The 144,179-nt window shown below is 43.5% G+C and overlaps 1 protein-coding gene across 1 annotated transcript; it reads left to right on the top strand.

The window, feature by feature from the left end:
- The first annotated feature begins 23,916 nt into the window (after positions 1–23,916).
- Positions 23,917–85,840, top strand: FOXO1 (forkhead box O1). The gene is made up of 3 exons (XM_059838938.1): positions 23,917–24,768; positions 79,804–81,154; positions 81,545–85,840. Exons 1-2 carry the CDS (start codon positions 24,163–24,165, stop codon positions 81,139–81,141), a joined length of 1,944 nt encoding a protein of 647 aa, XP_059694921.1. The 5' UTR covers positions 23,917–24,162; the 3' UTR covers positions 81,142–81,154; positions 81,545–85,840.
- The last annotated feature ends 58,339 nt before the right edge of the window (positions 85,841–144,179 follow it).

Raw genomic sequence — 144,179 nt, 5'->3', positions numbered from 1 at the left:
TGTTGAGTGGAGATGGCTGCATTACTGGGAAGTTGCAGGCAAAGGCTTGAGAGGTTCATTGCTGGAGACAGTGGTGGCTGTTGTCAGCACTGTGAATGACAGTCTTGGCTTCCCCAGCCTGCATGCTGCACTGTGAGAAGTCTTTTTCTTCACTTTCTGTTGTGTCCATGTAGTCTCCATTTTCCACCTGTCTGGTGCTACCCCAGCAGTTCCAGGGGGTCTCTGGCCATCTTGGAGGAGATGGAGCGTTTGCTACTAGATGGTAGTAAGAAAGAGCTGGAGGAACAGTTGTATGGTTGGATTGTGAGATTATCTGTGCTGGGATTCCAGCTCTTGGTGTTAACTCCGCTAAGGAATTTCAGTGCAGCATTACTGAGGCCTGTGCCTAACAGGAGCCTTGTACTCCTTGAACACTTACCCGAGCACTGGAAGAAAGTAGGCAGTGGCTTAATTAAACCCTTTGGACTTGGCAAGAGGGGCTAAAATGAATGGGGTGAATATGGAGGAAAATCTTGCACAGGTTTCCAAACTGCAGGCAGCTTTTTCTTTACCCATGCATGTATTTTTAGATGAAGAGGAGCATCAAATTAGTCCTTGAGTACTACTTAGGTCCATTTTTTTCAGCACTTACAGAGATGATAATATTTCAGCATGAAAATAAGTCTTCATGAGAAGCTTGTGCTTTGAGAATCCTGAAGCAGCAGTTATGTAAGAATGGCCACAGCACTGCTTTCAGTGGGGATTTAAGAGTAAATAGTCTTGGTTTAGTTGGGCTTGTGAGGATCACTTAAAATTATGTTGTGGACTGAGAACAACGACTTCTGAGGCTGCAGGATCTGGTTTTCACTGCAGGCACAGCTGCAGCTGCTTTGGAAAGTCCAGCTGCCTCTGTGCTAGTGTCCAGCAGGACATGGCGAGGGTGTAAATCCCACCCTGCCTGGTGGCTGTGGCATTTTGGTCTCAGGATCTCCACAAGATGTCAGTGTAGATTTATTGGATTAGATATAAAAATCCTTGTGCTGTTCCCTCTAATAGATTAAAGCAAAAACTGTTCTAAAGCTGCACAATAGGTTTGATTGTGCTCTGGAACGAGTTGCCTGTGGAAGATGGAAGCGGCCAGCACTGGCGTTGAGGGAGGAGGGTGAGTGTCACCCTGAAACGGGAGCAGGGCTCTTGGCTGAAACTGGGGACGCTTTGCTCACATCAGCGTGCCCTTATTCCCTTGGGGACAAGCTGCAGATGCACTCGTGCAATAAAGTGCTATATATTGTACTCAAAGAAGAGCTGCAAGCCTGAAGAGAAACTAGAAGGGCCATCCAGGGTGGCAGGAGGGATGTGAGGATGGTTGGATCGAGTCACGGACTGGAGAAGTGTAACTGCTGCCTGGGTGCTATCCAAAGCTTACTTAGTTTCTTTCCATATGAAAAGCGGACTTGCAATGTCCAACGAGCTATGATCCTGCAAAGAGACTGGGACACAGAATCCAGCCGCAGGGAGTTCCCCTTGACCTTCTACCTCTTCTGCACAGCGGTCCCAGGCGTAGCATAGGAGTGTTTGAGAGCCAGCCAGCTCTCCTCTCTTCTCCCTTGCAGTGCCTGGTATTTCATTCCCATTTTCCCAATAAAAACGGAATGCAATGCAGCCCCCCCGCCTCTCCTTGCAGCGGGGGCTGCGGTCCCCCGCCCCACAGCGCGGGGCTGGCGTGGGTGGCCCCGCTGTGCCCGGAGGGCTCGGCAGCCGCCGGGCGATGATTCATTGCGGTCCCGGGCGCTGCACCCCGTCACCCGCGAGGGAGGGACCGAAAGGTGACGGTGTTTGTCAGCGGGGGCAGAAATAGCCACGTTTCAGATTTCATTGGGGAAGTGGGGAGGCAGGGAGGGAGACCACTGCGGCGCTCAGCCCCGGTCCCAGAGAGCCTCGTAACCAGGTGGTGGCGAAAGCAGTGCTTCATCTTCCGTGCGGGCAAGCATTCGCCCACCTAAATTTGAGGGGATGCCAGCCACTCCTAGCATTGGCATTGTGCAGATCAGGTAGGGATGGGGATGCAAACTCCCTCTTTCCTTGGTGTGTCCTCTCAGCTCACCCTGGGGATGGCTGAGATGACTTTCTGGGGTCAGGGGACTCCAGAGGAGGCTCTTGTGATTTCTTGCCTTCTATGTTGCAGCACCTGTGGGGCTCCACTTGACCCTTGGCCTCACTGCAGAATTATTCTTATTTGGTTGGTGGCTAAGGAATTTTGCCTGTTCCAGGGCTGGACTCTGCCTGCTGCTTGTTCCTGGCAGGCATGGGCTCTTGGGCTGCCCAGGATGCTCTGCAAAGCTGGGCAGTTTTCAAAGATGGGATAAGCTTATCTTTTGAAATAATTTTTAAAACAGAATGGCTCCTGTTGCTTAGAACCACAGCAGCCACAGTGGATAAGAGCAGAACAGAACAGCCACTGAGATTTAAGGGCAAAGCTGTGGTCTTCTTCCTCAGGTTGGTGATTACCCCCTGAAATCAATGAGATTGCTCAAGCAAGTTGCCATTTTAAACCTGACAAGGCTTTACACTGAACTCACCCTAAGCCTATCTGGTGAGGAGATATTTTCGTAGTGCCTTCCAGTGGGAAGAATGGAACTGGAGACACACACCAACAGCTGCCCCTAAAAAACTCCCAGACTCTTAGACCAGGGCTTAGTCTACTATATACATATTACATATGGTAGCAGCAGGTGCAAAATTATTTTATAAAGCTGGTTTTAAAACCTCACAAGTTAGAAGAAGAAAAGTGAGAAAATAAAAGGAAAGGTGGAAAATAAGATATAAGGCATTTTTCAAACTTAGCCTAATTTTAAGTTGAAAATGAACATTTCTCCAATGCTGCTATCAGTGTGATCTGCTCAAAAGGCCCTGTTATCATAGAGCTTAATGCCCTGGGAAAGAGTGTTCTAATGAAATTACTTGAAGTGACTTTTTCCCCCCTTTCTCTCCTGAAAGCAACTTAATATTGCTTTTTTTTTGAGAAAGGTTGTTTTAGGACAGTCACAAGATATCCAGGCCTGAGTGTGGCAGTGCTCTAACAGATTGGCAGCGACACTGAGCAGCGATATCCAGACATGGATTGTGCCGGTGTCATGGGGGTGTAAATCCGAGTTTCCGATTGCTTCAAAACCAGGAGCAGCTGCCAGGCACAGGAAAGGTCGCCTGCCTGAATCCAGGGCTGCAGCCGAACTGGTTCCTCTGTCACTGCAAGCCGTGGCACTCAGGAGTGGCAGAGAGGGATGGAGGCTGCCTAAGGCCACTCAAGGCACCCCCATGGCTGGTGGGGCTGCCTTGGGTCCTGCTGGGATACAGCGGGGAGAAGAGGGACTTCCCAGCGCTCTGCAGTTGCCAGCTGTCTGCTTCCCTCTCTTCCAGACCTGGAACATCTCCTGCTCCTTGCTAAATGCCTTCTACAGGTGCTTTAAAAGCTGCCCTTAAGTTTCCCAGCTTCTATTCTCCCCCTCCACAAAGAAAGGATCATCATCTCATGGGTGTTTGCAAATGTGCAAAATGAAGCTAAGGCTGCTTCCCCTGCCTAATAATTTTTTAAAATTTGGTGAAACAAGCTTGGCTGTTCCTCCAGGTTCCTGCTGGGCCTCTTCTGCTTGCCCAGAGCACAGTGCTGCTGGATATCCCTCCCTGATGGAAGCCACGGAGGCCTGACCCAGCGTGCTGGCTGCCACGGGAGCTTTGCTGTTGATGTTACTGATTCCAACCCCAACTCCCATGGAAGACAAGGCCACTGCCCTTGTTTGGAGACTCAGGCTGGGCCCCCCCCGCAGGCAGATCCCTACTGGAGGAGACTCTGTGGCCGTGCATCTGCCAAGTAGAGCTGTTGGAGGGGCTATGCCTTCTCCCAGGCTGCGCTGAGTCCCTGGGTACGTGTGTACCGTGAAATCTGTGGCTTTGCTGCAAACCTAACTGACACCCCAGGCAGTTTTTCTGCAACGTGGTGATAATAGGACTGACCAAAACTGTAGCTCAAACACCCAAGAGGAACGTTTTGCCTCTGTGAACCAAGGGGCTGGGAATGGCTGGCTTTCCAAAGGCTTGGCCTGGGCTGTGTTGCATGGTGGATCATTTTCATCACGGAAAAGTGATGGATAAGAGGGGAGGGAGCAGGCCCTGTGCTTTTGTGGGGGCTCATTTCAGTCTGGCATCAGATAGCCAGGGAGGTGGGCTTGGTTGTCTGATGCTCAGCCCACAGCCCCCTCCTCCGTGAGCCATGGCGTGCCTAAGAGCAGTCCCACAGGTTCAGGGCTCAAGTTCCTGCAGCATCTTGTGGCCCAAATGTCCCAAAATTTTAAAAGAAGCTTGGATTTCTGTCTTGGAAGTGGTATTATTTGGAGTTTGAATGAGGCCATGCAAGGCTCATTCCCAATTCTCTATGGACATTAGCAATAACTTGTTCTTTGTGTCTTTTTCAGCAGCACATCCTCCAAATGGGTGTTTAATCAGAATCCAAGGTAGGAAGCAGACAGGTTTCACCTCCTTAATCACCACCACTGAAGTATTTCCACCATACTGCAATGCAAGGGGGATTCTTTATCCCTCCTGGAGCCATCCCCACATCTCCTTCAGTTGCCAAAGCACTGTGTTGTTAACAGGAGCAGACTTGGGCGTGGCTGAGGAGGCCAAAGCTGGAGCTATTGCCTGGTCAGGAGGCTAAGGGGCACATCCCTGCTCTTCTCCAGGATCCCCAGTGCCTTGAGACCCAGCAGCATCATCTCTGACCATCATCCAGAGCTGGGGGGTGAATGCTGCAGTTTTCCCTCTCACCCAGCCCTGGGAAAAGCACTGAGACCTGTAAGTCACATCTTTTCCCTCCTCTCACCAGGTGGAAATGGGGAAGGAAAAACCTTAATCCCTCCTCTCCTGGACACAACGGGAAGGAGAAGCTGTCTCTACTTTCCACTGCCTCGCAGCTGAAAGGAGGAGGAGAAAAGTGAATGTGGGAAGGGAGAAAGGAGAGGCTTGGGGCATGGAGATTCCCCTCAGTGACCCCTCTGGAGTCTGCTGAAAGCTGAAATGGGCAGGCTGGGGGGGCAGTCTGCAGCGTGGCACCCCCGCCTGCAGGGACAGCTGTTCCTGACTCATACACCAACAGTACTGGGCAAACTGGGAAGGCGACCCAGAGAAAAATCTCTCCCACCTGTGGTTGTGTCGGGGTGTTGCTGCGTGTTATTTATAACTTTTAATTATTATTTTTTTTGACTTGTCCCAGTTCTTCCCAGGCGGAGAAGGTCGTTCCAGCCATTGCTCAGGAAAGAAGATGGTGTTCAACTGGTAAAAAAGAGCTAAATTCTTGTGGGTTTATTTTTTGTTTGTTTTGTTTTTTTCATGGTTTTGCCATTCTCACTTTTGTGAGCACTCCTACATTCCTCACACAAACGAGAGTCGAGTTGGCATTTAAAAAAACAAAGGGTGGAGCAGCACAGAAAAGTGGAGGTGAGCCTGTGTTAATGCTTGGCAAATAAAAATCCGAACATTAAACGAATTTCTTGGCAAAAAGCACCAGGAGCATGTGCCAGGGTGGTGGGCAGAGGGGGCAGGCAGCTGGGCAAGGGAGAACCTGGCAGAGGGAACACAGCCCCTGCCTGTTTTTGTGTGATGCCTGGTGTGGGATGAGAGCCTTTTGGAGAAGGAAAGTCAGCCCTTCCTCAGAGATGGGATGAGTCTGGGCACCAAACAGGATGTGCTGGTCCTGGAGAGGGTCACTTGTGGCAGCAGCTCCAGGGTTATGGCCGTGACTTTTGCCTCTGCAGTGTGTGGGAGTGGTCAGGGGCACTGAAAGAGCACTACACCTCTGTCCTGTCTGTGGCCTGAGGTTGTCACCATCGTGTACCCAAGCTGGGAGGAGTGGTTACTGCTGTGAAAGGGTGCAGAATCAGGCATAAAATGGGAAGAAATTACAATCCTGTGGCAAATTTCCCCTACTTCTTTTGTTCTCTCTATGGTTAAAAAGAAGAAGTTGAGGGGCTTGGGGCCTTCCACAAGTGTTCACGTCAGGCTGTGGGCTCACAACCTGCCCTGTTTAGAGTGTAATCTCCTTACTTTGCTGTGGTCTGGTATAACTGTGATGTGGGATGAACACACTCCTCTGCCCTGGCAGCATGACCCTGCCCAGGAGTAAATGACTGTGGTGGCTGTCAAGTAAATGCAATAAAAAAAATTACATGTAGCTGTTAACGCACCTCTGCTCTCTTTGACTCTTATAATTAGGTCAGACAGAGCAGCTACTAATTTGAGTAGTTTCTGTGGCTCCCCTCAGACAGCCTTTTTAGCAGCAGTCCCTGATTTTTAATTGGGCTATGGAAAGACATTACCCTTTTGTGAACCATTTGCTAGACCTGCTCACCTCCACAGACAGTGACACATGATTTTAGTGCGCAGAAGCCAAAACCAACAAACCAACAACCAACCCCTGGTCTCTGACAGTCCAGGTGACGTAGGTGATTAATTGCTGAGACACTTACAGGAAGACACTCGCCTGCTGGGTTTTGGTTGTGACAAATGAGCTGTGACTGTCAGGGTGCATGCTCTGCCTTCTGACAAGAGTGGAGATAAAGATTTGAATCTAGGACATCCAGGGCTAGGTCAGTTCAAAGGTCCTGACAAGGGTTTGTCTCTGGGATGAGTGTGTGTCCCTTCCCATCAAAATGGTCCAACACAGAGGCAGCTGTGTTGCACCAAGATGCTTGCAGGGGAGGAAGGCTGTCTGTGCCATCCCATGCCACCCTAGAGCTCCTGAATCTCCCAGGTGAACAAGACCTGTGATTCATGCATCACGAAATCAAAGGGAGGCAACATAACTCTCTGATCTGATATGTGTGCAGTGCAAGCTGGGTGGCTTATTAATTTCAACTAGAGAAATTTCTTTTTCCTTTTCCTTTCTTTTGGAAAAAAAACAAGTGAACAAGCCAAAAATTTGTGACTTGATGGTTTCCAGTGATGGAGAGTCCACAGCATGACTAAGTAAATTGTTGCAGGGCTTAATTGTGCTGATGAAGCCAATGGAGTTACTGCAAACTGAAGTTATGCTGGTGGGACTGAATAAAAAATTTGGCCAGGTTACCCAAAAGGAGCAGCACTTTACAGTCTCTGTATGTCTTTAAGTAAAGTTATTCTCCATCAGAAGACGTGGAAATGCAAGACTTTTCTTCCAAAGCGTACTACAGCAGTCAATTGGTCTCCAGCATACTGCTGGAATATTAATGCCAGATCCAAGTTGCATCCTTGTTTAAGACAGTTAATTGGACTTATTTCATACATCAGTCTGTCTGTTGTCGTTAGGGCTACATTGCTGCTGGCTGTGATAACATTTTTATCTGTTAACTTCCAAGCTGCTACGAGTAACACCAGCTACTCACGAAATGAGTCAGCTAACTTTCCTTTTAACTGTTTCTTCTGCTCCCTGAAGGTGTTATGAATGTTGTGGTATGACAAGCTGGTCAGCGCTCATTCCTTTAAAGCTTATGTATCAATTTTATTGTCACAGTAGGCTTTCTAAAAAATGGAATCAGTCTTCAGCAGCTGGGCAAGATATATTTGCCAGTTCAGTGCAAAGACCTGAGTGAAAACAATTGTTTTGATTTATTTAAAAAGCATCTTATGATGGAAATTCGTGTTACGACATCCAGGCTTTTACTCCCACAGGAACAATTCTTAGAGGCTATCTGAATTATCCAGAAAGTTGCAAGGCAGATTTATACTTAAACTGGATTATAAGGAAATACTCTGCAAAGCGCCACAACAAATCATTGCTAATCACAATCAATGGGAGTGATTAAAGTTCTGGAATCTCTCCCGACGTTGCGCTGATGGATGTGAAATTGCACGCAAGTGGCACTGCGGTTCCCAGTGCCAGCCCAACGCTGTGCCTCTCATCCCCCCTCTCACCCAGCATACTGCAAGGTTTTCCCTTGAACCAGTGTCCTGACAAATGGCTTTTCCATCCTGGATGATATTTTCACAGGGGGACTGAAGACCTTTATCCCAGAGAAAGAAGGAACATTGTAGATTGTTACACCCTACAAAGATTTTAGCCCCTACAGATTAGTCACATCCTTACTCAGGTAAAACATAGACTAGTTAACTTTTCACAAGAAAAAAATGTCTGTGGTATTGTTCTTCACTTCCTGTGCTTAACTGCTGGGGCTATGGTTGCTACACATGTCAAGAAGCTACTCTTTCCCACCCCAAATGTGAACAGGGAGTTCCAGCTTAATGTTTTTTTACATACATTACAGAAATATTTTGAAGTTTGAGAAGTTTCTTGGACTGTGTGTGTTCAGTGTTTCAATAACCTCCTCTGAAAATACAAAGGATAATTATTTTTTCTAATCCACAATATTTTACTTATTCCTCAACTCAATGTTTGCTTCATGTTGATTATAAGGGCCATAACTCCGTGGCACTCAAATGCATAATTTCCAGAGGTCATCTGCTCTCTTTATTGGGAAAAAACCAATTGGGAAAAAAACAGTTACACCCCTGAGGATGTTTCCTGGCTACAGGAAGGAGATGGCTCTCCTGGGACTGCAGAGGGGGGTGACAAGATGTGCTGTGCCAGAAGCCACTGTCACCATCACTGTCTGGGAGCAGAGGGTGATGGATGTCCCCGAGCATGTTGCTGAAAAATGATGCTGACAGCATCTGAGGAAGGCCCCTAAAATGTAATCCTTAATCTGTCTCCTCAGTAGCCCGGAAAGGCTGGTGTAGTTGGTGGGATATAAGAGAAATTGAGCGCTTCAAAGCCAGAACAGGACGTCTTCCATGCCCACTGCACTGGTGTGACCTTGGCCTGCGCAAGAGAAGGCTTTTATAATGTCCCTGTGTTTTACCCTCATCAGGACCCACCAAAAGAGAGAAAATGAAGTCCCAGATGACCCATCCCCCAGCTGCCATGCCCCCTGGGAGACAGATGGGAATGTCTCCCACCTGCTCTGGGTGGGAGGCAGATGTGCCCACAGACACCGGCACCTGGGAGAGCAGTGCTGTAATTGCTGAGAGGTGAATACCTGTTTGTCGTGTTCTGGAATCCTCCCCCACCTACACCCACTTTGTGCCTCTTTCCTGTTTGGAGGGGAGATTATCCCGGCCCGTGAACACCCTGGCAGCATGACAGCTTTGTGCAGCTCTCCCCATGTGGCAGAGGTGATGCTGAGGATGATGCCCATTGTAAGGAAAGCTGTGCACCACAGGAGCTGCCCCCCAGAAGATGATTTTTGGAGTCATCACCTTCTCCAGCTCCTGTGCTGCAATAAACAGCAACCACCCTGTGTGTGCAGCACCGAGAGCACCACCAGCTTGGGTGGGGTTTGCAGCCACTGAAAGAGACCCTGAAGAGGTGCCAACAGTTGCTTTAGGATGTTCCTGTATCCCAGCACAGGCTAGGGGAGGTGACCCAGATCCAGTGCACCCTATCTCCCCAAAGGGTGTTGCTGCAAAGCAAAGCAGCACTTCTTGATGCAATTGCTCCTTCGTGACAGGAATTAGGGAGGTGTGCTTTAATGAAGAGTGGCTTTGGCTTCATCCTGAGTCCCTGTGTGGGAGGATTGCTCTGCTGTGGGCCAGCGCTCTGGGTGGGTTCAGCCTGCTCCTGCACACTGCCAGTGGCTCCAGGCATTACAAGCCAGCCCTCTGGCTCTGGCCAAAAGTCACTGAAGTCACTCCTTGCCAGTGGTGCTGGTGAGGGAGGCAGTGATGACCAGGAGTGATCTTTGTGCCTTCTGCAGAACAATGGCTAAGCAAACATTTGAGAAGGAAGGAAGCAGTGAGGGGAGAAAAGAGCCCCTGTATTTCTCTCCTGTTTTTTGTGGTGGTATCTCATGGTATCAGGATACTTGGGCTGACAGGCCAACATGGGCTGCAGCTGATTCAAGCCAGAAGATTTTAACAAGACAAAAGTGTCAGCTGGCCATGGAGGCTGTTCATCTTCCTCATATTGTAAGTCCTTGGGATGTCTCCCTAGTAGGTCTGCTTGGATTTAATACTCCCTGAAAGCACTCAGGACTGCCTCCACAAGCACTTAATGTGCTTAATGTTTCTGGAGCCTACAGTCCATTCCTACAAATGTGTACAAGGTTCTGCATGTGCCAGAGTTACAGCTCCTGGGGTATACGAGAGCCTCCTCTGTTTCATTTTTCATAGTTTTTGTAAGTATCCCCCCATTTTTACCCTCAGCTGTCACTTATTCAGTTGCAGAGGATACTCATTCCTGTTTTTCATCCCAGGTTACCTGGATGGCTGCCTGAGAGCTTTCAGGTTTGTTCTTACCTTCACAAGCTTTGTCCCAGCATATCCCTTCTCTGGGAGCAACCCAGCATGTGACCCTAGTGCTGCTCCTCTGCTCCTGTGACCATTTCAACAGTTTGCATGTTCAAGGCTGTGTTCTGCTTTTCTACCAAGTAGCTCACTGCTGGAATGATCCTGTAACTCTCAGCTGAGCACAAGATGCTGTGTTCAGCAAGTGCAGGTCTGTTCTCCAAGTCCTTTCATGCTGCCTCTCAGTCAAGAGGCTTCCCAGGCATTGCTTTCCAAGTAAGTGTCTCACTTCTAATGGTGGAAAGTCCCATTCCTAATCAAGGTGATGTTTGTGGCACTGGACATAGCTGTCTCCTGAAAAGTCTCTCCTGCTCCTGTGTAATATTTCTCTTTCTTGCTGTATGGGTTGTACATGCTCTGCTTCTCAGTAAGTGCTAGAAGCCATGGTCTGAAGACTCTTGTGAAAAGGTTTTCTCTCTTTTAAGTGGAACAGATCTTTAGAGAGTCAGAAACTGATAGTGTGTGTGTCTTTCCATGCCTTTGACAGACTTCCATGCTGTTTTCTGTAAGGTCATCCTTGGTGCCTCTTGCTGGTGTCTCCCTGGACTCTCAGTATCCCATTTCTGCACACATTGCCTTAAATTAGTTCTTCCTACCTTCACAAAAAGACAAAAAAGCCTCTCACATTCCCAAGGTTCTTCAACACCCTGGAATCCCTGGGTCCTGCCACAGGGCTCCTTCTCTGCCCCTTGCCATGCCTCACCATTGCTCTTTGCCCTGCCTCCACTTCTGATGTGAAATCAGCATTCTCTGCTGGTAGGTAAGGTGAGTCCTGCAGAGGAGTGGCTGATGAAAACAAGTCTTTGTTAAAATAAAAGGTTAGCAGGCAAAGGGAGCAGTCTGAGGGGGAAATCTACCCCTTGTAGTGCCAGTACCGGCTGACTCCATCTGCAGCTCTTCCAAACAAGAATATTCTGGTGTTCTAAAGGCCATTGGTAATTCCAACTTCAATGTCATTGTCAGTCTTCTCTCCCTTTTCCAGCCCATTTTCAGGTCAACATACTCATTTTTTAAAGTTGCAATTCAACACTGGCATGGCATTTTAAAGTAAATTCAATAGCAGAGGTTGAACAACACTAACAGATTGCTAATTTATGTAGCTTTTATCAAAGTGGAACACAAAGATGGCTTTAAATCATAGAATCATAGAATGGTTTGCATTGGAAGGGACATTAAAGATCCTGTAAACTCACACTAAATGTAAATTTGTGTGTTTGATAGTACTGTGTAATAATAGTAACAATGGTATTATTTAAAATGCTATTTTTAGTCTTTTATTGTAGGTCAAGGGAGGTGATTCTGCCCCTCTGCTTTACTCTCACAAGACCCTACCTGGAGCGCTGCATCCAACTCGGGAGTTCTCAGCACAAGTAGGATGTGCTGTTGGATCTGTTGGAGTGAGTCCAGAGGAGGGCCATGAAGGTGATTAGAGCAGGAGCACCACTCCTAAGCAGATAGGCTGAGAGTGGGGGCTGCTCAGCCTGGAGAAGAGAAGGCTTCAGGGAGACTCTAGAACACCTTCTAGTACCTGAAGGGGGCTACAGGAGAGCTGGAAAGGGACACGGAACAGGGGCATGAAGTGGTAAGAGAAGAGGTAATGGCTTTAAAATGAAAGGGGGTAGATTTGGATTGGATATTAGGAAGAAATTTTTTACTGTGAAGGTGGTGAGGCACTGAAACAGGTGGTCCAGAGAAGCTGTGAGTACCTCGCCCCTGGAAGTGTTCAAGACCGGCTTGGATGGGGTTTAGAGCAACCTGGTCTAGTGGAGGGTGTCCTTGCCCACAGCAGGGGGGTTGGAACTAGGTGACATCTAATGTCCTGACCTATCCATACCATTCCATGATTCTGTGAAGACAAAACAGAGGACTACTCAGCTCTCATGTCTCCCAGGCCAGGCTTTGGATAAGTGAATTTTCTCTGCCTGTTTTTCTTCCTCAGCTACAAATGGAGCTAAAGGTGATTGGCAAGGACTAAAACTGTAAGTTTTCCATGCTTGAGTCGTGGCAGGTGAGCCTTACCCACTGCTAAATAAAGCCACACACAGCTCCTTAAATGCCCATCTCCCCAGAAGCCTTGGACAGCAGAAAAAGAACTTAAAAGCTGCTCTTCCACCTTATGACTGGGAAGATTGCAGGTACTTTCCCCTTTGCCTGGAGATATTGTTAGAAGGCAGCAGAGGCCCATTTTAATGCCATAAAAAGTTAATTAACTCCATTTTCCCCCCAACTTAGCTGAGCAAAGGTTTTGTGTAAGCCACATGTGCTATACTGAGAAACAGGGCTTTTCTCCCACGTTCTTGCTGTGCCCGCAGTGATACGGCTAGCAAAAGCTGCTGTCTTCTCAAAAGGAAAATCTTACATCTGAATTGTTTCCAATGGCCTGGGCTGCTCTTTTGGTTTCTAGCTAAACACACTGCATTAGGAGAAATTCCTGTCACGAATTGCCTGCTTCCCCCACCGGGCCCTTGTGAATCATCCACGAGGGAGCAACACGGCTCCGCTGCCGTGCTGAGCGTGGCAGCTGCCAGGCTGCTCTCCTCGTCTGCTGCAAGGCGACGCCCGACGTGAGCATTCAACAGCTCTCTAACGTGGGTCCATAATATGAAACCATATTCAAAATTTTTGACCTGATTTTCACCCCAGTTGATTCCAAGGAGATACGCCACCATGGTGTTGCAGAAGAGGTTTCCAGAAACTTTCTCACAGCAGGGCTGCCTATGACAAGAAGTGTAAAGAAGTCTCTGCAAATCAGGGAACTTATTCTGCGGTGCAATCTGTGTAGGAAAAAGTTCACTCGCCACTTTTTGCTTGGCTCTGCCAGTGCAGATTCAACATCTCGCAGCTTCGATTCCCGCGAAGCACTCTCAAAATATTTGTCACAGTCTGCTTTTGCTTGAAACCTACGGAGCAGAGCAAGCTGTGCAGCACAGCGTGCCAGCACGCCTGTGAAAAATCCCTTCTGGATGCCTGTCACTGCTCTGCTTAGCACTTTGCACTCTGTCTCTAGCCATTTTCTTGACCTTGTGTTTGCCTCCGTGGCGCTTACCCACTTCCTCGCTCAGCTGCAGATCTCCTTGGCTGGCTCAGGCGCTGCTGCACACGCAGCAATCTGTCAGCTGGGCCGTAACCCCGCTGAGGAAGAGATGCGCTGATTTCATCTGACATTGGCACACGAGTTGGATTAAAATATCAAAGGAAGGATCTAGTGGTGTAGGTGTTTTTGTAGACCCGTTTGCTTGACTTCACAGACGTTGCTCATATAGATGTTTTTTTCTGACCACTGTAAGAAAACCTTGGTGCTGGAGGAGGAGAACTACCCATGGTGTAACAGTGGTGTGTGGGATGAGGAGTTGGGTAAGCGATGTGCCGGTGATCCCCAGCTCCTGTTTTGCAAACCACCCATCTGGCCACTGAGCTACTCTGGCTGCTGATTTCACACCCCCAGCAACCACTGAGTCTCCTTTCTCACCTGCAGCTGGATCAAGCTGAGGACAAAGAGGGGATGAAAATGATCTGAGTGACTCCCTCTGCAGAGGCTTTCCTCTGGGCTGTGTTGGGCCACAGAATTTTCTCTTGTTTCTCTTGTCCCTGGAGAAAAAAGAATTTAAATGAAAGGCTATAATGCAAATCCGTAATGCTGCAAAACTGCAGGAGAACAAAGGCACATTCCTGAAGACCTGTCAGAAAAGCAAATAAAACTAAGAGCTGTTCTGGTGAGTCAGAAATATTTGGTCATCGCTGTCTTCAAACTATGACCCTTGAAAACCAGTCAGCTGCAGAGAAATTCAGTGTACTCAGTTGTGAGTTTTACAATCTCTCCACTCAGCTACCACATTTTGGTACACGATGACATTGTTTTGGGCTTCTTTGCCATTGTCCTCTCTCTTTCTTGTCTTATCCTTTTCTTGTCCTTGCCACCCTTCACAGAGACTTCTACAAGATGACAGAACACCACCTTCTTCATTCTTTCTCCAGCTCTTCAAGCTGCCAGCTCACTGGTTGAAATTGATGCCCTGGAGGGTTCTGGATGATGTACCATCACAGAAGAGGTGTAAGCCACAGTTATTGTCCATCGGTCAGTCTCCAGGATGAAAAACCTGCAGACTGTTGGTGACAATCCAAGTCATCTCCCAGCCCTGGGCTTCTGCCTCTGCAGCTTCCTTCTCCACAGCTTTGGGGCTCTGGAGAGGGTAAGTCTTTTCCTTTCCTCTGTGCTTTTCAGCAGGCTGAGGCTTGGAGTCCAGCTGATTTGGGGAACTGACTTTGAATGGGTTGCACACTGCTGGGTGGGATTTTGGGTGTTTCTCTGGAGGAGGTTGGACATCTGCTGCGTGCTCTGGGTGCCCCTCTGCTAACAGAGGTTTGGGGAGGAAGGGTCTAGACACAGTCAGACTGGTGCCTGTTTGCACTCCTGATTCAGTTCCAATGTCAAAAAAACCCCACTCATTAGATTCACATGATGGAGCAGCAAAGAAAGTGTCTATTTATGGAGGCTGAGGAAAATCCACAGAGATGTGGGTTGCCGTTATTTGTCTGAATGGCGCCTCTGACATCACGAGTGGCTGGAAAGGCTTGCTCAGGAACAACGGAGAAGGCAGCTCTGCCTGGTTCTGTTAAAGCCTAAACACCTTCAGCATCTAGAATTGCATTTCTTGTTTTTCATGATAGAAGTCTGATTTTGCAGGAAATATGATGTGTGGAGAGGACAATGCTTTTTGAGGCTTGTGAGAAAAGTGTCCTTCTCGCTTGTTTGCGAAGTGACTGCGTCACAGACGTTTTACAGAGAGTAAGATGAGGAGTGCAAGTAGAAAAAATGGAAAAGGTTTCACTTAAAAAAATTGTAGGAATCTATCAGTTGAAAGGAAAACACATCTGACAGGTCTGGGAAGTGAAAAAGGAGTCCTGCTTTTCTGCACTCAATTTCCCGTAATGTAAAAATTCATTGTACAACAGAACTATGAAAGGCTCAAGTTTTTAACAAACCCATATATGTTACGGAATTCTTAAAAATTCAGTTTCATCTCCTGTCTGTTTTTATTTTGACACTTGAGTTCTTCTTCAAGTGTGTATTCCACATTCAGTGGCCATCTCTGCCGGGTCCTGGGTGGACGGATTGCAAAAATTGTTGAGGGTGCCTTGGCATTTATTCAGGTGGGCCACGGAGGGAGCAGCTGGCTGCCTGATACAACACTTCATCAAGAGCTGTCAGTCCCTGAGACCCCCTGGTTGATGAGCTGTGTCCTGTGCCCAGGATGGAGCCTCTCTGGGCAAGGACTCCTTTGTCGACTCCAGATCCTGCCTCTTCTTGCAGCACTGTCTGACTTTGCAGGAACACCACAGGGAATTGTAGCCTGGGGGAGCTTACTCCAGACTTGTGAGTGCTGCAGGGCAATGGCAGCCATGCCTCAGGATTAAAAGGACAGGAAATGCTGTCTGGCTCTTGCATGGGAGAAAGAGAGTCAGGGCCAGCTTCCCAGCACACACTCAACCATGTGAACTTCACTGCAGTGCAGATTTTGGAAAAGCAAAATTACTCCTGACTGCACCAAGGGCTGAAGCTCTGGTTCCATTTGCCCACTAAATCACAATGCACACTGTGGTGGGGATATGAACATGGCCTGGGTGAGCCCTCTGTGGTACATCCATGCAGACCTGCCCTGGACACCTGGGGAGGTTGCCTGCTGTCCCTTGGAGCTCTGGAATGACAGCCCTTCAGTGTCTTTTAAGTATTTTTGTGGGTTTTTTGTTTTGCAAAAGTTTCAATCTGTGGTGCTCTGATACACATCCTCTTTATACAATGGACATTTCTCTCCTTGTTCCATGCTCATTTTCCTCCTTTCTATTTTTTTCCTGTTCTTTTTTGATAGTTTTTCCCTCATTGTGACTTACTTTTGTGATTTTCTTATCTTCCCCCACCATTTCCTTCTTCCCTTTTTTCTCTGTTCTCATCTCACTTTTTCCCTTCATTATATTTCCTGTTCTCCAGTGACTCTGGTACCCATTGGAGAGGAAAGTGTACTCCCTATGAATGCCCCAATGAAGAGACCCCCAGCCCAGCAGAGTCAGACTAGAGAGTCCGTCCAGTTTCTGTCTTAGACTCATTTTTTTGTTTGCTTGTGCATTTTTGGAGAGTTTTTTTTTTTTTTTTTGGTGTGGTTTTTTTTTTTTTTTTTTTAGGTTTTGGATGGATTTTTTGTTGCAAGATGCTTCATCAGCCAGCAAGGTTCACAGCCACAATGGGAGTGAAGAGTGAAAGTGGGTGGCTCTCAGGGAGCCACTGCAGAGTTCTGTGCAGCTGGAGCAGCATTTCTGTAATGTGTGGGTGGATGGATCTGAATAGCCCCCCCATTTTCTCCTGTGCACCCCATGCCTTTACTCTGTCTCAATCCCCCTCCTAAATCTCACTGGAGATCCCTGTCTGCTTTAGGGATAGAAAGAGAAGCCACCAAACTGCTGCCCAGCATGTGCCTTCCCGTTATTGATCTTGTGGCAGGAACTCCTCTGGTCGTGGTTGAGGTTCACTCTTGGGGGCCTGGCAGATGTACCTGTAAAATTGAAACTACTGCTTGCTGCTCTTATCTGTTTGCAGGCCGGTGCAGTGCGTGCTGTGCCTCTGCCTCTAGGCAGAGCCTGCCGCTGCTGGGACCATGCTGGTTTCAGTTTCATCAGTGTGTTCTCCTCCCTCTCAGGCCAGGCACAAGCAAGGGTTGTGTTTGCAGCAGCAGGTCTCAGAGCACTCAGTTAACCATCTCAGCTAACTCAGTTAACCAGGGCTGCAGTGGGTAGACATTTTTTACACCCTGTTTCATGGAGAAGTGGAAGAGTGAAGCTGCCTGGGTTGCCATCCATGGGCTGTGGGCATTTACCCTATGGACAGGATTTGCTCACCACAGACCTCACCCCCTGAGTGTTCTGCCCAAGATTTGCCTTCTGTGGTGTGCTAATCAGCAGCAGGGTAGGAACATATGCACACGTGTCAAAATACCATCTTCCTATTATTGTCTAGGCAAGTTTGCATCTATATAAATCTAGCATAAAATGCATATAATGTTATCATGCATATGTATTTGTGTAGCATATACATAATCACCTCTTTGTATGCAAATACAGTTTTATCCAAAAGCAAATACACTTTTCGAGCCTGAATTCAACAATGGAAAAAAATATTTGCTTTTAAAAGTAAGCCTTTATTATGTCTTCATGCTGATTCTGCCTGTGAATTATTTTTCTTCTCGATAACAGGTAGCTATCAGTTTTCCAGGGAAACAAAAGAAAAGAAGATGAAATAGTTGTCAAGCTTTGCATTGTACCATGCCATGAATTTTCCTTCCTACAGGCTGAAAAGAAACCACTGAATTATATCACAACTGTCAAGTGTCCTGGTTTTAGTTTGTTGCTCAAACACAATAAAATTATTTAATATACAAAAGCTATCATGCCGAGCCAGTCGGTCTTTCCTTCAGCAATATATAGAGGAAAACAAGGAATGAGAAACACACCTGAAAATGGTGAAACATTGACAGTAGATCGTTGGGGAATATTGTAATAGATCATATTTACGACAAAACAGAAACTCAACACCCTGGAAAACACACAGAGCACTTGAACTGTGTTTACTTCCAGGCACATTGGCCTTTGCATAGGGGTGGGCCGGGTGATTCAGCTGAATCTGAAACCTGATAAACTCTTGCCTTCTGTTTTTACATCACAGCCAGTGATTGCACATGACACATTGGGAACAGGCACCGCTATGCAGGCACTACCTTTGGTATTTTTTGTATCGATCCTGGTAAGGATCATTCCTTGGTCATGCTGCACTTCAGTCTTTCGCTTATGGGTGTGCATGTGTGGGTGACAGAGGATATATGTTTAAATGGGAGGTCTTGTGCCTGGATTGGGAGTTCAGAGAAGAGCTTGTGTGAAATATTTTCTTCTGTTTAGCTTCTGTTTACAAACTGTGACAGCAGACTCTGGTTCCCAGTAACTTATGCCTCATTTGAGCTCATTCAGTGAATATGCTTTTGTCCAAATATTACGAATTATGCCTAGAAGGAATTTGAGCTGCATTAATTGCACCAACCAGTAAAGTTGTCTTATTATTTCTTTTCTTTGATTGGAAAAACATGCAAGTGCTTCTGGCATAAGCACTGGCATGAGAGAATTTAAAATTAAATTCTGATTCCTTATAAAGTTGCCACTTAGAAATGGTTCCATGAAACCTTGCCCTCAAATCTTTATTGTTTACATTTTTGCAGATATTGAGAACAAATGAGGTACGAAAAACAACAAAGGAAACTGTTCAAAAACACACAGTAAATATTTATTGCGGCACTTCTTTTAAGCCAGGGTGGTCCGACGTCAGCAGCCTTTAGATTTTGGTAGCCCAACACCCAGCAGCTCCATTTCCTAGCCTGGGAAGCACAACCCCACCTTTGTCCCGCTTGACAAGTCCCTTTTACCCTTCCTCCTGGCAGCAGTGCCTGGCAAGCCCTCTGGCCACTCTCTGCCACCAAAGCTGCTACAGAGAAATTGGGGGAGGAGGAAGGAGTTGTCTATGTCTTGCGGCTGTCTGGTTTGAAGAGCCATGTCAGTTGCTGTTGGTGAAGAAGAGGAAGAGGAGGAGGAGAAGGAGGGTGAGGAGAAGAAGGAGCAGGAGGATGTGGCCATGGCTGTGTGAACCAGCCCAGCTCCCTGCAGCAGTCCGTGGGGAGATGAAGGGCGAGGTGTTTGGCTGTTTGGGCAGCTCTGCCATCACCAATCACAGCTCCCCATCTCCTCTGAAAAGAAGGGGTGGGCTGCTTGAAGGCTTTCTGGAGGCTGGACTTGCGCCACATTGTGTGAAGATCTGTCAGTTCTCAACTCTGAAATATGTCCAGTGAGGCGGGCAAGCAGTGCCATCAGAACGTGGCCCCAGTTCCAGCCATATGGAGGTAAATTCAGAAGAGCCTTGCTGCCTCTGTGGGAGCATTCAGGATTTTTCCCCATGTGTAGGAGATGGACCTAAACCAAGATAATTTCAAACCCCTCACCAGTAAGAACCCTGACACCTCTGTGGTGATGTGATTTTTTTTTATTTTAAGGACCAAAGATGGCCCCTGCCTATGCATCACCCATGAGGTCCTTTGCACATCATGTGAATTCACAGCGGGCAGCTTTCTCCCCTGCAAAGCAGGACAAGCCATTTTGACTTTGTTTTGCTGTATCTCTGCAGAACCTTGTTAGCCTGCAAGCCTTTGTGTGTGCAGCCTTTTTCTCAGCGTTGTTGCAATGGCAAAGGCATCAAAGACTGCGTATTTTCCATGCACTATAAAGTGGGAGGAGTGGGATTTGCTGGCCTAAAGTCAGCTGTCTGAATGTGTGAACCACCTGGAGTAAGAGCCTGGCACCTCAATGTCCGATCAGCTCCAGCATCTGGGGTGGTGAATCACCCAATGGGAAGAGCATATTTCTGTCCATTGACCATGGAGTGACCCTAAATGTGACACCCACCTCTCCCTGGGCCAGACAGACCCTGACCTGCCTGTGGGTGCTGCTGTCTGAGGCGGGAGGCAAGGGGCAGGTGTAAAGGGAGTGGGCTCACCAAGCTGTGGTGAGGGATCAGCAGATCTTTAAATTCCATCTGTGGTTTGTGTGGCCGGTGGGGAAAGATGCGCAGCCCCAGGAAGTAACTCACAGCAGTAAAGCTCCTGCTCTGAAATGCCATGCGAGAGGCATTTGCCTTTCTCCAGTGGCTCTGGAAGAATGGGTTGGGAGAGCACCAGAGCCTTTGAACTCCCTTGGCAGGGCAGTGTGAATGCCTTGTGCAGCCAGGACGTGTCCAAACCCTTCTGTGTGGGGCAGCCCTGAGCTGCCCTGGGCTGGGAGGGGAGGTGACTGAGGTGCCGTGCCAGCCTTCCGGTAAGTCAGGCTGCTCAGAAACATGCACTGCAAATCATGTCCCCTCTGAGGCTCAGGGGAGGAAACTGGGGGTGCTGAACTTCCTCATTCTTCCTCAGAAAATAGGATTTCTCCCAGCTCTGATGATTCCAGACACAACTGGGTATTTCATTGTTGCTTTTTATGCTGTAGAAACATTTGTACTCTCTCACTATGCACATACGTGTAGAAAAAAAAGAGCTGTACGTAGAGTACGAGTGCTTTCAACTTCATGTAATCTCCTGCTGAATTTGATCAAAACCTCAGAACGTGAATTATACAGACAGTAGTAAAAAGACAGCACAGATCCTTTATTTTGGCTGCTTCAAACCCAGAATATGAATAGAAGGCTCTGCTTTATTTCAGTGATGATAAAAGGCAAACTTCAGGTCTTAAATTTGAAAAAAAAATACAAGCTGATGCTAAGGCTGATAGGAGATATTGTATTGTAGAGGAGTAGAAAATGGGAGCAGGAGTAGGAGTAGAGAAATGAAAAGGTGGAGTGTAGGAGGAGGGTGGGAGTAGAAAATGAATTGTGGTGCATCCATCAGCATTTCAGCATTGTGGGAGATGAGATAAACCTAATGCTGTCATTTGTAGATGCAGTAAAATTTCTTGTACTGAGCCATCACTGTGCTGAGCTGTTTGAGGAGCAGGAAGCTCCCCTCAACAGCTGAATGGGTGGGTTTGTTCACATGACATTGCCTAAGGGTGGTCAGCAGTGTTGGACTGCAGCAGGAGAGCAGTGCAGACAGGGTTAGACACTTTCATTGTGCATGGCATGCGCTGCTTTGACTCTAAAATCTGTTGGTTCAATCCCCAAATTCTTGACGGAGAGAAGAAATTCTAAAAAGAAAAGTGGCAGATCACACGTGTGTGTGGACTGGGGCCCTACAGAAGAACTCACTCACCTGGGTGGTTCTGCCAAAGTCAGAGCAAACTACCAGGATTACTCATCCCAGGAAAGTGAACAGCATTGTCCCATCGGCCTTTATCCTTCCTTCAACCCTCAGCAGACCTGGTCCCAGCTGTTGGCATGCAATAGCCAAAATCTCTTCAGCTCAGCTCTGCCTGTTGTGTTGTGAGTCACAGGGCCCCACTTGCTGAGCAAATGTAGCATTTGGAAGGTTCTGGTATTATCTTCTCCACCTGCATGTCCCTCACATCTCATTGCGAACTGCTGCAGAGAGTGCTGTCTGCACTCTCTGCATTCACTGCTAACTTTTGAGCTGCAAGAACATCAGTGACATGGGGCACAAAGGTGACAGAGCCCTGCCGAGAAGATGAGGGGAACAACAGGAATGTCATATAGGGCCAAGAAAGGGGAATACTACCTCTATCCTGCAAAATGACCTGGGCTGAACTACAAATGCACCAAGGCTTCCTAAAATCCCCCAACAGTAGCTTTCTTCCCAGTTTTCACAGTTGGCATCTGACAAAGGGAAGCTTTTTTTTTTTCAACATCTGCATATACCAATAGAGTTCAGGGAATAGCATCCCTACTTTGGACAAAATAGAAGAGCAAGGACTGCAAGATTTCAAAAAACTCCTTAGAAGAAAGCCTGGGTAATAAATCCACTTCCTTTAGCAGGATGGGTGCCAATCTGGCTCTCAGACCCCCCTTTTATTTTTTTTCAGACACCAAGGAAAGAAAAAGAAAATGTTTCTGTGTTCTCAAGCACTTCTTTTGTTTTGGCTCCCATTTAAACACATCCATTCGCTGCGCGTCCCTGGCTGCTTCTCACCATTATATAACCTCTGCTTCTCCAAGGCAGGGTGCTCTCCCTTATTGCAGGGCAACTACTGCAGCCGAGTTGTGTAACACTGCCACATAAAGCTGTTCCAAGCTGAAACGTGGCATGCAAGTTATTAGGTTGAACTGGGACTACTTTGCTTTCTTTTATTTTCTTTTTTTTTTTTTTCTTAAACTGAAAAAAAAAGCCTGAAAAAAGGTGTTTTCTAAAATCCGTGGGCTAAACAATATAAATTCGTGGGCTGAATCCTTTAAAGGATTGACAAAACATAGAAATGACTTAAAGGCAAAGCAACTCCAAAATCTGATGAGCAGCCAACCTATAATAAGGTATAATCACCTTTGGCATTTGGTAAAATAAACATGACAAAACCAGTGCTTTAAAATGTGATCAGTTACTGTGCACTTATGTATATTTTGCACAAACTGTATAGTTAGGTGTCACCCCGTGTCTTAAAAAGCGTTTTCATAATAGACAGTGTGAGTATCTAGATGTATGAGCTGACACTAAATTACATACCGTGGCCTAAATCCAGCGTTGTATTCTCTCCCCTTCATTATTGTTACTCTTTTTCAGAAAATATTTTTATAGGAACAATGAACTGCATTTAAATAACATTAACACTTTCTGCCTTGATGCAGAAAGGAGGGAAGGGTAACAGGTTTTCTGGCTCAGCTTTGACAGTTACCCAGCTCTGGTGGTTCATTGACATGCAACGTCAAATGCCATGGCTGGTTGTGAATTTTGTGACTTATGAAGCCATGTCTGAAGTACGTTTTTTAAAAGCACTCCTCCTACTGAAAACAAAACAGATTTTCTAAAATGTAGGGTTTGCCAGTTTGAACAAGGTCTCGAGTCGTGTCTCATCCTTGGGATTATTTCCCTAGTATAGGCAAATGCCTTCTTTTTAGGTTGAAACAGAATAACACTTCTGTGTTAAGTTGAACATATATATATATATATATATATGTGTGTGTGTGTGTGTGTGTGTATGTATGTATGTATGTATGTACGTATGTATGGAGATGGGCAGGGGAGGCAGAGGCGATGTATCCTGTAACTGCTGCCTCATTGAAAGGGAAGAATACAAACCTCAATTAATTGAGTAGCCCTGGGGTTTGTCGGGGAAAATATAAAGTATGTTCAATAGTAGATTTAGGATGAAATTATCCCGCGCTCCGTGCCTGCTCACGGAACAAAACACCAGCTTACGGTATGAAAACATGCTCAGCCGAAGGGGAGATTTATCACTTCGGGAGGTGCAGACACTTTTTGGCGAGGAGCCGGCCAGGGAAGGAGGGAGGGCGGGGGGGAGCGAGGCAGGGCAGCTGTCGCACCCTCGGTCCGGCATGCGGGGCTGCCAGGGCCCCCGCGGGGCGGGCAGCCGGGCGGCAGCAGCGCCCGCACGGAGCCAGCGCTGCCGGGATGCCGGTGGGAGCGGGGAGACGTCCCCCCGCTCCCGCAGCCTCCCCGCTGCAGCCGAGGGATGCTCCCAGGTCTCCGCTCATCCCCGGCGGCGACACGCACCGGGCCCGTCGATGCGGGAGGCAGGACTCCGCCGGCAGCGACTGAGGTAGAAACACTCGCGGGGGAATTTCCGTGGCCACCCCCTCGCGGCTCACCGTGCGAGCACTTACTGCCTTCGGGCAGCCCCGGCCGCGGGGGGCACCGCCGCCTGCCCGCTCGGCCCTTCTCTCCCCGCTGCGCCGCCGGGAAACAAAAACCACCCAGAAGCGGCACGGGGGGCACCGGCACCCTCCTGCCGAAGCAGCCCCGCGGCGGGAGGCGGGCGGCGGCGCGGCGCTGCCATTGGCGCGGCGCGGGCCGTCCCTCCCCGCCGGGAGGAGGAGGAGGAGGAGGAGGAGGAGGGAGCTGGAGGCGGGTCCGCGCGGGGCGGTCGCTCCAGTCGGTGCGCGCCGGGCGGCCGGGTCGCTGGTGTTGCAGTTGGCGCGGAGGGCAGGGATCCGGGAGCCGGGCAGGGGCAGGGTTTAGGGCGGCGGGGCCGGGAGGTCAGGCCGGAGGTCCAGGGCGGCGGGGCCAGGAGAGTTGGTGGTCGCGCCGTCGGTGCCGCGCCGATCCGCGCCCGGAGCCTGCATGGGGCGGCGGCGCTGAGCCCAAGCCACCGCGCTCCCGCCCCGGCCCCGCCATGGCCGAAGCACCGCAGCTGGTGGACATCGACCCCGACTTCGAGCCGCTGCCGCGGCCCCGCTCCTGCACCTGGCCTCTGCCGCGGCCGGAGTTCAACCCCCCCAGCTCGGCCACTTCCAGCCCGGCGCCGTCGTGCGGCGGGCAGCCCGATGGGGCGGCCGGAGCCGCGGCCGGGGCCGGGGCTGCCGCCTCGGGAGCGCTGAGCGCCGACTTCATCAGCAACCTCAGTCTGCTAGAGGAGAGCGAGGACTTCGCGCCGCTGCCCCCCGCCGCCGCCCCCCCGGAGGCTGCCGCCTGCCGCTGCGGGGACTTCCCGGCGCCCGAGGCCGGCTGCCGCCTCCACCCGCCCGGACCGCCGCCGGTGCCGCCGGTGCCCCCGCCCGTGGCCGGTCTGTCACCGGGTCCCGTGCCCGGGCAGCCCCGCAAGAGCAGCTCGTCGCGGCGCAACGCGTGGGGCAACCTGTCCTACGCAGACCTCATCACCAAGGCCATCGAGAGCTCCCCCGAGAAGCGGCTCACCCTCTCCCAGATCTACGAGTGGATGGTCAAGAGCGTCCCCTACTTCAAGGATAAGGGCGACAGCAACAGCTCGGCCGGCTGGAAGGTAAGCGGCGGGTGGTGGGGGACTCCCCGTCGGAGGGGGCTCCCGGGAGGCTCCGCCGCCCCCGGGCACAGCCGCGGCGCTGCAGGCGGCTGAGCACGCCGCCCTCCCCGGCTGCATGATGCCCGCTGCGCAGCCTGCAGTGATCCAGCTCCGCGCTGTCAGTTTGACCTCACATTTCTACTTTTTTTCACCTTTCCAAAGGGAGAACTCCTAAGGGAGAAAAGCGTTCCAGCCCTCCCGCTAGAACGCGGGCGCCGGGGCGCTGGAGGGACCGGGGCCACCCCCCAGCTCTCCGCCTCCCCCAGCCCTGCCCCGCCGAAAGCAAAAGTTCACGCGGTGTCACGGCGCCGTCCCCGGGCAAAGCCAGCAGGAGCGGCGCCGCCTCCTGCTGCCCGGGGGCGGCCGGCGAGACCCCGGGTGAGCACCCGTGTACCGGGGGTGCAGCGGAAACTTCGCCGCGGCCCCGGCGCTGCCCAGCCCCGGAACGCGGCCGGTCCGTGCCGCCGTCCGCCCTGGCGCTGCAGGGCTTTGCCGTCGGGCGGTGGAGCGGGGACAGAGGCAAACAGGGATGGGGAAAGAGCGGAGGCAGAACAAGGCTTGCAGAAATACCCTGTGTTTAATGAGTAAACCGCAGTATTTGACCTGATGGCTTTGTTAAACTTGAGTTGCGGGAGCGTCTTTCTTGTGTTACGTGGTAGGACGGAACTCCCTCCTTCCCTCTCTCCCGCAGCGCAGTCCCTGCTGTCTTCTTAGCGGAGCGGTGGGAGCAACCTGTTGTCGGCCGGGATTTGTGCTCAGCCCCGCTCCGGCCGGAGCCGCAGCCGGTGCTGCCCGGAGCCCCGCGGTGGGATCTCCGAGGGACCAGCTCACCACTACCCGGGGGACCCTCGGGCACGGGCTGCCCCCCAGACAGATGCGGGGCGAGCCAGGCGAAGCTGCGCGGTGCGCGGTGGGGCTGTGCGCTGGGAGCGCCAGGCGCACAGTACCCTCCAGCTTTGCATCCCCGTGGGTGATAAAGGCTTAGCTGCCAGTGAATCCTCCCTCTCCGAGGCCTCCGTCGAGAAAGTGTCACCCATCCGTGTCCCCGTGCGCGGCGGAGGCAGCGCCGAGTTTTGTGACCTTGTTGCGTTGAGAGCGTAGTCAGAAGGAGCTTGTGCCGTCTGCGTACAGGCAGAGCCTCCTCCGCCCTGCGAGGGATTGTAATGATGGCAGAAAATGCGTGAGGTGCGAGCACCTAGCACGGCACCAGCGCACTCTGCTGAGTTCGGGACTTAGTCCCAGTTAGGGCCAATCAAACTCTCTGCTTCTCATTCTAGTATTTGTATTATCTATCTCTTTTTTTTTTAAAAAAAAGTGTCAGCTCAAATCCTGCATTTATGTATTTTTAATTGCGCTGCTAGGAATGTTTGTTACATTGGCTTTTTGTAAATTTCTATTTTTTTAGCAGTAAGCAACATCCTACTAAGGAAATGCAGATTAATCTGTAACTCAGTTTTAGCTGAAAGTTTTTAGGGCTTTTAAAAGTAGTTTGTTAGTTTCTATTGAAGTGTTTGACTAAAAAATTTAAAGGATAATTGTCTGAAGACATCTGTCATGAAAAACTTTAATAGGAGTGAAGTGATTGATAGTTGACAGCTTTTAAATAAGGTAACTTGTCACTTGAAAGTGCTGCTTTTTTTTTTCATTGGTATTTTAGTCTCCTTAAGTGCCTTTACAGAATGAGTAGAAGAGAACTAAAAGCCAAACAAACCAAAATAAAATCAAATAGCTCCCAAGTTCAGGTGAGCAAGTAAGAAACACTGATAGCTGTGTAACTTACTCGGCGCTTCCTATTTTATTGCTGCTCGCCCCGTGGTGCTTCAGCGAGGAAGAAGTCTCACACACCTCCCTCTAACAGACTGAGCACATCCTATGCCCACATACCTCTGCTGTGACAGGGAAAGCTGCTCCTGATAGGATTTTTGGCTGCAGTACCCTCTGGTAGAGTGCAGTACATAGTCTGCCGCTGCTGGTGGGTAAATACACAGGGACTCTCCTTCCATAATTAAATAGTGATTTGCATTGGACATGTATGTGTTGCCCCCATCCCTTTTGGCTGCATAACTGCCGGGCTGCTCTGAAAGTTGCATGCTTGCAGGTTTTACCACTTAAGCCAAGGAAGTGCAGAGTTTCTTAAACACACTTTCAAGTTGAGTTACCAGCAGCCACTGGGTGTCAACTCTGTAACTGGCCTGGCTGAGGCGTGCAGCTCGTTTGCCTTGTTTATCACCAATTCTCCACGGCTCAGCGTGACTGAGGATTACTTTTATTTTTTTCCACTTCGGGAGCCGTTGGTTTGCCCGTGGTCTGGGGACCTGCTGTAGGCGTGGGGCTGGGAGCGAAGCCTGAGTCAGCCGAGGGCCCTGCAGAGGAGGAGCATCGCTCCAGAGATGAGCACAGATTAGCGACTGACTTTTCTGCTGACAGAGGGAGCGCGGGTTCGCCTCAGAGCCTGGCACTGACTTAGGGCTGGGAGTACACTGTGCACTGCTGACGCAGGCTGGGAAATGGGGGGGTGTTTTTCTTTTTCCCCCCTTAAGTAAAACTTCGAGACGCTTTGTCTTGTTGGGGTTTGCATGTGTGCGAGTGCACTAAGGCACCTTTCAGATTCTTCACAAAATGTATGAACACACAATAACTGAAAAAGAATGTGCACTTTCTGCATAGTGGCAAGGCGGTGTTTCTCAGGCAGAAGTTGAGGGCTGACTTCTCTAGTGCTTGTGACTATGTACTGCCCTGATTTAATACATGATGTTGAGCTTTTTTTTTTCAATTTTCACTGAAGAAAGTTCAGAGGTGTCAACATTTATCTGGTAGCAGCTCAAAGCAGTGTCCAGGCTCTTGTGAATAAAAACATTAAAATAAAAATGCCTTTTTAAATAAGGGGGTATAAGCCACAATATGTTATATTAACATAAAATTATCAGTAACATAAAATTATTTAAGTAGGTAAATTGTTCTCCTTTATTACATACACAGTAGTTTATTCCTGATTTTTCTTGTCATAAACTCTGCTTTATAAACAAGTCCCCTCTTGAGCTCTAAGGGAGCAAAGTCTCCATGACCCCTGTGGAGTGGCTGCCTTGAATGAAGCACTTGGGGTGTGCTCTGCCAGACTTGCTGCATTGTTGGTTGTGAATGAGTGCTGATAGTGACCTGTGTTGCTCAGAGAAAGCGAAGCAAGAACAAGATCTGCTGCAGAGATAACAAAGAAATTGTTGTGAAAGTTACATGGAAGAAGGAGACTTTTCTCCTAGTGTAGTAGTTAAGTAAAAGCAACATTTTGCCTTAGCTGTGATAGTGGGAGACACAAGACTTAAAACAGAAGAGGCAAGTACTCCACTGCAGCTGTAGATAACTATTTTTGACACAAATATGATAGCTTTTTGGCTGATCATCATATATAAAATATAAAACATCTCTGTGATGTGCATATTTCATGATTGCTTTATGGCAAGTGTTGAGATTTATTGCAAAGGAGCTGTTGCAGTTAAGCTTCCTTGAATGGTCTCATCCTTTCAGTCTGCTTTTGAAAATGGGTTCACATAAAACCCTGTAATGTTTTTGCACAGGAAACATGGAATTTTGGTGTCACTCATCTGGAAGTGGATATGTTGTTGATTTTTCTTGGTGGCAGGTGTTAAGGTCCCACAGGCACAAACGCCTCCTTGACTTTTAGTCCCAAGGGAGCTTGTTCACCTAAATTAATTTGCTGTCACTGTTGAAGGAATGAGGATAGATATCTAGCTGCAGAGGGATGGATGGTTGTAAGCCTGAAAGCCTGAGGACCAAACAGGCATGGGACAGGTGCTTTGGGTGCCTTATCATAGGAGCTCTCTATGGTCAGCACTATTCTGTAGTGATTTGGTCTCCATGCAGAATGAATTCTGGGTTGTTCTGGTTCTGTTGTATTTGGTTTGAAAATCACAGGGAGTGAAAAATATTAAAAAGACTGAAAAATCAAAAATAATTTTCACTGAATTTTTTCAAACCTTTTGAACCTAGATGAGCAAACAGTTTAAATTGTGGACATTTAGATGATTTATTTAAATTGAGTACATAGAATCACAGAGTCATGGTATAGTTTGGATTGGAAGGGACCTTAAAGATAATTTTTGTGAGGTTTTTCTTATTTTTTTTTTTGGTGGAAAAAATCACAATTGAATATTGCCTTTAACTCAGCCTCGTATTCCCTCAGTACTGGTTACATACCTGTGGGCATTTACCTCTGTTCCTTAAGATGCTTCCCCAGGTGATCTGTGGCCCCCCCCAGCACCAGGTGATCTGTGGCCCCCCCCAGCATCACGTGTTGTATTTTACATTCATGCAGCACACACAGGCATGTGCAGGTAGAGGTGTGTACATTTGGCTTCCTGTTTGTGGATTCTGTCAAGGTCAATGCTATACAGTCATACTTTTTACTATGGCAAATACTAATACTTAAATTAATACTAATTTTTACTATGGCAAATACTACTACAAATTTTACTTTTTTACTGTGGCAAATAGCCTCAAGAGCTGGCAGCTGCAGTTGGGTCTGCTCTGTCGTGACACCTGGTCTCAGCCCACCCTGTTGTGAGAAAACTCTTTGGTGTCTTGCATACCTGCTCACTGCCATCACAGTGCCTCATGTAGCAGCCTGCGTTGTCTGTCTGTCACCAGCTTCCATTTTGCTTAGTTTCAGGTGTAGAAGTTCAGCTTAATTTTTGCAGGTGCAAGGTGCTCTCCTCACCTGTGTCTGAGTAACTCATGGCTGAGCTGTGTCAGTGCTTTTGAGCTTCCCATCAGGGCCTTGAATAATGCTTTAATTGTCTCTTAATTTTCTTTGCCCGTTTTCTGTTTGCTGTGGTATCTGTTCAGTTACTTGTATGATTTTAGGTAAGACTAAACACCAAAATGAAATCTGTGAGTGGCTTTGTATAGTGACATAATGAACTAAATTTTCCTTAAGTGCCTTTAAAGAACTTCAGTACAAAGTAACAGCTCTCTGCCACTGTATTTTTTATGACACGCTCAGCTGCTTCCTTATTATCATTATTTTTGTATCACATGGTTTTACAAGTAGTTGGTGAAGCTGTTTGTTTGGGGAACTGGAGCCTTTGCTGCTTGTGATGGAAAGGGGAAGCAGTGTGGTGCAAGGAGATAAAGATTTTTAGGTGAGGTATGTGAGGTTGTTTTCTTTTTCTCTTTTTTCCTTATTTCTTTTTAATAAAGTAGGCAATACTTTTGGTGGTTGGGTTTTTCAGTAAGGCACCAGGAATTGTGCAGTCCTGAGATGTCTGCTCGTATCTCTTTGGTTTCCAAAGCATGATGCTGCCTAAATACGCACGTCTCTGTTTACTCAACTGGTGAATCATTTTGTAAAATAAGTGCTTGGCTTCTGGAATAAAAATGCAGATATATTTTGCAGCCACAGATTTGTGAAATATGTAGGGCTGTGGCTACAGAAATTCAGCTCTCAGCCCATTCTGTTTTGGGAAGAAGTTCGTATATGAAACAAGGATTTCTGATGGAAATGATTTTAAAACTTTGAGTAATGAGTAATAAACTAAGACGTAGTGAAGATAACCTGAAATACAGTTTATTGTTTTCCTCTTTCAGAAATATGTAAAAGATGGATATATCTGCTTCACTGTCAACTCTTGTGAGAAAGGAACTTCAAATTCGCTGGTGCTCCTGCAGATAGTTATAGTTAAGCATATGGGAGTGCATACTAATATTTTAATGAATTTTGTAGCATTTTGTTTGTCAGTTTGCTTGCTAAAATGAGTTTTAAATATTGGGGAAACACTCCTTTTGGTGATGATAGGTTGTGCTTCAGAAATTAAGTGCATTGGAAAGAGTCACATTTTGAAGAACAGCATTTCTTCTGCTCCATAGTGAACTTCAGCGTGAGTTCAGTTGATCTGTGAAGATAACTGCTATTCACATTTAAGTATTATTTCTAAATATACTTAGTAAACATTAATCATGTGTGTTTATCAAATAAAGGTGCATCATTCCTGCACTGTCATTTGTGATATGCAGATGTCTTAAGTGAGCTGTGCAGCATCATGAGGCTTCTTGGTACGTCTCCATTCCTAATGGAGGAGGGATAAAAAGAATTAAGGTGCTTTTACAGGATTGGTTATTTTATTCTATGATCTTCATTCAGCCTCATGCTTGCTCTAGATTTCGATAGGGGACACTGGTCTTTACTAGATTGCTTAAAATGATGCCTAAAAGAGGCACGTGTTAAGTTTTGAAGCACTTTTGTAATGAACGGTGAAGGCTTAGCAATGCTTTGGTTTGTGGTAGATGGGACCAGAAGTGGGTCTGTCTTTAAAAATGTAGTCACTCAAAACCTCCTGGGACTCTGACAGCTTCTGCATCAGACAGAGATTAGGAATTGCTGGAGGAGTGGAGGGCAGCACTCAGTTTGCTCAGACGACTTACAAGGCATCTTGCATCACTGCACAGTATCAAGAACTAGGATGTTCTAGTTCTGTTTGAACACGTCTTATTCTAGAGTTAATTAAACTTAAAGGTACACATCTTCTCTTGTTCTAGTCTTAGAAACCTAGTTTTTGGGAATTCTGAGAATCCATGCGGTTGGAAGTGTGTTCAGTTCTGTTGCTACTTCAAGAGAGCATGCCAGGGATGGCTGTGATTGCATTTCTAAGTAGCCTGTGTTTCTCCAAGTGCTTTACTGGTGTGTGCAATGTAGGCTCATGGTAGTGTGAGCATGTGGGACACCTTTTTAGCTTTGTCAGGGCTATTGCTACGTAGGTCCATGGGGTGTAGCTTCTGGGGCCTGGCACATGTGTACTTGAGAGAATGTGCTGGGAACATGGTCCCTGAAATAGTATATATTAAAATTTAAATTTGGACTGATTACCAGAAAAGTGCTTGCAAGCAGGGGTGCCCTTAACCATAATATTTGCTGACTAAATTTTATCTTCTGGCTGTGCTCTGTAATATGTGAGAATTCTTATTTTATTAGCATCTTAATTTTTTTTTGGTGTCTCTTTCTCAGAGGCCACTTACTGCCCGGCCTCTGTGGTGCTTCTGCACGATGATGCAAAATGATGAAGTGGGCTAGGCTCTGCTTCTTACGTGTTGGTGTCTCTCTTAGAAAATGTTAGAAATGCCCGTCCTTTGATTTAGTTGTTACCAGAATGAAATTTTCATCACATGCAGAAATCAGGAAATTAAAACCTTTTTTTAATTTAATGAGTGGTGTGCATACGTGTAGGAGTGATGCATGTGAGCAGCCTTTGTGCTGTCCATGGAAACTGTGGTTCTGGAGAAAGTTGAAAGTGCATAAGGCTGCTTTAGTGCTGCAGTGCTTTGTGCCTCCCAGGGTTTGTTTATATGTGACCTGTTCAAATTTACACAGCAGAGAAGGTCTTTGCACTTTTTTGGAAGGGGAACTCTGGGGCACAGGAGTATGGCCATTAATTTTTCCCTTCCTGAATAAGGGGCGTACACATAATTCAGAATGTGGACTCTGTCAATTTACTGTTGGCAGCCTCACTTGCAGTGGCAAGGTGACAACTTCTTCAGTTTTCTTGTACTTAGCTCCAGAAACTGTGACGTGGGTGGGGTTTCACTTACCCATCACTGACTTTTCAAACTGTGCAGTTAGATAAGACTGAAGCAACTTGCTATAAATGTGGTGACTTGTTAAACCGCATTTATTGTGCAAATGAGCTTGCATCCTGCAGCATCAGCAGAAATGCTTGGTGTTTGCCTGGATGGAAATTAATTGAAATTTGGCGACTGAAATTAAAGGAATGGATTTGTTGCCCGTTGTGTTGTATGAATCTGCCTTTCAGTTCCCACAGTGGGAATTAGCACAGTTGCAAATGTTTTTTTGGCATATGTGAGTTCTAAGTCTGTGCTAAGTTCTGGCATCCGTAGCCTTCTTAGATTTTTACTGCCCTTTAATATGTGTTAAATATATGTGAAGTCACTAATGGGAGTAAGGATACTAACAATCCAGAAATACACTGTTGTGGTGGTGGTGGTGTAGGCTCATTTGCTTGTAGCTTGAATTTGCCTAAAACTGATATGAGTTAATCTGCTAATTTGATTGTAATTGTTAGAATTAAAAAAAAAAAAAGGGTACCGGTGCCATACATATCTTGAATATATATCCAGATTTGAATTTTGATTGCCAAAAGCATACTTACAGACTGAGATCTTTAGTGTTTGCCAACTAAATTATATCTTATAGCAATGCTTTGCAATATATAGAAACTCCTAATTAGATATTCAAAAAATGGAGATGCTGTTATTCAGACATGCTTCATAGCAGGCCTCCGCAGTTCTACCCTGTCAGGATGTGAAAGGATTATGTGCTCTGTGCTCCTGCTCACTGTTAAACGTGTTGATTTCTCTTTCCAAAAATACGCTCCTCAAATCTGAACCTTCAGATTAAATGTAATGATTTGCCAGCCCCCAACCCCTTCTCCCAGAAAACCTGGCTCCTGAAGGCATGCTGGTGGTGCTCTGGGGCAAGAGAGATTGTATGTGCTGTTGTTGTGTACACGTGGGAAAGTGCAGTAAGCAGGTGTCATTCATACCTGTTTGGTTGGACCCTCTCCTTGCTCGCCCCTTGGCAGGGTTCCCCCGCAGGGCTGCCCTGCCCTGCCAGGCTCCTGCATCCCAGCGCTGTGGGGCTGGGAGCTGCTCCCAGTGCCCCTGGCCGCGGGTACCGGCGTGGGGAGGGGTGAGCACAGGGCTGCGTGGGGGAGCCTGGAGCCTGGCTTCGGCCCTAGGGCTGGCAGGGTGCTGCTGTGCACATTTCAGGGAGTGCTCCAGCCGTGACCTGGCAGCTGCCTGGCGCAGGAGCAGAGCCCACCGAGGCAGTCCTGCCAAAATGGTTCTGTCTGCCAGGCCCTTTGTGGGTACTCTGCTGCTTGCTGCTCAGGTGTGCCGAGAGGTCAGGGAAAGTCATCCTCTCTCCTCTTTGCAGTTACCAGAGAAGTTCATAGTGATTCACTGAGTAGATTTCTCACTACTTAGATCATTTAAGGTACATCCCTTGGCCTCTCCAGAGGATACCACGCTGCTGCCTTTGCTCCTCTGTAAGATCTTTCAGTGTCTCTGGAGGTTCAGGTGAGGGAGCAATGCTTGGGTGAACTTGGAAGATTTAAACTGAAAGAGAGCACATTTAGATCAGATAACTAGGAAGAAATTTTGTACTCTGAGGATGGTGAGGCACTGGCAGAATTTGCCAAGAGAAGTTATGGGTGCCCTGTCCCTGGAAGTGTTCAAGGCCAGGGACTTTCAGCAACCTACTGGGAAGTGTCCCTGCTTGTGTTGGTGGGGTTGGAACCGGATTATTTTTAAGGCCCCTTCCAACCCAAACCATATTATGAATCTATGAGATGTTGTTTCAAGGTAAATGTTTATTGATTAGATTCATTATTATTACTACTAATTTTTTTTTAGATTGATTATTACTGCTACTGATATTTTTAGATGATGTGGTGTTAAGGTTAAGTTACCAGAATCAGGTCAGACTTAGATATTTGCAGTTGCTGTTACTCTTGTCCTGCTTCACCCCTGCTTCTTTGAGATGAGCTGATGGATCTGCAGCTCAAACCAGAAGCTGTTTGAAATTCAGGATGAGGATGCAGCCTCATGTGTGATCTGATCAAATTGCAGTACATAAATTAAATATAAATAAAAATGCTCTACACACTTCTATCTAGCTAGATATATTTAGATTTTGATTAATATCTAGAAATCTGTAGTGGAGAAGAAGAACAAAAACAAGCCACAACTTTTTTTTTTTCTTTAATGTGAAAACCCAGAGTGTGGCTGCATGTTTAACTTGTGGCAGCTTTAATTTTTCATAGTTTTTATGGTATCTTGGCCCTGGCGTCATTGGGATGGTATTAAGGCAGACCTGGAAAGGCATTTCAGTGTTCTAAATGCTTGGAAACCTCAGAGATGTATGGAGAGGGCTGAGCCAGGAGCTTTCTCTTTTGGCTTAAATTGGGGATTAATATTATTGCCTTTTTCTCCTTTTTCCTTGATGTGCAGCCTCCGAGTAAAACTATGGTGTCAGGTTTTTATGGCTGAGGGTTTAGCTTTACAGCAAGAGCTGAGCATCTCTTCTGACATTGTGTGAGTGTGTATTCTAGCTGGTGGGGTTTTAGTGCTGATCTAACGTCTGGTCCCTGGTACTGTTTGTGTTTTGTGTCCTCCCTATGCACAAATGTAGTAAATCCACTAAACACTGCCTTGAAATACGAACGAGGATGGGAGTTTAAAGCAGTATTTTAAAGTGCAGCCTGTTGCAATTGATTTTGGGAAAAATCAAGAGATGCTATCTTAATGCCTTCTCCATGCTTGTTAGGATCTTGAGTCACTCTTGAATAATCCAGTTTGTACAGTCTATGAAAACCTGATACTGCACTCTTGCCTATTTCTTCTTTACAGTTCTGTGGCAATGACATAGTCGTAAGCATTTGAAGGAGAAACCATAATCTTCTCCGCTTGCAGCCCAAGCCAACGCTAGTCATCCCCCGATGCTATGAAGTCATTCTTTGCTTTGAGGTTTCTAACTAAAACTCTGTTCCAAATGGCTGCTCTGGGTGAGCAGTGGAGGCATTAGGGATGGAGTCCTGCTGCCCTCCCCACTGCCTTTGACCTCTCTTCAGACCATCCTCCTGTGGCCAAGGAGACCACTCCTGCAAAATCAACGTTTTCCCTTGACAGCAATCCCTCCTTCCCACTTCTGGAGCGCTGGAACAAAGATGTAAATGAATTTGCAATGATTGCACAACCTGGTTATGCAACGAGGCTGACGTGGTAGCGTATACACATGTAGAAAATGCCTTTTTGAAGATATTACATTAAGCACAGTTTCACCACCTTCTCCCCAAAGATGAGGGCAACTGCATTACTGGCTTCACCTGGTTAACGTGCATATATAACAGACACCAAATACTCAGCTTCTGTTGACTGAGGATTATTGTTGATAGAGCAGAAAAATAAATCTGGTCTTGTGGACTGTTTATTTGGGAAGGAGTTTTTAGCTTGGGGCCCGGAGCCCAGGCAGTTAGACTACTTGGTCCTGGGGAAGTGGGCTGCACTGTAGTGAGTTTTTTACTGTCAGCATAATCTGAACCACCTAAGAGTGAGTTTTGTTTCTTATTTTCAAATGAGTGATGGTGTTTCACTTGGCAGCATCCTGTGCTCGTCCAAGAGGTCACTGAGCGAGTGCCCAGTGTTGCTTACATCTGGCAACCCAATTCCTTGCTTCCTATACTTTTTAATTTCTCTGGAAGAAGAGATGTAGCACTGCTGACTCCTTCTTTTGCGTGAAGCAGGGGGACTCATGGCATGGTGCTGTTACTGCATTTTTGAGTCAGGCTGCTTGGTAAGGCTGCCCTAGCACTGAATGTGATGCAGGCATTCATTTTGTCACTTCCCTGGCAAGCTACTGTGTGCCATGTGGGCTGATGGGCGTAATTACTGATACCTTGGGGCAAGGACAGACTTCCTGAGATCCCTTCTTCCGTGTTTTCCACTGAGCTGATTTGCATTCAGCTACTGGGCATGTGGAAGGTTGTTCTCCTAGCTAAGATGTGCAGTCTCTTAAGAAACTGAATTTCTCCCATCTCGCCCGAAATGGCTGAGGCCATTGTTAACATGATGTCCTGTTGCTCTTGGCCTGACTGTGGCTGGAACATTTTTACTTAGGTGTGGGAAAATAAACCTTTTTGTGTCCCAGTTGCTTCTCTTCTGCAATAATTCCTTGCAGGTAAAACAAGTAAGTGATGTTATCTTCATGTGTAGTGCTTCTTGCTGATTGAAAGGAAAATTCTGCAAACTAAGCAAGTAGACTGACCTGACGACTCCTCATGACAACTGCTTACTTTTAGTTAACATTCAGAATATTTTTATCCTAGTTTACTCCTTAGAGGCTAATAGAGTGCTGCTAGAGTAATTTTCAGATGAATCATGCCATCTGCCATGCATGCTTTGCTGTTTCAGCAGCAGGGGAGGAGAGGGAATATATACATACAGTGGTTTGAAACAGTATGTTTGTATTCTCTGTAAAACTTATTTAAGTTTCAGAGGTTTTTCTTGGTTTTTTTTTTTTTTTTTTTTAATTATTTGTTTGGATTTTTATTGGCTTTTTTTTTGTTTGGGTTTTTTTTTGCCTTTTTTTTTTTTTTTTTTTTTTTTCCCCTACCAGGCATTTTTTCTTTCTTGCTTTGGCTATGAGTTTAACGTGGGGCTCCAGCTCTGATACTGATCTGTTGGGTGGTCACTGCTAAACTTTACAGAAGCGCTCTGGACATGATCTGAATTGCTAGTGACTTAATGTGGACCATTGCAATGTCATTTTCTGAAGACACAGTTCAAATGCTGAGCATTTGGGTTGCCAAACTGGACCAGCTAGAATTTGCACTCCTCTAAAATAAAAGATAATATAAAATCTGTAGAGCAGTAGAACTGGGGGGTTTAGCCTGAGAGTTTGGATGGAAAGGTTGCTTGTGGAATGAGTTCTGTGTGTCTCGTGTTCAAGATTTCTTCCTCTAGGAGCTGTCCTGAGCCAGGGGAAGAGTGTCCCCAGCATGCAGCTGTCCTACCTGTGAGAATGCGCAAACTGGTGCTTGAAACTTAAAGTTCATAACCACATTGCATGTGTCACTGTGTTCTGTGTTGTGTTTTGTCCAGAAGCAATTATTTGGGAGACCAGCCAATCTGTTAGTAAGGTTCATGGGTTTGGGTTTGGGTTTGGAGAGGGCTGGGATCATAATCTTGAGGAGTTTGTATGTCAAACCTATTCCATCCTTGAGAACCAGGCTGTGATATTAGATAATGCTTTAACTTTTACCAGGCAGAGTAAATTCTTCTGTTCTAATATGTTAAAAATCTTCCCTTGCTGGCTGTCCCAAAGTTCTTATTTTCTCATAAAATGATTTGGCTGATGAACCATTTGCAAAGTACGAATAGATTGCGTGCTTTGTTCATGTCTTTAAGCTTTTTCCAACACTTTCAACTCATGTGCTTGGTATTAGTGCCCTGACAACTGTATTTAAAGAAACTGAGAGCAGAATATTGAAATGTGGAGCAATTAAACTGTTTTCTTCCCTTTTCAAACATTTCACCCCCGCTCCTCAAGGGAGTGATACGTCTGGTAAACTCCACTTAATTATGTGAGGTCAGTTGAAGGCTTGAGCAATAGCATGCTCTCTTTTTCAGGCAAGAAAGAAAATTTTTAAATGCCAGGAATCAAAAGCAAGGACTGCTTGCCAATGGAGAGGAGTTGTTGCACCAGATATCGAGCTGACATGCAAGCAGATCTCTGCTACCCTTAGATGAGGATTAGTTTATGCCCTGAAGCAAACAGATTATTAACTCTTGTAATTTTATTTTAGCATGTTTAACAACAGATACTGGTGCTTATAAAACCCATTTAATCCTTTTTTAATCACTGCAAGTCATTTTTCCAGCAGTTATCCTGCAGGCATGGGTTCTAATGGTTAGTTATTTATTGAGCAAAACATAGTGAATATCTGTTTGCCCATGTATACTTAAGTCATACTTTAATGCCTTGGATTCAAGTTTAAAATAAAAAAGGAAAAGAAAAATAAAAAAGTTGGGCCTCTACTTCTGTTGCCTTTCTTCCATCATTATTCCCCAACTCTTCAAATACCTGCAGCATCCCCTTTCTTTTGCTCTTTGCATGCTTGCTGCCACATCCTAAATTCCCCTTCAGTTTTCCCTGGCCACTGTGTTTCTGATGTGAAACACCAGCAGATAATCCCAGCAGATTTTTATTAGCTTGGGCTTTGCTCTGCACCTCAAGGCATTTATTGATAAATAGCAGCCTTGTATTATGGGATGTATAAACAGGAGCATGTGACTGCCCTCTGCATTGGATTTGAGAACATAGGGAATAGCAGTGGTGGTGGTAGCATGGTGATGCTCTTAAAGGAGGCAGTGCCTTTTCTTAGAGCCATGGGAAAAAGGCTGGCAAACTTTCAGGTGTGCAGGAAGTTCTTCCTGTTGTGAAATAAAAGCTGTCAATGTAAAAAATTACATGGTTGAGTAGAAATATTTCCATTTTCAAATATGATGAGAGCAAGAACATCATTGGCAGGTGTAGAACAGGGGCACCAGTTGAGGTGGAAGCCTGAATGGCTCTCCTGAGTGAGCAGGATGAAAGCTGTTGGAATTTAGAGAGGTTGGTAGAAGCAGAGGAAAAGGAAAAAAAAACCTGCATAGCTACTTGTGTAATTGCTTATCTTTTACCCATGTTTCCTGTCTGCTCCTGGGACAAGAGCTGGTATTTCCTGTACTTTCCATTGCCAGCTAGCTGCCATGCTGTGCCGTGCAGGTGCTGCAGCCTGTCCTTCAGTAACCAGGCTGGAATGAAAGTGCACCAAACCTCTTTATTACCAAGTTATCATCCAGGGTGAGACAGAGGTAAGAAACAACTGACACCAAAAATCTTACCAGGTTAGGTGTTTTTAGCTAGGCATGATGTTTAAAAGTACCAGCACCTGATGGATGCATGGCAAACAACTCCCCCAGAAAGAAGGGTGGAGAACCTCAGGCCTTTTCAAGTTTGTTGCTCAGTACTGGGATCTTTCAGCATCTTGCAAAGATCTGTCCTCTCTGTGCCAGCTGCTGGGATGCAGTGTAGCAGTGCTGCCTTGTGCGCGAGGGTAATCTCGCCTTCTGTCTAGTGCGTGTCTGAAATGAGCGTGCGTGTCACAGAAACACAGAACTGTTCAGCTGGAAAAGACCTTCATGTGTCTGTGTAGAAGCCACTTCCCGGCACGGCGTGAAAGGTTACCAGTGAGAAGGAGACAGTGGTAACATTTATGTGTTTCTGACTGTAGGAGCTTTGTCTTTTGGCTCTGATTAAGCCAGTGTTTAGCCTGTGAAAGTATTTTTTTCCTCTAACGTTGGGAGATCTGCTATTGCAAGCAATTTTGCCATCGGGGCCGGATGGCATAAAGTGAATACCTGACTGACTTGAAATAATTTGATTAGTCTGTCTTTCACTGGGGGAATCCCTTGCTCAGGCTTATCCCAGGGATAAATGAATCATGCAGAGCAGAAGCTGAAATTGCCAATAAAGGCTTTAAGTTTGTTGCTGGTAAGTGACTGTTAAATGAGCTTTGCTGTAGGATATGTACCTTTTCCTAGAAATGTCTTTAACATGGACTGAATTATACTGAAATATCAAGCCTTCCAAATTTTAGGAAAAAACCCAGAGGCTGGAATGCTTTTATGGTCAGAAACTTCTGACCAGGTTTATTGCTAATGCTGATGATTCGCTTGAGTACCACTTACACTAAATTTTATTACATGAGGAATAGAAATAGAGTAGCAAAGAATATCTCTACTTAATATTCCCTCTCCTCATTAATACCTGTTTTCCTCTGCCATGTAAATCATGTATTAATGTTCACACAGGCAACACCAGTAAGAAAAAAAGATCTTGCTTACTGTTTCAGGTTTTACTTCATCTCGTACTGGTAACCTGAAGGTGAGGTGTGTAACTGCTGATGCAAACCAATTGTGAGAGAGTCCAGTAAGGTTCTGAAGTTCCTCTGCAGCAGCAAAGCCTCCCTGGCTGATTAGCTGGTGTGAGCAGCACAGTCCTCTTCTGAGCAATATGTGAGGTTTCCTGCAGGTTCCTTCCTACCTTAGGGGAACCTTTATTCAAGCCTGATGGTTCCTATCCGTTTGTTGACTTTTGTGATTCAAAGAACCTGTTGGTGTTGCAGGGAAGGCCCTTGGACAGCTGTAGAAGGGAAAGAAGATAGATGTGAAGAGGGTTACGTAGTGTGCTTCTAGCTTAGAAGGCTGGTCTGTTTTGGATTGGGAGTTGGTGGAGGGGAATAGGTTCCTGTTCTAAATGTTCACAAGGAAGAACTTCATCAGGCATAGTAATTCCTGAGAAGGGAGGCAGCCCTTGTGACCTTCCATAGAGGTCTTTTAACACTCAAATAATGAGACACCATTAGTTTAGGGAAGAGGCCAAGGGACAGCTTCAAGTGCTGACAAAATAACCTCAGCAAATTCAGGCCTGTAGTTCCAAGTGCATGGACCTTAGATGGTAATCTTGGACCATGTTGTTTCCACCTCATATGAAGACTGCATTTTGACTCCACAGGGGACTGGCCCAATTTGCCATGTTTTCCAGACACCGAGAGTTCAGGAACATCTGGGGTTTTTTTCTGTACAGGCTATAGTTTGGCAAACTGATTTGGAAACCAAGATCTGAGTATCTTCTTGCCCCTACCACGGTGGCTGCTAAAGGACTGAAAGAAAGGTTCTGTAAGAAGGAGTAAAAAAAGCAAGTATCTTCCAGTCTGTAGAGAAATCACAGATTTCACTTGTGGTAGTAACAGTCTGCTCCTCCAAGGAGGTAGAAAGGTGACAGCCATACATGGGGTTTAACCCACACCCAACTCACTGCCCTCCAGCACTGGGAAGTCTTAACTCTGGTCTCCTAAATGCTGAGCACAACCACACAATTTACACACAGCAGAGGTATCTTTTTTCAGATAAACAGCATGACTTCCATGCATATGCAATCCAAGAGGACTGTCATGCTTTTCCCTTTTGAAAGCCAGACCAGGGGTACACAGCAGTGTGATGTGTCGGGGTTGCATATGATAAGAAATGTTGTTTGAGCCGGAGATGGCCACAGCATCCATCAGTCCTGGGCTTGCCCCCAGCCAGGACAGATGTAGGGCATGTCTGAACTGCGAGTTGTTCTGTGCTTTCTAGAAAGTCTGCAAAGGCTGCATGGTCTTCGTGTAGGAACAAAAGCTGTAACATGCTGGTAACCTCAGCGGGTTGCAGAGAAATTTTCTTGTCTTTGGAAACAGTAGAGTTTATAAAATCAAAGCAAACAAATTGTTTTGGTTGTGGTGTTTGTAAGAAAAGGCAAGAGAGGAAATGAGAGACTTTGAAATGTGAGTTAAATCGCAAGTGCCGTGAGTTGTTGTGTTTTTCTGTTTTTTTTCTTTGTAAAATCCTGCTTTCTGTCATTGAGGCTTAGTTAGGAAAGTTTTACTTTCTAAAGAGAAGACAATATGTGTCACAAAGAAAAGGAATATCTTTAAGGTATGAAATCTTCAACGTAATGGAAGGGTTTGTTATGGAGAAAAACTGCAACCGTAAGACCTTATAGGGTTTCCTATCAGTTCAAAAAAACAATCTTTACCTGGAAGGACGAACTCTTCATTAATATTGTAAATGCAGATGAGAATAAAAGAAAAAGATACAGAATTAAATGAGTGTCAAAAAGAAGCTGCAATTAATAAGGAAGATAACATGCTATGAGTTGTATGTTAGGAAATAAATATACCCATTCAAAAAATTAATGAAAAGAGTTAAAGGAAGAGCTTGTGCAATACAAACCTTGTGTGCTTTGTCCAACTTTGTCGTTCAGTACAAGGTATGACAACTGTCTGCAAATCCTGTCTTTAAACAAATATATTATTTTCTGTCATCTTTGGGTCAGAAGGAGAAAATTTTTCTCTCTTACTGATATAGGATAGAAAAGAGCAGACTTTTGCTTTCCGAAGCACTGCTGTATAATGTTACTGAACGGATCTGTTCACATCACAAGCCAAAACGGAACTGAAATTAAAGGAAAAAAGTCCAGAAGCTTAAAATGAACCATTCTTCCTGCATTTTAAAGGGTTGAAGTCCAAAGGGTGAAAGGGATAAAAAATTCTAAATGTATCTGGGGGATGTATATAAATCCCAGTTTCTTGTCATTCCAAATGCTGAGTGTTTTGTTCTTCTTTGTAGTGTTGTCATTGAGTTTGTTTTGATTTGTAACACTTCCTTGTAGTGTAGCTCTGATGTGAGATGTGGCCCAAAAAATATGGAAACTGTGCTCAGTTTAGAAAAAACCCTTAATGAGTCATAAGGCAGTAATGAGTCCAGTTTCTGTGCTCATCACTGGAATATTCATTATTATAGATATCATAAAACATCATTCAATGAAAAGGTTCAGTTCAGGAGTTAAGTAATCCTGTTTGGGATTGCCATTTTCTTCCTGGTGGATAGCAGCTTGCTGGCCAGTCCAAGCTCTTTTATGGACCCTGGTGGGTTGTTTAGGAGGATCTGAAGGATGCTGTGGGGTTTGGAGGCTTTCACTTGGGGCTTGTGGTATTTGGGGGCTGCTAAAGATAAAGGAGTGAAAGTAGTGAAGTTGGAGAGGGGATGCAGATTGTGGGATTAAGGTTATGCCCATGGGAAGCTGTGGGATATGTGGTATTGTGTGGGTTAATCTGCAGGAGGGCATGACACGGTTTGTTGTGCTTGCATAGCTTCAGTGTCTCCACCTTTCACACGCCAGTATTTTCACTCACTTTGGCATGCGTTTGTTGAGGGCAGTGGAGAGGAGAGGGTGCAAGGGACTCAACCTCAAATGTACCAGAAGCTGTCACAAAATCCTGTGGAGCCTAGAGACAGACCCAGGAAGAAAGAGGGGTGCCTGTGTCCTCGCTGGCCATGGTGGGGCAGCTGAGAAGGAACACGGCCCTGGAGCCCTGTGGGGGCTGGTGGTGGAACCTGGAGCTGGAGCTGCGACCATGACTCAAAGTCCCATGACTCCGTTGCAAGATCATTAGCCCTTTTAAGTAGCTGCCAAGAATTAGGGCTGATGGATAGCACCAGAACAGAACTCAAATTATTCGGGGTTTCCAGCTAGAAAACAGCGTGGGGTGGAACCCAGCACTGCAGTGTCTCACAGGCAAGCTCTGGTGTGGCAAAACGTGCGCAGGGTGAAAATGCCTGCCCTGCTGCAGCCGGAGCCCTGAGCCCTGGCCACTGCTGCTACCCATAGGATGTTGATGTTTTAGAGGTCATAATGCAATTGAGTTGCCAAAGTGTGCACAAGAAGCTCCAGAATGGATATGCAAGAAGTGGAAATAGTTCATCTGTACATTTAAACTATACATTTAAAAAACTTCCAGTCAAGGGACACCACTCTAACATTAATTTTGTACTTGTATCTGCATTTTGGTATATTATGGATATCATAAAACATATCAATAAATGGATATAATAAAACATATCAATAAATAACATAGTTATTTATTGGTCATAAATAACTTAGTTATTGATTACCAGCTTATTAGCAGTAGTACTCTGGGAATTCACATTTGTTTTTTCCTACTCGATTCTAAAGAATTAACTTATAATTTTTTATTCTGCATATAATACAGAAAAATGTGAGGATATTTTTTTTCCTACAATGAAATATTGGAGAAATTTTATTTTCTTAGTGCATGTTATTTTAATTCAAAGAATTTTGTATTCTTTGTAAGTACAATATAAATTATTCTGTCTTTCAAATATGCAGAGTCATAGAACTTGCAATCCTTTTGGACAGATATTTCTCTGAAAACAATTGGGGCTGTCTTTGTGCTATTCACTCACTTTTTTTTTCCTTAATAGTTTCTGAAAATACTCTCTATTTGTATTTTCTGCTGTTTTAGGTACTTTCATTTCTTTTTTTGAGAATGGGTGTTACTAAAAATTTTAAAATTTGCTTATACATTTTTCTGTATGTTCCAGGTTTTTTATATTATTCTGTTGTTTTAAGTATTCTACGTATTTAGGCCACTCTGTGTGTGTGTGTATAAAAATACATGTGCTCCAAATTTGAGCTTTAAATAATCATCTTAAAATATCTTTACTTTTTGTCTAAGTCCATAAAATAATGATGCTTATTTTCTTCCACTTGGTACTGTTCTTTCAGTTTGCAGAAAGTGAGGAGGATTGACTGCACCTTGCTCACAATGCTCCTTCTGTTATATATATCCTTGCTGAGTAAAGGATGAGTTTTTTTGAGTTGCTGGGCTTTCGTGGGTCTCTTAGGAGCTTTCAAGGGGGACATTTTGTGTGGTTTATGTGTAGTGTTGGGGCAGACGTGACAGAAGTAGGGCACTGTTTGCTTGCCAGCAATGTGCAAAGCAAGAGATGGCACCTTTCTTCTGGAGCTCACAGCTAGAGGTCCTGAGTGTGCAAACACACCACTTGAGTTGTCACTGTGTTGTGAACACAGGGACCTGACTAAAGACAGCTTTTTGGGAGCAGAGGTGCCTCAAGGTTACAGCCTAGACCTTCACCTCAGCTCAGGCAACCTGTTGTTTACAGGAGCCAAGAGTTGGAATCACTTTGGCAGAGAGACTATTTGTCACGAATTCTGTGTTCTTCAGCTGTTTGTGCAGTATTTTTCATCGGTATTTTTTCCTAAGGTATTGTTTTTGCAGGCCATATTGAAAACACGCTGTTTTTTCTTTTCTAATTTGATTGTAATAAGTGCCTTGTTAATCAAAAATAAGTGCAATAAGGCAGAATGAGTTGGTTATTTTTACATTTTCCTGTTTGAAAAAAAAAAAAGCCTCAGTTAGTGAGCCACAATGAGCCATGATGTATTTCCTCCATCAGGATGGAGAATAAGCCATTTATTATTTCAGCTCTGACTCACAGTGAACCTGCTGACACCGAGACGTTTTATAATCATAAGGAACAGGTTAGGGCAGTAACTTGGACGCCAGGCTGGGGATTACCTACTTATTACACTGTTTTACAACCTGGATACTTCAAGTTTTCTGGCAGAATGTCCTAAACCTCACACTAAACATCACGTTGTTATTGTACAATTACTGCTTGCAGGTCTTGCTGTAGGTGGTGCCAGCTAGACAGATGCCTTCATTATAATTATCCTTTTTGCTATATATAAAGATTTCATCCCTTTAATCCATGTAAAATTTACTGCTCTTGAAAGTCACACGTTATACTTCTCATCCTTCCTCCTTGTCCTACGTTGTTCCCAAACTGACTAAAGCTGGGCTTGTTCAATCCAGAAATGGGAGCTTTCCAAGGAGAACCTGGGTTCTGTGGGAAGCAGCATTGATGACAATAGACAGTGCTGGTGGTCACTGCACAGTCCCCTGACACAGTCTTTGAGAGCAGCAGTGCTAACTCCAGCATCCTGGCCAAACTCCAGCTGAATAATTACTTTCTGGCTGCCTTGAATTCCTCTACAGCTTCACCTGGAGAAGTTGAGCTTCATTTCCCTTCTTGTAAACAATCTTGTGGTGTTGAAGCGAAGTCGCTGCTTCATCACGCCTTAGAGGTAACCGTATTGTGCCATGGGGTGAGGGCTTTAACCTTGCACTTGTGCATAGCCTGAGAAGTGCTTGGGTTCCTTTTTGGGTGGTAAGTCCTGGCTTTCATTCTTTGCATTTGTAAAAGCATCTATCCATCATCTTTGATGGTTGTGTGTGGCCTGGGAATAAAAACAACCAGAATTTGGGTGTTTGATTGGCCAAACCAACTCCTACAATGCTCCTTTTACTGTGATGTGGGACATCATCTTGTACTCTGCTTTTTCAGTAAGAGCCTATTAATTGCATTTACTGATAAATGAGGGCATCTGTGAAAGTCAGAGCCATGTAAGATAGCAAGGTGTTGAGGGATGACTGGGAAGGGAATATTGAGATCCTCTTTAGTGGATGAGCTAAGACTCCTCCCATGTAGCTATTTAAGGACAATGGTCTCTTGCTCTTTGATAAGCAACACAGGAGGCAACCCATGGCTGGATGTCTCTAGTCTGCTCAAACCCACAGACGTACCAAGTAAATCAGAGAAGCAGGAAGCTGGTCAGAAGATACGTCTGCTTTGACAGTCTTCAAAAAGAAGAGCGTGGGCAGTGCCCTGCTCTCTGGGCACTGGTGTTCAGAGACCCTCCTCTCCCCACTCTGGGAGAAAGGCTGGCTTGCTCAGTGAGAGGGACCAGTCCTGCTTGCAGGTGAGGACTGCGGCTCCTTCCACACACAAGAACTCTGACAGTATTTCATTGCTCTTTCCTCCAACAGCAGAGGTCTTGTGCTCCTGAGAGCGGAGGTCGCTGGTGGTTCTGTGCGTTGGTTTATGCTAGTGATTTGGCTTAATCTGAAATCTGGCTAAATGTTCCCTGAGCTGCATAGCTCTTATCTATCAGCTGCATAGCTGATAGACCCTCGTGTTGACTTGATTTTTGTCAGAGGGTGACAAATGGAGTGTGATTCAGCTGTGCCCTTCCACATTTAACACATGCAGAAGTTACTTGCAAGAATCAAACTGCGGGCAGAATGGCTGAAGATCTTGGCCTCCTGATTTTCTGTGGGGTGCAAAAGAGTTGAATTGCTCTTTTATGAGGAAGATGGAGAAGTTAACCTCAGAGTTAAGCTTATGCTGAGGTTTGCTGTTGAGTTAATCTTTTGTATAATATATGTAATCTTTTTGTTGCCCGATACTGAGTACATATTTAAGTACAAATACTAAGTCAAGATTCCATTACTCTTCCTATTCATGTAAGAGCTAGCTTTTTGCCATTTATACTCCAAAGAAGTTGGCATGATCCGCTCTTAAACTGCCCTTTAGATTCATATACCCACCTCTTCTTGCTAAGGGGACTACTCATCATTGTCTTCTTGAAGCCTGCTCCTCTATTCAACCCATATTTTATTGTTTTGTCTCTTCCCTCCCCGGTTGCTTAGAAAGTACACCGGTGTTGTAGCATTTCTGTCTTGCAATATTGCATTTTTTTCGAAATCTGATACTTGATAAGAGTCAGAATAATTGGTTTCTTTACCCCAGTGCAAGTTGCTGACTTTGCAGCTGTGCAGAGTGATTTGAGCAAGGGATCACAAAAACTGTTTCTAAAAACTGTTTGCATAGCAAATTTTGCTTGGTGTTTTGTTTTCAGATCACCTTTAGGGAGTGTGTGTTACTAAATGTGCTGTCATAATCAGGATATAAGAAAGCACATGGTTTAAAACTTGGTAGAGTGAGCCTCATGGCTTCAGGCTCCTTGGAAATGGCAAAATTGGGCTTACAAGCAGTTCCTTGTAGGAGCCCAGGAATTTCACCAGCTGTGCTGAAGCTCCAGGGTGTGCAAAGAATGTATGATGGCTGAAGGCATAGACCTTCTGGGAAGAAAACCTGATGGTGAACATGCAGTTTTGTTAATAAATGTTAAGTAAATGTTAATGCCAGACTTCATAACCTGCTGTCTCTATGTTAAGCTGCATCTTCTTAAGTCTTTGCATATTTACATTTAGAAAAAAACCTAAATATTCAACCAGTGTAGTTCTCCTTAAATCATTCAAAGATTCAGAATTTTACCTGGTTTTCTGTAGGCTTGTCAGCTCTTGTGGTGGGTCTGCACAGCTCTTCCAAGATGAAGAGGGAATAAAAGATTCTGGGCTAAAATACAGACATATCTAATCTGAAAAGTAACCGTAGGTAAAGATGTTGTGCAAAATACAGAAGTTAAAGTACAGTAGACAATGTAAGTCCAAGAGTATATTTATATTATGAACCCCTTATTTATCATATAGACCATGTTCCTTTAATGACTGGGTTTTGTTTTCATTTTGTTTTTGTTTTTGTTTTCAATCTGGCCTGAACTTGTGTTCAAAGGAAAACTGGAAGGCACAGGTTTTGAACAGACTTTGAATATGTTGTTTGCAGAACCAGAGGGCTTGTCCCAGAACAGGCTTAACACGTGAATGGCCCTGAAGCTCCTGGGGAGAGATGGGTAGCAGGTTTGGAGATAGGATTGTAGTCAATCGCTGCTTTCACTGGGGCCATGTGACTGTGTAAGTAGGAAGGGCTGCCTGGAAATTTAAAGTAGAAATTACCTTTGTATGTCTATGAACAGAGAAGTTATAAGTAGCTGTTCCTTGGGAGTTACAAGGTGGCTTTTTTAAATGAGACTTTTGTGTTGTCAAAGTACTATGTATTTTCTCTGCTGTCGTTACTTGGTCTGGTGGTGGCACTGCATTAGGTGTTAGTTAACACAAGCCTTTTTCTAGGCAAGCCAGGTCTCCAGCTGAGAGAGTTTCCTGCTTCATGCTTTCCTCTAAACTTAAAAAGACTCAGGCAAATAATTATTTATGAAATAGAAAAGATGTAACTGCACATGGGAGAAAGAGTTACGAAATAAAAGTGAGAGGAGTTGCAGGACTAAATTCTCTTACATCCAGGTTAATAAAGAAACAGAGTGGTTGCACGTCCCCTTAGATGCACAGTGCTGGATAATGAGCATCTTTGTAATCATAAACCAGGAATGTACAGGTGATTAACTCTACACATGCCAAGCATCTTATTACTACAGTTATTTAGTATTATTAGCTTCACACTTATTATCAAAGACTGGTTTAAGGCTAAGAATGAATTAAATCCTACTAACCCTGTATTTCCATCAATTTATCAAGCTGCATTTGTATTAAGCTCAAGTATGTGAGCCTCCCTCATCATTTGCTCTACGATGAGAATTTTTGTTGAAAAACTGCAGCTGGATATATGTGTATGTTTTATTCTAAATTTCTGACAAAAAAATGAGAAATGCACTAGTAACTTGTTCTTCAAGGAAAAACTAGGAGTTTTTCCTTGAAGAACAAGTACTTATAATTGGACGACTTCTAAATTTGCTCTACATACATAGACACTAAAAAACTTCTGTGAGAAGTATTCTGGTAGATCCTATTTGTGATAGTTATCCTAAATATTTAATAGCTGAGATCCTTCTAGGAAGCGTGTTATTTCATTTAAAAGATTATAGTAAGCTCACAGTGCAGAGAAAACCCATTCCATAGCATGTCAGAAGCCATGGTGTGATCCTGATTGCCTTTGGGTCTCTGATCATCTCATTTCTTTGGCCACTGCTGCCTTAGTGAGCCTACCACTAAGTACCTGGCCAAGGAGCCCCTGTCCCAAGGTAGTAACCATGGAAAATAAGAGAAGGCAGCAAAGAAGTTTTAAGCTGTTGCATTGTCGGAAGTGTTTAGGTGTGGTTTTGAGTCCTTTTGGTTTCTGAGAGATGGAAACAATGCCTTTTTTTCAAGTGCATTACCTGCACCCACAGTTTTTCTTTCTCTCAGTTGGTTTGTACAACTGGGTCCCATCCCTTTTGTTTTTTAGATTTTAAAATGGTTTATTCTTCCTTTTTACAGTTCCCTCTATTACAAAGTAGCTGCTCCCAGAAAGGCATTCTGCATGGCAACTAGTGGCTTTTTCTTTGCACCTATGGGGAACCTTAGGTGTTAAGAAAAAGCCACTAGATGCCAGTTGGACCTTCTGAGGATGATTTCTGCAGAGCTGGGGTGAACACACCTCCCTGCATCCTTGAGCTCCAGCCTTTGTGCGTGTCACGTGAGGGTGCTGGGGAAGGTTAAGGTGTGTGAGAAGCTGGTAGTTATGGTGATGGCAGCCAGTGCTGCTTGGACCAGAGGCTGCGAGGGTGGTGCCCAGATGGCTTCCCCTTCCCACAGCTCTCTGCTGCACAGGGAGGAGCAGTCCACATTTTTGTGGGAGGGAAGCCCCTTCGGCAGCATCAGTCATCACTCTAGCTTTGTAGGGCTGTGGTGAAAGGAGAAAGCCCGACTCTCAGTCTGTGTCCTTTTGCCCCATTCCACTGCCTCCTTTCCCCAAGGCAAAGAAACCCCCTGCCTGGTTTCTTCCCTTTTGCAGCAGCCTGAAATTTGCCTGACCGTGATTAAGGATTGCAGCACAGCAAGGTGGAGGATTAATAGCTTTTGTAGAAGGAATGAGGCTCGGATGAATCTGGTTAGTTGAGTCTGAGTTTGAGAAGATAGAGGATGGGTGTGCTGCAGTGGGAGTGTGTATGAGGTAGATGGATGGAGGAGGTCATGCTGCAGGGAGTGGGAAACAACTTTTTGGGGCTTTTCTCAGCTTCCCACTTACAAACCTGGTAATGCCACCAGATTCAGTTTTGCCTACGCTGTTGAGAAACCTTGAGCTGGTCCTAGGCAAGTATCAGTCACACGTATTTTGTCTGGGTGAGGATTTGGTGCCAGAATTGCTAATCGGATCAGGACGTCTGGTTATGCTTTTTTCTCCAGCAGTGTGTGGGCAGAATGCTGTGCCTCATGCTCCCGTGGGTGATTGAGCTTGCCGGGTTTTATAGCTTTGAGACTTTGGCCTCTATCACATGCATCAGCATGAAACTGGTGCCGGGCTAGAGCTTCTAAAAGAGGCATTTATGTGGGGAGGCTGAGTTCAAAAAACAGCCTTGGAGTCACTGGCTGCAGTAACACACTAGTGGGGCTGTGAAATATAAGGGAAGCTGTATGAGAATATGCACAGCCAAAGCCCAGTGTTTCTGCTGTGAATGGCCAAATGGGAATTTTGACTGAAATGGGGTAAACACCAGTGGAAGTTGTATTTTTATTCAGTATATATATCTAGGTAAATAAATTAGAAAATCTGCTATTGTCAGAACAGGCAGCTTTTAGGGGATCTTAAACTTGTGTTTATATTGGAATTTCCAAACATAAATAAATGGCATGAAGTTACAAACATGGAAAACAGGATAGACACATGACCAAGTGTTTATGAACATCTATCCTGTCCCAGACCTGCAGTGCATCATGTGATGTTATTCCACTCCAGCAGAAGGTGAGGGGGGGAGCCACTAGAAAGAAGGGAGTATAACTTGGTTTACTCTAATCTGAAATCCTTTCACAGGGAGTTTTTTTTTAAACTTTGAGCACACATACTCTGAATCATCTAAAATAAACATATTTCTTTTTCAAAGACATGTTTTAGCTCCTTAATGCGTGACTTCTGTTGTAGTCAGTGTTCAATGGAAGCTGCAGCAGCTCTCAAATACACCCGAGTCCCTCGGAAGCCTCAAGTCTGTTTTGGTTTGGCAGATGCTTTTCTTTAATGGACTAACTTGTTGCTGCTGTTGGAAGGCATCTCGGGATCCAGAGAAGTCCTTCTTCTCTGGGAGGAGACGCTGAAATTTTTCCCAACTCAGAGAGAGAGATGCTTGAATTCCTTGCGTGGTGCTCAAATGCTGCGGAGTGTGCTGCAGTGCCGAGCCGCGCACAGGGCTTCCCTACGTGCAAATCCTTGAGATCTTCCGTAAATGCAAACATCCTGCAGCCTGCTCTGTACAGTGGCACTTTAAAATGGTAAAGAGCAAAATGCATTTCCTTCTCCCAGACCTAGCCCTGAGAGGCCTGCTGCCAGCCGGGGCAGGGTCCTGGTCTCGGCATCGTTTCCTGCATGAACCTTTGCCCTCCCGTCTCGGGGCACCATAACTCTGCGGCCAGGCTGTCACAAACTCTCTTCCTGTGATTGTTATCCCGACATCTCCCTTCCAGTTTGTTTTACAGCACAATGATAGTGAAGGCAGGGAGGAAGGAGTGGGGAGGAGCTCCGGTTGTAAAAGAATTTCTCCCCCCTTAGTGTTGCTATCTGTCCAGGGAAAGCTGTGCGTTCCTACCCTCTGGGGAAGGGAGATGGACTGGGAGGAAGCAGGCAGCACCCCATGGCAGGGGATCCATGAGATGTGGGTGGCAAGAACAGGGGGTATTGGACCTGTCAGGCCTAATGTCAGGATTAAAACCAGTTAATATGAATGCACTTAGAACTGCCTGCAGGCTCTTTTCATTACCCGGCTGCAGTCAAATGATGTTTTAAAAGTGAATTTCAGAATATCAAAGTGGCCTTTTGGGAATAAGGCCTAAGATCCTTCTGCTCCAGTCTTTTTTCTGCTGGTTCTATTCTAATTGAAGTGCAAGAAGGCATGTATCCATCCAGTCAAGCAAGGAGTTTGAATTTATTTTGTTGAAAGCATGTAGCTGTGACTTAAAGTAGATTGATAACTGGAACACTGAATTTTCAAGTTGTGCATATCTTCATAAATATTACATCTTTATTTTTAAATTTGTCATGTTAAGTTATAAAGAAATAATGCTATTGCTGTCACATCAGGCTCCTAAAATATGATGTAGTATTACTGTTATTTGTGTGCATAAAGTACTTGTTAAATTTTGCATGCTGAGAATCGTCATCAAGAAGGTACTTGCTGCTGATGTTTTTGGTCATATCTCTTGCTAGGAGACAGAAACAAAAAAGTTATTAATAAAAATGTGAATCCCATTGACTGCCCTGGAAAAATGTAATGAGGCTCTCTGGTCTTTTAGAACTACTTTCACTAAAATCATCGTGAGCCTTCTTGGAAATGATGTCTTTTGCATACTACCCCAAGTCCTGGAAGTAAGAAGGCAGAGTGAGGCTGCCTGGCCTGTACAGACATGTCTGAAAATAGCAGTAAGGACAGAGTTCACTGTCAGCTGTGAATGGGGCTTGTAAAGGCACCTTAAAATACTGGGGGTTATTTAAGTTAAACCTCTGGTTAAATCTGAAGTCAGGGCAAATGTGATACACAAAAAAAGCAATTGAAAACATATGCCAGGTAAAAATATTCAAGAATTTGTGTGTTGGTATGAGCCTTGGTTGAAAGTAAGTTATGTGAGCCTGCCTCTGCTTATTCCTTTGGGAGTGGAGCTGTGGAAAGGGAGGTGTTACCAGCTGTTGTGCAATGTAAGACTGCCTCATCTTACATTGCATTTACATGAGGGTTGCCTCATCTTAACATGTAAGGATTATAAATATACGAACATATATATTTTACCTACCTATACAATTAAATATTTAAAAAGTAGTGTTTCTGTTGCTAATTTATGCATGGCATGTCTATATTTAAAAAACCAGAACCATGTAAAATGGCCAAAACACAAATAATGGTGCTGGTGCAAAGGGAGATGCACCTATGTGCTCAAATCCTATTTCTGCAGCAGTTATTTTCATGAGGTGGTTTTGAAGCTGAAGCAAATGTGTTGTGCCATTGTCCAAAAATTAAGGTGACTCAGACATGAGACATTTCTGCTTGTAATGAGGTCTTCCACTGTTGTAGTCTTACTTGCTTGGTTTCTATATATACAGTTTATTTTTAAAAATAAATTTCTGTTTCTCTCATTTTCTCTGTACCACGGGTCTTAGTTATTTTGATTCTCTCAGCACATACATGGTTTAATAAAGCCCATTTATTGTAGGAAGTAACTGAGTAGGAGATATTGGTTGAAGGATAAGATTTAGACAGCTGTGGCATACAGGAGATTTTTCTCTGGTTTTATGGGGTTGCCACTAGTTTTAATGTGCACCCTGGAGAAACTTCTTCTGGTAATGTCTACGTAACTATCTCAACTTTAGCAGTGTGAATGGAGTGAAGGTACCCCAAGACCCGATTTTTTGCATAATCCATTTCCCCTATTCACTTTTCACTTGGTTGTTAAGGATAGAAGATATTCTGAAAACAACAAAAAAAAGCATTCATGGAACTGTAGGTAGGAAAAGGGATTTTAGCTGGGTCACGGGTAAGCTATAAATTTTGCGGATGGAATGATCTGCAATGGAAGAGCAATGTTTACATGTACTTCTTCAAAGGAAGCTATGTGGGGAGCAGAACTTCAGTGTGCGGTGCTGTTAATGAAGCCTTTAGCTGTTTAGAAAACTAATGCACACTTGGATTTTGCCTCAAAATCTTGGTTTTCAGAAACAAACAAGTCCTCTCCCCCATGAATGTCACTCTGGTTTCCCAGCATGGCGGGTAGTTGCTGCAGAGTAGATCTTCCTGATTTGAGGAGGATCAATTATGACTTGTGGGAGAAGCCTTAGCAGGTAGGTGTAGGTGAATTTGGGGAAAGACTTGTTTCCAGCGTAGTGCGTGCGGCACATGCTCTGCTCAGTCTCTTTTTGTAGCCTGCTTGTCCTGGGTTGTCAGCTCTGTGGGTCACTGACTCGGTTACCCTCTGCTCCTGGCACAATGAGGCCCTTTCTGCTCAAGGTCTCCGGGTGCTACTGCAGTACAAATATTTAATGATAAAACATGCTTATCTCCCGCCAAAAATCTGGCAGCGTCCTTATCAAGATATTATTAAATTGTCAGCTCAACCATATGCCGAGCGTTTTAGGCGAACAAATGTTCGCACTGGCTCTCGCGCGGTGCGTGAAGGCTCTGCGGAGAGACAGGTGGCCGTGTTTGCACCATCGAGTACTGCCCGGTTCCTTACAAACAGAAACTTGCATTAAGTGCCTCTTGCTTTATAGCAGATTCAGAATTTATGGACTTGGTATGCTTGAGACCGTGTTAATTTGATTACGCTTAAAAACGTTCAGGTTGTGGAACCTGCATAGTTTGCATATTAAAGGTGTCTCTGCATTGACCACGGGGCAAAAGCAATACGGGAGAAGTGAATTTATCAGACCCTCCCCTCGAGAAAAAAAAAAAGCTTGGCAACACAACAATGGTTTAAAGTTTATCAGTACTTTTTCTCTCCGAGTAATTAACAGAAAAATGCCTTTACCAATAAATTTGACTACTTGTAGTGTTTGCCACTGATAAACACTCAGGAAAATCCTGGAGCTTTTTTAGGCACTTTTTTTCATCTTTTCATCCCCTTTCTCCAGATGACATCACTTACTATCACACCTTGGTTCCTGGAATACTTGAGCTTTAAGATCCACCATGTAGTTGTCAACCTTTTCATTTTGTCTTCAGATTGTCTCTTTTTCGGGAGTGAGAAGTAAGGAGGTTGTTCTGTCACTGTACTAGCATTTTTTCCCAGACTTTTATTCTTGGAAGGTAGCCTGTTTGGCAAAAAATCAAAATAGTCTGATTTTTGTGTACATGCTTGGAATTTTATTTCAGAATATCTGCAGCAATACTGCACAGTCTTAGCTGTGGTTCATCAAAATGATATATAGATTCATTTCATGGCTGAATTTTTTTCCTCTCCTATGCTCTTGGTTTAAGAATAAATTAATAAATTTGTCCCTTGTGAAAGCTGTCCACCAAGGGCAGCTATTTGTATTCTTTTCATTAAGAACTGTATTATATTCTGGGGGACTGCTACAGCTTCTGGAGTTTGATTCCACTTCCTTTTTTCTTTCCCCCTCCTTTATTTTTTTTAATTTCTGTAAGGACAGACTTGGTACCAAACTTCCATAATGATAAATGAGAGAAGAGAGAGATGATACTTCTTCTCTTGTGTCTTTATTTGTTGATGACATTTGGATGCATCAGGAGGTAATGAGCTGAAAATGAATTAGAATTTATACTGAACATTTTCTGCAGTAAAAGAAATGCTTTTGGAATGCTTAATGCAAATTAATTTCAAGGAAACTGCTTAGCTGTCTTTATTGATGGATATTACTTTGTAATAATTGTGTTTGTTCTGCCTGTGTAATTACTTCAGGAGAGAGAATTTCACAGGCCAATAGAAGTTTAAAAGTATAGATATCAAGAAAATTAATACTTGTAATCTTTGATGCAGTTTAAGGTGACTTTCCCTTACTCAAAGCACTAGTTGCTTTGTCAATGACTTAATAATCTCTTTGACCTGTGTATTCCTTTCTCTGCAGCCTTTTTTATGCCAGAATGAGAGCCTCTGACCATAAAGCTGCCCCGCAGCTCCAGAGTACCATGAACATTGTCAGCCAGCCCCCAGATACCTCCCAGCACCATCCTTGCAGGTTAAAGCTGGAAGAGTTGGACGCCACAGATCCTTTCAGAGTAGCCTTAGAGCTGATGGCTGTCCCTGGGGCACCAAGGGAGCGAGGAGAGGCTTGCTGCTGTTGGGAGCAGAGCTCCTCAGATGCGTGCTCTGGGCATGCTAAGGGTGATTTAAACATACAGTGGCTGAAATACAGCTTGCAGTGACTGCGTCTGAAGTTTGTTTTCCAAAGCAGGGAAGCACTAATATCTCCTTAACCCATCCGTTCTTCAGTCCCCCCTGTTCTCCAGAGAGACATCCATTATTTCTATAATAAAGATAAATCATTATTTCTATACTATATTCTACAGGGAATTTCCACTGTCTCACCAATATCTCCACTGCTCCAGAGCAGTGTAAACCAAAGTTTTGCTGTTCCAGCTCTGTTTCAAGGGGTGGATAGAGTACATTGGAGCAGCAGTGACATGGTTTTGGAAAGCTCCAGCAGTGATGAGTCAGTGTCCAAGGTGGTTTGGGAACATGAGGCGGCTTGTAATCTTCCATTTAATAGTTGAAAATATTTTATGCTTTTCATAAAATACAGAGAGTGCAATTCCTTTGGAATTGCTGTGGACCAAGTTGTCAAAAGAGCAGAAAGGCAGTGTGGATCAAAGTGATGTCTAAGAGAGGGGAAACGGCCATCCCTCCTGTGGCAGTGTAGAGCCTCCAGGCTACAGCCTGGAGTGACCAGCAGTGCAGACAGGCTGAGACACCACAGAATTAAAGGATAATGGAGGCAGGAAGGTACCTCTGGGAGATTGTCTGGTTCAGGCCCTTGCCCACAGCTGGATTTGCTAAGGCTGTGCTCAGGACCAGATCCAGCTCAGTTCTGAATATCTCCAAGGGTGCAGGCTCCACAGCCTCTCTGAGGAACTTTTGCCACTGCCTGACCACCATCACAGTAAAGATGTTTCTTTTCTTACAACATAGAAATTATGATCCCTTCGGGAAAATTGGAGATATTGCTGGAGACCTGGTGAGGTGCTGTTATGAAAGCAGATGACTGCTTTCTATTTTGCTTCAAATGAAGCACATTTGAAACAAATTGGAGATCACTCTTGGATATTAAGAAGCTGCTTTGTGTTTGAACTCTGCCTCTGACCATAAGAAAAGCACCGTGCTTGTATCCATTCACAGTGTGGTTGCAGAGTTAACACCCCATATCCCTAACTGGGACATGCCACATCCTTCGTAACCACCTCCTCCACCCTGCCCTGTCACATCTCATCTGAATGGCTCATATTCACTTCCAGGGCCTAATTAAACCAACTGTTGTTTTCCCTTTCACTTCTACTCACTCCTGTGATGTTCACACCAGCCTCTAGTGTGCCTGCAGTATCTGTTTCCATTGCCTACTTGATGCACCTGTACAAAACCTATTTCAGTGGTCTCCTTTTAGAGAGAAACCCTCTACAAAACTGCTCCATTATCCTCATTCAAAAGCCTATTTCAGCTCTTTGTAGTGTTTCAAAGACCTTGGTGATGGGCAGGGCTGCTTATGTGCTCAAGCTGCTCCCTTTGCAGATGGGTGTTCCCTTGTTGGTTCAGTGTTATACTTCTCCCATATCACTGGTTGTCTGTTCCTGTATTTCTGCTATGTCAGATTGAAACATCTTGACTGAGAGGCTGCTGGAGAAACGGGATGCAATCCCTGGGTTGACAGGATAATCCACAACACAAGAAAATGATGGTGGATCTATGAGGTTGAGATCTGATTTGTTACGTAGGTGAACTTGGATGAACGGCTCCCTTGTACAGGGGGCCCCGTGGTCCAAAGGGTTCAGTCAGGTTTGAGTACTGAAGTGAAAACTTACAGAAGGAGACAACAGAAAAATCTTAAGTAGTCTTGTAAGATGAGCTTTGTTAGATGAAGTGGTCTGAACTCTTAAGTAGCCTGGGCTTGGTTTGTGTGTGGGGGTAACAGTTGTATGGCAATTTCTTTTTTGCAAAGCTGCTCTGCATCAGTTTAGGCCGGGTTATTGGGAAAGATCAGCCAGATGAAGCCCACAGAAAATAAACTGGAACAAGTTTGGTTACTGAGAATTTTGGCGTAACTCCCTGTGTCTCTACTCCAGTGTACTCCATCCCTGGCTTTTGGGCAGTACACTTCCCAAATCATCCTTGTGCTTGTGGTAGCAAGAAGCTGCTGGTGGTTGGGCTAGAGGCAGGGAGAAGTGATGTAGTTGCTGGTGGGTTGGTCCTGTGGTCCTGTTGGCTTTGGTGACATGACCAGCCTAATCTGGGTTACCATGTCCTGTCTGTGGTTGTGTTTTTAATACAAAGCAGCCACCAGTGGGCAAGATTCGGTGAGTGCAGTGACTGCTGTTATAAAGTTTCTAGAACATGCTTTTTCCCCCTTTTGAGATGTTATATAGGTTACATCACTACATAGAAAAAAGTGAGAGGTCTTGATGCAATAACACATAAAATTACTTTTCATTTTTATAATGTGACATCTGTCAGTGGCCTAAAGCAGAAGCATGTTTTTGCCACGATTGAGATACTACAGAAGTAAATGACACTGAAGTTAAATGAATCCATTTAAAAATAAGATTATAATTGGATGTAGAAAGTTGTCTCATCACAGCTGTGCTTGATTTTTACTAGCAGTAAATCAGACTTTGGGATACATTAGCAGTCATAGGGACACAGCGACAGTTAAATGCTGGCTTTGAATATCTGAGCCCTTTTAAAGGGGGTGTTCTCCAAAATGGAATAACTGAACTGACAATTAGTAGTTCAGAGATTACTGCTAAACTGATGGCTCTGAAATTCTAGTTTTAATATACTTTGTATTTATAAAAAGTTAGAATTTCTGAAAACTGTGTTTGTTCTTATTCTTTTTTTATTCTTATTGCATGACTAGATGCCCTGGGATTTGGCCTACTCAAAACAAATATATATTGTATGAGTATTAATTCAAGCCTTCTTGTGTGTGTCTTTTTTTAAAATACATTTTCACCATGGCTTAGAAAAGTCTTAAATGTGTTGAAGCAACAAAAATGGCACATGACTGTCCAACACAACTAAATTTATTTGGTTGAAGTAAGACAAGTATGATGGAGAGCCAGTTAAATGCTGCAAAGTGGTTGAATTTCTAAAGTCATCAGCTTGATGACTTACTTTCTGAACCCCCAAAACCAAACAAGTTTTGGTGTAATTGCCATTTGAACTAATTATATGTTGAGAACTGTATATACATAGCTGCGCTGGTAACACCAGCAGCTTTGATTTTTCTGGAAAACTCAAGATTGTAAATTGGAAGTTTATGCTATGTCAAAGAATGAACAAACTTCAGTGTGTGACTTTGTAATTATTATAACGAAAACTATATATGTGTACTGTATCTGCTGATGTTACGAGGTTCTGAGTTTGTTTTCTGTTCCCCTTATCATATTCCTTTGGACTATTGTGTACGACTGAGCTTTAAGTTTAAGCTCTGACTTTTATGCTTAAAGAAAGTTTTGTTAATTTCATATATAGAGAGAAATGTGGAAGGGAAGAAAGGAAAGGAAGGACACTGTTTTCTTATATGCACCAGACTAATGCTCTCTGTTATCATGAAATGTCATTATCCCATTCTTGTTTCACTTCTCCTTCCCCCATATCCATATTGCATTTTTTTAAGCCTTTTATGCAAATCACTTTAAACCAGTTCTTTAGTCATCTTAACGGAAAAGTTTGGTCTCAGATGGGTGCCGAATTTCAAAAAAATTATATTAGCTTTTTCTTCTCAGGCTAGAACTGTTAATGTGTGCCTGTCTCCTGCCAAACACCACTAGTTTTGCATAGCCTTTATGAGCAGCAGTTAATCTGTGTGAAGTTGGCCATTGCTAGGGAAGATGAGCTATGGTGAAAGATTTGTTGAAGGCCCTAGATTTCAGGGGTCAGAAATATTTTGACTAAACGTGTCTTTCAAATAAGGACCTGTTTTCTTTCTCTTAGTGCAGAATATCCTGGGATTCCCTATCAGATCAGTATGTATTGGCCATAAAAACAGTAAAAAAAAAAAATACAGTAAACATGGATGTCTGGCTGAGTCAGATTATCAAAACCAAAAAAAGCAGTGTGGAAGCAATGTGTCCCAAAGCCCAGGAATCACTTAGAAAAGGTCACTGCTGTCCAATGAACTTTGCTTTTGATTCCCCTTATAAAAGGCGAGGTGGAGCAATAGGGTGCAGGTTTCAAGTTTCTCCATCGCTGTTTATGGGAGCAGTCTCAGCCATCTGTTTCTGCTGTGGTGTGGTCATGCCCCGGTGCCCCCCGCTGAAGCTTGATGCGTCTCTGTGCCTGCGCACACACGGGCTCCCCCGGTGCTGCGGGGAGGGTCACGTCTGAGCTGTGCCTTGGCACCCGAGAGACCCAGCCGGCGTGCCCACATTCCAGCTGCAGGCAGAGATGTTCCCGGCCCTGCATGATAGCATGATCCCTCTCCTGCTGCAGCTCAGACACCCAGGGATGGTGTCTGGGATTTCAGGGCTGCCCCGATACTCTGGTCAGAGTCCATTGGCAGTGGGGTGGCTGACCGTGTAATTTCTGGGTTATGCGTCCAGGACATTTGCCTTGGTTGCATTTCCCCAGCCTCGTGTGTTTAGCTGAATTTCAGACTTCAGAGGTTTGTGGTTAACAAGTGTCTTGTGTGTGGCAAGGGTGGGACCCTGGAGAGGGCCTGCAGTACCCTGCAAAGTGAACATCCAGTTTTTGTTTGAATTTAGCTCTTATTTTTGGAACCATGGGTGACTTATTCTTGGAACCCCATTTTTCAGAAACCCATCTGCATACAACGTTGCCAGGATTTCTGGTACAAATATTTTGTCATTTGCTCTTGAGACAATCTGTTGTTTCAGTCCTGGATGAAGTTTTGTAATATGTTGCTTGAGATACCACGGAAAAATATCTAAGTGGTGGTGTAATCTTCTAGGTGAAAACACAAGGTTAAGAATTTTTTCCTTTTTTTAGGGAAAAAAAATTGATTATTCAGGTTTATCAATTCATAAAGTCTATAAATAAACAAAATATTACACAACCTAAGAGATTAGTGCATCTATTTTTTCTGTCTGTGGAGCGATTGAGTTAGAAGTGAGCCACCTTTACTTTTCTGAGAAATATTTGGAGTTCTCACATTTGATGCTCATTTTGCTCCATCCCTTCTCACCTATTTCACATGCTCAGAGCATTCATTGTGCTTGGATGCCTGTGTGTTTTCATTTGATTTTTTTCCTCTAGCAACAGAGCTCCTTCCCTTCACAATTACCTCCCTTAGCATGCGTACAAAATCCTGCTTTTGCTAGACAGTGAGGTAGCAGAAGAGTTGCTGAGAACTTGTGGAAGTTGGAGATTTAAAAACAAAGTTTGATCTTTACTTTTGAATGGCAGTTCTCATTCTTTATCAGATTTGTGTGATGCTGCACAAATCTCTTAATGTATACAGAGATAGATGGTATTTGGGTGTGCTCAATAGAAATTGTTTGTCAATAACAAATGGCAGTATGCTACAAATGTGTTTCTTAGGGTACTCATTCAGAATCATAGAACGGTTTGGTTTGGAAGGGACCACAAAGACCATCTAGTTCCAAAACACCTGCCATGGTCAGGAACACTTTCTACAAGACCGGGTTGCTCAGAGCCCCATCCAAACTGGCCTTGAACACTGCCAGGGATGAGGCTTCTCCAACTTTTCTGAGCAACCTGTTCCAGTACCACACCACCCTCACAGGAAAGAATTTCTTCCTAATACCTAATCTAAACCTACTCTTAGTCAATTTGAAGCTGTTCCCCTTTGTCCTGTCACTACATAGCCTCGTAAATCATCTCTTCCCATCTTTCTTGTAGGCTCCCATGAATACTGAGTCTTACAGTCAAGTGTTTGGTGGGAGTGTTTGTCCCTTCTGGTGTTGCCAGCACTGTGATATCCCTGGGGGTGATGATACAGGGGGCACAGGAGGATGTTGTAGACTGGTTTCTCTTACTACCACGATGCGTAACTACATCAAAGGGATAACTGCTGTAATTCTGTTTACTGGAATTACTTTTTTCCTTACTTTTCAGTCTTTGGTGAATCTCATGAACCCTGCTTACAGACAGATCCAAAAACTGGAAGCAGCTCCAAGATGCTATGGAAGAAAACTCTAATTGAGTTAGGTCAGCTTTGTGCATCTGGGAAAGCTGTTGCAAATGAGGCTTCTAACTGTAAAGAGTGAATTATCTCCTCCCACTCCAAAACTGGAGCATGAGTCGTGTGGTTGCCAGGTTTATTTTGGCAAAATAAGCATTGTAGGTGGTGGCTGATGCTAAAGGTGTGCTAAGAAAAGCGCTTTTCTGTGATGAGCAACTTTGAGTTTGAGAAGGCTTTGCATAACCAAAAAATTCACGTAGACACCTTATGAATACTGCTCCTTTTGGCACTTGCCCCTCTTCCCATTCCTCTAGCTGTGGCTAGGAGCAAGCAAGTGGTGCTCCTTGCTCAGCCACTGGCAAGAATTCATTCTCCTAGTGCTTTGCTTCCTCTTGTTTTGCTCTCTGGATACCTTGCTCCTGGCGAGCTTTCAAGCGCTTGCAGCTCCTTTGTGCAGGAGAGGTGGGCAGGTCTGACCGCACGTAGCTGTGCTGGTGTGCTTAACTTTCACTTGTCTTCTCCTTGCAAAAGAAATAAATAATTGACAAGTGAACGGGAAAAGCGTGGGAGGAAAAATGTCAGGAAATTCAAAGGTGAAGCTATTTCCTCCCTCAGTAATATTTTTCTTCTACGTGTTGTTTCTTCTCTTCAAACAATGGGGTGAGTTAAGAATGGATTCAAACTATCAGCCTTGCCATTGTTTATTTAAAGCCTTTCATGTGTGTGACGGACCTCAGGAAAAGCCCACACTTCCACTGTGAGCCCTCTGGGCAGCTTCTGTGAAGTGCAGTGCCAGTACAACAGGGCTCCAGTGTTCTTTGGGTCCCCAAGTGCCAGTGAGTTAAAATAAAGGGTGAAACATATAAAGTGTGTGATTTAAAGGTGTTGACTATGAAATCTGATAGCTCTGACAAAGCCTAATTTTTTTAAAAAAAGCAATTATATAGCCCACACACTCAGAGCAAGGATTTTGGATGTTAACTGTTAAGGTGTTAAGGTGTTTGTGAACTTTTTGTGTGTGTTCATGTGTGTGTGTGCACACTTCCATTTGGGGCAAGGGGTGTTTTGCTGAAACAGGTGAAAGTCAGTTCTGTAGTATAAAACAGGAAGCAGATGGGTACTAATTAAAGCCCTGTTGATAGAAGCGTGACTGAGCTTTTGCAGCAGCTGCTTTCCTTACTTTATATATAGCCGGTGTGTGCTTCATATGAGAGCCAGGCTTGCCACACTTCATTGTTTTCGGCGAAGCCGCAGGAAATGCGTGTGCATGTGCGTGTGTGCTGCCATGGCTGAGGGATGGCGCTTGCTGCTTGCTTCCTTCTCTGCCCGAGAGAAAACGGGGTTTTCCCAACCTTCAACAAAGCTGCCACGCACCTGTGTCTCCCTCCTCTTCTCCCTCCAGCTTTCCAGCCTCCTCTTCTCCCTCCAGCTTTCCAGCCTCAAGCAGGCACCAGGCTGGTGGGAATGCCTGTTTTGAGTGGTGCTGTAGGTAAGGGAGGGCAGCTTACTTTGTCTGAGGTTTTTGTGTCTCGACTCATCGTGGTGAGCTGCAGCTGGCAGGGAAACCAAAGCACCAGTGAGGGTGTCAGCCTGCTCTGTGTGTGTGACTTCCCATTGTCATTATGGTCTTTAATCTTATATTGCTTTTACTGCCTTTTTTCTTACCTTGGGCTTTGTAAAATGGATAACACAGTAATCTTCAGGAGGAAAAAAAAAAAAAAAAAGAAGAAGATTTAAACATAATGCAGACAGAGGAAGAATTGCACCAAAGCAGAGAATATCTTTGTATGGAAGAGCTATCATAGAATCATAGAATGGTTGGCTGGGACCTTAATGATCCTGTAGTTCCAGCCACCCCTGCCATCAGCAGGAATGTTTCTCACTGGATCAGATTGCTCAGGACACCATTCAGTCTGTCCTTGAATACTTCAGGGATGGGCATCCACAATTTTCCTGAGCTACCTGTTCTAGAGCCTTACCACCCTCTGGGTAAAGAATTTCTTCCTAACATCTAATCTAAATCTCTCCTCTTAGTTTAAAACTGTTCCCCCTTCTTTTACCACTATCTGCTTGTGTAAAATGTCACTCTCTACCTTTTTTTAAAAGCTCCCCTTAAGTAAAAAGGCTGTAATGAGGCCTCCCTGGAGCCTTTTCTAACTAGCAGTATTAATTTTAGTATTTTAATGCCATCAATAGTAAAATGTGTGTCAAACATAGAGAAATGTTAAGTTTCTCTTGACTTGAGTTGGGTAAGTTTTGTCTGTATAGTCATTGAAACCTGTTTACTGGTAGCTTTTTGGTGTGGGGAAATTTGTTCTTTCACTGAGGAAAGTGACAGTGTTCAGTCTTCATGTTTGGGGGATGTCATCATTCCAGTAGAAATAAAATTTGGTGGGGGCAAGAGGAAAATTTTGGTCAGTGATGAGATTGAGTCCAGTGGCGTGCAGATTCAGGGGATGGTCTCTGAGGTGTGGAGCATACCTTCTGTATGGGGAAAATGTCCTTGCATTGGCTGAGTTTCTTAGTGGGTGGTGCTTGGGAATCAGGATTGTGTTGGGCTGAAGCTCTCATGGGCTGCTCTCTGGTCATCTGCTGGAATCTGCAGCTTTCCTGTTTTCAAGCGACTGCTGAGGTTGCAAGTTCCTCATTTCATCTGAAGTAGAAACAGCTTAGCTTGAGCATCAGACCTTCTACCAGAGGCAGGTGCTCCTATCACCCTGTAAGCCTGGGACTGCCTCAGAGGAGCTGGATGACCCAGAGTGCTCAGGGAAGCATTTCCAGGTCTGGCAGCCAGTACTCCTTCCCACCAAGAGTGGCTGGTATCTGCTGTGGCTTGTCAAGCAGCTGTGATGAAACTGCTGTACAACACAAGCCACGGTCTTTAAAGCCCTGGTCTTCTCTGTTGACAGCATTAGTGGGGACTATTTTCACCATGTCTTTTCACTCTTTTGGGAAGACAGCCACAAACTGGTAGAGCTTCTTGACCTTTGACCTGTTCTTGTTTTGTCCATCAGTGTGAGGAGCTGATAGGTTTTTTATAGAAGTAATTCCAAAAGCCTTTTGCCCCTGATAGCAGGAGTTAGAGGGGGCAGCCAAAGCATCTGTCTCTCTCCCTGTACCTTGCTAACATTGTTGATGGATGAACTCTGCGCTTCTTTGCTGCTGCATCTGTCACTGACTGCTGATCTGAAGTCATCTGTGTTGTTTGTATTTCTGGTTATGGACTCAGTGAGTTGTGCTGCATCATTACAACCAGAACCATTTGCTGGAGTTTACCTGGTGCCAGAACTTGGACTGGGAGAGCTTTCCTTCAGGCAGAGACTACAGGGCTATGAATCTTCCTCTTAAATGTTCTGGTTTTTACAACCCCTCAGTGTTTGTCAAGAAGCTGTTGCTGTTTGAGTGTACTTTGACATCGTACTTGAGTTAATCTTCTTTGGCCTTATCCTTTAAGCCAGCCTTTTGACGAAGTCTGGGGGCCAGGTTAATCTTAGATGGTTCTTGCTCTTTTTTCTAGAGTCAGCAACTTAAAATTGTCTGTTTTCTTCCTGTGGCGCACGTGTGTTTAAGCCAAGATTACAGGAAAGCCCAGTGCAAACAGAGAGAGGACATTTGACTGCCACTACCTCCCCTGGCTGCCTTCTGAGGGATTTTAGAAGTATTTTGGAGCCCCTAAGAGTATCTGGGCTACAAGCTGAGAACAGCTTCAATAGAAGGGATGTGAGTTTGTCAATAGACTTTGATAAAAAAAAATTAGAAATCCGCATGGTTAGGGCTATTTGAGTTGTGGGCAGCCTCTGTGGCAGTGTAGAGGAATCAAACAAGTTGATGCAAAAGTTGTGGTATGCCTTTAGCTGTGCCAGGAAGCAAGTGCCTTGTCACTCGCTGCTGCTCTCTGACAAGTTCTTTCTTAAGGTAAAAAGGCCTTTAAATCTGCTTTTAACGGGTTTCTGTGCTGTTTGTTAGCCAACTACACTGCACAGAAATCACTGCAGCCAGGGGATTTTTACAAATCACAGGCATCTCTTCAGTTCTCCTTAGAGGTGAATATGTATCTTAATATTTTGCTTGATAATGTTTTTTCTTGAATGTTTTCATGTTTAAAAGCTTCACACAAAAATACAAATAGGTGAGAATTAGAAAAAAACCCAATCTTTCAAGTTAAAAATATTACTTTTTTTTTTTTAAAGAGCTGTGGAACACTGAGATTTGTACTTTTTCTAGTCAAAATTAGCTACTACTCTCCTTGGAAAATGAGTCAAATATGTTGAATTGATACGTGTGTGTGTGTGGGATAGCTGCTGTTGTTACGAAAACTTTGAGCAAGATAATGCTGCACTTCCTTATCAGATGCCCCAGAAATGCTTGGCATTGAAGGAAGTAGACAGCAGAGGATGAGTGAATGTGGCATCCTTGAAAAATTGACAGAGGAGGAAAAAGGAGGATTAAGCCCATGGCTGCTTTGCCAGTTTCCATTATTTGAGGAATGTGTTTTGAAGAGGTAGGTCCTAAACTTCTCTGATGCCTCAAGAATTTTATTAAAAAGAATGTCTAAGAGCTACTAAACTTTCTTAAAATTGCAATTGGTATGGAGATATCTTCAAGGTACTAGGTCCAGATCCTTCACTCATTGCTCCAAAACTGAGTTTCAAAGTATTTTTTACAAAGCCAGCCTTGGAAGAAATGTTCTTCTTTTCATCTCCATTTTCTTCTTGGGTAAACGACAAATTCTTAATACTTTGCTAACAGAGGAGAGATGGAAATCCTTCTCCATGATAACTGACTGCTTGAAATACAATGTTCACTTAAACTTACAGAAAAAAAATCCTTGAGAAATTTTTAAAATGTAGTTCTGTAATTTCTACTTTGCCACATAGACTTGTTTTGTGTGAACAGCGTGGTGTTTGGAATGTTGCCTCTCTTTTTTCTAATCCATAGGGCATTTTCTGGGGGTCACGATGGGTTTAGTAATCACATCCAGAGCAGGCTGTGATCCTGCTGAGCAGCAGTGATGGCACGTAGTTCAAAGTCTCTTTCCCAACTCTCTGCCGCGGTGTCAGGGTGAATGTAGGCAAACAGTGCCTTGCTGGGGCTCTGCCTCGTCCAGCTGTGTCACCTGCAATGCCTGGGTGCATGTGAGCTGACTTCAGAAGAGCTTTGTTGGCTTTCCTATGATTTCAAAACCAGCCTTCAGCAAATATGTTTACTTTATATTCTGCCCCTCTTTTTTTTTTTTTTTTTTTTTCTTTTTTTTTTGACGTCCTATTTCTTGCTCCTTTTTGTGTTTTGTTCTGGGCATGCTTGTGAGCCTGTGTTTTACGGGTTGCAAAACTGTAAAATTATGAATTATCTTGCTGTTGTAAGCCAGCAGCGGACAGGAAGAAAGTGGAAAATACTGAATAGGCAGCATATTGCTGCGTAGGCATTTAATGTTGTTACAGTGTGATATAAGTTAAAATATTGCTTATTTCCTCTTTGCTGTTCAAAACAACCTGGAGCATGTTATGACCGGGATCTAAACAATAACTGAAAAAGTAAAAACAAATGTTTTAACAGAGAAAGGCATGGCCTGCCAAATACTCCGGGTAATTTATGATTACATGAATAATCAACAAACAAAATACTTGATAACACCTGACTTTCGGGGGGAAGACCATAATTTATTTATAAAACCAAATGAGAATGTGCAAAAATTCCCTGCAATATCTTCAAAACTGAAAAGAATCCAAAAATTAAGCATGAGCAGCAAGGGCTTCAGTGTTTCCTGCAGTGGCCAGCAGTTTAACAGATCTGTGGACATAAACCCAAATATATATCAATGACAAATCATTATAAAATTTCATAAACAAGGTTGGCTGGCTAATATCGGAAAACAGGCTTCAGTAAACATGCTTTCTTTTTTTCTTGTTTCATCCTTGTTTTTAAAGAGAGCTTTTTGTGACCCGCAGAATAAATAACTTCCTGTGTCTTGATAGCTATTACAAATGACAGCTCCTACTGCTGACTTTCCTGCTATTTTTAATCAGATGTAAGTTAATGTCCTGTAAATTTTTAAAATTTATTTATTTATTTGAAATGAGTGTCCCATTCTGACCAGCTCAGTTAAAGAGCTTGCACATCTTTGGAGCTGCACAGGGGGCTGCGTTGCTTCACTCTGTCTGCAAGAATTACACTGCAGTACTTGAAAGAAGCAAAAGCTGTCAGGAGAAAAATACTGAACAAGTCCCCCTAGAGTAACTTAAAACTTCTTTCTTGTGCCCCTTTGAATTGATTTATGGCCTTTTAGCTCGCAGGGTCAGCTGTGCTTTTGCCTTAATATGGTTTAGTGCATATCAGGAAAAAGCTGGAGGGAAGCTCCACTGCTTTCTTCATCTTTGGGCAAAAGGATGGGAGGCCCCTGGCAGGCTTTGTGATTGGGAATCTGACTGTTGCAGTCCTTAAATGTGAATATTGAGGCTGGCAGGCTCGGGCTGCCCAGTTACATGTGGGCTTTTCTTTGAGGGGGATTAGGGTGGTGATGGTGAAGCTTGCACCACATGAAGACTGTGACCTCTAGAAGGAGGAAGCCTAATCTGGAAGTTGATAAAAGCTTTTTGGGGTTGAGGGATTACCGCGGAGGAGAGGAGGCTTAATGTTTTCTTTTCTGAGCTGATAAGAGTGATACAATGTCCTCCCTGGAACACCTCCTGTTCCACCTGGTAAAAGGCACCTTGTGCCCAGAGCTTCCCTGTGTCAGGCTCTGTCCAGGGGAGTGGGAGACTGAATGAGGTCTGATCTCTGAGCAGCCGTGCTAAGGCCAGTTTCTTTGTGTATAGCAAATGGAAAGATATAGTAATGGGGGGTAGTTTATTAGACCTAGTTGATAGGACAAATCTAGCACCCAAAATGTCTAACAAAGCTGGTTTTTGCAAGTGTCCCACTCTGGAAGCTGTCTTTTTTTTGTGTCCAGTGGGGTCCTGCACCTCTAGCAGCAGATGTGTACGTAAAAGATCTCAGGCCTCAATGGTGCTGCTAATCTTCCTTTTCATTGTCCTCATTGTAATATTTTACTGCTTAAAAAAGGGATGTTTGGGTATAGCAGTGAGTACTGGTGCTTCAGAGCTCTCAGGCTTTACTCTGTTAATTCCATTCTTGTTATTAAAAACATGGCTTTTTCTTGTCCTTTTTACTTTTCTTGTTTGTGAAGGAGGAAGGCAAATAAATACGGAGCTGATGATTTAAGTCACTGTTGCCAGATGACATTCTATGGGAATGTGGACTTGCCAGTATGTAGATTGTAAATAGTTCTTTGATTTAATAAGGGTCTCTTAAGTACAGAGCACAGCCTACAGTAGTGAGGGATTAGGAATGCTTCCAAAATGGGTGTGAGGGAAGAAATTGGCCTTTAGATTTCCCTCCTCTGAGTGCCCATCTTGTTCTGAGAAATACTGCTCTGCTTCCCATAGCCCACTGAAAATTTTGAGCTTGTCTGGGGGTAAGTGTTCAGAGTTGGTGCTACATGTTTTGCAAGACTGGATGACTCTGGCTTTATAATACTGGGCAGATGTCATAAAACCCAGTGACGAGTGTCAGCGATTCTTGAACTGCAGCCTGAAGAACATCACAGACAGCAGCATCTGAGAGGAAGGCGCTGGCAGGAACAGTGCAGCCACCCAACAGAGTCCTCAGAGTCCCAAGGAAATCAGCTAAAATCCCTTTGAAGTATTAACCTCACCTTTTGAAAGAGGGTGGCTGCAAGTGGCCGGACAGTGGAGAAGGGCAGTGCACGCTGGATTATAGCCAAAGGCTGTCCTGAAATTTGGATGAGGGTTTTTTGCTGGCTTTGGAGTAATAAATTGTGTTACATAAAATCTGCTAGGCTGTGGTAGCAAACTTGAATTGGAAAGAGCTCTCCTGAAGAGAGTGTGCTGGTGGTCTGACCTGCTTCTGTGGTGGGGGGAATAAGTACCAAGGCAAACTGTGTTCTAAGAAGCTGGGGAGAAACATAATACCTAGTTTGTGTGGTGCCTCTTTGGGATGTACAAAGAGGAGTAGTTGAAGATATATAATTGCTTCTTGTGAATTTTGGGTATAAAAATGCAAAGAGAAATGAACAAATATTGACTGTATAAAGCAATATCCTTTACATATTTGCAGATATGCAGGAGTTTAGAGAGAACTTAAATATGATCCTATTTAAGCTATTTTAATAAAAATGTAAGAAATCACTTATTTTCTGCTACTGCTTTGTTAACAGGAAAATTATATTTTCTTTTCATGCATAAGACAGATAAAGGGTAAATTGGCTAGAGGAAACATAAAAAGTAAAACAGTGACTATGTACTGGACTGCATTCAGATGCAAAAGAAACTAAAGAAAAGAGAAATGTCACTTTCCTATTTACTCAGTTTCTCCTGTTTACTACATCAACATCAGACATTTACAACGCTAGGTGGAATTCATGATATGGTTGTTATTTTTAAGCTGACACTGTCCCCTTACAAATATGAAACATTCAGCATCTTAACCACTGAATGCACTAAATAGTTTCTAAAGATGACCTATGCCAAACAAAAAATTCTTCTTAACTTTGTTTTAGTTTTCTTTTAGTACTTTGGGGTACTATATAAAATTTTGCTAGTATATCCTTGCACTTGTTATACTCAAAATAAAGATGAAATGCATAGTGAGATGTAGCCTAAGATATCGTTCAGCCTGTAAATAAAAGGTTCTGTCCTTCTTTTCACAAGCCTTGCAGCTTCCTCAGGCCAGGGATTTCCTGTGGGGCACAGCTAACCCTGCTGCAGAGGAAGCTTGCTGCTTTCATTGACTCTTTGTTTCTGAAAAACTGACATTCAGTGACATCCATGACCACAGAATGTGAGTCCTGTAGTCCTTTGCTTGCTAAATGAAAAGACTGCCTCTGCTATGCTAATACAAGTGTAATAGGGAGGTATATTTAATTTTTTGTATTCTACACAAAGGCTCAGTCAACAGAACTTTTAATAATGCTGGATCTGTACATCCCCTTTGGTATGTTGCTTCTCAGGGTAGGAAATGCAGACAGCCCTCAAGCTTCTCCATGCTTGGCCAGCCTGTGGGCAGCACAGTGGATGGGGCAAGTGTCATGAACTCCAGTACATCCTGCTTTGCTTTACCTGCCTCAGTTTTAACTCATTTTCAACTGTTTGCTTGTAAATTCATCAGGTCTTGACAGTCATTCCAGCCTTTTAGGCTCTCAGTGGTTTTTTGGGAGCAAATAGCCTTAATTCATGAAACTGGAGATCTGTGGCTCCCTAGCAAAGTATCCAGCTGAAACCAAACATACAGGTCTAGGTTTGCTTGTGCCTTTACCTAGACAAGTGGCAGAGATCTGCTTTAATAATGCAGGGATTTTAGTCTGCAAAACTTACGTGGCTCCTCAGGCAGGGATCTTCACAGTTGTTTCACTTCACACTTTCTGAGTAATCCTATCTGGATTTGTGCTTTTTGATTGTGCTTTTTTTTTCTTGGAAGTTCTCTGTGTGCTCTCAAAGCCAATGCAAAAATCAACCCTATTTTCTACTACAACATGTTTTCACCTCTGTAGTTTGCATTTAAGACCTTGGCCTACTTCTGACCTTATTGCTTCTAATTGGTAAGAGCATATTTCCAGTGTTGCTTTTAAGATGATCTGCTAGTCTAATTAGCATTGATATATTTAGCATGTATACACTTTTTTACCTCTTCATTAGAGCTAACAAATGTCAATAAAAGGCAGTTTCATTTGGGAAAGTAAAAGAGCGAGGGGGAAAGATTTCTATAAACGGTGCTGTAGTCTTTGTGATGAATTGGGTGTAACAGTGGAGAGTGGCAGAGGTGAAGCAGGCTGTCTGTTAAACAGGAAACGAGTTATTAACATTTTTTGTCCTACTGATCATAATTATTCCCACTGGCTGAAAAAAAAATAAACACCGCTTAGTCTTTCTTTACTATAACTGCAGAATAAAATTTTGAGCTATTAGTCATTCTGACATTGTATGGATGAACTGCTACTTTATTACTTAAATTTTTTTTTTTTTCCAGTGTAGTGAACTTTGCCTACGGTTGTGATTCATGTTTTCCTTTCAATAACCTGCTTTTGCTCTGTATTTGAGGACAGCTTTTCCTCAGACCATTATGGCTGTGTGGTGCCTGTGTCCCTGCAGAGTCGCATTCCTGGCCACTGCATTAGAGCCCACAGTGAATAATTGTGAAAGGGCTGTCTGCCCACCACGAATCACAGCAGATTTTCTCAGGGCTTGATAGACTACAGGTGATTCCAATGCTTTTAACCCCTTTGATGGGCACACCTTAGCAGTGGTGCACGGTGCTCACCTTGACTGCGCTGTCACTCATTCGGTCTGGAGTTGGCGTCATGCAGGTGTTCCCTCACCTTTCCTGAACAAAAGATGCAGGCTTTTGTACATGCAATGGCAATATTTTGTGGGACTGGTTTGAAAGACTGATTATTTCCCTGACCTCTGATGTTTTATTAGTTGAGTCCTTTACCAGCTTTTGTGTGATAGCGCCCGGTCTCTCAGGTTGTTCACAAGTCCTCCTGCTTTGCTGGTTTTGTGTTACTGAAGTAATTGCACAGGCTGCTTGTGAAGGCCAGAGGTCTGAGAGTGCTTAAGGAGAGCAGAGAAGAAGCCCTAGTTTGAAGGGCTTTCTGACTTTGAAACATTCCTCTTCAGTGAGGTCTCCTTTTTGGCCGCCTGTCTCACTGGTGAACTTGCTTCATCATGAGCGTTATATATCCATATATGTGTTTTATATTTGTGGAAAATAGGAATGTTTATTTACAAATATGGAACCCTTATATTTGTCAAACGCTTGTTTTCCATCTGTCGGAATAGAAAGCTTGCAGCATCAGTTTTTTAAAGGCAGTATTAGAATTTGTCTGGATCACCAAAAATAGTTATCCCTGCTATCTTTGAATTTTTCTGATATTTCTTTTTCTACACTTCACAACTTTTAACGTTGTGATAAATGAAGCCATCATTTATCCTGATGGCTATTTGCCTTTTTTTTTTTTTTTTTATAATGACACTGTGGTGCCTTCTTATTGTTGCCTTTCTTTCACCTTTGAAAATGGATAGATTTTAGACAAACCTGTCGGCTGTCTTGGTTCCCCAGATGATTTTACCAGAGGGATGAAGGTGCATTCAACAAATTTCATTTAAAAATCTCATTTTTTCATGTGCATTTTTTGTCCCTCTTTTTTTCTAGCCAGTGTCACAAAGTTTCCTTGGCTTTGAAATCCTAAAGAATGTCTATATATTTGGTCTCTATGTGTTGATGATACATCATGCCTGTATTGTGCTCACAGAAATAAATGTAGTTACAAAACACAGTGTTGACGTTGATGTAGGTGATGCTTAACCTGGCTGTGGCCCTGTCTCTCTCGGAGGTACAGAAAACATAAGAGTGCTTAAAAGTTTTGGTTGGGGTCATCATGTGTGCAACAGTATCCAGGTGTGTGTTTGCCCTGTGTGCACACTTGGCATACTGTGAACCTTGTTTGTGGTTTTTACTTTCATTCTTCCTAAATGCCCGAGAAGGGAGAGTAGGCAGTGTTATCATCTCGTTAGAATGTCCAGACTGCCATTATGGTAAAGTGCTTTCAAGGAGTCTAGCTAGGATGAGGAAGAGGATATAGGGTGTATTGGGAAATATTCAAATACGTGTCAACAGAGTTGCCTGCTCTGACATGTAGGCATGGACAGCCAAGTCTTAAACATCAATGTCTGAAGCCGGGTATGCATTTTCTGTTCCTGCGTGTTACCATGATCCAGAGAAGAACACTCCAGTGGTTGAGAAATCCCCTCCAGTCCCCAGTGGCAGCAGGATGCAATCCAGAGCATGGCCAAGCACCTTCAGTGTTCAAAGTTTTTTAGTGTTTGACAGCTATGAGAAGGAATCACAGGATAGTATAAATCTGTGAACTTGAATGCAGAATGTACAGGACTTAGATTAATGCCACTGACATGTGGCCACAGGAAGCCCCTTTGTGTTCAGGAGACATGTATAGCAACCATATGGCAGTAACACACACTCCCTCCTGTTCTTGTACTTTCATACATGGAAAAAGGGATGCATTGCTGAAATCTTACCACATGGAACAGTTTATGGAAGTGTCTCCATGTTTGGAGGTGGTGTTTCATAGGTAGTGGTCTGGGAAAGACTCTCACTATGCCACCACATGTAATGGAAAGCACTGAGAAACAGTGCAAGGTCCCCCTCGGAAGAGAGAAGTATTTCCTCATTTTTTCCAGCTGATACTTCTTAACTGTTTAACAGTGCAGGAGGAAAAATGAAGTCAAACAAAAGCACCTCCCAAGAACAAAGGACCCAAAAAAGCATGACCTGTTTGGGAGGAAATCCTGCCCTTCCACCTTCATGCAGCTGCAGGTGGCAAGTTTCCAGCATCTTCTAAATATGACTCTTTGACCTGAAGCTGAGTGACATGCTTTCTGTCCATACTCTTACTGGACACCAGAGAAGGTTTCTGAGCTATAATAAAAAAATACGACAACTAGGTGGCAAAATTAGCTGTTTCATTAGCATTTGAGGCCTCTGACACTGCAGTGTGGTTGTGTTGGTGAACATTGTAGTGTCAGAAAATGTGTGCTGTCTATAGACTAAGTGCTTATAACTGTCCAGCACTAGCTCTGAGGCAAATCCAAGCTCCATGTGCAGCATCAGCGTCTGAACTTTTTGTATCTCATAGTTGCTAGGTAAGACAAACAGGATTGCCTTACACTGGACTCTTGTACCGAAAGAAATTCTGGTAGGTCTGGAGTTACCACTGTTTTCTTTCCTCCTTGGGCTCTTCATCCAAGTGCCATAAACCTGGCAGCGTGGTTGGAAACCACAGCAAAATGGGTGCAGGCGGTGTAGCTGTGGCAGTCAAACCTGCCTGTTTTGCCAGGCATGATCTAACTTAGCCTTGGATAGATGCCACTTGGTGCCACTTGCCATGGTTAGCCTCTGCTGCTGCTGTCCGGCTGTCAATGCTGGATGAGCTGTGAGCAAGTGTGCTGGAGAACTTCCTGGCCTCTGCACACTTTCCTAGGAGTGTTAATGACTTCTTCTTTGAGTGGTGCTTGCCACTGAGGCTCCAGGAGGAGGGTGATGTGAACATCGGGACCTGCTGTAGAGTTCCTGTTCAAAGACCCAGAGAGACATGTTGAATGTCTTCTGTAAAAACATATGGAAATCCTGGGGGATGGGATCTTCACTTCTCTGCTGTAAAACTTTTGTTTTGATGTTGTCACCACAAGGAGATTGTGCTGGCTCAGAAACATGCTGTATGCTGTCATTAACAGGATGTGCTACCACAAGTGATGGTAGAACAAGCTGGCAACTTGTGCAGGCCATCCCCTTGGAAGAGGTATAGAAAGCAGTGGACTCCTGGGATGTCATCAGAATGAAAACTTAGTGTGCAGTCCTTAGACTGTTAATTTTAATGGAAATCCTAGACCTATGTGTGATAGAAGCAGTGCTGCTCCTGTGGCCTCCCAGTTCCTTATGACTGTGTCTTCTTCCAGAGGCCAACTCCTTCCTGCCTTTGTTACAAGTTGTTACAGCTCCCTGAGATGCCATGGCATGCCTTATTGCACTGCTGTCAGCATATGCCCCTTGATAGCAAATACACTTGTTTTTGTAAAGTGTATTGACTCTCACATCCATTCCTCACTCTCCCATCTGGTGGCTCTCATGGCAGTCTGGTGGGATGAGAGCTGCCTGTGCCCATGGATGAAAGTATGAGGGCAGGAGAGACCGTGAGCACTTGTAGATGCTTTTACAAATTTGGAGTCTTGCAGCGCCCTGGATAACGGCAAATCCACAGCTAGGTCCTGCTTGGAGAGGTTTGCAGTTGGGTTAAAGAGCAGCTCTGCTTCCCTCTGCTTTTGGTGCTCCAAGGTCTGGGGTGGAAAAAAGACGGCCAAGTGTCACTGTATGGTCTCACTTCAAAGTAAAATGTTATCAGGTTTAACAAAGCAACTGAGTTTTCAGGTGTTTAGTGAAACACCAAACCAATTTACTCAAAAAAAAAAAAAAAAATTAAATGCCTCAACTTCAGTTGGGATAGGGATATAATTTTTCTCAGCAATTAGTCAAGTTTAACTTAAGTTGCATGTTTTGCTATTTATATCTCAGGTTTAAATGCAGTATTGGATATTGGTAGCACTGTTGGAAATGTCAGAAGTACACCTGAATTGTATAAATATATAGATTCAAGGGAATAATTATCTTGGCTTCATGAGTTTTATTAGCCGGGATGTGCACTTCACATTGCACGTAGCTGATACTGCTTTTTCATGTTTTGAGTCTTAAATCAGAAAGTAGCAATAAGCATATCCACAGTTCCTGGTCTGAATGCTGAAGTAAGTTAACTTTATCTCAGAGGCAAAAACTCAATCCCAGGAAGCTCTCCACAGGTGGCAGCAACCCTGCTGCCATCCTGACCCAGATTTTGATAAAATTCCAGTGCGGTTACGCTCAGCGCAATGTGGTGTGAACTGCTGCTGTGCGAAGACCCGCTTCCAAATGCAGACGCTTGCTTTTGGAGTCATTCAGGCCAGGTTTTGGGAGGCTTTGCTTCAAAGTCCAGGTGAAGCCCATGGCTGAAGGCATCTCCCCAGCATGCTGGGGCTGGTGGTGCCGCCACACACCCCAGCCACTAACAGCTGCGCCATTCCTCCAGCTGCCAAGATCCACTGCTGAAACTATACTTTTTTATCAGGTCATGTTTGCATCTGGCAAGGATTTGTAGACACAACATCATTAACAGCAGTGCATATTTTCACAAGATTTACCTCTTCAACACTTTTTCCAAGTTAGTAAATCATAGCTTCTTTAATGTCCTGCTGGCTGCGTGAAAAACAGGAATTTATGTAACAAGCTCTGAGCCGCAAACCTTTTCCTGTTAGGAAAATTTTTTTTTTCATTGCTGGCAGAGTTAGGAGACAGCTCTGTTACTCAAAGAGCGACCTCAAATGTCCTCAGTACAATAATACCAGATTATAACATTTTTGATGACTAAGGAATAGCAGCGATTTCTTAAATATTTAACACTTGTGTAGCAGAGGAGAGGGAGCTGAGCCTCATCACGGTGTTTTCCCTGCCCAATGTTTTGTGTGTTTGGTATGACTATTTTGATAGTAAACAGTAATCCTGAGCCAACCGGGTATGTTTACAAAATACAGTAAAAAAATGAACTGGCGCAGGAGGTTTTTTAATCAACAGAGCAACTTTCTTGCGACATTTGTAGAGCTGGACTTGTGTCAGCCACAGATTGGTCTGTGGCCCTTGAGTGAAAACAAGGGGCTGCGCCAGGCCAGTCTCACAAGGCTTCCCGGCCAGCCCCTGGGGTGCGGGCAAGCCCAAAGATGGACTTCCAGGCTTTCCCTCCCTATGTGCTAGCTGCACCTGGTGCAAATAAAATTCCAAGGCCTTCCCTAGCACCCTGTTGCTAGATCAGAGATAGTATTTTGGTTGTGAGGTTACTTGAAGTGAAGAAATACGGTCTTACTTTACAGTTTCTAGGAGGGCTTCCTTTTGAAATTGAGCAAGGAAACACTCAAATCAGAGTCGTCCTAGAATGCTTTGGGTTGAGAGAGACCTTAAAGACCATCTAGTTCCAATCCCTCCTGCCATGGGCTGGGTTACCTTCCACTAGACCAGGTGGCTCCAAGCCCTATCCAGCCTGGCCTTGAATACTGCCAGGGGTGGGGAATTTTTGATGGTGTCTCTTTAACTGGGATAACTTGTAAAGATGGTTCTTTGGAGGAGAGGTTGGAGAGGCTTCTGAGTTTAAGCACATGGTTTGACTCAGCGCTGTGCTGGTTGAACAGCCAGTGCCTTGAGGCCATGCTCTGCCATCTTCTGGTGTTAGGGAGCGTCTTGTGCCCCTGTTTGGGGTGAAGCTCTGCTTCTGGGGGCATAGTCTCAGGTCGGTAGCACCTGTAAGGTGTTGCAGGACTGTAACACCTCCTTGCTGACCTCATCTGCTGAAAGTCTCCTCTGTGATCCCAGAGTAACCACTTCTGTTGAGCTCAGCAGAAGGCCAGTCCTGCTTTGTCTGTTTGGCTTTCCATGGTCCAAAATATATCATGGCTTTTGCAGGGAGTTTGAGCCTGTTGTCTCTGGTTTAAGCTGTGAGATGACTGTTAGTGCCTGGAATGCCTACTTAAGATCTTTAGACAAGTTGCTGAAAATTACTCTGAATGGAAGGCAGATAGTGAATTACTGATTTCTCTGCCATTGAGGTCTATTCTGGTTTTAAACATTTATTTCATGTGTTGTTTTGTGGTTCCCTTCTTGTTCTGCATGGATTGCAGTCCTAGCATAGACCATGGTACTGTCTCACCCTTCTATTAACATCTACGGCTGCCAGTTTCAGCCCTCTTTGAACTAGTGGCCTTTTGTTAGCAATTGTGTCAAGATGCAGGAAAACTTTTCTGTTGATACAATGTTTTTTACATGTGCTCAGCAGAAAATTATAGGAGCAAAATAGGGTTTTTTTACAGCTTGGTAGTGCAAAAATTAGTCTCTTGTTAATGGGTCAGCCTGTGGCCTTCCATTTTGGATTTTTTTTTTTTTTAATTGTCTGTATTTAAGAACAAAACATGAAGCATTACTCATAGCTAAGGAGGTCAAAAAAAGCTCCAGTACCTCTTGCCATTCTTGGCAGAAGATATCTGGTGCCCTCAGGTATTTGAAGAGTCAATTTTGCATGTTAAAATGTTGATTTTGAAAGAGAATGATGGTTTTAAGACTGAGGGTTTCATTACGAGCTTGTCTATGTTCTTTACATGCCTTTATCTTCTGTGATTTCTTAGGCAATTTATGATGTTTACTTATAAAAATTAGAACTTAATCCTCCTCAACTAGTTTTCTGTATGTATTTTCTCATATAACACAAGCGATACAAACCTCAGTAATGCTCAGTGGCAATAGTGACAGTTTGTGTGGTGCGTGTCTGTAGGGTTTTGGGATGTGCAGGATGAGAATCCTCTGTTATAAGGACCATAGAACAGGATCTAACATTCCTGAACTTGGCATAAAATAATAATTAAAAAAATCCATAAATACAGTCAGGTTCAATCATTAGATGACTCACTTCAGTCATCTTCTTGATCTTCTGGCTTATTTTTTTCTCTCCTTTATGTGGAATTTTTATTTCAGAACAGTTCCTGCAGTTTTATTGAACTTTTTATAATGTCAGATGCGGTGGAGGCAGATGACAGACAAATTGACATGGCGACTCTTTGCAAGCTTGTTTCAGCCAGTTCAGAGCGATGAGCAGATAAAAGAGGTTTTCAGACTGGCATGTTTTCTTATTTAATGATTACCCCTGTGTTTTCTAACAAAATGAGAGTATGCTTACAAAAGCAGGTGTTAGTATGCCATAAAAGATGCATGTCTTCTCCATTTCTTACATGCTATTCTGTTTTTCAGAATTCAATCCGTCACAACCTGTCTCTGCACAGCAAGTTCATCAGAGTGCAGAATGAAGGAACAGGGAAGAGTTCCTGGTGGATGCTCAATCCTGAAGGAGGGAAGAGTGGCAAATCTCCTAGGAGGCGAGCAGCGTCCATGGATAACAACAGCAAGTTTGCCAAAAGCAGAGGCAGAGCTGCCAAGAAAAAAGCAGCCCTTCAGTCTGGTCAAGAGGGGAATGGTGACAGCCCCGGATCACAGTTCTCAAAGTGGCCTGCAAGTCCCAGCTCTCACAGTAACGATGACTTTGATAACTGGAGTACATTTCGACCTAGAACGAGCTCGAATGCTAGCACAATTAGTGGAAGACTTTCTCCTATATTGCCAGAGCAAGATGACCTTGGAGATGGGGATGTGCACTCCATGGTATACCCATCATCAACCACCAAAATGACTTCTACTCTACCAAGCCTTTCAGAGATGAGTAATTCTGAGAACATGGAAAATCTTTTGGATAATCTCAATCTCTTATCACCTAATACATCAATGACTGTGTCAACCCAGTCTTCATCTGCCACCCTGATGCAGCAAACACCAGGTTACTCATTCGCATCCTCGACCACAAGTATAGGTTCACCAAATCCTGACTACAGGAAATTCACTTACGCTCAAGCTAGCATGAGCTCCTTGTCCCAGATTCCTATGCAGACTCTCCAAGACAGTAAGTCAAGCTACGGACCGATGAGCCAATACAACTGTCCCGCGGGACTTCTGAAGGAGTTACTGACTTCCGACTCTCCGCCGCACAATGATATCCTGGCATCGGTGGACACTGGTGTTTCCCAGGCTGGCGGCAGGGCGCTGGGCCAAAGCGTGCTGATGGTCGCCAACTCGGTGGTGCCCAACTACGGCAGCCAGCCCCCCCACAACAAAATGATGAACCCCAACGCCCGCCCTCACCAGGGACATAACCAGCCAGCAGTCAATGGCCGTGCCTTGTCACACACAGTGAACACCATGTCGCACACGTCAGGGCTAAGCCGCCTGTCGACAGTGAAGACTTCGCTACAAGTGCCTATGAGTCACCCGATGCAGATGAATGCCATGAATCCGTATGCCCCTGTTAACAGTTGCAATGGCTACGGGAGGGTGGGAATTGTTTCCCTCCACCAGGAGAAGCTTCCCAGTGACTTAGATGACATGTTAATTGAACGGTTGGACTGTGACATGGAGTCGATTATCCGTAATGACCTTATGGATGGAGAAACGTTAGATTTTAACTTTGACAGTGTATTGCCTAACCAAAGTTTTCAGCACAGCGTAAAGACAACCACACACAGTTGGGTGTCAGGCTAGGATGTAGTAGGAGGTAAGCTGTGCTTTTTATAATAAATCTGCAAAACAGCTAAAGGGAAAAGAAAGAAATGTCAAGATGCTTAAAATCTGGGAGTTCTTCTGTGTTGTCATGTGAACTCCCTCGGTAACAGTCAGTCACTTTCCAGTCCTTTGTTAGTTTGAGAGTCAGGCTTGCACTGGTGCATTAGGACTGTCGAGTACCGACTTCTCTTGCTTCATGTGGAGCGCTAACGTTTTGTCATCGATGTTCTAAACAAAAAACTTGCTGGTTACTAGCCAGTAATGAATAATTATTTTCCCCCCATTTAAATATCTTAAAGCTAGTTTGAGCATATTTTAATAGGTTTATTCATCTGTTGTGAATGTTAATTTGTTCTTTTTGTTGTTTTTTCTTTCTTCCTAGGCTATGGTTAAATTCTCCAGACTTGTCTGACAGCAGGAACTGAGAAAAGCAGTACAAAGATGTCCTTCACCTTTCTTTTTAATTTTCTTGACAGAGCTGTGCGCATGCACTAACTTTTTTTTGGTTGTTTTTGGTTTTTATTTTTCTTTTGCCTTCCTTTCGTCAGAGTTGGCAGCAGAGAGAGTATTTTCCTGTACAGGATGTTTGCCCAAGGTTTGCAGGTTATGTGCTGCTGTAGATAAGAACTGTGCCATTGGAAATTTCATTACTCTGAAGTGCCAAATTCACTACACCATATAATCACAGCAAAGACTCTTACTTACATCATGTCGTGCTTTCGGTTTTGTACAGTATGATCTGTAGAAGAAGAATTGTTTTTTAAGACTATCTGTTTCGGTCTAAGAAAAGTTTATAAACTTTTGTAAGAATACTGTGATGATCTCATGCCCTAAGTAAGTTTAACCTTCGTTGATGTTACCTGTGCTTTGATGAATTGAGATAACTGTGGACTTGCCTTGCAGCAGTATGAACTGCTTTATTTTACTCAAAATTGCCACACATTTCATATGGGAATAGAAAAGCCTGTTAAATATGATCCTACTAAACTCACTGACTATTCAAAGCAACCAGTAGGTTAAATGCCATTTGATAATTTACCTGTATTTGTGTAAATTTATGCAAGAATATATCTGGATTTCATTGTCAGATTAGTCACTTTATTGTTGGGCTTAAGATAATTTTTGGAATACTTTCCAAGTTATTTTTCTTATAATTAAAATCTACTTTTGTTACATAGGCAACTTTAAAAAAAAATAAATCTGAGATCTGGCAGCATTCATAACCTCTTCATTTTGTACAGTATTTTAACTGGATTAAGTACATGTTTTTATAAATTTCCCTAGCACTTGGGAGTGCTAATAACAGAAAAGCTTAATAAGGATCTTGAATACAAAACATTTCTGTCCCTTTTTTTGTTGTGTGATGTATGAATATAGACAACTTTATGTTTAGAAATATTTAATCAGTTTTATATATGCATTTTTAGAAATGTCATCTGCTTCTATTACCATTTTAACTACCACGAAGTGTTAAGTATTCATTGTTAAGATGCTTGTACAATGCTTCACATTTATATTTATTTCATGGAGGTCTCATAATGTTTGTGCACTCAAGAGCACGACCTTTTGCGGAAAATTTGTAATTGTAGTAAAATTATTGACAAAATTGTCATTTGTCTTAATTAGCACTAGTTGTGGGGTTCATCAGTGTTTCTGTTGTAAAGCAGTAGATTTGAAGAGGAAAAAAATGCTACTTTTGAGTGGGAGGCTAAAACTTTGACCTTATTGCAGGACAAAACATTACTTTTTTTTCAAAAAGAAAGATAAAGTAAGTGGCAAAGTTAATACAAATGCATGAGGTTTAGGATAGGGGAGAGCATTAATAACAGAGATCTTTTATCTGTGGAAAAACCTGGTCTTGCTGGAGTAAGCATACTCACTGACAGCTACCTGAGCATTTTCAGGACTAGGTCTTAGAATAAATGATTTCTGATTTTTTGTAATTGCATGATGCAGTTTTCATGGATGTGTGAATAAGAGGCCTCACCTGTCTTTTCACTCACTGGTTGCTACACAACATTTGTGTTACAGAAATCCTTGGAGCTTTTTGTTATGCACTGACAGAATTAACAGTTGTTTTTTTTTTTTTTTTTTTTTTTTTTTTGCCAGGGCTGGCTCTTATAAAGAAGGGGAGAAACAAATATTTTTACACTGATTTTTCTTTTGTGTAAACAGCTCACAACCAGAGAATGTCCTATTTGAAACTCATCTTCCCTGTAGTGATGGTGTATGGTGGAGAAGGAAACAGGACGTGCCAAGTAAATGAAGTTTAGAAACAAGCCATATGTTTAATGATCCTGTTATGACTTTCCTAAGGCTCTGCAATGTGCTTATTGATGTGCTAGCATTTAGCTCCCTGTTGGGCTTAAATCACTACTAATTATGGCTGGTCCTACTTTTTTAGATATGCTGTACAGTTGTCAGGCAGTTCCAGAGGCTGGTGTGATACAGGGTCTTCCCCAGGGTGGATTCGGTCTTTGAACTTGTTTTGAGCAAAATCGAATGTTCTTAGTGCCAAAGCCTCAGTGAAGGCCCCTGCTTTTACAGGCAAATATCTCCAGTAGCATCTTTGCCATCAAATGCCTGGTCTCTGAAACATGGTAGTAAATCCTGGCAGTGGAGCCAAGTGGAGGGCGCATACAGGGGTTTCTGAAGACCATTCTGTCTGCTGCATGTGCAAAAAGTTTTGCTCCCAAATAGGCACTGATACACCTAGGCCAAAGTTGTCATAAAATCCACCTCTGCATGTAAAGAATGCAGTAATCAATGCTATGCTCCATGGGGATGCAGCTGAACATGCTACATTTAACAATATACCTCCTTTTTATTATTCACTGCTACTGTATAACTTCCTGTAAACAGCTATTTTATTTCTTTCCTTTTATACCTATGAATAACATAAATGTAGCCTTACCTTAATTACAACAGTCTGTAGAAAGCCCTTTTAATTATTGTGAAGAAACGGTTGTAGGTAATCAGAGATTTGGACTGCATGGTCTATTTGGCATTTTTTGGTTTTTTTTTTTTTTTTTAATTTTGAGGGGGTTTTTTGTTCATTTGTTTGGGGTTTTTTGGTTCTGTTTTTGGGTGGGTTTTTTTTTGTGGTGCCATTCTAATGTTTTGCAATTGTAATTCTGGAATACTGTGAAGTTGAGCATGTTGTCTGCCTTGAAAACAAACATTATGCGACCTCTAGTTATAAATCCTTTTTCAGTAAAAGTACCAAGTTTCTGGAGTAACTTAGTTTGTCAGAATTGTTGTAAATGATTGGTTTGTGAATTGTGCAGATGATCTTACCTATGCAGCCTTGTTTTTGACTTTTCTCTGGTTTGTACTGTTATTAAAAGTTTATTGTATTATAGAGCTGTTGAGATATTTTAAATATAAAGATGTATTGTTTCCATAATATAGCTATATGATATATGTTTAGGTAGTAGATGCATTAATTGGAAAGCTCTGCTTTGATAAACTGACAGTTTGCCTACACTTATAAGCAAAAATCATATTGCTTATTATTGGCTTAGGTCAACAGAGCATCCCTGAGAATTGAAATTGGACCAATTATAAAACAGTATAAAATTTGCACTTGTTAAACCACTGGATGTATGTTAGTACTTTTTTATTTTTTTACTGATTTGAAATTCCTATTTTCATTATGAAATTGCTAGGATTCTTAATTTATGACTGATTTTAAATAAGGTATTCTCATTATTATTATTATTATTATTATTTTGGTAATCGTAATATAAGATGCAGCATGGTTTATGCAAGCAAAAAGCAAATTATTCAACATGAAAACTGGCCTCTTTTTTGAAGGTGTTCCACAAACCAGCAATATCTGAGAGATTGGCATGTACATACTGCTAGTTCTATTTGCGAGTGGTGTGACAGCTCTTCAACGCTTCACTGCTCTGACTTAGTCACATTGCAAAATTAAAATTCATACGTGGATATTTTCAGAAAAAGTGCCTGATGTACTTCTACAGACACATGAGAACAATCCCTGACAGTTTGTTGTATAAAGCCATAAATGTATATAAATTATGTTAAAAAGATTTTGCGTCCTTTCTTGTATACAGAGAATGAGATTTGTACCAGGATTCTACTTGTGATTAGTAATCCTTCCACTGAGATGTTGTCGTAATCACTTTCCTCACCGTGTAATCTTTTTAATGATGATCCCATTTGGACAATCCTGATGGCATTAGCAATTTTATACAGAAAAATACCTCATGGTACCAAGTCTTGCCTGGTGAGATGATAACATATTAATGAGCAAACACTAACTGCAGAATAGTTAACAAATTTTCCATTACTTGGTATAAAGGAATTTTTCTCTCTTAGCCTTGCTTCTGGATTTGGAACTGTAGCAGGTACAGGAACCTAATAGGGCTGTGTTACCAGTGTTTAATCACAACCTAGTGTGCTAAAAGTAACTTGTTTACAAGTCTTTGAGACTAAACGCAAGAAGAATCCATGCCTGACTCCCGGGGCTCAGGAGGCAGCTTTGTGTAGAGGTGTGTTGTTACTGGAAGGTGCACAGAGAGGTGTCAGACCATGCTGCAAGTGCTTCAACAAGCGTAGTTCAGAGAAAATGGCAAAAAGTCCTGAAATCGTTTCAGAGTGGGTATTTGTAAGTATAAGCTCTTAATAAAATTGCTATGACATGAGATGGTAATTAGTGTATCAGAATGTTATGTAATACATTATTAAAAAATAATAAAAAAGGGGATGTTACCATCCATCAAACCACAGGAAAGAATTAGTCTTTTAGTCCAAATGACATGTTAGAACCTAATGTTATTAAATGTGGAAGAGAGCGGGCCCGAATCCTCTTGGTCCTCTTGCCCTTGGTTTTTGCCTCTGCCCCTCTAGAAGTCTGTACCTTTTCTCAGAGTAAGTTTTTTCCTTGCTGAACATTTGCCAGCCTTCCTGGTGCTGCTCCTTTTGCAGCCATGCTTTAGGCTGTGGTGATGGGAGTGCTGCTGATGCGAGTGAGTAGGGAGAGCAGGAATGTCTAATTTTTTTTTTTTTTCAATTTAATTTTTTTTAAATTTAGATTGTGTTTCAAAACAGAGCTGGAAGAAAGGATGAGAGGCTGCCAAAACAGACAGCCAATAACACCCACGCCACAGTTGTCTTGTGAGGCCCAGATCCCTGCTTGCCTGCAGGTGGGGAGGGAAGGGGTGGCAGAAAGCAGGCTCTAAGTGAAGTGCTGGCAAAAAAAAATTGCTGTCAGTTTGATCTTAAAATGAGCATAGGTAGACCTAAAGAACATGAAAGAACTAATTGCATGTAAAAATAGAAGTATTTAAAGATAGCTAAAAAATAATTTCTGCTTGTACCTTGCAGTTCCATCTTTATTTTAGCTTTGCCCTTTTTTCTTCAGTGTACATTTTGGAAGGGTTTTTGCATGTTAGGGGAAGCCGAGGATATCTTCCCTGACATTTTGAAAAGCCTGACTTCTGGAATGAGAGGGTTGTAAGATCCAAAGATACTCTATTTGGATGTTCATGACGCTGTTTTTGGAAAGGATGCACATCTAATTGGTACATGACTAGTTACTGTTGTCAGGAGAGATAGTCAAAGCTTGTCTCTTGGGAAGGGACTGGCTAGCAATTTATGCCAATCTGGCAACAAGGGATTTGAATCTGCTGATCAAGCAGGAAAACCTCAAAGCATCTTTGTGCTCTGAGTCAGTTCTACATCATTGTAATAAACATGTTTTTGTGTAGAAACGTCAACTACTATGTCACCTCGGTTGATAATCCAGTTAAAACTACAAATGACATTAGGTCTTGCAGCCATTTATTGTGCAGCTGGTGTGCAAAGATGGGATTTGTGAAGATCCTTGGAAGGAATAACTTGCAGTGATCAGTGCCTGTGGTCATGCCCACTGCTGGAATTGCATGCAAATCCCTGTTCATTACCTGATTATGTTTTGCCTGGGGTAATGTTCTGGCATGTGCCAAAATGATAGCTAAAATGAGGAGGCAGGGACAGCGCCCCATCTTACTTTATGTTCTACTTGCTGTTGGACCCTGGGGCATGCAGAAATTTTGCATGTATTTTTTGCAATTAAACTTCTTGTGGGGGTGTTTATCACTGAGATGATGGGAAAAGGGATGCGGGCTTCATGCAGTACAACTGGAAGAGCATTGCAGGAAACTTCTGATGGGTATAATTGGGCTTTGGAGGGGAAGAATCGGACAAAGAGCTCATTCATAACTTGGAACCTCAACATTTTACATCCTTCCTGTCTGCTCATCTTTGGTTGCTCATGCCGTCCTTAAACGAAGGGGCTTTTCCAAGAAAGATGAGTTGAGTGTTGGTCTCTTCTCCTAAGAAAAGAGAGGAAATAGCCTCAAGTTGCCCCAGGGAAGATTTAGTTTGGATATTAGGAAAAATTTCTTCACCATAAGGTTGTCAAGCATTGGAACAGGCTGTCCAGGGAAGTGGTTGAGTCACCATCCCTGGAGGTATTTAAAAAGCCCTGTAGATGAGTCACTTAGGGACATGGTTTAGTGGTGGACTTGGCAGTGCTGAGTTCATGGTTGGGCTAGATGATCTTAAAGCTCTTTTCCAACCTAAACGATTCTATGATTCTATGGTTGTTTCCTTCTCAGTATCCTAGAGTGATGCTACCTGAGCAGGCAACAGCCCATACCTTCTACAAAAACCTTGCTGGGTTTCCAGGGAACTGTGTTTCTGAAATATTCAATCAACTTCAGTAAAGTCAGCAGAGCTCATGGAAAAACCCATTATAAAAGTGTATGTGCATTGGAAAGAGGTGGGAGAGATGAGAGATTCTGGGATGAGAAAGCTTGTTAAGTGGTTGCTTTAAAGGCCAAAGAAGACTGGATTTTCTCTAGGGAAAGGGCTAATTTTGCAAAAAATAGAGCTTTCTTTTTGTTGGATTTTGAAGTTGTGTCCAAGAGCAACCACAGACAGCACAAAATCCTAGCCTGAATTGTTGCTTCAGTTTTTTTGACCAGGTGAAAACAAGTGGTGAGCTGTGAAACCCTGTGAGTACTGGAGTTTCATTTCAGGAGTCCAAATAAGTTACCACTTCCTGCTCCTCCCTTTCTTCCTCCTTCCCCCCTGCCCCCCCCCCCCAATTTCTAGCAGTTGAGAGAAGTGTTTCTGTTTGTTTGGGGTTTTTTAATTCACCCCACTCAGAGAAGTTGGACTAGACAAGACTCTGTGTCCTTCTTTCCATTCTCCACAGTGGTAGCTGAGCTCTGCAAAGGAAGTTCTTTTCCTCCTCCTTTCTCAGCCCTTAAAACAGATCTCTATTCAACACCAAATGACCCCCAAAGCCAAATTTCATTCCTAGAAGCCTTCATCCATTCTTGGAAGACCCCAGGAGCCCTCTGAAGTGGAAAGTTTTGTCTGCTTGTGGCTCTCCTGCTGGGGGGCTTCTAAATTGAAAATAACCTGGAGATGACAGGGGAGTCCCTAGGAAGGGGCTTGTCTTGGAGCCATGCGTCTGTACCACTGCTGGCCCTGTCTCACCCAGCCTCAGTGTCCTGTAAGCCTCTCACTGACCCTTGTTGGTCTGCAAGGCAAGGCTTTCACCAGAGGGCTTTCTGAGTTCAGGTTTCCACGTCTTGTTCTGCCATGGGCAAACCTGTCTGGTGTAAGCACACCTGTCTGGAAGTTTATTTTCAACATAAAATAAGAAGCATAGTACTCTTTCCTATTGCTCCTTGAGCTGCTGACTGTCTCCATCTCCATGGTCCTGGTGTGGTAGGTGCAGAAAGGTAAGAGCCTGCTGGTTACTGAGAAGAATGCCAGGCAGATAGGGATAGTAGTGACTAATTATATTGAATATGCTGGACTCCAACTGCTGGGGTCCTGTTGCTTAAATTGGTCCAGGTGTATTAAGTTGAAAAAATGATGATGCTGGTCACTGCAAGAGTTTTCAGCATATTTTGTGACTAGCTGATAAACCAGCAGATATGATTGTTGGTAAATGTGGAATAATGCAGAGGGAGAAGGGGGAAGTGAGTCTAGCACATATGGATACATCATGAACTGTGGATGAGGTGTTACCACTATGAGAAGAGTCATTGAAAGGATTTCTTGAAAGCCTCAGCTTAAAATTAACTGTGGATGAAAAACCCCACAGGAGAAGTAATAGTAGAGAAATAGAAATAAAATCATAAAATAATAGAAATAATTATTTCTAAAAATAGAAATAAGGGAAGTGGCAGAGTCCATGGCAGAGTTAAATAGCAGAAAGGATGAGTGAGGGTGCGTGTGGTTGAGTGAGGTGATAGGGGTTTGTAAAACTGAGTCCTGTGGAGAAGGTGAATAGGAAGTGAATAATCAGTATTTCTTATGACACAATTGGAGGCACCCAATGAAATGATCAGGCAGCAGGTTTAAAACAAGAGGAAGTACTTCTTCACACACTATATTATTAAAATTTGGAACTCATTGCCATGGGATGTGGTGGAGGCCAAAATTATAAATGGATTCAAAAAAAGATTATACAAATTAATAGAAGATACATCCATCAGTGGCTACTAAATACAATGGTCCGGATGTGGCCTTTAGCTCAGGAAGTCTCTAAATGGCCAGTGCTGGAAGCTTGGAGCATAAACCAGGGAAGGGATTACTCAGTCTGTGGCCTGTCCTTTATGCTGTTTTCTTCTCTGCATCTGCTGCTGGCCAGTGTTACTGACTGGACACTGTTGTAAGTGATCCTTTTGATCTGACCTTACAAGGGTTGTCTTCAGAGTCTTAATTGTGCTGGGAATAAGTACAGCCAGAAACAAATGCCTGACACCTTTCTGTGAGGAGGTTTCAAACCTCCACAAGTCACTTTCCAAACCTCTGTCAATGGTCATGGGCATTGCTTTGGATGTCTTGCTTGGTACCTCTCACTGGGAGGCGTCAGCTGAGGTCATGCTCTCAACACAATGCGCTATGATGTAACAAATGCGAGATACCTGGTTAGATTTTTAAACTTTTAGGGCAGAAAAAAATGCACAGGTATTTGTCAAGAGGAAGAGAAGGGAGAAACAAAATCTCTTCATCCCAAGCAGGTCTATGGAGGCTGTGCTAGGGGCAGGGATAAGACAGTGTTACAAATCCATCCTCCCGCCCACACCCATGACCAAAGCGCTACTTTTTTTTTTTTTTTTTTACTTTGTTGGCCAGCAAGGAGTTAAAGTCCTTTCAAATGTGGGCATTTGAAAGCCTTTCAGGGATACTCAGCAGTGATGCTGGACAGTGAGGCTAGCAGTACTGGTCTAGAAGTAGTGGTATGTCAGTAGCAGGGGCTTCTCCAGTGCTGACAGCCAAGGTCAGCCAGAAGAGAAATGTGTGTGAAATGCACAGTTTTACTGCTTTTCAAAGGTCTTAATGATGCAGAATGGCCTTCCACTGGAGGATAGAACAGCATTTTCTTGCCAGATCTATAGTTTGAGCTCTTTCCTTTGGATCTTAACAGAATGACAGCAGGCTTGTTAACTCTAGGCAAGTGATTAAGAAGTGCTGACCTAAAGATGAAGGAAAAGGTAAGTCTTACCCTGCCCGAAGCTAAAGCAGCCCATTATAGGACTTCATGTGAAGAGACACTGAGTAGACATTGCAACTGAGTCTTGAATGCCAGCAGCTATAAATACTGTATGAGAGTGAGTTTATACTGTAGCTCACCAGTCAACATGCAGGAAATCGCAGACTTCACTCAATTCCTGAAAATATAATGCTAATGGACTACCATATGCATTGCAAACGCAGCTTTCTTTCCTTAGATCTGTGTCCAAAGCTGCTTCCTCTGTGAAGCTTTGAAATGTGAAGTCTGATCAATGCTGACTGTTCTCAAAACATTCAAAAAGAATTTTTAAGAAAGCTGTCACCTCTGTATGTTCCTCTTCAAGACTGAGTGGTTATTTTCTCTAAATTCCCACTTTTAAAAGAAAAGGGAGATACCTAAACCTCCGTTAATGGAAACTGGTAGGTGTTTAAATTAACTTAATATTTGGTACCTCAACTGACTGAAATCTGGACTTTTTAATGTATTTCAAATTGAAAAACAGAGAACCATGCATTTTATAAAGCACTTTTAGACTTTATTGTCAAGCAGATCCATTCTCTCTTCCCTGTCTTTTGTCTCCCACCTTCTCCTTGGTGATAGGTTTGGCAGTGGTTTAGGGACACCCAAATCATGGGTGCAATGTCAGCATCTGGGCATCCAGAGTTCCTCCCTCTTTGTATTGGCATCAGCTGTTACTTAGCAGCTCTTCTTTTGTGTGCTTTGATTAGCAGTGTTCGCAAGGTGTTGAGCACTTTCCAAACAGGATGAAAATATTCCTATTCCTGAAGAAGCTTGCAACTGACAGTTTGTAGCAAGCAATAGATTTGTGTGACTGGTTCTGAAAGTTTTGTATGACTGGTTCTGAAAATTTCCCTAGTTTGTCTTGAACCCTGTTTTGACTGCCTTAGCCATTAGCAATGTTAAGAGGTGTTTGAGGTCATTATGAGAACTTCAAGAAGCTCTCTACTACCCAGTCCAAAGCTGCACAGATACTCTCAGGCTATTGCAAATGCAAAGTAAAACATGTGAGCCTAATCCCTCTGAATAAAGTTAATTTGGAGGTGATGTGTATTAACTATTTTTTAAAAATTTATTCTTATTTTCTTTTTTTCCTCTAGTGCAATTATCTGCTGGTGTTTACTCAGTCAGTTACTGCAGCTTTGTAGAGAAGTTATGACTTCTTTTACCTTTGGCAGGGTAAAGGGAACCCAGAACCCAGCTGACCATGACAGCTCCTTTATTCACTCTTACTGTGCATCCTCATAATTTGACTGAGGAAGGCCTCATAATTCCATAATTTAAGAGGCAATTGCATACCAACATCACAGTTGCCTTCTGCAACTGTTAGTTAACTGATTGATGATACAAAGCTGTTCCTGGCAGCCAAGGGGATGAAATCCAGCTGGCAGATCTGCTGGCGCAGGGTCTCAGCCAGCCAGCCCTGCACGCTCTGCGTTCCTGGGGCTGCCGTGCTAATTGCTGGAATGTGACTCCTACCCACGGTGCAAGGGGGGAGCATGAGCCCTGGCCAGCCAAGGCTTGCCTATCCCTTTGCCAAAGCCTGGCTGTCCCCAGCTCCAAAGGCTGCTGTGCTTTAGGTAAGTCACTGTTGCTTCACAAGCACCTGTGAGCTGCCCACGGAGAGCCCCGAGCCCTCCCTGCTGATGGCTGCGTGTGGGGCTCACAGTGGCACTGGTTTTATGGGTTTTTTTAAGGGTTTGGTTTACCCAGCTGGAAAATACTCATAAAAGCGAGAATGTGGGGAGGATGATCTCTGATTCTATGTGTTCAGGTTCTTAGAGGCTTCAGTGGTGCAGACATAATAAATTGTACTCAGCAGCTGCAAGAGCAACCTCTAACTTCAGTGACACTGAAAACCATAGTTAAACAGCATCTGTGTTTACTAGGGGTGTTCACTATCTGTTGAAAAGATGATCCAGTTCTCTAGGGGACTGTTATGTTTTTTACAGCAGTAGCATTTAAAAAATTCATAAGTGTGATTTCTTTTAAGGTCAAGATATATCTAACCATATTTGAAAATTATTTGCTTATTTCTCACTCGAGAAAGGATTCCGATATACCAATGTGAACTATTTAATGACTTATTTTACTTTTTTTTCCAAGGCAAGAAAAAGATACGGCTCTGATAAGTGAATTTAAATAAAAAATAAAAATCTACTCCTTCATGCTCTTTTAGCTTATAGAAAACTCTGAAACACATCTATCTATACATTTGAACAAGGCACATCTTAGTTCCTAGGTTTGTGTGGAGAAATAATCAACTTGCTGTTAATATGACACAGTCCTAAAGAAAGCCAATGTTGTGGAGCATAGATATAAACATACTCTTTGAAAGACGATGGAAATCAAGGAGGGATGGGCTTCTGGGTACCTGTTTTTATTACATTCCTATGGTTCTCCAGTCCTGAAAGAGTTTTATACTCCTGCTTATCAGCACTGTATGTGGCAGAATGGGGTCCCATCTGCCTGAGTGTTGGAGAAATTACTTCTCCACAAAGTGATTTCTGCTTTGCAGTCTCTGGTCTTTGTTGTGAAAAGGGAAACAGGCTGGGAAAAGGGGAAACAAATAAATGGATGAAATAGCATGCTGGCAATCATTGTTATGATCCAAGTCTTTCATAGGTTTAGGAAGAAAGAAGCTAAGGCGAAGGAAAACCAAAAGGACATGAGTTGCAGAAAGGAAGGAAGGTAAATGGAAGGAGACTGGGAGAGGAGAGGTGAAGGCCAGGTGGAGAAAGAAATGACTAAGGACAGACCCATTTGCTGGTCAGTGCAGAACAGAGAGACAGGAGAGTTATCAGTCCTTTGAATCAGTGGCTGGGCAAGATGTACCTGGTCTGAGAGTCACTATAGTGCAGAGAGCCAGCCAAAATTGCTGGGAGAGCCTCTTCTCAGTCCCACATCCAGGCAAAGCAGCTTCTCAGCCCGTTTGTGCAATGTGACAGAGTGTGGTCTTTCTGCCAAAGCTGATAAAGTAAGCCAAAGCAATGAACCTGGAGGAGGTATTCATAGCTAAATGAATAACTGTGTCATAGCATGGAGTGTATTTACAGGCTTGTGTAAAATGAATTGTCTGGACTACATATGGAGATAATTTGGCCACCAGGCTGCTGGAAAACAGCTCCTTGAGAAGTCATTAATGGAATTTGTGTAGCTGATCAGGTGTGAACCATAAATTTGAGCTTATTTTCAGTCACTGGGAGATTCTGACGTCAGGTAGAGATGTTGTCAGTGCAATCTTGGAACCAGTGGAATTGAAACGAGGCAGATGGCAATGGGAATGGAGGTTTTTCAGAACCGAAAGCAATCTTCAAAAAACACAATGTTTCCTCCATCCCTAGGGCTACAAGCAGGGACATACCCTGGGTTTAGTTTCCAAGACATCAAATCTGTTCTCAGATTTTCTAAATATATCTTTGCTTACTATATCAGCTTCTATATCTATCACCTATTTACCACAGGGCTGAGGTGAAGCAGATGAATTTGTGATGTGTAGGTAGACCACCTCAGAAAATGATAGGTGCATGTGCACCTCAAAGACCTGTTTTCAAGACTTGTTTCCTTTGGTGAAACTGGAAATGGGATTCATCCAGCCAAGTGCTGAGTTTTGGAATGAGGCTGTTAGTTGTCTGCTCACCAGCAGTCCCCTGTGAAAGCAAACAGCTGGGACACACCTTTCAGCTCCAGCCAAACCCAACATCATCCGTGGCTCCACATGCTGGTGACTACAGAGACTCAGACACTCTGGGTACTTGTCCTGACCTTTTTGCTGACCATGCAGGAGAGCTGCTCAGGAACCAGCTCAGGGAGCTGATTCAGCCAAAACATAACATGCCAGAAAAGAGGTCGTGGAGAGTACGGAGTTAGCAGCTGTGGCTAAGAGATGGAGCTGTGCTAGGCCAGCACAGCCTCCAGAGAAGGGCATGGGAAACCAGGCATTACTATCCAGTCCAAAAGGCAGGTGTAGAGACCTACACCACTGCCTGTGCCTGTGAACCCGTGACAGTGAGCACCGGCCAAGCAAGAAAGCTTTCACTTTTGTGAAAGCCCTGAAGGATCATGCTTTAAATATTATTTCTTCCATGACAGTTCATTTTATTTTTCTCTGCAAAGACAAGTCCATTGTTTGATAAAACTACAAACAGTGCTTCTGGTCTAAAAAAATTGGAATAATTTCATCTTTTTATCCTGTTGCCAACCCATTTCAGTTGAGAGTGACCTGACTGCAACTAAGCAAATGCTGAAGACAAAATCTTAAAACTGGAAAATGGCTGTGGATTTAGTACCTTAAATTTTCCAACAAATGCAGTAAGGCATGTCTGACTTGGGATCTAAACTTATTCCTGGAATGGAAAGTCCCCAGTGCTTCTTTTTTCAATTCTGGTCTGAGAGGTCTGGTCCCATTTATGATGCTAGCCACCACATTCCCATTTATTTGAGAGAGTTCATGACAATTGACATATCCTCTCTAGCCACTTTACCACCCTCTGGTAGCTCTGCTCTGCAGTTTAGGCCCCTACAGAAGCTAACAGAAACCAACATATGCCTCATTTGTATTACAGAAAGATTTCTAGGAGGCCCTTTATTTTTAGACATGGATGGATCTGTGCAAAGTAAGACTGTCTGTACCATAGTCTGATGCTCAAATTTACTCTTAGCACCTCACAATAATTTTGAAGAAAAAAGTCTGTTTGGAGGAGAAGGTTGAGACTTTTTCCTTGTGCCATTACTTTCCTTTGGTTTTGGTCTGTGCAGTGGTGTTAGAATTTTCTGAGCCTGTGCTTGGTGTAACTGCGGATTCCACTGTCAGAGAGTTGAGCTTCTCCTTGTAATGGACAAGTGCTCCACAACCAGGTGTAGCAAGCTGCTGTTTCAGCCCAACTTCCTGTCCAAACTTTGGCTTTCATGGCTTTGTGATAAGGCATGAGCATGCCCATAACACATGATACTTGAAATAGGTCACAGTTGAGATGTTTTGCTGTGCTTTTATTAAACTGGCTGATGTCCCCAGTTTGAACTGTCTGCTTCTAGCAATAAAACTCAGCAGCTGCAAAGACTATCAGGTGCTGAGGGACCTTTAAGCATAAGTTAAGCTTGATGTCTTTAAGTCTGAGATGTTCAACTTTGGAGACTTCATGCTATAAAACTGCATTTGTTGGAAAATTTAAGCTGCTAAATCCAGAAATGTGTTCCAGTTTTAAGGTCCCAGCTTCAGCATTTGTTTAGCTTCCAGCCATCTCACTTTTAATTGAAATGGGCTGGTAAAATTTAGAAAAAAGCAAACAAAAAGCAATCACTCCAGGGCTTCTATACCATGTCCCCAAATGTATTTTACAGGAAATGTTGGGAGGTTAGTTAATGACAGTTTATAAATATTTTGAGTTCTTCAGATGAAATTACATAGGAATGCCCAAGCATTGTTCCTACAGGGGCTGTTTACATAGGCTAGAGCTTCCCTCTCACCTTTGTGCACACCATAAAATGGAGATCTGTATGTACAAATGCCATACATGGGAAAACTGAAGAAGTTTTTTGGCCGTCCCCTGATACTTTTGAGGAACTGGGCTGGTAAACACAACAGGAGCTTAAGCTAATTTTGAGTTTTGGAGGCAAAGCAAACACATGGTTTAAAAAGTGCCTAAGAACTCCTCTTTCAATCCTTTTTTTTTTCTGGTTTTGTTTTGTCACCTGGTACTACAGAAAGTGACCAGACGTCCTCTACTCTAAGCAACTTTTCTTAGTAACACTATCCTCTCTCCATGTGTCAGCTCGATCACTTGTCAGTGGATTGGGTTCTAGCTAGGCAGCTGTTCTTATTTGATTTAACAGTGACCCAACAAATCTGAGTTTTCTGCTGGACTGGAGAACAGATTTCACTTGATAGTCTGAAAATAGCCATGTCACTTTCCATTTCTTACCCATTACTCTATTATCTTTGTTCCTAGGGCTGCCAGGACAGTGAGGGTACCAGAGCCAAACTAGCATGGACAAGTTAAGCTGATTGTCTGGTTCTTGGTCACACATAGGACTGTAATAGCCCTTGGCTGGATTTCAGAAACCAAAGGTGTGCAATTCAGGGACAGCTCCACCCCAGACAGAGATGAGGGAATTATTCTCCCTAATTTACAATAGTAAGAGCAAGCATTCCCTCCCACAAAGTTGCAACACAAGATGGGAACTGGCCCAGGTAACTCCTGCCTTTCCTTCGGCCTCTGCTTCTCACCAAGGTGGAACCTGAAGAGCACAAAAAACAAGCAGCAGGTGTGAATGTTTTTATTAGAGATGCTAGGCCAGCTTTGTAGGTATCTTCTTAAAAAATCTCCATTTTTGCTCAGTGCATGGACAACCCAAGAAGAACTGCTGGCAACACCTTATATCTACTTACTGAGCAAAAGAATTTAAATGGTCTTTTTGGATATATTTCTGCAGTTGCTCCCGTCCCTCTAGGCTGAGGAAGATTGTCACTGCTTCACAGGGGATCAATAAGCAGTATCAACTAACTTGGCTAATTTTTTAACACTATGTCAACAAACTGGTGACTCTTCACCACTCTAAGTGTCTAGATGTAAACTGCTGCTGTGCTCAAGTAAGGGTCTGCTTGGTGAATCATAGAATCACCAAATGAGGGAATGATTTGGGTTGGAAAGGACCTTGAAGATCATCAGGTTCCAACCCCTCTGACATGGGCAGGGATACCTCCCACTAGACCAGGTTTCTCAGATAGATAAACTGCATCCTGCAAGAACCATTTTTTTGTCTGTGGGCTATCAAGTGAATCCAAAGTAACCAACCCTCCTGAAGGTGTTGCATCAGTTGCCTCTGCCTTCAGCCTGTGAATCTTGTCCTTGTATTTTTGATAGTGTGGATGAATCTCTGCTCCTTGGTAAAGTTTTCTTTCTTATCTTTTTGAGGACAAAAATGGAGTGATGGGTTGTAATCTTCATAAGAAACATCTTTAAAACTCCTTGGCCATTCTGTGGGGTCCTGTCTGATTTCCAGGGTTCCCCTTGACATCAGAAGTAGATGCACTGAGGCAGCATTAGTCCTATGATTCCCATAATGGATTTAGTACAGATCTGTTCAAAGATCCATAGTTCGCATTTGTGTTTTGGCCAAAGTGCAGCACTGCAAGTTTTCTATCAAATCATGACCCATGACTGGTCAGAGCACATGGATACCTGAGGGGATTCTCTGCCTATGGAGCATCCCTTAAGACTGTTGCTTGATGGCCATTGCCTATAGCAATTGACATTTTGGCAAAACAGTTTTGATTAAACTTACCACACACTTTACTGACTTCTTCATCTCGTGTCTTTCCAGTGCAAATGTTGATGCTCATCAAAATCCTTTATATGTAATAAAACTGTTCTACCACCCCTATTACTGCTATAAAAATCATAATAGGACATAAATTTATTTAATGGGAGTTATTTTCCACAAAAATGTTGATTATCATTATCTATATATAGTTCTCAATCCTTTTGTCAATTGTGTTGATATTTTACTAGGGTCAATGTCAGACTGATAGAAAGGGGTTAACCTATTTATTTATCCATTAGCCTTGGGTACTAATTTGACATTACAATTTCTCCCTGCTCTTCCACTTTTGGAATTTTCTTTCACCCTTGAGTGCTGAAGGTTTTTGAAGTCCTGATGCATGGCTGTCTTTAGCTTGCCTAGTACCTTGCCTAGCACAGCACTAATGTTCTGAATGTAGTCACACAGAAGTTATGCTACAAATGAATCAGGAATATAAACATTTGGACTGTCTTGATTATCCTACTCACAAAACATTTGTAGTGTTAGAGGTTTTCTTCCTTTGGTAACCTGAAAATACTGGATGGAAAGCTTGGAAACCTGGCTTTAAGATGGGAGTAGTAATTGTGAGAAAAGTTGTTGTTTGCCTGCAGAGCCATAAAAATGAAAAGTTTAGACAAAAAAAAAAAAAAAAAAAAGGCCATATATGGATTGTCTGTGTTATTAAAGCCTAAGCTGGTGATGCTTAAATTGCAGTTTGTGGATCCTAACGATCTCTGAGTCCATGGTAAGTACCCTTGGTGTTTCACTGGCACATCAGGTTTGCCACTTGCAATGTGAGCTCTTCACTTCTGTGAACCGGGAGTAGTTCACTTTCTTCAACCTCTGACTACAATCTCCCCTTGGGAACAAGATCACAGCACACTAATTTCTTCTCTGAAATACTTCTCAGACCACCAGATATTATGTAGTCAGCTCCTCATTACTCTGAAATAGTTCATGGAAAAAAGACATCCAAGGACCCAGGTCTGCTTGGTGGTTGCCTTAGGACCTAGGGATGACCTGGAATGAGTTGAGTGTCCTTAGCTGTTTGCAGCCCAGAGACTCCTGCAAAACAGGCTTAATTGCAGAGCACTCACTCAGAGGCATTGAAAGGCATTGCTGTTTGCTGTAAAAAAAGGGTGTGGACCAAGATGTGCTGCTAGATTTTTGTAGGGGTAATTAAGGGGCCATCTACAATGTAAACAGTCCAAATAAATTTGGCAGAGTCTCTGCGAGAAGCTAGATAGCGAAAACCAACCTAGCTTATGTTAGCCCACTGACTACATTAGTTTATTGTCTTGAATTTAAATACTTTGCAAAGGATTTAATGATGTTGAGGATATTGGCTTTTTAGTTGTGCCTTTGGGTTATAAGGATGCATCCAGCTAAAAAAAAAAAAAAATAGAGAAAGGAATAAACCTATAGACCTGTCTGACTGGTTGATCTTGGAGACAGCACAACTATCTAAATGAAAAATATCCTTCTAAGGATATTTTTTGATGGAAATGGAGTTGTTTAGTGGGAGGAAATGGATATTATCCGGTGGAAGCTATTGCCAAGGTCCTTCTATTATTCACACAATCAACATATTCCTAGCTCTAGGGAAAGGTGCTCCACCAAGCAGGGCTATAATCCAGGAGTTACTTCTCTGGGAACAATAGGAAATTCAAAAATGTCGAGAAACCTGTAGAGGGAATGGAACATTTGCTCTCCAGGATAGTTGTTTGTGAACAGCTTGGGTGCTCTCTGTGGGAGGATCCAGGCGTGTCTCTGCTGGCAGGAGCTAAAGCTCATGTCACCCTGAACACCTACGCAGCAGGATGTTCTTGCCAGCCAGGGGCTCCAAGTCTGGAGTGAACCACTGAAGTTGGACTTGTGCTGTGTATGTGAATCAGGTAGACTCTTCCCGTGGTTTGGCAGAAAGATAGAGGGATCAGGGGGAGCCTTTGTGTTTAGAGTGAGAACTTGCACCACCTGGGTCCCTTCCAGCTCACAATGTAGAATGTTGATTGCCACATCAACACCCTAAATTTTAGCTCTGGTGAAGAGGTGATGGAAAAAGGAAACCAGGCAATGGAAAGGTTATACAGGGCCTCCAAAAATCTTCTTTGAAGTGTGAGTTGATGTCTGGCAGATAATACTTTGAAAGTTTACCTTTGCCCGAAGAGGAGCTTAAGACCACCTTGACGCTGATTTTCAAATAGAGTGTCAGCCAATAGTGCAATGCTGGGAGAGGCAGAGTGAAAAAATACAACCCTAAAGCACAGGAACACTTCTGAAACAGAGAGCTTGCTGGTGCACATATTGCTCTGCTGTGAATTTTATGTGTGCCTGTAGATCAGAACAGGAAGCAAGGCTTTGAGAGCTTCTGTCAGAAACCCTCAAAGCTTTTGATGGTATTATAAATGTCAAGCATGTTATAAAAAGGAAGAAAGTACCAGTCTCTGTTCTGTTCAAGACAATAGGGACTTTATAACATTACAGGAAGCTGCATGTAAGAATCACAGAGAAGTTAAAGTCTGTGGTATTAATGCACTATAATAATGGAGGTCTCCTAGCATTCAGTTTATTCCTCTTTCAGTATATTCCCAGGCACAAGAAGTATCACACTGGTTGAACTGTGGAGCGTAGACTTGTCATTTTCAAAAGCACTTAAAGAGAATTTTTCCCCAAGTTCCAGTCCTCCTAAGTGAAGAGGCTGAAGCAAGGCAGTGAAAATCAAGCCCTTATGCTTATTTGTACAGAAGATAAGTTGGTCAGTAGAAAGCATTGTCTGTAGCATCTGATCTTGGACAGAACCAGTGATATTAGAAGCACAGAGAGTGGGAAGGCGGGCTATATCTGGACCCTGCACAAGTGGTGAGCTGGTAATTATTCACATCTCAATGATGTTTGAATTAAGCAGGAAAGTAAAAACTTCTATCTCAGACCTGGATATGTGCTGATCATAGAAAGGGAAGATTACTTTATGTTTGGACACACTGTAGGAAGGTTAGAAAAAGAAGTGACCCCGAAAATAGTTCAGCAATCTTCTACTCCTTTGCTGCTGGCTTTGTACCAACCATCTATGATTCTGTCTTGGCTCAACTGAAGCAGAACCTATTATAATCCACCCAAGACTAAATTGTCTGTAGATAATTAGACAGTGGAGAAACTGAATTATAAAGTACAAATATATCCATGGGAGAATACATTAAGGGGTCCTGAACAACTGTTCTATCTTATTCCAGCAGCCTTTTGTGTGTTTTTGTTCTTCATTTCTTACCATAGATTGTTGCTGGGGATTTCTGAGTTGATCATATACATGGACCAAAAGCACTATATTTAACATTTCAAGGTTTTTGTTCCCTATTTCATACCAGTAGACCAATGCTGACTGTGTATAAAGATGGATATGTGAACTTTAAAAACAAACAAGTTGTCTTTTTAAGTTGAGAGAGAAATTCTAACAAGTGATATGGACTACCAGAGCCCACTGGGGCAATTTCTAGACTTTATTTTGTTGCTGTGAAATGTTTATCCAGTCTAATGAGTAGTAGGGGGAGAAGTTATCCTGTAAACTTAAGTAAAATCTTGCCTTTCTAAAAACATTTATTTATGAGCCCCAGGAGAAAACTCCACTTTTCACCTTTTTCAAGCATTTTCCCTTTCCACTAGCTTTGATAGAACATGCCAGCTCTCCCACACCAGTAAATATGAGAACAGTAGATGTGGTGAGTATAAAATTTCCTGAATTACTGGTGGGCACTCAGCTAAGCTGTTGCTTACAGCTGTCTTGTGTTCTTACCACGGGAACAAGTACCAATCTGCACCGCAGGCTGCAGCAGGGCTCTGGATCCCTAGTGCTCCTCTTCACTGTATAAAGATTCTTCCTGACTATTGACTTTTTCTGACCACATCCTTCTTTGTCATGGGAGACGTCTCCTTGGTGGACTGAGTGGCTTTGCATGGCTTCTTGGTCACTTTTCTGTCCTCCTTGCTACTCCCTAGTGACCAAAACGATGCTCAGAAGGAGAGTTGCTGACAACTCTCCCAAAGCTTGCTTGTTTCTGCCTGCACTCATGGTAACTAGTTGTATCACAGAATATTCTGAGTTGGAAGGGACTCACAAGGATCATCAAATCCAACTCCTGGCCCTGCACAGCACCATCCCCCAGAAGCACACCATGTGCCTGACAGAATTGTCCAAACACTCCTGAGCTCTGTCAGGCTTGGTGCTATGACCATTTCCCTGGGGAGCTGTTCCAGTGCCCAACCACCCTGGGGGTGAAGAACCTTTTACTGATATCGAACCTAAACCTCCCCTGCCACAACTTCAGGCCACTCCCTCGGGTCCTGTCACTGGTTGTGAGACTGAAGAGATCAGTGCCTGCCCCTTCTCTTCCCCTTATGAGGAAGCTGCAGGCTGGGATGAGCTCTCCCCTCAGTCTTCTTTTCTCCTGGCTGAGCACACCAAGTGACCTCAGCTGCTCCTCACACGTCTTCCTCTCAAGGACCTTCACCACCCCTGTAGCCTTCTTTTGGACTCTCTCTAACCATTTAATGTCTTTCTTACATTGTGGCACCCAAAACTGCCCTCAGCACTCGAGGTGAGGCCGCCCCAGTGCAGAGCAGAGCGGGACAATCCTCTCCCTTGCCCGGCTGTCAATGCTTTTCCCAGGTCTGAACCCAGCTGAAGGGGTAGTTTAGGGTGGTGTAAATTCAAATGCAGTTCCCAGCTGACTCCAGTGGGACTTGGAGTCTCATTGTACATGTGTGTGTAAGTGCTACTCTGAACAGTGTCTCTTGTTGGTAGGGAAGGAAGAGCAGAGAGTAGAAAAAACAGCATAATTTCCAAAAGCTATTTTGAAGCCTTAGAAAGCTAGCCTCCTTTTAAGTCCAAGAAATTGAACTTCACAGAAATATGATGATTTACACTTGCGAATTGAGATTTATCATGTCAGCAACTTGCACTTGCTTAGTATTGCTTTCCTAATTGTGCTGAATCTCTGTATCTTTATCTTTTATTAGTTAGACCAAAATCCTGGTGCCTGGAGTAGGATTTGTGTAGTCAAAGAGTAAGGAAGAGTGAAGCCTAAATAATCATTATTATTTCAGCTCTGCTTTCATGCCTTTAGAGGTCAAAAATCATCCCTTGCCACAGACATTATTTTTCACACACTAAAAGGAAGGATTAAACTGGGGTTGCTTTTTTTAGTTTGTTTGGGTTTTTTTGTTTGTTTTTTTTTCTTTTGGTCCTGGACTTAGCCAAAGATTTTCAGGAAGTATATTTCCCTTTCTTAAAACAAAAACATGGGGTGATTGAAATGCAGGGGTATCATTTTCATATTTTTAATTTCCTACTGCAGCTCGCACTGCAACAATCATACTTTGGAGCTCCTCAGATCATAGAGATTTTGATAACGTTAGAGATATGCTCAAGATCTAGTCACCCTTGAGTTAAAAGGATGCAAACTGTGTCTAGCAAACATGGCATTTCCATAGAAGATTTGAATTAGTTTGCTTTCATAGTGCTGTTGCAAAACAGGCACACAGAACCACCTCACAAGCAAAACAGGGGCATCAAAAAGACAATATACCTTCCTTCCTGAGGCAGATATTTCAGGAGTTGGGGAAACACAGCTTCCTGTGTTCTCACATGGATTTAGATAATGAAACTCTTGACTGATTCAGAAAGAATAGAGCATTACACAGCTGCTTGAAAATATCACGATGTTACTGTACAATGTGCTGAAGCATTAAATGGCCAGATGAAGTGAAATCTTCCCTGTACATGTCCTAGTAAACAATCATAGCCCTCAGGCTGTGACTGCTCTTTTCACTTTAAACTCAGGCTGGGATGGGAGGAGCTGGAGATGAGTGGCAGGTGGGAAAAAAGTAAAGGTGCAGTAATAATGAACATAAAGAGGTTAGAAGTGGCTGGTTCATTTCTCTTCTTTTTAAAGATGTGATTATAGGTGGAGCTGGTAGCTTTGGTTATCATTAAAGTCTTGTGATACCTGGCAGCTCAATATTATGTTTTTAATTATTACTCACGTTCTCAAGGCTCAACCAGGCAGGCTGAAATTTTCAATGCAGTGTGCTGCCACAAGGTAAAGTGTAACAAGAAAATGAGGCCAGAAAGGTTTTTGGTTTTATTTTTTTTTTTTCAAAGAAGAGTTCAAGGTAGAATTAAAAACAAATTAAAATTTACTATCACTCTAATGATTTTTTTTAATGGTCTCATTTGCATTCTTCCCTCTGCTTTGTAGGAGTGATTTAAAATACTGTAGGAATTTTTTATTTTTTTTATAAAATATGGCTCTTTTCCATCCCTCTGAAGATCTCTCCAAGTTTATTCAAGTTACAAGTCATGTGAAATACACATTTTGCACAAATTTGCACGGTAGAAACTGCAGGTCTTTTTAAAACTCAGATCCCCTGAAGACACCTTCCTCACTGGTCAACCTACAGCCCTGGCAATGTCCTCACGTGCAGACTCCATCCCTGCAAAGCATCTGCCTTTGTGGTGGGCTGGAAAGCATCTCCTGTGACGGTGTCTTGAACTGCTCTGGATGGCTGCTGGAAGTGAGAGCAGAATGGAGAACATCCTGTGCATGTGGTTTTCCTGATGCCACAGTAGTATGGAGGAGAAAGCTGTCTTATCAGATATGGGGAGGCTTATATGGAGCTCAGCAGGTCAAGGTGGCAAGAGGGGAGAGAAACAGTGGCATGGAGGCTGAGAAATTTGGTGTAAGTGGATGAAGGATTTAGCAAAGTGGGAGGTGCATGGGAAGACAGCTGGAGTCACCTCTGTGGCTGAAGAGAAGGAGAGGCTGGGACTGACTGAACAGGGAAAAATGTAATCAGTGAAGTCCAGTGCCCAAGGCTGGCTATGTTCCTTTCCATGTGAATTAGAAGGTGAGAGGCTTCTCTCTTCAGCCAGGATCCTGACCTGGGAAGTGTTTGCTCCTTCTCAGGGTCCTGATGAAAGATGCCCTTAGCAGCCATACTGTGCTGCTTCTACTTCAATGTGACCAACTTCTTTTTCCCAAGCATGTGGGAAGCATAACCACTCATATGAATGTGGATCTGGCAGTATGATCTGTGAACACCTGAGGGTTTCTCAGTGCAAGATGGCAGCACTACAGTACTTGGGGAAAAGAGCAGAAAAGGCAGTCGTTGACTGGAAATGAATTTCTAGAGCTCTTGAAATATTTTCATTACTGCTGATGCATCTGTGTAAGAGAATTGGGAATTTTTGTCTTTCACTTGATTCACGTCAGAGTCTTGCTGGAAAGCAAAGCACAACACAGCTGTTATCAAGAGCCTTGAGTTCATATTCAGTTGGAACATTTGGTGTGCACGGGGGTGAGCAGTGCTGAGACAGCACTGCATCAATGGCCCTGCTTGTCAGGCTCACATGTTGCCTCTCAGCATTTAGCTTTTGGATAAACAATCTGTCCTCTCTTTGAGGGCATTGCCATGTCATGCTTCTACCTGAACAGAAGCAAGATCTCAGTAAAAACAGCTACTGAACTTGGGTTAATGACAAAATCACGAACTTTAAAGCAATTGTAATAAAAAAATTTTCTCCAAACAAGTCAGCCAAGGCAACTAAGGCTGCAGCAGTTCTGGTGGGAAAGTGAGTTTATTGAGGACAGGGTACCTCTAATTTTAATGGGTGGTCCGTGTTTAAATTTTCTTCTCCCATTTCCTTTTTCCCATTTCAACAGAATTAGAACTGATGTGTAAAGTGCTTATATTACTAGGAACAACAGTAGGAAACCCTTTGTTAACCTTAATTTCCCATCTAATATTTCTCTTCAGCGTCAGCCAGTCTCCAAGGCAATAGGATTGTTGACAATAACTCCAAATTGCTGTGTAACTGTTAGACTGTGCAGCTTCTAAAGAGCAATTTGTTTATTTTGCCCCCACTCACTTGTTGGTAGTTGGAGGGTTTTTTTCCTTCCTTTCCCCAGAGTTTGTGGAATATACAGAACTTCTTACATTTCTCAAATGTTAAGTAAATGACAGACCTGAGTTTCCTACTTAAGAAACAGTACATTTTTATCAAGGGCTAAATCCAGCAGGTTGCTGAGAATCTACCGTAAAGCACTGAGAATCCTGCACTTTTTAGGAAACCAGAGAGAATGGGAGAGCACTCAGTACCACAGGATTTACACAGTTATTTGCAGAATCTTAAGTCATTTAAGATTAAATAATAAGATAAGTATAAACTGTGCTTCGCAGCACAAACCCCTGGAGATGTCCAGCATGATACATGGATCCATTTCTGCACAGTGTGATGGTGGGTTTGAGAGCCCTCGTGGCTCTACAGAATGGACTCAGAAGCAGCACAAGTATCTGCATCTGTAAAACTCCCTTGGTAATTGCAAGACTCCAAAATGTTTGTTCAGTTTTGCACAGACATTTTGATGAAAGAATCACAACAGTTCATGATGGAAATGTTCAACTCAGTGAAATGTCAACTTTTCTAAATGTATCTGGTTCATCAGTTGTAGGCTTCCAACAGAGCCTGTGTCACTTTCCTCACCACCTACCTATGGCACCTGCTCTCCAGGGCTGTTGGTGTGATTTTTATTCTCCTGGCAGCAGGAAGTGTCAAGACTTTGAAACTATCATATTTATTTTTTCCTTCAGGAATGGTAAGAAGGTGATCTGCTTGAGATGTTTTACACATTGCTAAGGTAAGAAAGCAAAGCAGAACAGGTCTTATCTCTGTGTCAGAAGAGCTCTTCCACCCCCTGGAAAAGTAGCAGGTGAAAGAGAAGTAAAGCATCTAAATTAAAAGTCTAAATTGTCATTCAAGCTCCTTCCAGCTCCATGAAAAGTGTGTAGCTCCCCAGAAGGGACATTTCTGGTGAAAGAAAACACAGCATTTTGGTGTTTTACCTCTTCTTAGCCATTAAATAGATTTATGAAGGCTGGGAAATTCAAGTGTAGGTTTTGGAACATCAACAAACTCTTGTCAAGGAGAAATAAAATAAATAACCTTAAAAGAAAAAGATTTAAGGCATGAAACATGACAAGGTTGAAATGTCCCTTTGCTTCACTCCTGAAGGAAAAAAAAAGTGAGGCAATGTGTAGAAACAGTGACTCAGAGCAGTAACAATTAGTGAAAGAAGTAATTAGCTTGTGATTAGTCTTTTTTTCCTGTGTGTTCTCATGTTTAGGTAAAGTATATTGTTCTTACAAATGTTGGACAGACATTTATCACATCCTCTGTCATAATTACTAGTGACAAGTCAGGCCTGAATGAAAACAAATGGAAGAAGTAAGTGTTTATCTCACTGTGAATTCTTTCTGATAACGTCTCATGAAATTCTTTCCATCTTGTGCTTGCGGAAGCTGGAGGAGCATTTTGACCCTGGGACAAACTGACTGTACTACTGTTGTTAATTGGAAAGAGCATCCCCTTTAATTCCCTCAACAGTAGAAGAAAGAGGTCAGTTTCATTCCCAGGAACTTTGCACTTCTATTGTTTTCACACATTTTTTTAAACCTGAATTGCACTTCGGTTGACTTGTACAAAGCGCACAGTCAGTCCCTCTGATCTGTTCACAGCACACCCAAAATATCATCAAGTTTTATACTGGGGGAATTAAGCCTGGATGAATTTCCTCCCAGTATGAACTGGTTTTTTTTTAGAGGAGGAAAAGTACAAGAGGAGGTTAGATTCCCTTTAATGGGCACTCAGACTGAGAGGTGTGGAACCATGTTTGAAGGATTACTCCAGTGCCCTAAATGGTGAGAGGAGCTAAAATCTCTGGAACTCCTGCTCATTCACAGCCTTTCCTTCCAGTGGTGAATTTATGCTGTGAGTTGTACTGGATATCAGCAGAGGAAGGAAACAAACCTGTTTGGCAGAAAAGGGTATTAATGATATTTCCATGTGTTTGCTTCTAGAGATTAGACTGGATTAAGAAAAGCAGGTTTTAAAGGGGAGACCTTCAGCAGAGCATTTTAATGGTCACTCCTTTTGACCCTTCAGAAAAAATATCTGTGGATTTCAGTTACAGCTTTGTCCTAAAAATCCTGAATTGATCCTTCATTTCTGAAGCCAACTGGCCTTGTGGGGCAACATGAATCTCAAAGAAAAGGACCCCAAAATTGCCTCAAATAGTTTTCTTCATGATTAGATTACATGCTTGAGGATTTTTTTTTAATACTCCAAGAAGATTTACATTAAGTACAGGCTGAATCAACATTTCCCACATGTTTAAGAAACGTGAGCATAAGCACTAGGTAGCGTGTCTAAAAACAAGGCTGTTGTGTGAGAGCTGCTGGAGATCACTGTATGGAGCCCTGGGACTCTGTAGGTGTTTCACTGTGGGAGATTGGGTGCATCCATGTGGATCCTGTGAGCCCTCCAGGGCTTTCATTAGCTCTTCATTGCAGGGCTGCTCTCCATGTTCTATGCCTGTTGGACTGGGGGAATGCAGAGAGCAGGCAGAAGAAGCAGCTTCAGAGGTTCAGAGGAACAGCTGATGGTTTGGACAAGGAGCCCCAGTGACTGGACATTAAAGGCAGTTGGCTTTGGAATGGGAGGGACAAATTCACAGGCAGGCCCAAGGAAGCTGCTGTTCACCTACAAAATGTGCCAAAAAGGTGCTTTACTTCCATCTGCTTTGAAATCTACCAATCGGCATGAAAAGTATCACCAAATTAACAGATGACTGGCAATTGATACAAAGCCAAGTGCCTTAAACCCTCTGTAGCTTTACAAGTCCCAGGAGCTCGGTTTGGGCTCCTTAATGTTGAGTACATCAATGGTAAAAAAGAGTCTCTTCTCTCCTCAGCATGTTAAGAAACATGCTTGGTGTCCTTTTAGCATCTAGAGATGCTGACTTTTGATGCTTTGTTATTAGATGGTGTGGTTGAGATGGGGATGGGAGAGTTGGAAACATGAGTGTGGTCTGAAACTTCAAGGAAATCAAGCCAAAACGGCAAGCATTATTTAGATGCCACTTGGAGCAGATTAGGTGGAGATGATATTCCCACAGCATGAACATAAAATCTGAGTCATATCCAGCACAGTGGGCTATTGTGCAGCAGCAGGATCAGGTAGGTCAGATAGTCTGTGGGTGGTTGTGGCTGTACCCCACAATGTGACTTATGGTAAAAGGAACCACCACTGGGTCTCAGTTTCCTGCTCTTTGGGATCTCTGTATAACACTACCCTGTTTTGGTGGGATCGCTGGTTTGCAGAAATTTTGTGCCATTAATATACAAAGGCAGTGTGAACTTTATTGGATCTGGTTCTAATATTTTTTCTTGCATTTTTTTCCCCCCTGCTTCTTTCCTTGGACTTGCTTGAGAGCAGCTCGGAGATTCCTCCCCTGGCATTCATTTGCTCTTGCATTCAGCATCTTGAAGGTGTGTTTATGCAATTGCTCATGAAGTTTTGCCAAGTCAAGGCCTGCACCTGCTTCTGGCCCATACATAAACTTGGGGGGGGAATGTATGGATGAATCCCTGGGTGCTTGTGTGGAAAGGGGCCCTCAAGGCTGGTAGCCAGCAGTTAGAAGGAGATTCCAGCCAAACTCTGAAGCAGTCACATGCTCTTGGGGACAAGCAAGGGCTGAGCTTGAAATTTTCATGTTTAAAAGCCAGCTGCTATTTAGTTTGCTTGCTTTTTGGAGAGGCTTCCTCAGCAGATGAGTTTCACTGGGTAAAGAAAACAGTCTTCTGGTTTAAGCCATAGCCACTCTGGAAAAAAGAGAAGAGAGAACTTCTTGATGGTGAGCTATGTGAGACAGAACTCCAAGTAATTTGGGAAGCAATGAGTTTGGCAGGACCAGTGACCTTAGGTTGAGTCTGTGGAATCACACCAGTTTGAAACAGACAGATCCATATTTCAGATAATTTATTACATAACAGCCCTTAGTCAGGCAACTTTCCTGAGGTGAATGAACAGAGATTACTTTCAGGCCACACTGCTTTCTCTTTATTTTTCCAGTCCTTGCTGAGCTGAAAATACAGTAAAAAGGAGGTTTTTTCATGCAGTATTTCAGCGTTTCCCTCCCAGTCTGAACAGAGGAAGCAAAGAAGAATGGGAAAATAAATAAAATCGAGTAAGTTATTCTGGAGGATCAAAAGAGTTTAATTTGAGTTTTGGGGTAGAAGTTTGAATTGCTTTTTATTTTCTCTGAGTTTATTTTCCTTTCACCCTGGCTCTGAACACAGTGTACTTTCAAGATAACATTGTTCAAAACCTCATGAAATTTACACATAAAGTCTCTTAAATGAAAGGGAATATTTAAGTTTGGAGATAGTTGTAGAGTGTCATGATCTAATTACAATAGCATTTTTGAAGGATAACAAACGTCAAAAGAAATAAACTGGATGTTATGGAAAATAAAAGTAGGGCCAAGAATCTAAGGCTAGCCAGAGAAATTAAACATTGAGGCTTTTCCTCTGGAAGGTTTTAAATCAATTTAGTGTTGGTGAAAAGTGCCAGGTTCATAGCAGAGGAAAATGATGCCTTTTATTTATTTACAGGCAAGGCTGGCATGCGCCTGTGACAGCATCTCTGCTTTAGACTATTGCTGTACTTTGACACTCAGCTGAACTGACCACCAGGAAAAGCAGCTGAAAAGTCCTTCTGTCTCTCTTTCCTTCTGTCCTCTAAGCTTGCCAGCAGCCTGACTACACTTTGCTTTTGAAAGTGGTTTTGATCATGTGGATCTATCCATGAGGAGCTACACTGGGACAAATGACTCCTTGCATTCAAGTCCAGGAACAGCTGGTCAGACAGTTACAAAAAATTCCCAACTTTATTTTATTTTTTGTTTGCATACAAGTTTGAATGCTTGTGGATGAATAGATAGACTTAAGACAGAGTTTCACTTTTTGGAGCACACAGTTCATGCTGAAGCTTATTCATGATGTATTTCCACCATGCTGAGTGACAGGCAAGGAGAACCTCCAAAAATTTTAGCTGCTCTCCAGTGGGGAGCTAGCAAAAGAAAGTGTTGGTTTTCAAACTGGTTGTGAAGAGTATAGACCTCTGATGGCAGTAAATTAATCTTTTCTTAGCTCTTTAGAGCATCTTTCTTTCATGTCTGAGCTTTCAAAATTGGCCTATATAGTAGGATATAGTAAACTTTGTACTGTGGGACTCCCTTGTGGGAGTCCTCAGGTGGTAAGTTAAGAAGTAAAATTGGAAGATCAGGAACTATTCCATAAAATACATTTTTAAATGAGATTTTACCTCCTACTGAATGTAGAACTGAGGCTGAGTGAAGGAATTAAATTTTTTTTATTTTATTTGAATTTTCTGTGAGTAGCTGAAAAGAGAGTTCTTTCATAGGGCCCTGGTTTCAGTGGTAGGGCTTGATCACACAGTGAGGAGTGCCTGTGTACCTGGAGGCCTCTCTAAACCACACTGTTCAAAGCATTCTACAGCTCATGCAGGAGGTGTCAATCTCAATCAAGCACATCTCTTTTCGCAGGAGATGCTGCAGCCTTGTAGTCTCAGGCTCCACATTGCTGGCTGCTAAGAAATCAGGGCAGAGATGCTAAATAAGTTCATGCCATTTGGTGAGTTGCACACAGTGGAAAGGAAAAAGGCAGTGCCTGTCTGCAGCTGCAGATTACACAGCTTTGAATCACTGGGGCTAATGGGATCCACTGACTAACTGGGTGTTTCCAAGAGACAGCTATTTGCCAAGGAAGTGACGGAAGGGAAGGGAAGCTGTCTATCAGAATCTCTCTCTCTCTGGCATGTGGTGCCACAGATGCTGTGAAATTTGGCCTGAGATAAGACAGAAGTTGCATAGAGCCAGTCTCATGTCTGGTTGTCTAGGGCCTGGGTGTTAAAACAAAGGCTGAAAAGGAAATAGTGATCTGGTTTGAAAATGAAATGCAATAAGGCATGGCAAGGAAACTCTGGAGGGAAAACTAGTGCTACGAAGGCTGCTCTCAAGCATCTGAGATCAAATTCATAGGAAAGAGGCAAAAATAAATGACAGGGTGAGGAATGTCCGGGACCTGTTGTGGATGAGGGAAGAGAGGCTGGAGTCAGGTTTTGTGCTGCCCAGTGTAATCAGTGGAGGAGGGATCCACGCTCACCATGTGAGCAGCCCCTTTCCAGAGACTTTCTGTGCTGCAGCAACCTTGGCAAGTTCCCTGTGAATTGCAGCTTTGGAGAACCACTTTGCTCTCTTGAGCAGAGAGTCAGGTTTGCTGCAGGCAGCTCTCGGCTCCTGTGGGCACTGTTGTCTTCTTGGGATGGTGTTCCAGGGTGGCTGGCTAGTCAGGGGTGCTGCTGGGAGCCGAAAGGGCTGATGGCTGGCAGCCTCCCATGGGGGAAGAGTTTTCATGCAGAAATGTCACAGCTGGGTTTTTCAGGAGAGACAGATGGCTCCCTGCAGGATTCGAGAGGAAAACATGAAAATATTCCTCCTGTGTGTGATAATAAACTTGAAATGGCCAAAGGAAAAAGTACTTAGCACTCACAAAAACGTTTGGCTTACTGAAAAGCCCCAGAGGTAACAGCACTTCAGTGGTTTGTATAGAGGCTGTGCACTGGCAAAAGAACTGGCCAGCTTTTATGCACTGCCCCAACAATCTAAATTAATTTGAGATCTTTGGGACTGACTCCAAAGGTGATAAACTTGGTCAGCTTTCATTTCCTCTTATTCTTTGATCTCTCTCCTGAGACTGCCTTCGATGGAATGTAATGAATTGATTTTATTGTTATTCTTGCTGATGAGATGACACAACCCCAGGGGGAATAGAAAAGAAATCGTGAGGGGTTTTTTGTTGTTGTTGTTGTTGATTGTTTTTTTCCAAACAAGATTTCAAGCATTTTAATTTATTGTGACTGTGTTTTAGAGAGGTTGCATTGTGCTCTGCTGATCTCCATGCCTGTGCATTTGAGAGGTGTTTATAGGTGGGTGGTGGGAATCTTTGCCTCTGCAACTCTGCAGCTGCCTTTGTGATACACCCCTCATCTAGCCTTGAAAGAAAAATTACAGAGTGATTACCAGACCCACGTTTGTGTGCTTCTGTGATGGGAAAAGTATTTTTTTGTTGAGAAAATAATGATTTGTGCATTCACCAAAGGAAAAAGAGTTTTAAACAACCTTTACACGTGTTTTTCAATGCACCTTATAGAAAATTGACATTATTTTTTCGCATCTCATATTTTCATGTTGTAAGATTATTGAACAAGCTCTACCTGTAGTCAGCTTCTAATCTTTGTCCTTCTGGACAGTAGGTTTTGCCTGGGTGACTTTGGCACTAAAGCACAGCATTACAATCAATGTTAAAGAGCCTGGCAGCTGTTTGGCAGCTGAGGTAAAGAGAGTTTCACTGCACTAGTCTTAGTCTTTTGAATTAGGGCTGTCACCTCTACTGGCAATTTAGTAAAGAAGACTTTTACTTTCCCTGCCTGTGAGACAGGACCTCTTTGAGCATATGGAAATGATCCTCCCAGTTTTCTGACTTCCCAAGAGAAATGCCTTTAAGTTGCTTTACGCTTCTCTGAAATGTGTCTGTGTTATGCCAGTGTATACAATAATACCTCTGGCTAGTTAGCTTTCCAGCATGTATCCTCTAGTGTTTTAGTCAGAAATCCAGGGATAAGTAAGACAGTGATCCCGAAGACTTCTGGCAGCTCTGTCGTCTTTTTTTCCCCCTCTCTTTAATGTGGTGGTAGGCTGACGTTTTGTAAATGCTGAGACTGGTGAAAAAAAGCGCCAAAAACTACTAAAAAGCCCTTTATTCTAAACCAAATCAGGGGTTTTTTGTGTGTCTTTCTGGTGCCTAGGTACACACTTCTGTTATCTGACCTGTTATAAGCTACAGTATTTGCAGTAATGGTTACTCCAAGATTGTCTACACAAAGAACAATAAATGAGGGGATTAGTCAATCCATAAATAATTGCTTAAATGATTTAACTATTTAATAAGTATAGAATTATTTAAATGGTTAGGGATTATGTAGCCTGCTCCTCCCACCACATTCCTCTGAAGCAGGATTCATGTGGGTTTCTTACTCCCATATATCTGCTCAAGCTAATTCTTCATCCTGTAATGGCTTGTGACCCTAAGCAGCAGCAAGCTTTACAGCCTTCCTTGCTCTCTCTGCCTTTACTTCTCTGTGAATGCTTTTGTAGATCTCTGGGTGCCTGTGTGCAAAGAAGTGTACTCTTCATCTCTCCTAAAAGGAGCGCAAGCAGCATCGCCCTTGGGAAGGCCTGAATGGAGCCCCAGAGGGAGCTGGTGTGAAGCACCTCATTTGTTAATAAATGCATTCCTAGGTGGGGCCTTCCTGTGTTATGAATCTCCCAGTACTGCAGGTAACCAACATTTCACAAACTGACTCTGGCCCATCCTGAAACCAGTTTAATTTTTTACCCTCTTTTCTGTTGAAAGGCTGTTTCAGAGTCTCTGGGCTTTGTTCTAATCAACAGTCTGATTATATCCAAGCCTCATTTACATCCAAATGAAATGTTCATTTTTGTCCCTACACTGTCCCAATAGACTTAATAATTCTCAATAACTCTGCTCTTTTCCTGGTGCTTTCAGTGCTTTGTACAGAGAAGAATCATAACTTTTCCTTGAAATTCAACTCATGCAATGGACTCCTCATGTCGCTCATTGTCTTAGTTTGATTTTGTACTTCAGTTCCTCTTCAAGGTGAAGCTAATGTTTCTTGGGTGTGGGTGACTGGATTAGACATACAAACACTAGATTTATACCCATCAGAAAGCAAGATAAAAATCCCCATCCACATCAAATATAGGAACTATTAGGAGCAGAAGGAGGACACGTCTTCATGACATAATGTGTGGCTTAACCAACCTTGTAAGCTGTCCTGCTTTCCTTAGCTTAGACAGGGTCTACTTAATATAAAAGCAGGGCAGCAGGAATGACCAGGGGTACAAACTGACTGAATACATGGGACTTGTTTGGTCTGAAACGGAGGTCTGTGGGAACTTGTGGCAGAAGATTACAAAATTTGGGAAAAGGTTTATGAGGATTGGCTACTCTGTGTGACATCCTGAAGAAGAATTAGGGGAAACATTATGACATTACTTGAAAGTGGGCTCAAAACATTAAAAAAGGGAGTGATTATTCATATGATAAGTAAATGTAAGGAAGTCCTTGCAGAAGGACAAAGTGGATTCAAGAAATTTACACTTGCTCATGAGTAGATTGAAAGTAATTTAGAAGAAAAATCCATTGTGAGTTGCTTAACAGTCAAACGACAATTAACGAAGGAAATCCCCTTAGCTTAAAATGTTTCAAGGCTGTGAGAGTATCAGAAGGAAGTCTTAGATGTGCTTGTCCTATTCTTATTCTTCCTGTTCTTACTCTGGCCTCAGTTGAAGAAAGGGTAATGGGCTAGGAGAAGCTTTGGCCTGAGCTAGTACAGCCATTTTTATGTTATTACCATTCCTTGTTGCACCACTGCTTTATGTCCTGACAACCACTGCCTGTCTTCTCTGGAAATATCTTGGCTGACATATCCTAGGATCACATTTGCTTTTTCTCATAGTTGCATCACCTGGTAGCTTAAGTCATCCTATAATTAACTAATGCTCTCTGCTTCTTCTCCTCAGTCATCTCCAGTTAATGAGCTCTCAGCTTAGGGTGGCAGTTCTCACTGTTACTCCACAGATATATGATCTGGTGTTGAGTAGCTTTGAAATTCATCCCATTTTAGTGTCTCCTGTCACCTTCTCCTCCAGTTCTTGGCTTTGCAAGCCTCTCCTAGAAAAATGGGGCCAGTCTCCTTTATGCTATGAGCAAATACCAGCAGCACACTTGCTTTGCATATCAAGGTCACTTGCAAAAACATTAAGGAAGACAGACCCAGGGCTGCTCCCTGAGTATTTTTATTAGTAGCTTCTCCACAGACTGATAGTTCCCTTTTCATCAAAACTCACTGCAGTCTCTTTCTCACCTACTTCCTTCCTGCTTGAAGTTCTGCTCTTTGGACCCTGATTTTTCCAAGCCTCTGCATGTGGAGGACACTTGGGGCAGGGTCTGGGTCTTTAAAGGCAGGCAGCACAGCTTTAACCTTGCTCTATTGAAATCAGTTCCCCATGCATTTGGCTTCAGTGATGGTGGTGGTGGGCCAGCATAACATCACAAAAAATGCCACTCACATCTTTCTTTGAAAGAGCAGATCTACTTTTACAGCCAAATATATGTTTTCTTTCATGGAAAACATAGAAAATTGCATTAGGTTGGGATTTTGTTTGCTTCTCTCCCTTTTAGAAAAATGACACAGTGACACTCATCACCTTTGATTTAAACTTAATTTGCCTCTGAACTATGTTTACCTATGCAGCATTAACTGATGGGCTGTGGTTAAAACTAGGAGGTTTTGCTCTCTCATTGCTATGGCTCCATATAACGTGAAGTAAGTTGCAGCGATGCTGCTATATTCCTGCAAGTTAAGAGGTGTTTATAAGTAGAACATCTGATCCTCAAAAAAGGGTGACCAGCTTCTGATTATTTTACAGATGAAGATGAGGATAACACTTGTGAAGATGTAGTTCCCCAGCAATTGAAGTTTGTTTAGGATCAGAGTTGCAGAAGTATCTGGTACCTGAAGGTGCACTTGAATACTGGAGATGATGCTTCCAAGGACCAGATTTCACTGAGCAGGGAGCCCCTCCAGTGCTCTGATACCTATTTCCTTCCTTCCAACCTTTTGGGTATTTCTTTGTGTGGTGAGAGGCCCTAAGAGGTCTGCATGTAGGTCCTGTGCAGTTATTTTTGTGCATATGGAGTAGTGCTGCTTGGGCACTGGTACTGTAAGGGTTTGTGTCAGAGGAACATAGCACCGTAGATACTTCCAGATGCTAAGCTAGGTTTTTCTGGAAGCTCATATCCATGCTCCTCTCCTGCAGGGTTGCTCCTAGCTAAATTGCAATCCATCTTTAAGACTTGGTTTCTTAATTATTAAGACTGGACTAAGAAGTAGTTTTAATATAAAGAAGTCTGTCAGCATCTCTGTCTCAGAAGAGTGTTGTCTGTTTCTTGAAAATCAGTGTTCTAAAAGAAGAAAGCTGGCAGACCTGGAATCTGCCATCCAGGTGCTCGCTCCCCAAATCTTTATTTACAGGAAATGAGTGCCTTTCTATGAAGTTATTAAGAAAAATAATGTGGGGCAGGACAAGTGCTGCAGTCAGAGAGGAAATAGAATTCTTTAAAATTTCATCATGTGTCAGGTGCTTTTTTGGCAGGAGTGTGTAACATAATTGTAGCTTTAAAAAGTGAGCTCAGTGGACGTGTGATTAAGGAGGTGAATGTTCCAGAAACTCTGTTTGCATGCACAAGCAGAGCTGCCTGATGGCTTCCCTCCCTGCCAGACCCTCACTGTCTTGCTGGCACTGCTCTCTCTATGGACTCAACAGTGTGGCTCCAGGGGAAACTAAATTACTTGGAACTTATCAAGAGGTTGCTCGGTTACTCAATCATTCTAAGCCTCGGTGGTAATTTCCTCCAGCCTGTGGTTTGTGTGTGTGTGTGTGTGTTTTACAGACTCAAACAATGATAAGCACATTGATTACAATTGGATAGACTTCCTATTGGCATAAAAGGACTGAACACCACAGGTCTTAGGATGTGCACCTTCTAGTAGCAGTACAGGATCTACAGTTGAAACCACCTGCTGCAGAGAAAGGGAATTTCTCTAGTGTACGCACTCAGTAATCAATTGCCTGTGGCTGTTCACTGAATGAATGTAAACCCATCCCTTTGAGAGCACTTGCATTTAATTTTCCATTTAATTTGCAGAATAGAAGCTGTTTAGTTACATTATCTGTCACTGCTTGTGTGCATGACAGGGACTGTAATTTTACTGTCCCCAGTTTAAAAACAACTGTTTGGGACAGTCAGTGCTAGTGACACTGATTTCTAAGCAACTTTGGAAGCAGCATTTCTTCCTCTCATGTCATCTGGTCAAGGCTGATTCACAATTATGCTTTCAGTGAGTGAACAAGAGGGAATTATATTTTCTTCCCGTACTCTAAGCAATGTCTTTTCCTCATTGCTAAGGAAATTCCATCATGGTGGCAACGTCTCTTTGAAGTGTTACAATCCCTCAGCTAATACTTAGCACTTATCTCATGCTTTTGTGTTTGTAGATTTCCAAAGAGGCTAAATATTTTCACCTCTGTAAATGAGGATGACAAAGACCTAGCTTGCAGTGAAGTGATTTGTGCTGGAAAGAAAACACACTCTTCCTGATGTTTATGCAGTTACCATCACCTCCAGCTCATCGTGAATTGCACCTCAACTCCTAAGTGGATTAAAGGGGCTGAAGCTCAGCACCTCAGAGGGTAGCAAAATCTAATGGAAACAAGCTTAGCAAGTAGGCACAAAACTAAATCTTATGGTAATACATAAGGTTTACACATCAAGACAATTAGGAAATAAATTGAGAACTTGAGGAACAGATGTAGTCTCAACATGCTTGAGCTATAATCACAGATACTATGCCCACACATGAACTGCCCTGGTTAAGGTGTCCTCAAGGGCTGCCCCAGCTCCTGTCCTGTCCTGTCCTGTCCTGTCCTGTCCTGTCCTGTCCTGTCCTGTCCTGTCCTGTCCTGTCCTCTCCTCTCCTCTCCTCTCCTCTCCTCTCCTCTCCTCTCCTCTCCTCTCCTCTCCTCTCCTCTCCTCTCCTCTCCTCTCCTCTCCTCTCCTCTCCTCTCCTCTCGTACTTGCAACCATTCCCACTTGGCATAGCAATGGAAATGGTCACTTTGCTTCTTACTCCCTGGCTGAGGAATCTCCAGATTTGGGTGAGCAGGTCATTGTCAGGGAATGATTCCTGGAGGGAATGAGGCTGAGGGCATCGTAACAGGAAAGTACAACACAGCCAGGGACACCTTCTTGCTTGAACTATTTCATTTGGTATCATCACCAGTCTGTAAATCACTGTGGGTTCTGCTCCTTTATGTCCATTTAATCTAATTGTCTAAACCAGAGGAAAATTATGCTTAGAAGTAGATAAAAGGATTTAATCCTCCCCACTGATAGTGTTGTAAAAAAGCCAAATTCTCATCTGTCCTGGGTGAAATATGGTGCCCATTGATGTGTCCCACTATGGAACAACTTCCTTATTCTTTGAGCTAGTTAGAAGAATATGCTGTGTTTGCTTTTCTTTTGAAAGAGGCAGGATAAGAGAAAGAAAGCACCTCATGCCCATTCCCAATGCTGGCAAAACATCTTCCTAGTTTAGATTTTGCAGGATAAAACAGGCATTATTGTGCTCTACAGCTCTGGCCTAGGAGGTGGGAACCTGACCCACTGTGCCTTGATCCCATTAAAGCTCCATTTTAATAAATTCTTGCAGTAATAACACAAATTAGGCACACCATCTTTTCTGAAAAGTATAGGATTAGCTGGGGAAAAAAAAGATTAGCAACTGAAAATCATGAATGAGCTTTGTAATGAATAATTTGAAACTATTCAGGGAAGTTGCAAGAATTATTGTTCCAGATTAGGTCTATGGCGAGTAGTTGTCAACGCTAGGATTGTTAATGCCTATTGGACCCATGCAGCAAGAGGCCTGTGTAAGCAGAAGAGAACATGCCCTTCACATTTCCTAGTTATGCAGAGGCAGTATTTTGTGGGAGAGCTCATCTTATTCAAGATTGTATTTGATGGAGTATTTCAGATCACTTATCAGAGCTCATTTGGCAGAAAATCTGCACTTTCAGATACTGAAGGAGAATAGCTCCTGGCTGATGCTATTAATATTGATTCTTCTGGTGTGTTCCCTTGAAGAGAAAGCCTTGAATCCTGGGAACAGATGGTGCAAGCCCTTCACCAGTTCAGATGGGTCCTAGGCCTGACTCCAGGTCAGGTGAGCCAGCCCTTTGCTCTTTCTTTGTTTCTTAAATGTAAAATGGGACAAATAGATTTCTGTGCAGGAAAGAATCAGTGCTGTGCTCATACCAGCAGGAAATGCTTGTTTTCTTGTCAGTTAAATCCACCCAGCTGAGGCCATTCTTGGGGGATTCTCACAGAGCTCTGGTGGTATGCAGATGGCCGAGGTGCAAAATCTCTCAACCCTGGGGTCTCTGCTTTCTGGTCAGTCATGCAAAGGCACTGCAGACAAATCTTCAGGTGCTGGAAACAGGTTTTTCCATTTTTCTATCACTGCAAAGAGTGGGGTTTTGCGTGCATGCAGCTGCAGTTGCCCTCTGCCTGCCCAAAAGCATATGGTCCTTCTTTTTTCTACTATCACGTGTTCTCTAGACAATCGTATTTCCATGTAAATACAGTTCAGTTTCTTTCATTAACACAGACTTTGAAAGACAAAGCAGTAACTAGGAATAAGTCACTGGGAGCTGCACTTTATTTTTCACCTCAGATGACACCTGCAGACCCTGCCCTTCCTGGGTAAGAGGCAGGAAGTCTTCAGAACCCAGCACACCAGCTACATACTCATCTGCTCTGCACACTATTCGTATGTGACTTTCCCAAAACCATTTTTTTATGGCAGTTTAGTGTGGAAACATGGGGAGGGTCTGGCTGCAGGCTGCAAGCAGCAGCCATGAGATGAGTTGGGCCAGAGTATTGAGGTTTGGGATGGTGTTCTTAGCAGTCTTGCAACCTCACCTCTGGGTTACGAAAGATTTTGCACAGTAACTTGTCATAGGTGCTGGCATCAGATGTGCTGATATTCACACAGATAGTGTACCACATGTAAAAGCAGGTCCTTCACCAGATGTACTTCTTTTGTAACCAGCTCATCTCTACTGCTTTTCCCAAGCATGGGTTTGGCCTCTCAAAGCAGTTTTGTTTCAGTACCATGCTGTTCTCTGACTAGACCTTGTAATTTAGCAGCATCAAACAGCTGATGCCTTAATGGGGCCGTTTTCTAATTTTGATTATTGCTGCATCTTCATTTGTTCCTGACAGCAGCAAAGGTGCTTCCTTTGTGTGTTTCACCTGACATTAGTGGCTTTTTTGTAGTCTCAAGAGATACAGACCCTCAACAACTCATGGCAACGCATCTTTTACGTGTCCTATATGATGCTTCTCACAATGGTCTGTGAAGGAGTTTCTGTTTCTGCTCTGACCAGGATGGCCAAATTTGCTACAGCAGGCCACTGCCATTCCCTAAAATGGTGAGGTGGCTGCTGGCAATTTGATGGGCAGGAACACAGAATTGCGGAGGCTTCCTCTCTTGTTATTTCACAGGGATACAAAGCAGGAATAAAATCTCAGGGGAGTGAGCCCAGTGCTATCAAAGCTGCAAGAGCACAGACCACTCTGGAGGAAACTTTTTGAATAGTACAATCTCTCTCAGGAGGCTCTTGTGTCAGGTGCAGGTGCCAGACCAGTCTGCAGTGCAGAGGTCGCTCCCACAGTCCCTCCCAGCCCCACAGTTTGTGGTTTTTCAGGTTTGCTGGCAGCAAGGGAGGAAATGCTCTTGCTGCTCTGCCTGCTGCTTCCCCAGAGCTTGCAGACCTGGTCCTCAGACATAAAAAATTGTGTGTGCTCCAGACAGCATGTTAGGATCTGGGTCCTCCAAAAATGGCCATAGGATCACCCCAGGACCTTGGCAGCTGCTCCTGCTGCACGAGGGCTGTGTTTCAGCTCCTAATAATTCTCTCTCAGCAGCATAGGTGTTTGTCAGATAGGAGTTCATGGTCGCAGGAGGAGAGCTTGTCTTTCCAGTAGCTTCCCTCTGTGAAATGCAACTGGTCTTGTCAAGCAGGGAAGGGTGGAAAGTGTGGCCCAGTCCCTTTTGGGAACCAGCAGCATTTGCTCCTGAGCTCCTAGGATGCAATGTCAGGAAAGGCAGGAGGAGGACTGGACAGAACTCGAGTTTTATTGTGTTGACTGTCCCAGTCATACCGAGGAAACCTGGCTCTTTTGTGACAAGTGGTGACTTTAATCTGCCCTGGCAGAAGAGTTTGGTCATTATTTTTATCTCACAGTGTGAGAGCACTGTGAGGTCTGGGACAAAATGGGTCTTCAAGCTGGCCTGCCTCATGGCCTCAGTACGAGACAATGTCACAAATCAGAGGCAATAAAAGATGCTTTCCACAACAGTGCTGATGTGAGGGATGGTTTGAGATCTTTCTGAGCTGGAAATGAACACCTGCAGCTGATGGGATGGAAGAAAGGGAGGAGGTATGTCATTTGACTAACATGGTGTCTTGCACTGAGCAGGTTGCTTCCACAGGGGTACTATTTGCCACCATCACTAGGCTTTACCATAATCTTGCTGTAGGAATGAATGAGTATGTTTATGCTAAGATACTTAGCATATTCTAGCAGCTCTTTATAAAGATCATTATCTATAATTAGGTAAGTGTGTTTAACTGTTATTGCTCTTGTGCTAAAAATTGCTGCAAATGGAGCTGAGGAGGGAGAGGATTCTAATTTAGACATCAGATAATTGGACCTAATTTGCTTATGAGAACTACTAGTTGTGGCTGCTTGAAACATCAAGTCCTAAGCTCAGAAATAAAATGCTTTTCTAAAAGCATTTAGTGCCACTGTTCATATTTGTGTCAATATTTCCACTAGAGATGTGGTTTTGTTACTGAAACTTAGCATATGAAAATATCAGTCAGTGCACTGCTGAACATGCTAGTCCTGATTTTGCCTTTTCTCACAGATGTCTGTAATGAGAAACAGGCTGCCCTTTCCTAAACTTTAGTCTGTTCTGCTGAATTACGCTGCAGTTCATCAGTCCTGCTCACACCCATTCAGACTCCCAGGCAGGGTTTAGAGGTACATGTGCTGTTCCTGCAGTCACAAGTGTGCTAGTGATGGATTCAGATGTAACTAATAAACGTATCTGTGATGCTAACACTGTTCCCTAAAGGCTGAGCTTCTCCTCAAGCCTGGCCCTATGTCTAGATTTCACCATCAGTTTTGTGGAAGTCTGTGCTGTGTTTACATGCTTTTGGAGAGGAATTTCTAAGTGAATGTAACTATCCCTACTCTCATCTGCTGCTCTGCACTGGTACCCAGTTGCCCTTACATTTCCTGAGCCTGCTCTGGGACCAGCCCTGCTCCTGGGTGGGGTGGCTGCCCTAAGTGCAGAGTGCTTGTGTTCCAATGTGTGTGATGGGGAGTACTGAGGTCTATGTGGACTGTGAGCTTCAATGCAGCCCAAATTTACTGTAGACATCTCCAGAGAGTCAACACTGCCCTTACTCTCCCTCTATCCCAGCTTTGTAGCATGTTCAGTACCTTCTGGAGGATCCTGATATACTTTTTACTTTCAGAAACAATGGACCCAGCTCCCATGATTTTGAAGCAATTATTTCTAAATACCTGTACTGCTTTCTCACTTTTGTCACTGAAAATTTAAGGTTTTTTAGGCTTTCTGTTTTACTCTGGCAAGTCTGGAGATGGAAATTGGCTGCTTGTCTCAGCTGATATGCAAAAGAAATAAAAAAATTACCTATGCTGCTTATACAGAGCTATTAGTGTGCAATATTTGGGGCTCAATGTTATCATCTGAGTGTGAAGATTAAATAGTTGTACAGTTTCTTGGGTGCCTTTGTTGGAGCCCAGGTGCTGGAGCACGTGGGCAGGAGAGGCTGATGGCTTCATGGACAAGCCAGCAGTAGATGCCAGTGACCCCCAGAGATAGGGGGTCTGCTGCAGACTGAATCCTCTGCAGAAAGAATGGAACCCTGACAGTCAAAACTTCCTCCATCAGGTTCAAATTCTTCTCCTTGGTAGCAAGGAGAATTATGGTATCTTGGTATCTGTGGAGAATTATGGTGTGAGGCTTTCTTAATCTGGCTTTTTGAATGCTGTAAAAATAAGTGATGATGAGGATCTGATCCTCAGTCTCTTGTACCTCAGATGGACACCCTCTTGAGCAGATAATGAAGCCAATTGCCAGTTGACATGGGTAAGGCAAGAAGAAGTGAAATAGCTCTAGCCAGAAGCACATCCCAGAATATCTGAAAGCTTAAGAGGAGATGAATCAGGTAGAACAATCTCCAGATTCTTTCTTAGTCACCAGGTAAGTAACCACGGAGATTTATGTGCAAATATAGTTTCTAAAATACAGTCTTCTGAGAAAATTATGCGACAGTCTGATGAGAATATATTCTGCATGCATGTTTTTGCTGTCTTTTCCCCCACTCAATCCCCCTATACATTTTAAGTCCTTTATCTAATTTCAATCAAATTAAGAAAATGGAAAGAAATCTTAAAGATGCCAGATTCCTGCAATAGTCCTTTACATTGTATAGCCTGGAGATGATGTGTGGCTCCTAGAGCCCTTTGTTAGCTCCACAAGGACAGACTGATAGGCTTAGTACAAGTCACAAAAGAGCAACTGGGCAGCTGGAGTGTGGGAATGCTAAGTGGCCAGGAAGCACGTGCTGCTGATCCATTCAGCCTTTTAGGCTGTGTCTGTCCTGCCATTACTGTGTTGATGTTTTATCTTGTTGAATTCTACAAAAGAGATCCCAGATGTGAAGCAATGGAAATGCAGTGAGGATGCAAGAGGACCAAGATGCAGAGTAAGCACAGAAGCAGAGCTATTAGATAATGAAAACAACCCTTTATATTTTAAACACCATCTCTTTCCTTTGTGTCTTTGCTAGCTTTAGTGAATCCCAGCCTGGCTGGTTTCCAGGATCTCTTTCTTTAGATCATCCATGCTCCCTGGGAATTGCATGCACTTGGGGATGAGGATTCCACCATGGAGTGGGGTGCTGTGGGGTCAGACATTACCCCACAAATAAGAGCTGAGTATTTTTGAGGACTTTGAGTATCTTTGAGGACATTCACCAAGTGAATGGTGGAATGAAGGATGTAAACACAAACATTTAACCTAGAAAAGATGCTGCACACTATCTTTCTATTTTGCAGCAATGATTGTGTTATGAGACTTAATACCCTGATTAAGTGTGGCTGTGGCAGGGATTGCTTTGTCAACCAGCTTGAGTTATTGCAACCTAACAGAGAAATGGCTGAAGAACAAGATGATAGTCTACTCTAGAACCACTGTGTGTTACCATCATCTGTGGAGAAGAGAGATATAAGAGAGAGTATCCTTCTGCAATAGTCATTGTTGGCTTATTGACTTGATTATTCTCCTTGGATATGTATTCACTCAACAGATCACAGCAACCCCAAAGAGATTAATTACATGTATTTTTAAATTCCCTAAGTGCACATTTGCATAACTAGCATTTTTAAATATTCATAAATACATATTTGCTTGATAGATTGTAGCAGCATCATTTGCAGCTTCAAAAGGGACCTTCACTTAATCAAACCAGAAATGTTAATCATTTCTCGAGGCTCAGACATATGATCAGCATATTGTAGCACAATAAATATATTGAGTATCAGCTGGGGCACAGTGCCTGAGTGCATGCTCCTACCCTTTGGCACATGGGAGGAAATCTGAACAACTTAGCCCCCTCTTACTGTGGTTTAGACAGGCTCTCTTTGCATTTGCTGCAGACAGAAAACGGACCCATACAGAGCTGCCATGGATCAGCTAATTTGGTTTAAATGAAACCTGCACGCTTGCTGGCTCCTGTTTCCCAGTGACAGAAGCCTTGCAGGCAGGCCACTGTGGATATTCCCAGAAAGGCTGTGTGTTCACATGGCACTCCATGGCCTTGGCCCCACAGGGTATGTCCCTAGTGTTAAAGAGAAAAGGCCAGGAAAGAATTGTGGGCGCTGGAGCCGTGATTGACTCCTCAGCTTGACTTATTCCCAGGCTCTCTTTTGAAACCTGTCAGTGAGCGGAGTCCAAGACACAGTCCCAGCAGAGTCCTGGGAGCAGCTCCTGTTGTCCCCCAGGAGGGCAGCAGGTGTGCATGCCTTTGCCCTGCACAGTCACTCCGTGCTCTCAGAGGGCTGTGTGTCCTCAGCTGTGCCCACACACCTCTTGTCACCACAGGAGTATGCAACAGGGGCCCTCTCATAGTGCCACAGCACTATACCTTGGGCTAGAGCCAAATCCTCATTACTGCAGAAATTTTCATTTAAGAAATGTATGAAAATTAATAATACTCAATCACTGGAGCAGGATCCCCAGGGAAGTCATCATGGCACCAACCTGTCAAGAGTTCAAGGACCATGCAAAAAATGCTTTTAGTCATATGGTTTAGCTTTAGGTGGTCCTGGGATGATCAAGGAGTTGAATCCTTATGGGTCCTTTCCAAGCTGAAGTACTCTATGATTGTATGAGTCTGATACTGTTGTAGGGGACCACAGTGGAAGAGATCCAGGGCCATGAGCTGTATAACAGAGCCTGTCTGCTGTTGAGGGATGATCCCAAAGTACTGTGAATGTGGGCTGGTCAGCACATCCCACACCTGCATTGTGCAGGCAGTGCTGCTGCTGCCAATGGCAGCTTGTGTGTCAAACACTGAACTGCAGCTCCTCACTCCCCACTCAACCTGGCTGGATGCTTATTCAGCATCCTGATCACCTTCAACTCAAGAGAAAGAGGAGTGTAATTTTTATTCATGCAAGCAGATAGTGACCAGGTGTTACAACAAGAGAGGCTCCCCCCACTCTGCCTTTTCTTTTTCATTCTTTGCAGTATCAAAGCAGGAAACCTCAAAGCAGGGTGACAAGGAAGTCAACTCCTGGGTCTGCCTGTGAGGTTAAGTTCTGTGTCTGCCTGTGAGGTGGTGAGTCAGATGTGAAGGGCAGTCCCTCAGCAAGTAACTGAAAAGCAAAAAGAGAGGACAGCTGTTCCCACCAGCTGAGTTTTGAGCTCAAGTTCGAGAAGAGAGGAGCATGAATTCATAACAAACCAGAAATGTCAAAGTTGGCATTCACACATTGCAGCTCATAGCTGCAGTGGTGCAGGAGGTGCAGGAAGTGGGACTATGAGAAAAGATTAAGAAATGCCTCTCGTGATGTGGGTCTGGTGGGAGCAGGGTACAGGGGAAAGGCAGAGAGACAGTGGGTTTGGGGAAGGGAAGAAGTAACCCAGAAAGAGGGAAGGAGGATGATATGGTTCCCATGCATCAATATCCCTGAGCTCACAGAGGTCTCTGGTGTCTGAGCTGTGGGTCCCATATCCACAGGTGCACTTTGGAGTCAGTAGTGACTGGGTGCTCCAAATCTGCTGCTCTGCCCTGTCTGTGGGCTACAGAACATCCTGAGTGGCTGCCAGCTTGTGGACTGTTTGTTTGGCTAGGAGGAGAAAGGCCATGAAAGGGGAACCAGTGACCTGAGCTTTTGTGTGATCCCTCCTCATCGGATCACATCCCTGTAGCCCTGTTCTGCTGAGTCAGTGTGGGACACGTGCATTTTGGTTTTCTGCTGGGTGATATTGCATAAACTGGGACATCTACACCCAATCAGACCCTCCCTGGCTTGGTGAGTGGGAAGCGAGGCTTTGAAAGCAAAGCCTGCTTGGCAGATTGCCCCAAAGCTGACCTTATGTCCCAATGCTCGTATTTTGAAACATTTTCATAACATTGCATCTTAGCAGAAGCGATTTCCCGACCTTAATCCTTCAGGGCAAACTCAGTCTGAGTTGTCTGGGGCTCAGTAGTTGATGGTTGACTGTCTTATTGAGAATTATTGTGGTTTGGTCCATTGTGAATAAGAGCCAAAGTGCAATTACAAGTATATAATTTTATTTAAAAATGGATACGCCTTTGTGACTGGATACCAGCCTCCACCCATTAGACCATCCCCTGCAGTCAGTCATTTATTTTGGAAACACACGAATTCCAGCCAATCACAACAACAGTTTGATCACTGAGGAATAAAAATTTTTATATTACCTGAAAGCCAATCTTAGTTTGAATGTCATTTTGCCAGGAACCTACTGTCCTTTCAGACTTCTCAGCAGGGAATGGTGGAAGACCCTGACGCATCAAAGGTTTGGGTTTTTTTTTTTTTTTATTTCATTGCTGATAGATCCTTTTCAGAATGATAAAGCCACCTCTATTTGTAATTGCAATGGTAAAGATAAACTATCCCTGCGTTTTGGTTGAGCCAAGATTGCGATGACAATGAATGTTTAATATGAATCCCTGATTCAGGGGTACCAGAACCAGCCCCTTACATCAGCACAGCAGTCTCACATGGAGCAAGCTTATCTGACCTGTCTTCTTTGAGAAGCAAAGGGAGAATGGAATACTGAAGTGGGTTTTTGCTTTGTATGGATTTGGTATCTGCAGGAGAGGAATCTGGAGGCTGAGAGTTACCAGACCCATGAATTAATCTTTGGGTTCCCACTTGTCTGGCTTCTCTTTGGATGTACCTTTTATAATTTGGATATATCTTAACCCATAAGGGACCATAGAGCTCTGACCTACCTCAAACTCTCAGACCTGCAGCTGGGCTGGTTTTCACCAAGAATTTAGGAAAATAAGTTAATGTTGATTGTTTGACATACCCTTTTGGGAAATTATGACTTTTTTTGGCTACTTTGAGCCCTCCAGAGTTCCTGCCTGATCAGATTTATTTTTATCATTAGCAAGTAATCATGGCAGAACATGAAAGTGTGCATACTTATTCTTTCTAAATTGAGTTATTAACTAGCCCATATTAGGAAAATGCATGTCTCTGCATGACCTCATGGTGTGAAGGGAAGAGAGAGACAGACAACTTGTGTAATTTCTTTTTCTTCTTTTGCCAGGCCGTGTGAGGGAAGTTTTTGCTGTTACATGGAAAACAGACCAATCAATAGCTATATATTAGTTATATTATATTTAGCTAGATTTTTCAATCAATAAAATTAAGTCTGTCTGTCAAAGCATAATTTCTAGTTCTATTCATCACTGAGAAACTGGATTTCATGACACTGTACATATTGGCAATACAACACTTCGCTTAATTACTAGTCATGCCCAAACTAAGATTAAAGAATTCTTATATTTTTTTTTTTTCTTCTAACAGACTTAATTTTTTGGCAAATATATTTGTGGAGAGGTGAGGACACTCTGCTTTCCCTATATTCACATCTTGTTTCTACTCCTTTTAATGCTTTGGAGAGGTGACTGTTGTGGGATAAAGGCTGGAGATGGCAGGTAAGGCGCTCCCAGACCTAGGAGCTGAGCAGGGAAAGCCCTTTGGCTCAGTCAGGTGCTTGCTCCCCAGCCAGGCAGGGGCAGCTCCTCCAGGGCTGCAGGATGGAGTGGATCTCCTGCTTCCTCCCAGTCCACACTGCCCCAGGGCAGGAGGGCAGCTGTCCTTCTGGCAGCCCCTCCCTGAGGTGAACACCTGAGACGCTGTGGCTGAAAATACCAGCCTCAGGCTGGGGACAGTGAAAAAGAGGTGGCCAAAATGCAACTGAAAAGCCACAGGCTGAACCATAATCGACCCTGCTTGTTGTTGGTAGTCTGGAAGGGCTGAGTTTAAAGGATTAGGGGGTGCTGCCACAGCCTTTCCCGCACACAAGCCTCAGTGCTGCAAAATGACAGGGAATCTGGGGTGCAGACAACCCTAGGCCTTTTTAAATGATCATGTCTGCAATGTGTGAACACTAACAATATACTGACTAAGTTCCTACTGCCAGAAAATGAGAGGTTTGTTTTAAAACCTGGGATGCAGTATTTTGGGACTGTCTTGATTTCAGCTTTTTAGGCCCTTGGTTCTTGGTGAGGAATCCACAGGGAAAGTCACATGCAGACATGTCTATGTGCACAAGCACAAAGAGAGCCAGAAAGTAGACATTCAGCTTGGTATATTCAGTTTTGCTCAAGGACCTGCCTTGCTGACATATTCTAATCACAGCTGCAGAAATGAACTGATCACTTGGCCTGCCAAGATGGGAACTATATGACCAGATTCAGACAGAGTTGCTCCATGCCTTTGTGATTACAGCTGTCCTGTAGGGGAAGTGGTCTGCAATGCCCTCAGACTAGAGGAGGGCTTTGCCATGGGGTTCCGGTGTCCACAGGGAGTACTCTGGTTTCTTGCACTGCCTTTTCCCAACTGAGTCTAGAGAAGACAGAATTCCTGTGTTGTCCATGTCATGGAGAATCTAAAAGGGATGAAAAACCCTTTCTGCACTCTGAGGTCAAGCTCTAAACTTTCTCAGAGGTTATTTCTTAGAAAATCTTACAGGCCTCCCTGCTCTTTCCTAGGTTCACATGCCCCTGAGATGCCCACACACATTGTACAAGGTGTGAAGTTGCCAAGGTAAGATGCCCTGTTGGCATTCCACCAAACTGTAAACTCTGATTACATTCTTATCTGATATTTGCCTGTTAAAGGAAATATCTAATATAGGAATCTGGATGCTCCAAATTTCTGCAATGGTGGAAGAATGAGCTCTCTGAGAGCAACACAGGGCCTGAGTGGACTGGAAATATTTGTCTCCTTCCACTGACTAATGAGGTGACCAAGGGTGAAGAGGCTCTTCAATTACATGCCGGAGTCAGAGGGAGTGAATTCATGCACAAGTCCCCTGGAAGTCCAGAATGGGACCACTGAAAACCACTCCTGTGTTCATCTGCTCTCACATCTGTAGCATTTCATGTGCCATCTGTTTCATTTTAGGGGTTCTAGGATTTTCTTTTACATCATAGCCTCTGCACGTGTTTGAGCCTCCATACAAGCACGGAGCTTGCAGATATTCTTGCCAGATAATGGAAGTAAAGAAAGGAGGTGGCTCAGCCATCATTTGGATGGGGACCAAGTGAATGATAGGAACTGAATAGAATAAAATTTTAATGGAGGGTTTGTGATTGCTACTTGGAGTCTCTGCTTGGATTTTTTTAAATTTCTTTTTCTTTTTTAACTCTCATTATCTGGTTACCATGGAAAGCTTTTTCAATAGAGCAGGAGAACAGCTTCAATATTTTTCTTAAAAAATTTAATGAAGAAATAAGATTCATCTCTGTCTCTTTCTTTGTAAAGTCAAGAATCTCAGGCACGGAAAATGGAACTAGCCAAAAGGGATTGGTTTCTCCTGGCCTCCATTTTCCTTCTTGAAATGCGGAGAGTAAATAAGAACTGCTAGCCATAATACCATTGAAAATGCCCTTTCTCTTGTGTCCTTAAACAACTGCTCTCTCTTTTTTTGCTTTAAAACAGCCATGGATGAAATAAGCATGCATTCACAAGGCTGCCTGTCACTATGTTGCAGGGAGTGCCAGTTTAAATTGCAAACTCAGTAGGCCTCCTTGGAAGCTTCTTCTTTTTGCTCATTGGCAAAACTACTTGGAATATATATTTGGCCTAATCCAGCCTAATCTGATCTTTCACAATGCCATCTGGATCTCATCACAGGCTGGATGCTTTCAGTATTTGATCCAGGCAATTTTTTCCCCCCCTTAATGTCTATTCTTTAAGAATTAAAAAATTTGGGGAAGTGTAGTTCCCAGTTCATTCTTATTCATTGTGTGGAAGATATCCAGGAGCAGCCACTGAGATATTTATTGCCACTAAGGAGCCAATGGCTAATTGAATCTGAATCAGTTGCTATCAGTTATTGTCTTGGGAGTGGCTCAAAAACATTTCTGTATCTTTCAAGGATGGCATATTCCTTACCAAATGTTAAGCCTGAGAAAGCACCTGGTGGATTTGGATGACAGCACAGTGTTATCTCAAAGCATTTCTCAGTGACTGATATGTCTTCCAGTAGATGATCCTACTTTCTGGGAAGAAAAACTTTCTAATGATAAGGGTAGTTATGCTCTGGCACAGGTTGCCTAGGGAAATGATGAAATCTCCATCACTGGAGGTTTTTAAAAACCGGTTAGACGAGCAGCTGCCACGAACTGTTGATGTATAGTCAATTCTGCCTTTGGGCACTACTAGATGACCTCCTGGAAGCCTTCTAAATATTTTGATCACTGAGCTTATAGCTGAACAATGAATCAATCAACAAGAAATTACAACCAGGGAATTGGAACCAATATTTTGTTTGTGTAAGGATTAAAGGAACGAATAGAATAAAGAAGCACACTTTGTATATGATGCTTCATTAAAAAAAAAATCTGACTCATTAGAGGGACATCTACCTAGGAAGTTAGGCGTGAATGTGGAATTCCAGAAAAAGCAATCAAAAAACCAACTAGAGAAAGTCCAGTTACTGTCAAGAGATTTCATTTATAGGGCTTAAGGGAGAGATGTATGATTGGAAAATGTGTTTTGAGATAGTCTGTTGAAGTATATTTAAGTTACAGCTGCCCTTCACCTCTTACCCAGACCTTACAGATATAGAGGGCTTTGTGCTCTAGAGCCTTAGACCCATAATTTAAGACAGAGCATGATGGAGACAGAAATTTATCTCACGGCTTCCTATATAGGATTCCCTTATTCAAAATATGTGAAAGAAAGAAAACATTTTATTGCATCCCAGCAGGCTCTGACAAGTTAAGGGCACAAAAGTGTGTTCTTGAATAACAGAGCAGAGACTGTTCATGTGGCAGTTGAAGTAATTGGGCATCAGGGGTGGGACAATGGGTAAAAAATGTAAAGACAAGACAAAGTGAAGGACAGTAAATACCACAGTTTGTGTTGTGCGTGTAATACATGTGTCTTCACAGTTCAGGAGGAGATTTTGTTTATTTTTAATTTTAGGTATCTACTGCTGCTGCTTGTTTTGTGTGAAGGGCACAGCAGTAGAATGCTGAATAGATGTATGGGTGTTTTATTGTTTTCTAATGGTTTAATTGGATTATTTCCATTTCAATAATTTGTCTTCCTTTCTCTTACTTGCCTCCAGACCCCATCTTCTCAGAGACATACCCTCTTCTCTGCCTCACTAACCCCTCCTAACTTTTCATCTTTCTCTGAGTACAGCAGTCAGCAGTTTCTATACACGGCCTTCTCCTGCTGCAGTGATCCTGGCAGATTCCTATGTGGGTCTGGCCCCAGATCCCACGGAAAAGTGGGAGATTGGACTTGTACATGGTCTGGATGCAGCATCCACACTGTGCTTGCCTCTAGCTCCCTAAGCTCAGGTAATCCTAATGGCAATAAACTGGGAGGAGCTGTTGACTCCCTCAAAGAAAGGCCCTGCAGAGAGACCCTGACCATTTAGAGGGCTGGGCAATCACCAGCCATATCAATTTTAACAGGAGAAGTGCTGGATTCTGCACCTAGGATGGGTGCACCTGGATGTATGGACACACTGGGGGCTGAGAGGCTGGAGAGAAGCAGTGAGGAAAGGGACCTGGGGGTCCTGCTTGGTGACAAGCTGAACAGAGCCATCAGTGCCCTGGCAGCCAGGAGAGCCAGCCCTGTCCTGGGGTGCATCAGGCACAGCACTGCCAGCCGGGAAAAGGAGGGGATTGTCCTGCTCTGCTTTGTTCTGCTCTGCACTTGTGCTGCCTCACTTTGAGTGTTGTTTTGTGCACCATAGTATAAGGAAGACATTAAGCTATTGGAGAGTGTCCAGAGAAGGGCAATCAGGATGGTGAGGAAGCTGTATGAGGAGCAGTTGAGGTCACTTGGTCTGTTCAGCCTTGGGGGGAGAGCTCATCCTAGTCTGCAAATTCCTTGTGAGGGGAAGAGGAGAGGCAGGCACTGATCTCTTCTCTGTGCTGACCAGTGACAGGACCTTCAGCTATGGTCTGAAGTTGTGTCAGGGGATGCTCAAGTTTGATATCAGGAAAAGGTTTTTCACCCAGAGAGTTGTCAGGCACTGGAACAGGCTCCACACAGAATTGGTCCCAGCACCAGCCCTAACAGGGTTCCAGAAGCATTTGGACAATGCTCAGGCACACAGTGTGACTCTTGGGGATGGTCCTGTGCAGAGCCAGGAGATGGACTTCAATGACCCTTGTGGGTCCCTTCCAGCTCATGATATTCTGTGATTCTATGAATGGTCCTCGGGGATCATTGAGAGAGAGGAGAAAAATGATCCTCAGGGATCAGTTAGAGAGAGGAGAAAAAGGGCCAAGGGGTGAAGCCTTGATAGTCTGCTCTTTTTTCCCTCTTTTTCCATTATGAAGACCACTGAACAAGAGAATTCTTCACTCTGGCTTTTTTGCTTTGACATCTAAGATCCTTGGTCTTCTGTACAGAGTACTTAAATAAATCTTTTTCTTTGTTGCTTCTCTTCAAGTTGGAGGCACTTAAATTAGCACAATACAGATGACATTGTCAACTTATAGAAATGCTATTCTGGTAAATAAAAAGAGGGCCACCAACACTTAAGATAAATATTTTATCAGGTTATTTCCTTGGCTCTTACTCAGTCTTTATTCAGACCTCCCATTGAGTCACTGAAATCAAAATGAGGTTACATTCTGTTTTTTTCTTTCTTATCCGTTCATGTACTTTTATACTTCTGAGGTTGATTGTACAATGAAACCACTCTGATTAGGCCAGGCCTAACTGATTACACAAATCTCAGAACTGTGTAGCAGCAGGTCTGATGGGAATTTAGCTAATTAGTGACTAAAGGGATGTCAGGGTTTAGCATGAAGTGGATAATCCATCTTAATAAATGGAAATGAAATGTAATGCAGAAGAAGCACTGCTGCAACGCTGAAAAAATATTTTAGATTCTTCCTTCTTATTTGAGGAGTATTAAGACGTAAGACAATGGGTAATATCACATGTACTCAGTGGCTCATGAGCATGGTGCTATGATCCCGGCTTCATAGTAGACTAGCTTCCTCTGGCTGTAGACTGCAGTTTGCCTCATAAATCTTTATAATCCATTCATTTGAGTACCAGCATTTTTACATCATTCATCTGGTACAAATACAATTCTTAAAACTGTAAGATTTAGACCAGAAGGATCTTGGGTTTTAAAAGAGGAAATGTATTCTTCTTATGTGACAGAAATTTGAAGTTCATCATTGTCAAACGTGGATGTATTTCCACTCAGTTTTATGTCCTGTACAACTTGTTGCAATCAATGTGTCTGTTACTCTTGTAAACAAATGATCTAGTAATGCAATGTGCAAAGGCCATTATAATGAAATCAAATGCTTTTACAGGTAATGCATAATTATTACTTTTAATTTACAAGCAGATCTGGCCATATTTAAGACTCAGATCAATTGGATTATTTCTTCCGTCTCATCTTCCACATTAAATCCCAGGCTCTAAGAATCAGTCGTATCTTGAACCCATCCCTATACTTTGAAATAAATCTGCCATTGTCTATTAAGTTCTTGCTGCCTTTCATACTTTTTGAATGCAAAGCCTTCCTGGGGTGTGCAAAGCTTTGACACAATCTATTGAACCATCATAAGGGGATGTTTTGGGGTACCAATAAAGACCTATGGAAGTGAGGACAGTAACAAAAGATCAAAAAGTAAATAAGAATATTAAGGAGCAGAGGGGTAATGAAACTGCAGATTCAGAGGGGTAATGAAACAAGAGGCAAGAAAAGAAGGTGGTTGCAACAAGAAACACATTGTGTGTGAATGAATGCATAGAGACAGGAAAGGTGGTTTTGTAGCTTGGGCCTGTGCCCTGACACACACACTTAGAATGGATTTGGTCAGGTACCTAATATTTCTGTCCCTCACCTTTCTATCTGTTAAACATGGATGATAAAACCATTGCAAATTCATCAGGGTTCTTCTGTGACTCGTTTGGGCTATTTAGAAACAGGATGTGGAAGAAGGGGCACTGCATGGCAGGAAGAAGGGATAAAACAACCAAAATGAAACAGAGAGGAAAAAAAAGAGAGAATGAAGCTCTGGGAAGACTGAATTTAGACAGGCCAGAGTAAATCTGGCTGATTTGACATCCTAATTTTTGAATTTTTCACCAAAGATGTTCCGCACGCTCAATGTGGCTGCCTGCAGTGACATCTGCTTTGGAGGGAGAGGAAGGGTGAGAAAGTCAGGGCACTCAACACTTCAGCTTTTTTCTTTACAATACACCAAAGTCTCATTGAAAGCAGGAATTCTTAGGAGAGCCTCCGGGATGTGGCTGTCCCTCAAAGATGTTATGGATTTAACTATGTGCAGCACTAACCCCTTGTTTCTTTTCACCAAGAGCAACCAATGCCAGATATGGTTGTTCCCCTCTATCAACCCCCCTGGCTTCCCTTTCAGCTGGCACTGAAGATTAGATTCAAGCTCTAAGCTTGTAAAGTCTTTGAGGAAAAGCCTTAATGAGGATCTGATCCTTTTAAACTCTGATCTAATTACTGTAAGTGCAATGTTTCTATTTTGGATGCTGCAAACAGATCAAATTTGCATGTTTGAAGACAGCACTGTTTGGTGGACAAGAAGCAAACCCCACCCTGTAGGTTAAATACATTTTCATACATAAATAAAAACATGAATAGCACCTATGTAAAGCAGCTGGCATAAATTCAGAAGAAGTTTGGGAACTGAGACTGGGGAACTACAGGAATACAGAAATATTTTTCTTGCCCTTGCTGTATTTTTACTGGTCTAATGGTAGCAGAGGAGATTTGAGGCCGCAGTGGTGTAATCTGTTAAGTGTCTCAGTAGGGAATAAGGGCAAAGAGGACTGAAAGCTGCAGACCAAGCCATGAAGACTGCTCTGGAGTGCACAGAAGTATTACCCAGAGCACAACTGAAACCTCATAGGCTCCAGCCTAGTGACAGCAAAGGAAGGTGAGGTTCACTCCTACAAGCCAATACTCGATCTATTTCCACGGCTCCAGTGTTGTGTGTGCTTTTGTCATGTGTCTGCTGGGGTATGATTCCATGTGCTGAGCTTCTGACAGTGCGGATGCTGTTCCTGTCACATGCACTGGGTGGTTTTGCTCACCGTGGAGCCCATGTGTACATATTTCTGTACAATGAGTGCTGACAGAGGAGACATATCTGAGTTTCAGATATAAATGTGATTGATTCACAGTCTGTGCCTGAAACCCCCTATGCTTTTTCAAGGGATGGAACAATGTTGCCTGCTTTCCTGGCTGTAAAACTGCCAATCACTGCGTGGATGCCTGTGCTGCTGTTTGGCTTGGCTGGCAGCCTTCAGAGTGTGAAATGCTACCACTGACAAGCCAGGTGTGAAGTAAATTTGCCGTGTACTGCTTAATGGGGTGTTACTGTAACTTCAAACCCTCATGGTGACCACTTCTAGGTTAACACCCTTCAGTAACTAACCGAAAGACAAACAGTAAGTAGGAGAAATGTTAAAATGCTATTATGAGCCATGGTTTTGTCCAATTAGCAGACTCTGCTTTAGAGTCTTTTGACTCAAGTGGCTTGTCTATATAAGGATGTATTAGTCATTTTCTTTTTTTATTTTTCTTGACCATAAAAACAACAGATGTGATACTCTGTGGTCAGCATAGACAAGAATGATTCATGGCTAGGCATATTTAAACCTCCACTAGAAAACTCTCCATCTGAGACCCTTTCCACCTCTTCCCCCTCATTTCAGATAACCAGAGCCAAAAGCACCTGTCACATAATACATCTCAAAATTCATCAGCAGTTCTCTCCATATGTCTTAGTTTTGAGGTGGCTGGAAGATATCAGCTGCTCCTGCTAGTCTCTTAGGACTGCACGGACTTAAGGAACACTAAGGTAGTGATGGAGAAGAAATTCCTGTGCAGCAATGATGTGGGTGAACAAAGAAACTGTTATGGATGAGCAAGGATCAGCTCAGAAGTGCTAACTTGGTCTTGTGTAACATGGTGAGTTTGGCTCTGATATCTGTTCTATGGCCATCCCTGGAGCACTTCAATGAGGAATTTAGAGAATGTTGGAATCAGTGTTTTGAGATGAAGATGTGGAGAGGGATGGGCTCAGAAAGTAAGGGAAAGGGGCTGTGAAAGAGGTCAGCAGTGAGTGCTTCATCTGTGAAGTAATTGTAGGAAGAGCTGGAAAGCAAGCACCAAGGCTGTGTGTGAAGCAGTATGGGGTTTGGGAAATAAGAGAATTAGGAATCCTCTTACATATGGGCTGAGGGTTTTGGCTTGGGGAGCTGGGTTTTGGAGGGTGAGAAGAGGGCTTCCAGCAGAACAGGCATGAAAGAGGAAAAGGCTATTATGCCATGAGCTTTTTGGTGTTGAGTCTTCTTGGCTACTCCCAATCTGTGTGGAATTTCTTGGAGCCCTAAGGACAGTGCTCTGCTCAGGCTGGGATGTGTCTGCACAGCACTGGGTGCTGTACAAGAAGCTTGGTTCTGTTTGTGAAGCAGGACTGAAAGCTGGGGCTGTACGTGCTGTTGCCCTCCTCTTAGTACAGCTGTCAGGTCTGCTCTCCTGCCACTTCAGCAGCACCTGGCTATCTGGTGGCCTCCCAGAGCTGCACCCCCGAGGAGTGGCCTGCTAAGGACTCTGCTGGGTGGTGACTCACCAACGACGGCGACGTGTCCCGAGGAAGTTAAAGTGCTTATCCGAGTCTCACTGAGTAAAGAAAAACAATAAGTAAGAGATAGATCAGTGTTCAAAATATGTGGAAAACACAGCACAATGAAATTCAATGTAGGTAAAAATAAGCCAGTCCTGCAGAGGTGATGCAAGGTCTCCTCCCACAGAAATGAGAAACTGGTGGATTAGTGAGCTTGAAAAACTGGGATGGGGGCAGGTAATGGAGATGAGACAACTCTGATGAACCTTGTCTGACAACTGATCAGATGTGAGATTAGGTACTGTAATGTGGAGCACAAACAAGACAGGCCAATGAACTTTTCAGCCGAAGACTCAGAAGCTGTAAATCACCAAGAAGGAAAGCCCTGGTTTTGCACTCTTGGCTTCTGGCATGGAATGGACTGAACCCCTCCTGTGCTCCAAAGTACAAACATATACATGCACAAGATCTCCAAGGCTGCAAAATCCAGCTCTTCCAAATTAGGCCAAGTGTGAAGGCTCCTTCTGGGTTTTAATTTAATAATAATTTTGTATGTCTATTTCCTGGCACAGCCTTTAACTTCCTGATGAAGGGCTCAGAAGCACTGCTTACTTCAGTATAAAGGATCAACACATCCTTCTGCCTCATCCTGTGCCAAATCTGGCTGCTTGTTCCAATCTTTCTCTCCATGACCAGCCAGCTTCCTTTCCTCATTGTAAGCTCTCCTGTGTCAAATTCCCGCTTCCTCAGTCAGCAGGTGCTCTAATGACCTCCCAATGCAAATTCCCCAGTTGCTTTTGACTGGAACTAACCTGGTCTGGTGGAAGGCATCCCTGCTCATGGCAGAGGGATTGGAACAAGATTGTTTTTGAAGTCCCTTCCAACCCAAACCGTTCTATTCCCACCTGGCGTTGCATCACTTTTATTTTGTCATCCATTTCTCTTTGCTGAGAAGTTCTTCCCTTTTGCCATTCCCCATCTTCTGTTGTGCTCCTGGTCATCTCTCCAGGTTAGCTCCATGGGCCAAACTCCTTCTGGGGCAGCTTGTCTAATGTCAAAGTTTTGCACAGTATGAATCTGCCCAGTTCTCACGTACAACGCAGCTCTTGGTCATGTTGTCCATTGCCTTTCCCTCAGCAATCTCACAGTCAATCATGGGATGTGAGGAACTTGCCCCATCTCTTTCTGCAGACAGGCTATTTTGTAATTCTCTCATTACCAGCTGTCCTTCCTATTTTGCTACACACTTTCAATTACTGTCTCTTGATCTTGTCCAGTTATCAAGATGTGGGAACTTTTGATAGAATCTTGGAAAGGAAATAACAGGACTGTCTATAGTGGAGAAAAAAAGAGGTGAATTAAAAAGTAAATCCATCTTGCCCTTTGCTTGAGAGGGTAAGTTTCCTACCACATGTGGGTTCCAATGCTACTCAGACTCCCTGATTTCCTCAGGATCTGAACCCATCTGGTGAGCTGTAAGCAAGGGCCCAGGGTCCTGGTGTAGTGTGGGGTTTGTGCAGAGCAGCTGCCTGACATGAGCTCAGCCAAAGGGGGGCACACCTGTATATTTTCTACTTGCAGAAATTACCCACCTCAGAGGCAGGGGCTGTGTGGTCAGTGAAGCATCACATAGCATGAGAGTTGCTTCTTATGAAATGAAAAAGCTCAGCCAATTACAATCCTCTTCCTCCTGCACTGCTATCCAAAGCCCCCCCTCTGCAGGGAAAAGTGGGGACCATCTCCTCTTGGCTCTACATCCTTCTTCATTCCTGTCTACCTTGCAGCCCTGCTCCTTCTGAATTGATGCTACTGGTTGTCCACTCATCACCCAAAAGTGTCAGTGTTCTCCTCTGTCCGTTCCTTTCCATGTTTAGGTAGGGGTAACATTATACCTTGTGGCAATTTTGAGGGAGAGCTGGGAAAAACAATCATTCCCGGACAAAGCATGTGGCATTGCATCAATTTTGGGAGTCTGAAATCCAATTGCAAGTGAGACCCAGAACTGAAAATCTTCTCTATTTTTGCCTGTGTTCCTTGCAGTTTTTGCTGAAGTAATGAGTGTATAAACCTTATAATAAGGTTCATATTTCAGTTGCTGTTCCTGTTTTTAACAGTTCCAAAAGGAAATTCATTAAATCTTGGTGGAAGAGGGAGGAACCACAGTTTTGTACTTGTTGATTGTGAAAGCTGAAAGCTGGGGTTGGAGTCAGGTTTCATGTACTTTTGGATGTAAAGAACATAGTTTAATTAATCAGAAATTGTCATGATCGCATAAGAACTGTTTGACTTCTGAATCTATGCCAATAATGTAGCAAGATGGCACTCAGCATCTTGAGTAAATTCTCTAAATGCTCTGAGAGGGTTTTATAAGTGCCTGACAGGCTTTAATGATTCTAGATACAAACTTAGCTAAAATTCTCCTTGCTCTGAATAGGACCCTTCAAACAGTACCCTGCCTGCTTTTTAGAGAGCCTCACACGAGTTGCACTTACATACAAATCCTAAATTCAAGGGAACAGAGAGCTGAAAAAGCCACTAGTTCTGCAGGGCTACAGAGCTGGCTTTTTGTCCAGCCAACAGAGATATAGGGGCTGTGTTCTCTGACCAGTACTTACACAGTGCTTAATGTGGACTCTGTGACTATTTGTCTCCAAAGGCTCTGTGGGGAGACAAGCCAAACTGCTCCTGTCTCCCTGAGCTTTGGCTCCAAAGCTGGAGTGTTAAGGCTATTTTACGTAGTCTGAATATAACCCTAAGCATGTGTTTATTATATTAGCAAGTAGCAAATGGCTGGAATTAACAATAGTGCTAAGTGTAAGCTGTGGGTTTTAGAAGTTTTCAGAAGTCCACTATACACTAGTACTGTTGGAGTTTAAAAACCCCAAACAATATAAAAATGCAAATATAGCCATACTATCAATCAGACCTTTTGAGGGGGTGGGCAAAGAATGAAGACAAGGATGAGGTGCTTGAGTTAGTGTAGCCTGAGAGATAAACAACAGGGCAGATGTGTCAGATATTACCTGCTTGACAACCAGAATGCTTGCTGGCTATCAAGAGTGATGAATATACAACCATCAGTTAAACTAATAATTTTTATTTATCAGCAAGAAAGCTAACTGTGCTGTTCCATGTCAATAGGGTACTGATGTAACATAAAGTGAGTTCTGTTTTCATACATGAGTGTTGACTTCACCCACACTCCTCCAAAGAAGCAGCAGCAACAACAAAACCAGGAGACTGATGGAGGCTGAAGTGACCATTGGGGCTGCAAGTGATGGGAAGGTCTGAGCAGGTCTTAATCATGGAGCACATTTCTGCAGTGACAGACAGGTGGGGGACACAGGGGACACACAGGTGCCTGCCATGTAGGGTCACCCCTGAGAGCAGCACTCTCCTTTTCAGGGACCTCCACAACACAGACAGCTCTTGAGCCAGCCTGAGGTGGCTGAGAGCCAAAAGCAAGCCAGAAACCATCCTGGTGGTGCAGGTGATGGGGAGGGTTGCCTGATGCATAGGTGCAACCTGCATGTCACCATTGGCAGGACTGTGGAAGTCCTCAGGACAAAGGAAGCTTAGAGAGCACCTCCCTCTTATGTGAAGCATCTATATGAACCAGACTTAGAACTTCTTGAAACTGGAATTATTTAGGTCTGAGGTTTTGCCTTGGGCCCCTCTCAGTGTTGACTTTAACTTACATTTGGACTGTCTAGGTCAATACTAAATTTTTTAAACCCTAGAATGCACCTACTTTTAGCTACCAAAGGAGACAGTTTTGATCTATTTTTCTGAAAAAGGTACTATAAGGATAGGCTTAAAGCTGTTAATCCAGATACTGTCTGTTGAAATTATTACAAATACAATAATGCTCCATGTACTGACTTTTGTCAGCCCTTCTGGTGATTTGTTAGCAAATGAGCTGCTTCTTTACAGACTAGCATTGATTTGTTCAGCAAACTGCTTAAAATGCAAGAGATTTCAGGAATCTCCATTAAAAAAAAATCATTTTTAGCTCAGTTTGGCTTATTATTACTTTACTTTTATAACTAATGGTACTAATAACCAGTTGGAGTTAGATAGCATAGCAATATAATTAGTAACACTGGTAGCTTTATTGAAGCATATTGCTATTTTAAGCATGCTATTTTATTTTCAGAGAATCTGGAAGTCCCAGATACATTGGGACCTTGGAACATAGGGTGGTATGTAGCCAAACAGCAAATTCTGAATTCTGCTACACAAATCTTGTGATTTCAGTAAGGCTTGGTCTGGCAACATCTACAAGCTTGTACAAAACTCTGACTGTGGTGTTTTTTTTTTGACTGAGGAAACATATTTGCCTTTAAAAAACATCTTACTGCATTTGAGGCAGGATAAATGCCAAGTGGAGGACAAAACTCCAATCTACACCTTTGCAAAATTGCTTCTGGCAAGGATGGGAAGTGTTTCATGCAACCATTAGGTGTGTTAGCACTGATGGAGCCCTGGCAGATGTGTATCACAGTCCCACCCACCCTTGCAGCTGGAGCTGCAGCAGAGCAGAGGGTCTACAAACTCTTGTTGCCACGTGAAGCAGCAGTGGTAGGACACTGCTACAATGCCTCTACTTTGCTGAACTCCTCAGGTGCAGAATAGTCTGATTCTTCTCCTTGAAGTAAGTCATCTTCAGCTTCATCTGTTTCCAGGAGCTGCAGTTTGGGATTCCACATTTCCTCTCCCTTCACCTTACTGTTTGTATTATTTTGTTGTGAAAAATAGTTTTATAATTGAGAAATGCAGTTTTGAGCTGACTCAATTTGGTTTAACTTCAATTTAATTTAACTAAATTTAACTTAAATTAGTAGAACAGATGTGATTGAAAACTTTGCCTTGAAAGATACACAAAATTATGGAGAAGCAATATGCAACTCTTCATCTCGTAGATCTGGAGATGCGTTTCTTTGTTTTCTTATGGGTCCTGAATGTTCTTTCAGTTGCCAGGTGTTTGAACATTTTGAAATGGCTTCTTCTCTATTTCTCATTATTAGCTTTTGCACTTTGCATAGAGTGATTAACTAGAACAGAGAAATGTTGTCTGGATCCCTCTGTCCCAGCTGTAATGATCTGCTGTACGGTCAGTCCTTGGGCTCTGTTTCCTTCCATGGAGCACTGAGCTGTTCCACAGTTCAGTGGGAGACTGGGGGACAGCTCCTCATAGCTCTCCAAGAACCCTTGGGCTGTGGAGCATGTCTTAGGCTCAAATCCCACACACCACCTGACCGCAGGTCAGTCCATCTGTGCAGCATTTTAACTGGTTTCATTAGCTACCTGCCTTTCTGCCTCTGGATTTTATCTGTTCAAAAACCATCCATGACAAAATTGACAAACAGCAGGTAAGTTCTCAGCCTAGTTTGCTGCCTGGTCTCTCCTCCAATTGCTTATCCATGTGCCAGGTAGTAGCTACACGAAAGACACAGTCGAGCTAATAAAAGCATTCTTTATCTCTGCTTAAGGGGAGATGAAATAGAGGTGAATACATCCCTTACTGAAATGGAGTTAATCACATATTTTTTGGAAAGATAACAGATTCACCCTCGAACAAAGACTTTGAGGTGCATCTGAGTATTTTTGTTGACATGGCCGTCACTGTGCTGTCCCTCCTGCAGTCCTGTTGCACTGACCTTAACTGTACTCTTACTGATGTTCTCTCTTAGCTGCCTGCATTGCTGTTTGGCACATTTATCAATAAAGTGACGTAAATTCTAAGAGTTTCATGGACTAGAGTCATGCTGCTATTCCTAAAAGTACGTTTTCCTCAGATTTGTGGAAAATGATAGCTGCAAAATGTCAAATTTAGAAGGAAGTGGGTGGAAACCTGAATTTTGTCACTTACTGCTTCAGCTGGCACTAAATGAGAATTTTCAGCTCCCCGCTCCCTCCCTCACCTCCTTCATGGCAGCAGAGTGTGATTGTGCCTAAATATGATGCTGTGACAGGGTCACAGTGAACTCCTCTTC

This window comes from Haemorhous mexicanus, chromosome 2, assembly GCF_027477595.1.
Source record: "Haemorhous mexicanus isolate bHaeMex1 chromosome 2, bHaeMex1.pri, whole genome shotgun sequence".
Classification (NCBI taxonomy): domain Eukaryota; kingdom Metazoa; phylum Chordata; class Aves; order Passeriformes; family Fringillidae; genus Haemorhous; species Haemorhous mexicanus.
This window is presented reverse-complemented; position numbering and strand designations above follow the sequence as displayed.

Coding starts and splice junctions, on each gene's coding strand:
- FOXO1 (XM_059838938.1), top strand. CDS start 24,163: ATGGCCGAAGCACCGCAGCTGGTGGACATCGACCCCGACTTCGAGCCG. Junction 24,769..79,803: donor ACAGCTCGGCCGGCTGGAAG/GTAAGCGGCGGG, acceptor TCTGTTTTTCAG/AATTCAATCCGTCACAACCT.